At 45.3% G+C, this 120,256-nt stretch overlaps 2 protein-coding genes across 17 annotated transcripts; one reads left to right on the top strand and one right to left on the bottom strand.

Annotated features, from left to right (window-relative positions):
• Nucleotides 1-5,565: 5,565 nt before the first annotated feature.
• On the bottom strand, nucleotides 5,566-21,512 carry LOC135901224 (uncharacterized). Of its 15 annotated transcripts, none has more exons than XM_070531091.1 (12): nucleotides 19,478-21,512; nucleotides 16,527-16,657; nucleotides 14,460-15,269; nucleotides 13,522-13,566; nucleotides 10,993-11,060; nucleotides 10,798-10,869; nucleotides 10,674-10,727; nucleotides 10,477-10,563; nucleotides 10,265-10,330; nucleotides 10,068-10,139; nucleotides 7,141-7,205; nucleotides 5,566-6,300 (listed from the first exon to the last, which is right to left on the bottom strand). In XM_070531091.1, the coding sequence occupies exons 3-12, from the start codon at nucleotides 14,464-14,466 to the stop codon at nucleotides 6,288-6,290; spliced, it is 549 nt and encodes a 182-aa protein (XP_070387192.1). In that variant the 5' UTR covers nucleotides 14,467-15,269; nucleotides 16,527-16,657; nucleotides 19,478-21,512; the 3' UTR covers nucleotides 5,566-6,287. The 15 variants fall into 15 exon arrangements, with proteins under 15 accessions (XP_070387192.1, XP_070387191.1, XP_070387194.1 ...); XM_070531090.1 differs by lacking the exon at nucleotides 16,527-16,657 and having other exon boundaries at nucleotides 14,460-14,633; nucleotides 15,092-15,269; XM_070531093.1 differs by lacking the exon at nucleotides 16,527-16,657 and having other exon boundaries at nucleotides 19,478-19,604; nucleotides 21,168-21,512.
• A 19,325-nt stretch (nucleotides 21,513-40,837) lies between these two features.
• On the top strand, nucleotides 40,838-95,589 carry arm (armadillo). 2 transcript variants are annotated; one of them, XM_065430923.1, is made up of 15 exons: nucleotides 40,838-40,996; nucleotides 41,803-41,868; nucleotides 42,259-42,380; nucleotides 45,276-45,381; nucleotides 46,076-46,263; nucleotides 46,342-46,646; nucleotides 52,299-52,500; nucleotides 52,964-53,108; nucleotides 55,221-55,531; nucleotides 68,080-68,334; nucleotides 71,478-71,645; nucleotides 71,719-71,869; nucleotides 77,842-77,966; nucleotides 85,893-85,992; nucleotides 94,474-95,589. In XM_065430923.1, the coding sequence occupies exons 2-15, from the start codon at nucleotides 41,823-41,825 to the stop codon at nucleotides 94,680-94,682; spliced, it is 2,433 nt and encodes an 810-aa protein (XP_065286995.1). In that variant the 5' UTR covers nucleotides 40,838-40,996; nucleotides 41,803-41,822; the 3' UTR covers nucleotides 94,683-95,589. The 2 variants fall into 2 exon arrangements, with proteins under 2 accessions (XP_065286995.1, XP_065286996.1); XM_065430924.2 differs by lacking the exon at nucleotides 40,838-40,996 and adding an exon at nucleotides 41,298-41,697.
• The last annotated feature ends 24,667 nt before the right edge of the window (nucleotides 95,590-120,256 follow it).

Below are 120,256 nucleotides of genomic sequence, written 5' to 3'. Positions count from 1 at the left end.
GTATACCAGAACAGAAATGGTTACGTTTGAGTTCAAAGTGAAGCAATGTTTCAAGGACTTTAGTAAAGCAGAAAATAGTCAGCAACATACTAAACTGCAATCTATGACCTCACCTTTCCCTCAAAGAGGGCACCAGCAGTGAGGCACGCAAGATTAATCCTCTATAAATAATAGTTTATAGAAGTGACGGCAAGTCTACCTTTTCAGGAATGGAATAGATGCTGAAAATCTGGGGTTTTCTCATGAGACTGGACAGAAAGCTTACGTAGCATCATACTTTTTTCCGAAATCTAAATGCTCGCTGTGATGGAAGGTGATGACTGGAGAATTTGAATAACTGGATCACCTAGCTATAGTGACACTTTTGCCAATGAATCTGCCATTTTGTTAGCCCTTAAAGCCTAGGTGCCCAGACCAATAAATGTTAAGCGGTGAGACACTCTGACAATTTGAACACTAGAAAAATCTGCACATCACTCGAATCACAGAAGAAGGAAAACAGTGAATGTGTGCCAACCACTGCGGGATCTGCTGATGAATTTAATTTATGGAGAGCTAGAAGTATACACTGCCAAAATTATGCAGAGAGATAGAGAGAGTGATTGTGGATAGAAAAAGGCACTCTTTTCTGCAGCCCTTTACAGAGCATGGCTCAGTGCCTTAGAATTCTTAAACATGGGTGCAAAGTCTATAGAGGGCCAATGCCTCACTTTGCTTTGTGAGGCATCAGTCACAATAACATTTGTCGACATGTATTCATAAAGTAATATTGTGAGTTAGTAGCATTCAACATCTGGTAAGATGGGAGCTTTGCTTTACTAGGGAAAATGCTGAACTGAATCTGAATGGAAATAATATTGTAGGAAATAGGAGCCTTCTCACGAATTTGACTATTTAACAGATTGAGGATAGTTTGTAGCAAAATAAATTGAAATGTGTGGAATTGAGGCTGGCGCAAAGCAAAGAACTGTGCTGGCTGTGAAATGAGAGCTGTTTAGAATCAACTTCTCAGGGACTTGAATATGCTTAATTTGGATGACTAAAGAAGCACAAACTGGATACAGACGTAAAAAGGCACATACACACACACACACACCAACGTCATCCATGTGGAATACCAATATGCCAAGCAGCCACCCTGGTGAGCATATGCTTAGAAATGTTTGTACCAGTCAATAACCAAAACTAATTAAGTTACAATAAGAGCAAAAATACTGACCTTCATGCAGATAAAAAGATTATTTTCAACAAATTTATTTAGCCCTAAACAAAGTCGCAAGGCCCATTTCTTCTGATGAATAAGGCTATTTGTCTCAGAAATTGGCAAGTTTATTGATGTTTCTGTACGTAATTTTTTCTCGTGGTGATTAAACTTGCTTTGAGTGGGCTTTTACTTGTACAGCTTAATTGTGACCTTTATAGAGCATTGCCCACTTCAACAACCTGAACACCAGTTATGCTACGACAAATGAATGAACCGTGGTGCAGTAATCATTGGTGCAACCAAGACTTTGTGTAGAACGAACTCATGATGGTTTTTAAAGGACTCTAAAGAGAGTAGCATATATATATATATATATATATATATATATATATATATATATATATATAGTGTCAAAAATTAAAGTTGCGCCATACGTCGAAACGTTCTTTAATGTTCAAAAGTTTCGCCTGGCCCACCGGCCGAAACATTTAGACATTGAAGAGTGTGTTTCCATGTGCATTTTCATTTTCACGCTACAGCAAAAGAGCCAGCCTGCTTTTTTTTTACCACACACCCACACACACATACACGCGTACACATGGTATATACCAAGCAGTATAAGGTTCCACTTGCGTGGTTATGTGAATATGTCAATAACTTGGTTTTCTAACAGTGTGAGCTGGAGACCAGCCTTTCTGCCGATTCTACAGCTGAAACTGTGTGCAAAATAAAGTAAAATAAATTTAAAACCTATGAAAATATTTGTGCTGCAGTTTTTTGCAACAGGACATTTTCTAGTGACAGAAGAGGATGTAGTTGGTGTGAATTAGTTGACAGCGTCCCATATTGTGCAACGCGTGCCAAAATTAATACTAGGAAAAATGTCGAACCAAATCTGAATGGATCATATTGTAGCAAATAGGGGTCTTCTCATAAACTTGTACGTTCAACGATTTTGAAAGCCATTGTGATTTCCTGTTCATTGTGCTTCCGTTAGCAGTCAATGAAACTTCTCAAACGAATACTCCTATTGAACAGAGAAATTTATGGCATCTTTGTTTGTTTGTTTCGGAGCACTCTGGAGCACTCTAGAGCACTCTCATGAGCAGCATTGTCTTTGACTGGTCAAATGAGAGTGTACGCCTTGCGCTTGACTAGTTCTTTTCAATCGCTCTCCTCCTACGTCGATCACTCTCAGGTGCTTTGAGTCCTAGCTGTCATCAGAGCAGTCATCAAGATGATCGTTTCATGTCAGATCGTCACAGCAGAGCGTCGCCGCTGTTGACAACGGCCCACCGGAACCTAGGCAACCGAGGCTATAGCATATGGTGGCCCCATCTCAACCAAACACTGTCACAACGGTGCGTCTGCAATTTTTTCCTGCAGCACCAGGATCTTTGGATAGGCAAATTGGGACGTTTGCTGTAGTCACGTCGTAGTTTTGCATCTGCCATTTCCTCCTCCGAGAGCAAGTCGCATGTTTGACTTGTGTGCTTCTCCTCAACCTCCGAATTCGAGGAATGCGTGATCTGTCCGACTCTGATTTGGAGGGAGGCGACCAGTGGATACTATGTAGTGTTGATTTAAGGGAGTGCACACTAAATGAATTTGTTAGTGCAAATTTTAAATATTTCTGGTGCACAAATGATGATTTTAAGGGATACGCGAATTATGGGTTTTTGGATCGAAGTATAGGGAAATAAATAAATTAATGGCCTGACCTCTCCGTGTGATAGACATTAACTGTGTTTTGAGATAATTAAAGTATTGAAAATATTTTGGCAGGTTTCAGCATATCCTCACCTGTACCATGCGGCGTAAAGCTTATTATTTTTTTTCTGGCTTATAATTTAAGACCCATTATATAGCATCCCAGCAAACTTGACCTTAATTGTGTTCCCTCTCTCCTTTATTTTAAATACCGTTTAAACAAGTTGGCTTGAAGAGGTCAACAGTTCGCATGGATACCTTCTGCATGCTTGGTTACCATGGTCATTTTTGGCAGGGGGGAGGGAAGCTGGGTCAGTAAACCTAGCTCTGGGAGGGGATACAACCGCCACCCCCTACTTCCATCGGTGTACTGGGTGTAATATAGCTTTTTCGGGGTGCAAATTGCAGGACAGAGAAGATCGCACACATCTTGTATGTCTGCCCTTGTCTGTGTGTCTGTGTACTCCTCTTCTAAAAGCTGTTTCACCGACTAGCCCAACAAGAATGTTTCGCCAACTAGCCCAACAAGAAATACTCCTACAGAGGTGTAATGGCCACACACTTGTAAACAAAGAGGTGCAAAGGAAGCCTTGCTAGCTTAATTTTAAAACAAAAAAAATGGCAGAGTATGTTTTAATTATGCACAGGCAATAAATGTTTAACACAGTTTTGTGGGCTACTTCAGTTTTCAAGGTTGCAATTATTTTGTGCCAGGTGTTCCGACGCTGAATTTATCTAGAGAAGATACATGTGTGGCTGCCTGCATGCAGGCTGTCAAAGACAGAACTGACTTTTATCGCGAGAGGTAAATGGCGCTAAACTAAAATAAAATAGCGCACACCACACACACAGTGTTGCAAAGGCGACATGCAATAAGCGTCTAGGAACATTGAGAGTGCAATCATTCAGTGACCATTATTTAAGTATTCATGCTCCATATATCTACTTGTAGCATAAAAATTACCATGTGCAAAATTTTCTTTTAATGTTAATCTTGCACCTCGTTCACACTACCTTAATTTCCGTACCACGCCCATTGGACATCGCTAGCACGCTAACGATGGTCTGAAACGCCGCTTTCGATACCTTCCGTGCCGCTCACGGACACACTGCACCATGGGACGTGAAGGAGGACAACTATATTTTTGTTTTCTAAGCAGCTCGCTTTTTCCCCACTAGGCGTCAATTTTTAATGCACTCCGAATTTTCGCGATCGTCAAAGTAGAAAGCAAAAATAGCCACCTCTGGAAGCGGCATGCGCGCTTCGAAATATTGCAGACCTGGCGATTCCGCTGCGTTTTGCAGCATGGTCTTATCGATGGACCGAACAGCAGCCAGTCCGAGGATGCGGTCTTTTCGTCGTACTTTGACCTCAGAATAAAGAACCAACTTTGAACTCTGAGAGCAACAACGATGTAAGCCAGCCTGAAAAATCAGCGGATCCGCAGCCCAGCACACCAAACTGTAGTGCTTGCACTTACATTGTTGTAGTGAAATGCATGTTCAATGAAAAATTTTTATTTTTTCGAATATTGTGCCTGCTAGATCGACGTCAATACTTTTTATGTCTCATAATTTTTGTTAATTTTTTTTCTTAGTAGATACAAGTGTGTCTTTAAAAGGTTTGTTCAATTTTATCCCACAATTTTGATTCTGGCAGTTTACATCTTTTTTATGACATACATCTCGTTAATAAAATTTTTATGCATGAAAAGTGCATTCATTCTGCTTTTTGTTTATGTATTACATAAAATAACCCAGACAACACACTGATGTCCTTTGGATATCCCTGGGATGTCCTGCTTAGGAGGTGTGGGATGTCCCTGGGATGTCCCATACAAATCCCCAAATCCTCCCAAATGAGACAAAAAACTACATCCATGGGATCTTCCATTATGTGTCCTTTCCGGGGCATTCTGGGATCATATTTGGATATCCAGGGGATGTCTATTAAATGTGCTCTCCGGGACATTCAGGGATCACATTTGGATGTTACATAATCCGCTGTTCCTAAAAATTACCAGTGCATGCAGCATTTAAAAGGCAGGTACCTATAAATACAAAGAATCGTCTTTTTGAAAGTTGTACATTTTTTTCAAACATTTTTTCACTAGTCACCTTCAATATATTCTTCCCGAGATTCACTCGTTTTCCTGCTTTTTCCCAAAACTGCAGGCTTATGGCTTTCAGTGGTTCTGTTGTTTTCCTCTTTGTTTTATATTTACCAAATTGTGAGAACACTGGAAACATTGCTGAGGGGGCAGAAGCACACGTATCCAGCTACACAGCAATGGGTGTGTGTAAGTTCCCAACATAAAATGGACAACAATGTATATTTTCCTCCGTGTTTCAATTCCAAGCCTGAAACAAGAGCTTTAAGATGTATTTAGGATGAGGAAACGGTAAAAGAGCAAATGACAAACGTACTAAAGGCCATCATGCTGTAACAGTTCTAGAACAGAATTAAATTATAGAAAAAGTAATGTGACAAGGCAGCGAATATTGGAGTACACTGAAGACGGGAAGTTTAGAAATGCTGTGAGAGAAAAATGAATGGTTAAAACGTAGTATTTCTGGATTTTTTGTTGCAAATACATGACACTAATTCGTGTTAGACAATGTACTATAAATTAGACAGTAGTTCACGACAGTTGAACTTTGAAAATGTTAATTTTTATTGCCCGCTTCCCATTATAAGATGAACACATATGTAATTAAGTCACATTCTCCTCACAGGACCTATTAATACAAAGTTTAAAATAATCTTTTGCTCTGTTGTTTCCTGTGCCCAAGAGAAACTTTGATTTCCTGGAACCTAATTTCTTTACTGGTGTGCACAGCCTGCTTAACTCTCATCTAATAGTGCAAAATTCAAAGTTGTATTTACTTGGTCAGGTGTTTTTGTGTAGATTGCTGTGCACTTTTTAAACATTGTACAACAGTGTTCCCAGTTACGCCAATGATGCATTTAATTATTCTTAGTTCTGCTCTCTTAACTCTTAATCCTACACTGCTAGAAGAGAGTTAAGCAGGCAGTGCAAGCTGTGTGCACCAGTAAAGAAATTAAGTTTCAGGAAAAAAAAAATTTCAGCTAGGCACAGGAAACAACACATTAAGAAAATGATGGCTTTGAATGTGGCAAATGGTAACATTCAAAACAAAGCAAAAAAGGATGAAACACTAGTGAAAAAAAATATGTTCATACAGGCCATGCAGATAATCTACAACAAGCTGACTTCAGCATGATCATATTTGACAGCAAAATTTAAAAAATTATATTTGTTGAGCAGCAAGTCGCTCGGCAGCATGGCGGAACCACGTCATGGCAGCCCTCTCGAGATCCTTTAGGATGGCATCTGGGTGTCTGATGTCATTAGTCAATGTGCCTGCATGCATGAGCAAAATTATTCTTCCTATAAGTTTCGCACACCACACAAAACTTGGACCAGTGTATACTCTACTAAAGAGACAAAACTTAATACCAGCACTAAACTTAGCAAAGTGTGAATAATAGGTGTATAAGTCATAAGCTGTTACAATGTCGTACATTATATATATTTTGCCATGGAAAATCCATCTAGTTAGGCAATAAGGGATCAAATCTGTCAAAGCAGCCCCAATACAGTGAGTATACTGCTTGACACTAGATTTAAAAAGAAGTAAATGATATCAAACACACCTAATTCACCACACATTAGCTTGCACAGATTCAGCTCAGAGAATTTCTTTTTCCTCTTCGTTCCAAACCAACTGAAGCTTATTGCTGCGCTCCTGCTAAGGAGGGACTGTGGAATGCGTGTCGTTTTCTGTTTTGTTGAGTCCCCTCCTTGGACAACCAAGTGCTTCTTCTGAGTTATAAAGAAACAAGAAAAAATACAGCTATAAAGATAAATAGGGTTCAGTTAACACTGAAAGTTTTGCAACCTAAATGATTTCTCGGTAATAGAAAAGTGCTAACTGGCTTTTACTTTTACTCATATTCTATAAAATTCTCATAGACAGTTAATGTAAAATCCTACAGCATGTCATGAATATGACTTAGTGTCATAAGTAACATCAGTATCAATTTGTCTTGTAACTACAGCCCACTGTAGTTACAAGACAAGCAATTTCACCCTGAGCCTAGGCCATCAAGCAACATGATTAGGGAGTGGAGTACTAATTAGAACGTGCTTACAGCCCTAAAATTGGCAAAATTACAAGAATAGACAAAGCAGAGAACTTACCATCTGATGTAGAGCTTGTCTGTCTGTCTCAAGCTTTTTGTCAAAGTCGAGCACGTCTGTAGCACCTGAAAAAGGCAAATCAGGGCGGACACAAGGTTGTGAAGGTGCACTGTTGGCATTGCTGAGCAGCTCATTAAGGTATTGTGAATGGGCCTGCTGGGTCTGCTTAATACCATTAAGTATCTGTAAGACCCTTTCCGTGAAGGCTACAAAAAAAAGAAAAAAAATTAATGGCATTAATATTATGTAAATTTTCATTTCAGCGCTTTTTGCAAGATGAAAAATTACCGCATTTATTCGAATATAGGTAGACCTTTTTTTTTTTCGGAACTGTTACCCAAAATTAGCTATCGACCATATTCGTGAACACAACTAGCCAGAGTACCAAGCTGAGTTCCACCATTACGCCTGCCGTAAGGCCAGTCTGGAGATTATTAAGACTGCCTTTAAAAAATGCTGCATATTTAATGCGCTCAACGGTGCACGAACATCATTTGGGATGCCAAAGATGCCTGTGAAGCATCTAGCCAGGTTGTCTTCTCTGGCAGTTCAGACGAGGTTACAGCTCGTAGCATCAACTAACGAGATTTAGTAGCCGAGCGGTAAATAAAGGTGTGTCATGGTCAAAGTGTTTCATTTTTCTAGAAAGATATAGGTCTACGTATATTCAAATCATATTTTAAAATTTTTTATGTGAGTTTACTATATAGGGGTCAAGTATGTCAGTAGTCAACCTATTTTCATGTATATATGGTAGTTGATGTGGCAACAATTAGAAAAAAAGAAACAGTGATGAGCACTACTAAAAGTACTATCAGCCATAGTTGGAACATAAACATCAGAACACATGCCTTCTTTATAATTTTCGTCACCTAGCACTGGCCTTGTGATAACAGTGCGAGTTAGGATTCACGATTTGTGCAACGCTGCAGCCACATCACGGACAACAAGTGCTTTTCTAAGTCACCGCGTCCACGCTAGCAACCGTCATAGCTCGAATGATGGGGCACGCTTCTAAAGGAGGAAAAAGCGATAAACTGCACCACTGACTCATGGCAGTGTCACTCCATCACGATGACATTGAGAAAAGGTAGTGTGCCAATGGCAACATACAGAAGCTTTTCTTACATGCTGCATAGCTGCGCCATAGGGTTGGCTAATGAGTACTCATGCATGCTCACACCACTATCGTGAAGCGAAAGCTAGGTGAGGCAAACTGTGTAGAAGCTATGCACTTTGCTGTTTGCATTTCAATTTACACAGGTACATATCACAAGTGAAAGAAACATATTGTTCAATTACACAAGCTTAAGAGATGGAGCTCTAAGAACTTGCTGCTTATCATTTACACTACAGCATTCAACAAAGAAACTCTGGATGCAAGCTGAAACATAAAAATGCAGATACATTAATGACTGGACTAGCCAGCAATATTGCAAGAAATTCTGAACCTGTACTTGTTAGTATGGCTTCATGATAGAAAAGCAGACTGACGACCGGGACAAGAACGCTTTAGAAAATCAAAAAGAAGGTACTCAAAAAAAGCACCAAAAAACCAGACATGTGTCCTTAATGAAAACGAAACGAGCATCTAATCTCTTTATCACGGAGATAGCCAATTTCTTTTTCGGTCAAGGAAACTATGGATCACTGCGCATTGCAAAGGGCTATCATGTGTCAGCTCACTTCTTGCTGCAGTGGCTTAGAGGCTATGGTGTTGTGGTGCTAAGCTTGAGCTCGCAGGTTAAATTGCTGGCTGTCGCATGCACATTCTGATGGGGGCAGAATGCAAACATGCTCATGTGCCATGCACTGGGTGCATGCTGAAGAACCCCAGGTGGTCCAAATTATTCTCGAGCCCCCCATTACGGTGTGCCTGGCTCATAATCATATCTTGCTAGAGGCATGTAAAAAGCCAGAATTAAAATTTTTAGTGTCAGCCCGCGGTCAGTTGCCTTGACCGCCAAAAAAGTTGGCTATCTCCATGACTGAATGATTGGACACTTCATTGTCATACTGCCGTCGTGATGCCGTAATGGTCGTTCCACCTTCGTCATTCTAACATCATCCGACTCTCGCTGTGCCGTCATCACTACGCCATTGTAATCCCATGGTTATCAGCACACCATTGTCATCGCACTGTTTTCCATTGTCATCACTTCAAACATGTCATCTTATTGTCACCATCGTTGTCATGCAGTTGTTTCCGTAGGCCTTCATCACAGTCGTCGCCATGCACTTGCATCATCCCATTGTCCTCATGCTGTCGTCGTCACATTGTCGTGATTATACCATAGTCATTGTTTCAAAATTGCCATCTCCTTCTCGCCATGGCGTTGTCGTCATAATACCTTCGTTGTTCCATAGACGTCATACTTTATCATTACATCTTCGTAACACAGTCTTCATTATGCCATCATGCTCACGGGCAACCTCGCCAAGCGAGTGCTATAAGAAAGTGAGTTGATACCGGAGACACCATATGTCGCCTATAGCCAAAGCAACGATAGTCTCAGAATGGCCACTGTAGATTTTTTAAATAAATGTGGCTTCAGCAATGTGGTGTGCTGCTATATTGCTTGAATGCTAATCACATTACGTCAACAGTCATCATGAGATGGGTTCTGCCATTTTTTCTGTCATGAAGCTGCAACTAAAGAACAAAGCTGATTTAGTGCTAAGGGCACCACTTTCTGTTTCCAATATGTTACAATGAAAAACAATCTAAGTTAGTGCTAATGGACTATCACAAATGCGAATGGTACATATAGAATACAAAAAATAACTTGTCTCAAGTAAATATTAAATGAGAAAGCAAGACAAATCAGTCTTCACAGATAAAATACTGAAAATTTTGCCTTAGCAACATGAAAACCCATCACTGAACCCTATAAACTATAACGATTAATAGAAGGTAGATGACATACCAAGCACTTGTGGATCTGCTTGTGACCTTGTAGCTCCAGTTGAATATGTGGATACCGGCCTGTACGATGAATCTGAACATAAACGACATCACTGGTTATGCTCTGCCTGACTGCAGTGCATTAAATGTCAAAAAAAAAAGAAAATATAATCACTGAACAAAGCCAGCATAAAGATATATTTTGCATGCAGGACATACCAAGAGGTTGCAACTCTGTGAAGCTGGCAACTTCAGCATGTGTCGAAGCAGGCTTGCATAAACCACCTGAAACAAAGACGTAAGAGGACAGTTAGATTGATAGGCTCAAAACGCCTGAAGTAGGCAAAGAATCCTAATTGCATCAAAAGAACTAAATATCAAGAACTACAGCACCATAACAAACATAGCAATGCGACATCAGAATGACACACCAAGCACATGTGGTTCCGTGTGTGGCCTTGTAGCTCCAGCAAGGGGCGTGGATACTGGTGTGTATGATGAGCCTGAACATAAAACAGCTGGACCACAGGCATTTGACCATAGGTAATAAATGTAAAAAAAAAATAAAAAAAGTGGAAACAATGAAAGACAGCAACATATAATGATGCATATCCCATAAACAACATACCCAGAGTTTGCAATTCCGTGAATGAGCCAGCAGCTTCCGACCTGTGCAAAGCACCTAAAACAAAAACACCATGGATTAAACTCCACCTGCATAAAGAACATAACACTGCATATGAATTACACACCGAGCACATGTGTATTCGTTTGTGACCTTGTAGCTTCAGCAAGAGATGTGGATACTGGCCTGTAGGCTGAACCTGAATGTAGAACAGACCATAGGTTATGCTCCACATGACCATAGTGTAATAAATGTACAAAAACTAATACTAGGAACAGTGAATGACAGCTGCACAAAGATGTATATCACATAGGTGACTAACCTTGAGTTTGCAAGTCTGTGTATACCTTGGAGCTTCAGCGTGAGTAGTTACAAACCTGTGCAAAGCATCTGAAACAACAAAGACAGCATGGCTTACACTCTGTTTGACAGCAGAATGCACAAGCAGACAAAAATTTAAATATACTAGCTGAGACCAGCAAAGCATTGAATGTGCCAATAAACTGCATGCATGACACACAAAGCATTCGTGTCATGTCCTGTTATGTCTTACGCTGATATTCGTTCAAAAAAGCCTCAGTAGCCTGTAAGGGTCTTAAATTTTTTACAAAAGGTGCAGCAGCTGGGATGGTGGGGCAAGGGGGTATTCTGTAAGTGTCCACACAGTAGACACTTACAGAATACACCCTCTCTCCTATGATCTGTACAATGCATTTTAATCATAATATGCAGTGCTCCAGTGCACAAGTGTTGTACGAAGCAACATTAAACTGCAATCACATAAGTAAAGACATACCAGGCACTTGTGCTTCTACCTGCCTTCTCTAGAATGGCATAGATGCTAGTCTGTACAGTGCAGCTCAAACAGAAAGATCGAGGCCACTGGTTATGCTTCACCTCAACGTAAAATACATATAAAAAGAAAGAAAACACTATGTGCCAACACAGAGGCATTATTTCACGGCTGGTGAGACAATTAAGAAGCTGCAGGAGAATAATTAGCTTTACATAGTCCTGTAAAGTTGCATTACAAACATTGTGCACCAGTTTGCTAACAACTTTGCAGAGCGAAATTCTCATGTTGGAGCGGCTGTCTTAAAAGGCCAGCTTAGAAACCTTGAAAGAAATGTAATAGTACTGTACGTAATTTGCTGAGCCTGTGGATGAAGCTTCCAGCAATCTGAGTCTTAAGCAGATACTGTCATTACTGCCAGTTCAGAAAATGGATTTCATCGTCATGCTGGATGCGTATATGGAAGGTAAGGTCAAAATAACTGGTTCCTAAGTCAGGAGCTGTAGGTGAAGTAAGATTGTAGGTGACTGTAGGTGAAGTAAGAGCTGTAGGTGAAGTGAAGTAAGTGCATAAAGTGAAGGCCTGAGCCTGCAGACTCAGTTCGTCAAGCTGATGTTAAAATGTGAGGCATGGTATGAAACATCTACAAAAACGGTGCACTAAGCATGTCGTAAAGTTTCACATCCTCAATTAAGAGCCATAAAATTCACAGGCAACAAACTGTTTGTTAATCAGAACTCAAACATAACAGCCAAGTAAAAGGAAGAGCAAGTTTAAGTGTGCCTGGCTGATGACTCGATATGGTGCGACCAGTGGTCCCCAAGCAAAGGTGTACAAAATGGTTTAATTAACTTTTGAGTATGATACCGGTTTAATTGCTACCACAGCATAAATGACAAAACAATTTAGGGTGGACGACTATCCTGGCAGTAGAGCATGCGTGCCTTTTGTTATTCTCTGTGTTAACCTAAATAACAAAAGGCACGCATGTTCTACTCAACATTACAAACAATTTGTAACCTGTACTCATAACGTTGTCTATGCCATTCCACTTTCATGCGGAAGAATGTATGTTAGTCAAACCAGCAGATGCATCAATGAGAGATTAAAAGAGCATCGATATAACGTCACTAGGGTAATCTCGGGTAATTTTGGGTATTCACTACCGAGATTGTTCCTGCAAGCCCATGTTTGAAAGTACTTCCATTCTGTATAGGGCTCATAGCAGGATGACGAGGGAGATTGTGGAGGCCTACGAGATTGCAAAATCAGAGGAAAAATGCGTAAGCAAGCCTTCGGTATCACTATCTGAAAAGTAGATACGATTCCTCGGTTTATCTTTGTGACCACTACAGTACATATTTTCCCCATGCCTTGCACACGTGTACGGTTTATCGAAATTCACCACTGAATTTTCTTTCCTGCTGTTACGTTTGTTTCCGCTCGTACGGTATATATTTATCGATGCGTGCGAAAATAACATCTATAGTTGAAAGTGAAGCGCTGTGCCTGTATATTTGTTTCTTCCTACGTCCTCGTACAGTCGCGCTTATACCACTCTACCATAGATTCTAACCAACTAGCCCGCCAATGTGTTTTAATCCACATGAAAGCTGTGATTGCTATGTATGCTGTCACCAGACTGGTCCACATCGCAAAATTCCTGCACACCGCCACAAATGCCGCTCCTCGCAACTTGGCCGAGCGAAATTAAGGTTCGGAGGTGGTTCGCGAACTTCCACTGGCTGAAAGGAGGTGGCAGCGACGCCAGGAAGATTCCTTGCGTTAATATGTTCGCCAGCAGCTGCCAATATTGCGCGCACATCAGCCTGCACGGCTTGGCTGACGAGACGGTAGGCAGTCGCTCTAGACATAAAAGCCATGCAGATTTTACTGCTCGCTTGTATTCCTCGTTGTTCAGATTCTCAATCGTGAGTAAACTGACGTGTGCATGTTGTTTACGCGAGTGACATTGAGAGTATAGCACTGGACTGCACTTTAAAAGTGGCAGACTAACGCTAAGAACATGGAGGAATGAAAAATGCGACGATAACCTACATTCGTATTCGTTTTCCATGGCGCGCTTCCCGCCAACCGTAAGCCCTAAAGAAATGTGAAAAACAAGGCCATCACACGTATGTCCGCAGGCCAGACTGATCAGAAACAGTTAGCAAATGACAACACTCACCTTCAATTGAAACGCAGGCTTGCTCCACGAGCCCTACTATAAAAACTATTTAAGAGAGCGTGTGAAACCCCGAAACTATATAGGACCTATGCGAACACGGAGCCTAAGGGAGAAGCTTCACAACTCCAACTTTGTTTCTTCTATACCGGTACAACCTAAACATTACGCTGTCGTTACAGCATCTGGCTAGCTCATTGCCACATTTTGCGACAAAACCAGTGATCACACAGAGTTGCCTGTCCTAACACTATTCCAAGAATTCTTTAAACAGTTCATTTATTTAAGCACAAAGCATGTCATGCCTCTCAAGTAAGCTGCTTTGCACTGCACCACATCATGCCCAACTAGAAAATTTACCACGCAATAAGCTACTAGAAGTAGCTACAAAATCAGCAGTCTTCTGAAGTCAGCTTAATTTGCAGCTCCTAAAATTGGCTATTATTCAATTAGGGGAAGGAAAGAACAGATTGAATATACATATGTCTGATCAGAAAGTTGTGGTGGTGTGATGCAGGCTAAGGCAATGAAAGAAAGCCATTTTGCCATTGGTCTGCCTCTGTCCCAAAACCAGGCACCGCAAACGAGGCGACTTCACTTGACTTTGACATCTCCAAGTTCGTTTGCCCGAGCACAGAATACTCAATCGAGGTGAGCTCAATGCACATCACCCACATTGGGGATGCAAAGACTTATGGCCAAGAGGATGCCACCTTGATGAAGCAGACACCACAGACCTCAAATTAACAAATGACACCAACTATCCCAACTGCCAGACCCTCCATTAAATCCGGAAGGGCAGTACACTTACCTAACATGGGCAACTGGGGCCTTCATCCAGAGTATCAGTGCGACTTTGCCCCAAGAGGCAGCGACCATTATCCATTATTCCACATTTACAGCCACATTCAATTAAACATCCAATTAAGCCACATTCACAAATTCAGGGTTTCACGCTGGGACCATTTCCATGATGCACTTGAGTCTGCAGAATGTGAAGGTGTTGGGGAATCGCTAGCAACAGGCATCCTTCACACACTGCAAAGAGCGACATGCGAACTAGAGCTTACTGGGGCAACATCCAGCCCTGACAAGCACCTGCTGCAACTTTGGGGTGAGCAAGCCAAGCTGCATATTGCATACTTAAATTGAGCCGCATGCAACAAACCCTCATCAATGTTCTTCACAAGACTGAGCAGGCAATATGTCATGCTAAGAAACTTGCCAGAGACTAGTGGATAGATCACTGCGCGTCATTTGAATGTATAGGTCTCAGTAAGATGCGACACATTCTCAGCTATAACAGGATGAACCAAATACTGTAATACTATTGAAAACATGCTGCTCGATCTTCAGTGCACATCTCAGTAATTTGAGGAACAAGCTACAGATGCTTTCCCCGACCGCCTCACAGTGACTGACCATCACCAGAGTTGTACGCACCTTAATGACCACTTGCGAAGGAAGGAATGGAAAGCCTCTTTATGATGGCGGAACCTGTTGTTGCTCTCGAACATCTCAACACTTGAAGCGCACGTGGGAAAGATGGAGTCATCTTGCAGATGTTGAGGAATCTTGCCAAAACAAGGAAGCAAGCACTATTTCTTGTAATCAATGAAATCTGGAATAATGGAATTCCCCACAGAGTGAGTACACTTGGTCATGATGTCACTACCGAAACCGGGCAAGAAACCTAACACCATAACCACCCTTTGATCAGTCTCACTCACATTGACAGTGTGCCAATTGACTGAAGGAATGTGCGTCGCGACGCTGAACCACAACATGGGAAAGACAAGACTATTTCCACCTGTGCCAGATTGGTTTCTGGCCGAAGGTTGACACGTGCGACAATAGCCTCTTTCTGCATCAAAGCATCGCCAAACCAGCCGCCTCGGAGAAAATATATGTGGGTTCATAGTCGCAGTCGAACGAAGAAGAATGTTGGGCACAGTCTGCAATGAGGAGGTACTGGTGGCTTTTCATGAAACCTGCCCAGGCATTAAGCTTGCCAGTGTTGCCAAAGCCTCTTATGCAGCCAAATGTTTGAAATATGAAGTTATAGTAAACAGCCAAAGACTTTTACCAACTGCACAGGTGGAAATGCAGGTAAAACCCGGACCAGCACACTTGATTGCAGGAATGATTCGCTGATGAAGTAAGAAGGTAACTTAACAGTTGGTGATAAGGTATACCAAACGCAAGGATGTGCAGTGTGTATATGTACTGTTAAGCCGAAACAGATGAATTTTCTCCAAAGCAATATAAAAAGCTCATTTTTTTCAGGATGCCACTCATGTGCTTTAGGCAAGTGTGGACAGGGTTATATAAAGCTGTATAGGCAAAATGATACAGCTAGATACAGCTTTTCAGCGTAATATTCTCCCTGGGCTAAATTCTGGCTCCTTGAACTCATTCAAGATCATTAACTGTAGCACCAAAGTAGTGGACCACTACCAGAACAAAGCACGTAGTGTGCCTATCTCGATTCTTGTGCTTATGCCAGCCTTCTTTTTTACAGCAATAGCTGCTATGGGCTAACTCCCCTGGTTGTTCTGATGTCTACTGGTGTTGTCACTGGAATTCCCAAATTTCTTTCTAGAATACTGCAAATAAAGTTTTCATTGTGCTGCGAGGTTTCAAACATACGATCAAAAGATTGGCAGTTCACCAATTCTATATTTCAACCACTCTGCTGAAGGTACAGTCACGGTGAATACTGATCCTGGAGAGCGCAATCAAGCCAACAGGTGCCATGATTGGCTACCACCTGCTCAATGTCTGCGTATTGTATGTAGAGTTGGCGTCCATGCTTTCAAGTTCTGAAACATCACCTTCCCACTTGTGAAGGCAGCCCTATGTTAATTTTTTTTCTTACATGTAATGACAGCGATTGGGTGCATCTGCTTCATTGATCTTCTTCTAGTGCTTGGCTTCTCAGATTTACTGGCTGGGACTGTTGGTATCTTGTTTTTCTCCGGCACAGCGCAAGACCTAGCAATGGGTAGCCTAAATATAGATTTGAGAAAACCAAAACAAATTTAGCAGTAAGCTAAAGGGTTGTTTTGGTGGAGACCAGTGGCCAAGTCCGCATATGAAAGAGGAGGGAGAAAAGTCGAGTCCTTCCACTTCAACACTGCGAGGCACAACTCCCACAAATAAATACGACTCATACTTAATTTACTTCCTTAAAGGAGATTACTGACTTGCATTGGCAAGTGTTCACTTCAACAAACACAGCATTAAGCAAGCTTCCTATGCATATTTCACCAGCTACTGCATCATTGTTCCACATTACGAGTGAAACTGCAATTTTCTTTATGTCAGAACTTGCCCTATTTCGTGTTTTCCAGTAGGATGTTAGCAGTGCTATTAAGGCACTTAAATACTCATTAATAGTAGTAGAGAAAAAAAAAATAAAAGTAAGAAAGCAGTGGCTTTTTCTGCATAGACTGCCTACACCTGGTGCTCTCAGTCATCTGTTAAACTATTCTAAACAAGAAAAGCTTCTACGCAATTATTGTGCAAAGTGAGACCACAACTAAACCAGAGGCATCTTCGTAAGCAACATATATTTATTTGGTGACATTTTCTGCAGCCCTGCTGTTGGGCTTTCTTTCCTTCCTTTTCAGCTGTGCAGGTTCACTAAGAAGTGATGAGATAGTTTGACAATTTAAATCATTGAAAGACTTAGCGAAACCTTTTTCGGGTTGTTTTTTCTTGGTTTCATAGTCTGCACATTGCATTTTAAGGGATGTTTTCGATGTTTTTTGCTTTTTTTTATGTGTAGGGCATGTTAACACTTTTTACACCATGTCAAGTATGTGGTGCAATAGAGTTCTTGGATGGAGTCTTGCCCTTTCATTCTGTACAATATCATGTCGGTTTTTTGTGTCCAAGGCTGTTTTACATTTGAGTGTGATTGTAGCATTTTGCTAAGTTTTGCCTCTGTCACCCAAGCTTGAAAGCTTGCTACCCACTGCTGGTGGTATGATGCATGTGACTTTTTTTTTTCAATAAAAGGAAGTCTGTCACTTATCCTGTGCACTGGTTGTCTTTGTCTTTTTGAATTGCAATTTGTTGCCTATATTTGCTCTGTTGTTACATTTAAGATTAGGAATGTCTATCATGGTTGACATCATTTAACCATATTGTACACAATGTGGATGATATGTAGTAGGAATATATCACCACCATAAACATAATAAATAGAAGTTAATAATTCAAGAATAGTGCCTTTGCATGGTGGTGCAGCCATGAATTGTGGCTATAAGGTGCCTGCAGTGCAGGTAGCATTGCTTCAGCAGAATATAGTTCAACTCTACTACTTTGAAACATCATTGCTTTTATTTGCATTTGTATAGCTCCAGTTCCTGTGAACAACACACATCTGGTGGAAGAGTGGCTCGCACCTGCAGTTTGGGCCAATGAATAGCCAATATTCTGTCCGTTTTCATGTTATTAGCATATTATTAAAGGCAGTTGTTTTTATAGTAGCCTGTCTGCCCAGTGTAGAAGTCGTTAGGGGGTGTTAGGATCTCGTAACCTTCTTCAGCTCTGCAAGGGACACAGCATCTGGCACATAGTTTGTCACAGGCCATGTCTTCAGGGCAAGTTGAGTTTACTCGCAAAGGGAGAACCAAGCTTGTTGAAATTAAAGTAAACTGCCTGTACACTCAGTAGCCTTCTTCATCTTGTGTGACATGTGGTTATAGCAACCCTTGCTTTATGCAGTTCTTGTCCGGCAGCAGTCTTTTGCTTTTGAAACACTCAGGATAGCTTTCAGCAAGCTGGACAGGAATAACAGTGAAAAACCAGCAGATATGTTAATTGTCAAACTTATCATGCAAAGCTTCATACAGTATGATGAGGGCATAAATAAATGAGGGTGTTCAAGGCCTTGCAGCACATGTCATTAGTTTGGAGCAACATGACATATAGCACTTTTTTGTCGCATGATATAGGTTCAGCAGGTGTGGCCCTGGTTGAAGTGCAGCGCAAGGTCAGGAAAACAGTTATCTATGAGTAGCACGCTGGTAAAGGAGATGCAGGAAAAACTAGTGCGAAGCCTGTTGAACATCTGATTGACCCAGCTGCTGGCTTCACCAGGCAAAGTGTGATAAAAAGAAGGAAGTCAACACATCAGAAGGTTTTTACATATAAGCACTGTGCTAAGGTTCTCAGGCAGGTCTCTGTGATAACACGCCAACAAGCTTTAGTGTGCAAGCTATGCACGACCAACTACATATGCCTTCTGCTCGGACAAAGAACTGCTCATTGTAACTAACGAGGATGGAGTGGACAAAAAAAAAAAAAAAAAACAGCAGCTTCATTAATGTGGTCTCACTGGTATCAACAGTGTTTTGTAAGTGTGCATCGCCACACTCCCCAATGCCTTCTTGGGTGACATCAGCAAGGACCAGTTTGCAGCAAGGGGTAACAGACATCTTTACAAGCTAAACATGCATGCATGCATGGAGAGCACATTGCATCCAAAAAGTTGGCACTTCACAGGGGCACTGGAGAAGGAATAGATTATTGACAGTGGGCAAAGACAAGCTTCTCTGCTACTAAACACCCAGCACTGTTGCCATGTAACGACCTCTGAAACAATCCCTCTCAAAGATGAAATCATCTCTGTGTATCCATAGAGGGCAGACAGGGAAAGCCCCTTCAGAAATGCTGCCAGCTTCAAAAGGCCCACTTTGGAGCATCCTGAATGCTTCCTTCTTAGACATTGCTGGGTGCAAGCATTCTAGTGTCCAAAAGTTGTCATTGAGAGCACTGTTGGTTTGGTGGCAATACAGTTCAGAAGCGATTGCAACAAACCTCCCTTCCTAGTTGGTCTGGAGGCTCACAGTGCTCAGGAAGAACACCATGAGACAAGCAAGGTGACTGGATGCCTCCAAGCCCTTGTTCGTTTATCACACTCCTCTATTAGTAACAAACAAGAGACCTGAAACCAACAAGCTCAAGTTCAGAACTCATGTGGTTACTGGGGAGGATCCATAATAAAAAGCACAAAAACAGAAAACTCAAGGGAAAGGACAAAGCACCATTCGACACTTAGTATTGCTGCAGCCCACCCCCTTCTTTCACTTTGTCTGGTCGCGCTACATTTTTTTACAATAGATAGGCATGAAGTTCTCCTGTGCACAGCTTGCTGCAGAAAGCATAGGCAATGTTCCCAATCAGTGTCCGATTTTTATATACACTATGTTCTGGCTTAAAGAGGCTCGAAACACTGCAATGGAAGCTTCTAGTGGAAAAGGTGCCTGGAAGAAAAGACAAAAGAAGCTGTGCTGCAACCATCATGGCAACATCTTGTCCCCTTAATAAAAATTGTGCTTCCATATCAACTTCAGCCCTCCAGTTTACAGTACCAGCGCACTTATGAACGAATGAATTCTCAAAGAGCATGTGCTGTCCAGCCAAAAGCATGGGCATGAATCTGCATTGTGCTCCTGCATTGAAGGTGAATAACGCATTCCATAATGTCATATGTGCTCTAGTGGGTTTCCCTGCAATATGAATTTGTAATGTACAAAGAATCGTCAGTGAAGCTTACTACGAGCACAGATGCGCTTGCAAATTATATCAATTGAATATAATGAGCACAGTGTAAACCTATGTGCCCTTTCCACTCTTAGTATGCTTTACTGCATGATGCTTATTTCCACCCATGTATTGCGGTGTAGCAAGCTACGAAAGAAACGTTGCATAATTGGGCTTTTTAAAATTACCTTTCTCGCAACACACCAATGTTTCGCGGGGATACATAAGCAATGTACTGCGGTGAAGCATACTAAAAGTGGAATGGGAATTATACCCTCGCGCACTCGCCGCTTCTCAGGTCGCCTAAGTGGTCATACTATGCTGGGTGATAGCGGCCCCTCCTACTTTTAGTATGCTTCACCGCGTAACTAAAACGTACTGCGGCGAAGAAGCAGCGCATTTGTATTGAGTGAATAAACAAATTATTTTTACAACAGTAAAGAAATAAACGCGCACCATGCATCAGTCTACTACACGGAAGAGCGTCGCAACAAACGGTAGCTGATTCACACAGGCCGTGTAGCCCACTTGTTAGTCATAAAGGATATTATGTGCAATTCAAAATTTCAGACACACAGAAATATGTTTACGTTCATACTTCTTGCGTAATAAAACTGCCAGTACTTCCACAATAGAAAGTAGTCTACAACACACAAATGTAAAGAACACAGACATATGCCTCGTTTCCAACTCGGTCGTCATGCAAATGACATATAGCTAGGAAAAACGTGAACAAGCTGTGTGTTAGCATCGTAAACTTCATACTAAGCAAGGTGCACACCACAATTCCGCGACAGCCGCTAATGAGACCAAAACGGAAGCACATGTCAGTGAACGCGCAAATGGAGCCCCTATACTGCTCCACCACCACTTTCACTGCACGGCTGCACCACTCGTTACAAGCACAGCACACCAACCACACATTCTGCACTGAACAATGGGCGTTCAACGCAGTCGCATTTACATGACTTGTAGGTAGCAGCACATCCCTCGATGTCCGTTATGCAAACGCGGACACGGCGACGCCACATCGCGGTTTGCTGAACTGCGCTGCCGATGCACGGGTCACACAACGCAGATTCGGTACTGCCAAAGCTCACAGAGGCCAAAGCCGCACTGCTGCACTACCACTACTCACGGCTTTCCGCCAAGTAACACAGAACCTACAACCAACACACAAGCAGCGCAAGCACAATCACATGAGGAATGTTGAACAACGCGCGGTCCAGAGAACGATCAAGCCGAGAACGAACACGCCACGGCGTCACTCGGCGGCACCATCGCGCCTTTGGCGCCTTCTCAAAAATCTGTAAACGATCCTGTCCCTAGTAAAAGGTCACGTGAGGGATTTTTGTACGACGCACGCCCACCGCGGCGGCGCTCTAGCTGTACTAGCGGTATGCTAGCCGCATAGAGTTATATAGAACATGGCTAGCGGTTCACACTTTTTCGGGCCAGGTGTTCCTCTAGAGTTGGTTAAATTAACTCTATGGTTCCTGCTGTCAAACAAAACAAAGAATTAGTACACGTTCTGGTTAGAAACAGTTTATTGAAGCTTTTATGTTACCATTATTTACCAGTCTGCCTGAACAAACACTGGTGACAACAAAATAATGGCAAGAGTGACTAGTTAAATGTCCCCGGAATCCTTGTTCGGCATGGGGGGCATTTCAATATATGGGGTTTTACGTGCCAAAACCACTTTCTGATTATGAGGCACGCCGTAGTGGGGGACTCCGGAAATTTTGACCACCTGGGGTTCTTTAACGTGCACCTAAATCTAAGTACACGGGTGTTTTCGCATCTCGCCCCCATCGAAATGCGGCCGCCGTGGCCGGGATTCGATCCCGCGACCTCGTGCTCAGCAGCCTAACACCATAGCCACTGAGCAACCACGGCGGGTATGGGGGGCATTTCCATTTCTGGGTACTCCCAGGCGACTGCTACTAACGTTTACGCTCTGCTGGCTTCAGCCCCTGGACCGTGCGGAAAATGGGCGGCACAGGCGGCTGGAAAGGGTTGATATCTCGACTGCTGTTGCCTCCACACGTACCCAGGTCCCATTGTTCCTCGGGCTCCGGAACAAACGGTTTTACCCGGTACTTGTATACAAAATTGTGGGTCCGGCTCGTCCCTTGTTCGGCATGGGGGGCATTTCCATTTCTGGGTACTCCCAGGCGACTGCTACTAACGTTTACGCTCTGCTGGCTTCAGCCCCTGGACCGTGCGGAAAATGGGCGGCACAGGCGGCTGGAAAGGGTTGATATCTCGACTGCTGTTGCCTCCACACGTACCCAGGTCCCATTGTTCCTCGGGCTCCGGAACAAACGGTTTTACCCGGTACTTGTATACAAAATTGTGGGTCCGGCTCGTCCCTTGTTCGGCATGGGGGGCATTTCCATTTCTGGGTACTCCCAGGCGACTGCTACTAACGTTTACGCTCTGCTGGCTTCAGCCCCTGGACCGTGCGGAAAATGGGCGGCACAGGCGGCTGGAAAGGGTTGATATCTCGACTGCTGTTGCCTCCACACGTACCCAGGTCCCATTGTTCCTCGGGCTCCGGAACAAACGGTTTTACCCGGTACTTGTATACAAAATTGTGGGTCCGGCTCGTCCCTTGTCGCTGTGCAGACGGTCGATGACCGGTCTGGGCAGTTGGCGAGGTACCTCTGATACTCCTTGACTCGGCGTATCTTATCAGTGGTGAAAGGTCCGGCTCGTTCCTTGTCTCTTTGCAGATGGTCGATGACCGGTCTGGGCAGTTGGCGAGGTGCCTCTGATACTCCTTGGTTCGGCGCATTTGATCAGTGGTGAAAGGTCAAAGCTTAAGTCGACACCGGGTTCTCTGCGGCACTTCGTGATGTGTATGTTGAGCCTTCCTCTTATCACTCTGTGGGAAGGGTTATCGGAGAACTTCACATGTGGCCATATCGTGCGACGAGAGCAGAAGCGTTTCCACGGATTGAGGTGCGCAGGGGTCCTTCCTGGCAGCTGCATATCATGGCCGCGTCCGGCGCACTCGCCAGATACGTTGGCCAATGACGTGCGGCCACTTGTGCAAACCAGAGCGGCAAGAGTACAACCGCAGTAACGCACCAAAGCACGCGCTTTCGGACTGATAGTGCTACTAAACACTGGCAAAGAAAATAATTACGAGGTCAAATTTTATCCCATCTTCACAAGCTTCGATCGCATAGAACTTGACCGTTCTTTCGATCAATATAACTCGCAAAGTTCATTTGCAACACGCATGCTGCCTGTATTGCTAACGGACGCTTGTCGATATCCAAATTTCTTGACATTCATTTCCTTAAAAAAAAAAAAGAAGGAAATAAAAGTTCTGCAGCCAAGCTAGCAGCTACAACTTCATTATTCAAAAACATTATTTTTCCAACATTGTGCGTAACAGTGTTAATTTAAACACCTAATGACCAAATAAATTTTTTTGATATATGTGGCTAACCTCTTCATCATCATCATCAGCCTGGTTACGCCCACTGCAGGGCAAAGGCCTCTCCCATACTTCTCCAACAACCCCGGTCATGTACTAATTGTGGCCATGTCGTCCCTGCAAACTTCTTAATCTCATCCGCCCACCTAACTTTCTGCCGCCCCCTGCTACGCTTCCCTTCTCTTGGAATCCAGTCCGTAACCCTTAAGGACCATTGGTTATCTTCCCTCCTCATTACATGTCCTGCCCATGCCCCATTTCTTTTTCTTGATTTCAACTAAGATGTCATTAAATTAACTCGCGTTTGTTCCGTCACCCAATCTGCTCTTTTCTTATCCCTTAACGTTACACCCATCATTCTTCTTTCCATAGCTCGTCGCGTCGTCCTCAATTTGAGTAGAACCCTTTTCGTAAGCCTCCAGGTTTCTGCCCCGTAGGTGAGTACTGGTAAGACACAGCTATTATACACTTCAGACTTTCAGACACTTCACACTTCAGACTATTATACACTTCAGTCAACCTCTTCAGACACCAATTAATCCTGTCCATTGGGAACTTAAACGTCCTTAAACCAGTTGCACCTTTTCGGGTGTATATTTGCCCCACGACGATAATCATCTGGCTTGCGTTTCCTTTCTTCAAAACGCTTCGCTCATTACTTTCCTGTCGAGAATGCGCTATGTCACGGTGATAAGGAGAAAACATAATTTTGTTACGCGAAAACTCAAAAGAAATCCATTTTTTCAGCGTTGCACCATTTATAGACCGGCTACGGCGTTTGCCATTTGCGCGCGCCGGCACTCAAGGGTCTTGGGGGCCACCATAGAGTTTCTCACTATAATGTATAATGTATAATGTTTCTCACTAGTTTCTCACTATAATGTATAATGTATAATGTTTCTCACGAGTTTCTCACTATAATGTATAATGTATAATGTAATGTAGTGAGCAACTCTATGGGGGCCACGGAACGGCGCGCCAGGTTCCTTGCAATACCTCCAGATGGCGCTCGCCTCCGCCCCATCGCGGGCTGTGCAAGAGGCCGCGTTTCTTCCAGAGAGCCCGCCTTCGTACACAGCGTTCGCGGCCACCGTTTCCCGGTAAACATTACGATTACACACGCTCTAGTTGCCGGGAAGCGTGAGAAGCAGCCAGGGATCTTTGAATGCTATCGGCGTTCCACTTTTAAAGGGCCCCTGACCAGGTCTGGCCATTTTGAGCTGACAAGCGCAGAACATACATTGCGTGATAACGATCGTGTCTGCAAAGTATTACATCGCTACGCGCCGCGGAAAGATCTGAAATTTCAAACTGAACGCCGTTTTTTCTTCTCCTCGCGACCGCAGCGCTCCAAGCCGGAGGATGACGTGCTCGCGTCCCTACATCTACGTACTCGAGTCCACGCAGTGTGACGTCGGGCGTGGTGACACGCGACTTCGAGAATTATTCAAGGCACATCTGTTATGTGTGTGATCTATTGCTTGAATTGACGAATTGAAGTTTAGAGAAATAATAAAACACACAAACGGAATGTCTGTGTGCTTTTTTTGCTTCACTTCGCACCGACGCAAGAGAGACGTATACTTCTGCTCCGTCTGCTTGTTCCCACGGTCGTGCGGTCACGTGCGCTGGTACCGAAACTGCCATTTTCTAGTGTTCCAGCGCGTGATCATGCTCTGCGATCCGCTTGCTCTGCATCAGTATTCGTGTAGCACTGAATCATGTGTCGTTGTGCACAGCGCGCAAAATCTTGCGCTGCACGAAACGATAACAGCTCGCGCGCAAAGCCGGCAGCGGATAAACCAGCGGAAGTGCGCATAGCAGAAAAAGAAAAAGCGAGGAGAAAAAAAAAGTGAAAGTGGGGCCCGTGACATATGTGCCACGCGATCCTCGAGGTCCGGCATGGGAGCGAAGGCTAGACGGGGGAGTGGAGAGGGAGTCTTGATATGCACTGGAGCCCGCCTGCTGAAATCATGGGTTTGCGGCACTGAAATACTTCTATCTCTGCTATTAATGAGCAGAATTCAAAGATTTTTTGTGGCATAATGCTCCCTAGAGGACACGTAACAACTTCCAGCGTATAACCAAAATTTGCTATGGAGTCTGGTGAGGGGCTCTTTAAAGGCGAAGCTTAAGCGTCCGCCATCTTTATTATTTTTTTTTTCGTTCCGATTTTCGTTTCGGTTCGAAAACGGTCAGTTCCGGTTCAACTCCGGAGTAATATGATAACGGTTAGAGCCTGTTCGAACGTACCAGTTCCGAGTTCTTTTGCATAGCCGAATAATATTTATAAGAAAACAGCACAAATTTAGTTTGCACTGTACACGCCGCTGCTGCTAAGCTGTACTGAAAGAACGCATCTGTTGTTCTTTAGGCCACACGTAATTACAAAATAAATATATGCACATACAATACAAATGCAGGAATATATGTTAGGCGAATCTTTATTAAGGGAGAGAGAGGAGAATATATTGAACAAACGCAGAGTCCCAGCCTGCTGGGAAAATGCAGAAACATGGGGAACTCAGGATTAAGGATGAAGTTCATTAACACTTTTTTCACTGAACAGCCTGTGGTTAAGCGGCGCTAACAAAATCATTGTGTGCCGTCGGCAATCATACTTGGGACAAGCAAAAAGTACATCCGGTCCACTGTCTCGGGTACTTTGCACGCATCAAGTCTAGCGAGTCCGCACCAGACGGATTTGCCATGCAAATATTGTTGCGTTAACACAACACTCAGTCTGCCCTCCGACGCAATACAGTCAAATGCCGTTAATGCGATCCTGACGGAAGCGACGAAATTGATAGAATTAACCGGAGGGTCTAATTAAAGAAGACACAGAAAATGTGCCAAAACGCATTGGTGGTTAATTTGCTCCCAAATCCCAAATCATGCTCCCAAATCAAATATTCACTTTTTATAGGTCAAAAGTAGAAAACTAACGTAGAAATGACATTAAAGCTCCTAAATAAAGCAAAAATCTAGGCCGCCGTTCCTGCGACCCGGTCGACGGAGTGGAAAGGGGTGTAAGCGTTCCAACGTTTAGGGCCCCTGAGCCGTGCTCCAGCATGGGTTGAAGAAAATAGCGCTACCCTTTTCTCTTTCCCCACAAAAACCACTTCTCTATAGGGCCCGAAAGCGCCCGGTTCACCCTAATAGACGCTAAATAATGGTTTTGCTTGGCTTCGTATATTATTTTTAAATAGGTGGCGCTAAAGCGATGAACTCGACGGGAGCCCTGAATCGGTGCTTCGGATCCGTTCTGCCCGTGCGGTCTTCGCCTGTGTCCGTGGCTGTGGAGAAGTGATTGTAGCTGTTTGATGTCGTTAAATGTGAGAGCCTGTGGCGAAGTGATTGAGTACGGCCGTAGTAGTTCTGCCCATGTAGTGTTTTGCGGACTTCACCTGTGCCTGTTACTGATCGTGTTGCCCAATAGCTTTGTGGAAAGCGACGCACGTGGTTTGTGTGGATGTCATCGATCGCAGCGTTTGCCAGCTCCGGGGTGGCCCCTGTGCCAGTTATTGATCGATGGCGTTGCCCAGTAGCTTTGTGGAAGTTGATGTACCTTATGTGGATTTCGTTGCCGCTTATGACTGCCTTAATTATAGGTGGTCATGCTGCCTTTTGAAGCGCGTAGGAGCGCGAGAAACTTCACCGATTTTTTGTGTAAACAACGTGGACGTCTCGAAATGTTAGCTAGAAAATCAACCAGCAGCAAGCCAAGTCTGTATTTTGTGGTTTTTCGAGCTTATGCTCATGCGGGCAGTAGACGGACAAAAGGTCCCTTGCATAATGTCAGTTCCATAAAATCAGCTTTGCCGACAGTCATGTTATGCGGTGAAACATACGTAGTGTATTGCGGTAAAGTATATGAAAAAGTAGGCAGGGACCACTGCGTTACTGGGGCGATTTTCTTGTATTATGATCATGGCCGTGCGCGAACAAGGAAAAATCGCCGTCGAAGCGCATGGCACAAATCTTGCCAATGCTTCAATTGAAAAAAAAAACGAATTGGAGCGGGTGATGCCAAAAACAAAGCCTTGACTTTTGTATTATCAAAGCAGTTCCGCGAATATTCAATCATATTCCAAGCTCCTGCATTATTTATGATTGTTTAAAGTATATGCTTATATAATGCACCAGCCTTAGCACCAGTTCTAATGTACTTTAATGATGTACGCTTAATAACACGTGGCAAATATATAATTCTTGCTGTATGGTGTTGTGCTGTACGTTTATAAGCTGCTGCTTTCATGTGGTAATGTGTACATTGGCCGGAAGAGTTGATGCATCCTCCTTATAGAACTAATTGAAAGGTGAACCACCTGTCAAGCCATCATTGTTCTTGCAGTTGTACACCAGATTTCACAAACATGGGGAAAAGAGTAGCTGAGGCTTAACATATCCAGATGCATGCACAGGAGTGTGGGAGTCGACTATCTATCTCTCTAACTCAAGTTGAATGTGCATACTTGAGTAACATGTAACACTTTTTGGGTGTCAGGTTTCTTTTATAGTTAGCCTAGTTTGTGTTTTTTCTCCCATTTGTAGGTTTTAGTGTGTGTTGCTGTGTATGTATATAATTGCTTTCAGAGTGGCTTTCTTGTTGCTAATAAATTTAGATAAGGCAGCATTCTTCATTTTGTGCATCAGACAGCAAGTGAGCATGTTTCAAAGGATGTTGGATTTTGTTGCCATAAGCAACAAAAATGCATAAGCATGTAGACTACTTGCTGGAGGTACTCTTTATAGCATTAAGGATATTATCATGCTGATAACTCTGTGCACAATAATTAGAAAGATCACATCATGTCTGACATGTCTTCTTGCCACCATGAAATCTTGTCAGGTGCATAACACGGGACATACACCACAGATCTTGGCCAGCCATTCTGATTTGTGGTCTCGACCTCCTACCACTGAGCAGACTGGTCCAAGAGACAAAACATGCAACTTTTATCTGATTAAATGTTGTGTATGTTGCACAAAATTAGATGTCAGGTGTTATTGTTGACACAGATACATATCTGTGAGCCTCATAAACTAATGTCAAAAGAAAGAATAATACCCATGAAATGCACTCTTGGTAGGTTCGCAGGACCATTCTCTTGCAGAGTTAAATAACAACCATGCAGCAGTATCATGATATCAAGCTGAACAATAATTTACTCCAAGAATAGGTTTCTTCGTGCAACATTGCACTGATAGTCTTGAAATACAATACCCATTGCTAACTGAAGGCCTTCCAAATTAGCGTGACAGGAGGGCATATATTAGGAAGCAAGAATGAAAACGGAGCCGGTTAACTATGAAAGTTGTAAATGCAACTCTGCAGAAGTTAGAAAAATGAACCAAATGGGATAGTTTAAAAGTAAGTGGTTAAAAGGCTGTTTTATTCCATGCCAGAAAAGCAAGCAGAGGTTGAGATGCTTTCCACATACATACCTTCAAGGTGCATGTACAGGGTCTGTCCTGAAAGTAATGTCAGTAAAGCGATTAAAAATCATTTATTGAATTTGTTGTTACAAAAAGTTTTAAAATCTTCAAAATACTCTCCTTTTGCATCAATACATCGGCTCCAGCGAGACTTCCAGCTCTCGAATGCATTGCGGTAGTCCTCCTCCGGAATGGCCTTTAATAATGTGGTGCTAGCTGCTTTGATCATGTCCACTGTCCCAAAATGATTGCCTTTCAGGGGTGTTTTGAGGCGTGGAAACAGAAAAAAGTCGGGGGGAGCCAAGCCCGGGCTGTACGGGGGCTAGCTGGGGGATCGTTGGCACCCCTGCTTTAACCAGGTAGTCGTGACGATGAAGGCACTGTGAGCCAGCACCAGGGTGTCTACCAACCGGGAAAACCGGGAATTCTCGGGGAATTTGAACAGTATGGAAAAACTCAGGGAAAACTCAGGGAATTTGTGCTTCTATCAGGGAAAATTAGCTGTAACTTTACTGAAAGGGAACGAAAGTCGTGTTAATGCTGGTTCCAGTAACAGAGGAATCGCAACGAATTGACGCTGTATCGTCGGCATGATGTATTGCCAGAGCAGTTAACAACCGATTTTCCAGACGCTTTTTGGACATGCCCGACAACTTGCACGGCTTTGCAGCACCACCAGGTACTCGATCCATATAGTCAATGTATACTGCCCTGACTGCAAGTCTGAAATGGCATTAATCAAAGCCGCCACCGCCGCCATTTTGATTATCTCGCCGCCGCCTCGAACTGGCACTATCGCACGCAGATCCGCCGGCAGCCGTAGCCACCACCACGGTAACGTTAGGCCTAGCTGCTCATACGTTCGCTGTTAAGCTTCTTGCCGTGCGGTGCCGTGTTTTTCATTGAAAGAATTCGCCGCTGTCAGCGATGGCACCAACACCACGTTTGCAATCCTCGCGACTGGCTTCGAAGCTCGCAGAGCACTAGCGCATTGCGTAATGCCAGTCTTTGAAAGTTAGCTTCGCCTCAGAACAGCAGTGTTAGACGGTGAAGCTTAACAAGCGTGGGAAGGGGCAATTGTCACGGGGCACAGTATGTATTCCTTAATTAAACACGCGTGCTCCCCCATCTCCTGTCACAGTACGAGCACTGATATTCCTAATAAGTGTACTGGCAGGCCTTAAAAGTTTTTTCGGACGTGCCTGTGACAATTTTAGCCCTTAAGGGCAGTTAAAGTCATGCATTCATTGTTTTCGGACTGCCCGATTTTTCGGATGTTCGTGCGGCCCCTAGGGAGTCCGAAAAATCGGACGTTGACTGTACAACTGACCAAGAGGATGCTTCAAATGATCCATTTGGTGAAAGCGTGGCAGAAGGAGGATGAGAACAGAAAGGACCGATGCACTGAGGAATTTACAGGAAAGGAAGCGTGCCGCTGCGTTTTTGAAGGAGCTTGAGCTCAAAAAACAAAGTGTTGGCTGACATCGAGATACAGCTGTCCCTCATCCAAACCAAAATAAACTCTTTAAAGCAGTGAAATCCAGCACTGAGATGTCGTGTACGGGCTGAGAATATGTCGGGACAGTTGAGGCTGACTTGCCGGCTGCTGAGAGAGAATCTTAGTTGTGACAAAGTTCAGGCCTCATACCGATGAGCTTGCTATCAGTTGATAGAAATAGCTCATATTCGAAAATATTTACTTACGTATGCATCTCCTTTTCATTCGTATTTGAAAATGTTCGACTCAATTTGGAATAGGTTTTACCATTTTTTTTGCTGTGCATTTTACTAACATCTTCCTTCTGTTTTCTTTTTAAATAAAATAGATATTACTCCTTACTATTAAAACTGGATTAAGCATTCATTTTTTTGTTTCAACATGCTTACTAGAGAGTGACAGCATCGGGCAACATGGTGTCAGCCTGTCTTAACATAAAACAAAGTTCTGGCTCATTCAGGGAATTTAGCGAAAGTGCTGAGGGAAAACCTGGAAAACTCAGGGAATTTGGAAATGTCAGCTTGGTAGACAACCTGCAGCACATTATCGTGGTGCAACTTCCAGTTGTGTGCAATGTCCGGCCGGATATGTTGAACCCTGCGTTTCAGTCTTTCGAGGACATCCACATAAAATTTGAAGTTCACAGTGGTTCCAGATTCTTCAAACTCATGATGAACCAGTCCGTGGATGTAAAAAAAAACGATGAGCATGATCTTGATCTTTGATTTGCTCATCCTGGCTTTCTTCGGGGGAGGGGACGAGTGTGTGTGCCACTCAGATGATTGCCTTTTGGTCTCCGGGTCATATTAAAATACCCAAGTCACGTCTTCTAGTAATGACGTTGTCCAAAAATATTCGCTCATGTTTGCACATGTTGAGATTTTCTTGGCACGTTTCAACGCGGCGTGACTTTTCGTTGTCAGTGAGCACTTTTGGAGCCATTTTTGTGCACGCCTTCTGCATGCCGATATCGTTTGTAACGATATCATGAACTTGAGTTTTCAGAATGTTTAACATGTCGGCCATTAAACGAACACTTAATCGTTGGTCTGAGTTCAACAGTTCCCTCACTCGTGTCACATTGTCAGTCGTAGTGGTCATGGATGGCCATCCAGCGCAGTCCTTGTCGTCGCCCTCTTCCCGGCCTTCCAAAAAACCTTCTACCACCGAAACACTTGCCGATCTGACAGGGCATGTTCTTTACAAGCAGTCTTTAGCATAGTAACAGTTTCTGCAGCGGTATTGCCAAGTTTCATACAAAACTTGATCGCAAATCTTTGTTCTAATGAGCGCCGCATTTTCACTTGCACAAGAATAAAAAACAGCTGTCACGCACAGGCTCATCCAACGCTCTCCGATGTTAGGAGCACACTGAGTGACGGAGCGCTGCTTAGCTGGATTCCGTCACTACCAGTTTCAACCATGGAGTTAGACCGCTCTGACATACAGTCACATCACAATAAATTTACTGACATTACTTCGTGGACAGACCCTGTATGTGGTGATAGACAAGCTTTTTAGATATAAATGTTGGGAACCAGCTGGATGGAGGCGAGGGACATGTACAGAACAAACATGATGTATAAGGTCAGTCAGTCGGTCAGTCAAGAACTTTATTGAAGTCCTGAGGAGTTTCAAGCCGTTGGAGATATCACGCAGGGAACTCCTCCGGCCGAAACTGTAGGCGACGCCCAAGTCGGGACGGGAACGTGGTGACGCTCCGCCAGTTCTTGGGCCCTCTGGACGGCCTTGAGTTGCAGTTTGAGGTCCGGGCATTTGAGGGCTTCTTCCCATTCGGGCTCACTGGAGAGAGGGCCCTTTGGTAACGCGGTGCATTGCCATAGCATGTGCGAGAGTGAGCAATAAAGTTCTGGGCAGTCTGGGCAATTTGCCGGGATTTATGAGTTATAGTGACTTAGTAGGCCTCGTGACGGATACGAGTCCGTTTGTAGCATTCGAAACGCGGCCGCCTGCGCGCGTTCGAGTTTGGCGTGTGGGAGCGGGAATTTGGTTCTGCCTTTCCGGTAGTGGGAGGTGATTTCTTGGTAAGTGAGCAGCGGGTCATTAAACTAAATGTCCAGCCCCTCGGAGGCCGTGGGACTGTCGCGGCGGGCAAGTTCTCGCGCACGGTCGTGGGCCGTTTCATTGAGGTTAGCTTTTTGCGGGTGAATGTCTTTCCCCATGTGAGCGGGGAACCAGGAGAGGCACCGTTTGCTCTCTTTTGAGCTCGCTAGTAGTATACGCGCTGCTTCTTTAGACACGTTGCCGCATTCGTAGGCCAGAAAGTAAATGTGGGGTCTGCCATGGCGATGGCTACGGCTATTTTTTCTGCTTTAGCGCTGGTGCTCGTTTTAACCGATGCGGATGATCGCAGCGTTCCGTTGCCGTCCACGACTGCTATTGCGAAAGTGGATGTGCTGCCGTACTGGGCCGCGTCCAGTATAAGGTCAAAAATTAATTCTTTTAGTCAGAAATTGGTCAGTGGTGTCTGGCTTCTCTTGTTCCCTGGCCCTGGATGATGGTGAATACAAAGTATATATATATATATATATATATATATATATATATATATATATATATATATATATATATATATATATATATATATATATATATATATACTTGAGTGGTGCTACAAGGTAAACAGAACAAGTATTTAATTTCGACAGTTTCGATCGGTGGACCGATCTTCGTCAGGGTTTACAAAAAAATGGCAGTTCGGCCGTGGTAGGGAAGACACCAGACCGGGTACCCGGTCGTTCTTACATACATCAAACGACCGGGTAAGAACGACCGGGTAAGAACGACCGGGTACCCGGTCTGGTGTCTTCCCTACCACGGCCGAACTGCCATTTTTTTGTAAACCCTGACGAAGATCGGTCCACCGATCGAAACTGTCGAAATTAAATACTTGTTCTGTTTACCTTGTAGCACCACTCAATTTTTTTACGTTTGAAAGGTAGCCTGAAGAAACCCTCTTTGCCTACTATATATATATATATATATATATATATATATATATATATATATATATATATATATATATATATATATATATATATAGCGCAATCAAGCATAGAATCATTGCCTTCTACCTGTGCTTAACGTATGGGGCAGAAACTTGGAGGTTTCTTGGTTTCTTGGAGACAAACAAGGGCATTGTGTTGTCATGTTGGAAAGCACTTTTCCGGAGGAGGGTGTGTCAGCCACTGACGTAAATTTTAATGAAATTTATACCAATATAGCTGCCATCAAATGTTGAGCTGTCATGAAGTTGAATCAGTTTGGTTTGACAACAGTCTCAAATGATGTTAAGGTGGAAAAAGGTCTTCTTTTATGCGTCTTCTTCAGTGCAAAACACACAAGCTTAGGAAATCCATTTCAGAACCATTGTGTCGGAATATAAATCATGACTTCATGTTTCAGAATTTCTGCAGACACACCTTGACAGGCTGAGAATCAACTACCATGGGAGCCTTGCTCCCAGCTCTCAGACTGCTGTACACTTCCTGCAGGAGCACAAGGTGGGAAAATGGACAGGCTTTAGTATAGATGCAGAAGATCTATACAATTCATTGCCGCAGGTGCGTCTCCTGCAGTTTGTTAAGGACTGCATACACGTACGATCAAACAGGTTAGGTGGAATTTGCTGAAAGGTGTAAAATTCTGGTTGCAAACTTTCTGGAGCTTCTTGATTTCTATTTAAGGTCAATTTTGGTCTGGTGGGAAGGTAAAATATGTGTCCAGAATGCTGGCATCTGCACAGGTTCCGACCGTGTTGCACCATGTGCTCAGTAATATTTTAATTTATGTTGACCAGAAAATAATCAAAACCTGAGTGGGCTTGCTCTTAAAATTTTCAGATACGTGGATGATTATTTGTTTTTCATGAGCAAATGATAACTTTCGCAGAGCTGTCATCGAAGTACTGAAGCTATTTAGAGAGCAATAGCAAGGTTTCAACTTCACTTTAGAAGTTCCAGAAAAAAAAATGTGCTGCAACTTCTTATATCAGGCTTACTTTTATGTGGGATCACGTATGCTGGGGATATCAGTCCAGAACTTCTAAGTCCCTTCTTGATTATAGGTCTATAGCCATTCAAAACTTATTAATTAAGTACAGTATTGCCACTCACGCAATTAGAGATGCCCCAACCAAGAGCTATACTCACCTTATCCTTGAAAGTGTAAGGAATCTGGTGACAAGGCTTAATGAGGCAGGTTATTCAGTTTCAGTGGTTTCTTGAAACACGTTAATTAAGGAACTTAAAGTGCAACGAAGAAGCTTAAGGAGCAAGAGCGGAACAAAGTTGCCATTATCCCCTCTATTAATTGTCGCACAGGCAGAAAAAGGTGGCTTCTAAGTTCCAGGAGAGGATTGCATTTTCATTTAAAAATAAGCTGAAGGGAATATGTGAAGCAATAAACAAGCACATTCTTCACAGTGGGTGTCTGAGCAGGGAGGACTGCAAAGTGAAATATAGCATACAGTTTGTCTCTTGCACACGAAATGTTGTTTATTCGATTCCTTTTTCTTGCAGTCTACAAAATATATATCAGTCAGTCTGGAAGGTGCTTAAACATTCGACTAAGGAAGTACCATAGTTCTTTTAAGGGTTTTTGCGCATCCACACGTTTCTGTGCATTGTTGCAGCAGTGGGCGTCATCCAGTTTCTGAAAGTACTATTCTGCCGTTCACACACTGTGAAAAGCTCTCACATGAATTAATGGAGGCATATCACATTAGAAAGAAAGGCTCACTAATGTGTTAGCCAGCCATCCATCTCGCTGCAAGATAGTGAGGTTGCCGTGTTAGATCTTAAGCCACTGAGTTTCATTGTGCCTTAGTAATTGTAATTTAATTTTAGTAATTTTGAATATTTCTAAGAGTGCACTCTTAGAAAAAGTTACACCCTTTGTGGCGTATCTTGTCCCAAAACAATAATCGTCATCTGTCTTGCCCGCGTTTCCTTTATTTAACGCTGCAAACCCGGTACTTCCCATGTCACGAACGGCATGCATGCGCGTTATCAGTGTGACGCAGCATTCTCGACAGGAAAGTAGCGAGCGCCGAGTTTTCAAGAAAGGAAACGCAAGCTAGGCAGATGACGATTATTGTTGTGGGACAAATATACACCCCAAAGGGTGCAACTGTTTTAAGAGTGTGTATTGTTCACTCTACACTCTTAGAAAAATTTACACCCTTTGGGGCTTATCTTGTCCCACAACAATAATCGTCATCCGTCTTGCCCGCGTTTCCTTTCTCTAACGCGGCGAGCCCGGTACTTCCCAGTCACGAACGGCATGCGCGTTATCAGTGTGACGCAGCGTTCTGGACAGGAAAGTAGCGGGCGCTGAGTTTTCAGGAAAAGAAACGCAAGCAAGGCAGATGACGATTATTGTTGTGGGACAAATTTACACCCCAAAGGGTGCAACAGTTTTAAGAGTGTAAAACAGTTTGCACCCTTTGGGGTGTATATTTGTCCCACAACAATAATCGTCACCCGCCTTGCTTGCGTTTCCTTTCTTGAAAACTCGGCGCTCGTCACTTTCCTGTCGAGAATGCTGCGTCATATTGATAACGTGCATGCCGTTCGTGACCGGGAAGTACCGGGCTCGCAGCGTTAAAGAAAGGAAACGCGGGCAAGACAGATGACGATTATTGTTGTGGGACAAATATACACCCCAAAGGGTGCAAATGTTTTAGAGTATTGTGGGACAATTATACACCCCAAGAGGTGCAACCGTTTTAAGAGTGTAAGCGTGCAAAAGGGGCACTCCAAAGGGTGTAAACTGTTTTATGCTGATAACGCGCGTGCCGTCGTTACTGGAAAGTTCCGGGCTCGCAGCGATAAAGAAAGGAAACGCATCAAGGCAGATGACGATTATCGTTGTGTGGCAGAAGGGGCACGCCAAAGTGTGTAAACTGTTCTTAGAGTGTGTGTAGGTAAAAAAGAAAAGGAAAACACGCAATGAATTCCCATAACCAAATTTTCTGACCCTCTATTGTGAACTTTGTTTTTGTACGACTACGTTTTTTATCGTTTTCCTATAGCACTCCAAAAAAAGTTTGCACCGTTCGGGGTTTATATCTGCCACACAACGATAATCGTCATCTGCCTTGATGCGTTTCCTTTATTGAAAACGACGCGCCCGCTACTTTCCTGTCGGGAATGCTATGTCATGCTGATAACGCGCATGCTGTTCGTTACTGGAAAGTACCGAGCTCGCAGCGTTAAAGAAAGGATGCACATCAATTTAAGGCAAATGATGATTATCGTTGTGTGGCAGATATACACCCCAAGGTTGCAAACTTCTCTTACAGTGTACTTTTCTTCGACCAATCTTCCAATCGCCTCTGACATCTCTATTGCGGACACGTTTACTTTCCCCCTGCTCTCGCGGAACCCAAGGTACAGTGAACTAGAATATTCTAGTTCAACTGTACCCAAGGGCTTCAAGGAGTCCAGTAGTGCGCGCCTAAATCGACCGCTGGGCAGATATCTTCACATTCTAATAAAACATGCTCGATCGTTTCCCTAGCTTTACCGCAGCAGGCACATATGCTTCTTCTTCCTTCTTGTATCGCTTTTATAGGTGCGCGCTCTAAGGCATCCCTAATCTCGCTTCGAAAAATAATGAGCTTCCCTTTGAGTTATCATAAGTTGTTTCTTTCCTGATTTCTTTTTTTCCCTCCTAAGTATTCTTTTCCATTGCCGCCACCCATGAGATTATTTCAGCCTCATCGATCCGACTTTCCGCTTGACGTTCTTTGTTGCTGTGTTGCTCACCCTACAGGCCACACACTTGCTGGTAATTAACCTTCCTTTTCCTCCACTGTGAATCAATGTTTTTTGCTGTACAAATACCGCAACACTCTCACAGCCCATTTAATTTCTTTCCCATTTACCTGCAGCTGTCAGCCACAGTTCCCTCTATGTGCTGTTAAACGAACTTTTGAAGAAGAAGAAGAAAAAAAAAAAAACTAGCCGTTTGTCGGGGTGTGTACATGAACCCGACAGAAGTGGGTCTGGAATATGCCTGTCGAGTTAATATTAGCCCCGAGAAAGAGGAATGGCGCCCTCTGGCGAGTGACGTCACGGCCAGGACGCCGCTCGCTCCGGCTCGCTCGGCTGCCGCGCGCGCTCGTTCCCTTCGTGTATGCTTGGGGTATAGGTGGCTCGAGCCGTACGTATTGAAGAATAAGTCGGCTTCTTTCAGCTGCAGTACCTTAACCACAGTTTCTTCTTCAAAAGCGTGTGAGTCGAGAAACTTTGCGACTTGGATATCGCAAGCTAAGTAGCGTTAAAGGGGTCTACAAGGTTTTGCAATGCATATATGCGCCGTGTCTATCGGTAAATTTTGACTAAAAAGAGAATATCTGCAAATTCAACGCGCGAAGTTGTGTATGATGCTTCGCTAAACACTTAACATTCCTTTAGTATTTAGCTATGAGAGGTATTGCATTTTACGTGGAAGAAAAATTTGGTAATTGGCGTCAACATGTTATCCGATATTAGAAAGACACTGCCCAGCGAAGCTGTCATCATGATTCCTATTACTCTGTTGTGTTGTTCTATTCAAATATGGCCATTCATTAATGCGTAAAAAAATAGTTAGGCGCGCATTTCTTATGAAAATGTTTGCTGCTACTTTCATCCCCCTCTGAAACAGGCCTCCAAAAAACGAATTGCTCATGGCTGCTAACACGACGGCGTGTCATGTAGAGTATTTACATATTTAATTCACAAACACCATAGTAGCAATCACCTGAGAGAAAAGTTTCGTTGTTTAGATCGACAGCCACTCAATTGAAAGTGATGAAATGTATCATAGTGGCCCTCAGTAGCCTTTATCGACAATATGGCCCACCCCTGATCACGTAACGGTAGCAATCGACTGTCCGTATGGCGAGGCACGCTATGTTCGCGAAACCCATCAGTTCACTTCAACTTCGAATTAAAACCATAAAGCATTTTTTTACAGTGCCAACTGGAATGGCTAAAGTATTCTCGAGCTACTACTACGCAGCTTAGATTGCCTACAAAAGGAAAATTCAAGCACCTTTTGTCTCACCATGTCTCGATCCAGCGTTATTTAATTATACAAACGGATAACTATTCGCTTCGTCGGTACTTAAAAGAGAACCTTGCAGGCTAATTTAAGTTTGCTCCAATCCAATCGCAAACATTCATAAAGAAAGCACCACAAGCCTTGCATATACTTTCACTTGATTTCTGACCCTCCACAGGGGGAATTTCGATATCTTCAATATGTCCCATACTACTAGTCATTGACGCTTCGACTGGTTTCTGGCTACAGCTATGTGGTCCAGCAGGCATACTTCACTAAAAAAATTGGGCCGAGCAGCCTGTGTCAGTTTGCCAAACAGATTCGTCATGTATATTCCTTAAGCAACAAGCACCAGTAAATTTCTCAAGTGAGTTTGATGTGATTTGATTTATTAATTTCCGTTTACACACACACATGTACAGAGGAGTGGTAAATGGAGGTGGATGAGGGAAAAAAGCCGCACAGACGCGGCTTGAGGTAATCTCACCCTCTTAGGTACAATATGGCTGCATGGGGTAACACATCAAGCGCCATATAAATTACATCTATATAGTGGCCATAAAACATTGCAGTTATACAATATATGAAAGCACAGTGAAATATTTCCACGATAACAATGCAAAACACACTGCGGCATTGAAATAAATAAATGATATTCACTTGGTAACATAGACAAAAAAAGAGGAACATAACATGCATTATTAATCATTAACAAACGCGCTCTAAAGAGGTGAGTTGAACGTGTAGCACGGAAAAGGGAATATATATTGGTACATTCCTATTTGTACTCTGTAAATAGCTGTAAGCCTTCATTAACTTTACTTCAAATTTCCGCTGCTTAAAAAAAATAAACACGTGAAGAACCGCCTAATGTTGACAAGCAGTTAAAGAAGCAAGTGAGGCGTGTAGAATCTAAGCTCCAGTATTAGTTAAGTCACCGTGCTACTGCCGAGCGTTTCTGTGAGGAAATGCAAAAATTCGATATTATACCATGAACTACTCGTCGTGAGCAAACCTGTTTTAGCGGAATAAAATCAACGTAACTGCTGTAGTAGTCATATATAGCCAGCTTTGTGACATACTTGTTGCACCGCGGCAGGTATGGTATCATAACTGGATTCCTATAGGCTATGCTTTTGCGATTGTCTATCCGCGTATGAAAAACCCGCAATGGGCTGGTCTGCGTCGCTTCGGCTGGCACTGTAGCGTTGCCTTCGAGAGCTGCATTGTTGTCTAAGAAATTAGCTCTTTGAATAAATGTTCGCAAAGGAAGACGTCATAAAAATATATTTGAGACGACCACCATAAGTATACAAGCAGAGAGAACGAGGGCGAACAAACGAAAACACCGCAGAAAGCGCCCGTACAACGCACGAACTGTAGCAGACGACAGGCGCGAGTCCCCTCCCTGACGTCACGCGAGCGGCGCTCGCAGCGCCGCTCGTGTTCGTTCTCGGGGCTAATAGATGCTTGCCGGTCGGGCTGAGTCGGCCCGACTTCATGGGCTAGGTTGACCCAGCCAGATCAAAAGACCCACGAAAATGAGCCTTTGCAGACGGCAGCGGGAACCGAAATAATGTCTCGGCTCGACGCAGCGTGCCGTCGTTGTTGAGAATCATCAGAAGCGAGTTCATGTAAACGCAGTTGCGTCGGGATCGGTCAGTCCGACTTCCGACTCGGCCCACCCACGTCGGTTTCATGTAAACATAGCCTATATGGACAATACCTCTTCACTACTTCACATACTTCTTTGTATTCTAATTAGGATTAATTTGCCATATTCACAGCTTTCGGTGCACGCCGCACGATTGTTTTTACGGTGATCGGATCGCAAGGGGTGAGCGACACGGATGCCTTCAAACATTTTGTTTGAAACACAGGAGCTCAGCCGCGCCACGCAGGACGCCAGCCCAATCGTGACTCACCGGAAATACTTCCTTGTGCTGTGCGTGTGAAAATAAATGGGCGGAATACGAGTAACACAGCCGTTTCAAGAATTTTTGAATAGCAAAAGCTTGCGATTTGTTCATTAGTAGTAATAGAAAGAAGCGTTATTAGGGACTCTCTTCGCACGCGCAGCGGTTCTACGAAGGAGGCAGTGCCGACGTTGTCCCTACACCTACACGGTCTACACCGCAAGGGCCTTTCACCTCTCAGACATCTCTGTTAGTTCCACTAGAGCGCGCTGGCTACAGTTATATTTTTGGTCACGTGGTCAAGTTTTGGTGTGCGATGGTTTCGTGACGCCATTTTTGGCTGAACGGAAACGCCAACGATAATCGACTTTTTCGAACATTCAGGCGCTACCTCAGGCTGTGCTGCCTCAACTCTGGTAAGTTGAAGTTACCGTTTGCCGGTTCGAACTTTTGTGCCTGTTACCGTTCGCGTGGGTTGCTCACGTTTCGATACTGTGGCTAAATACCTTCAGTAGGCCTACGCTCGCCGCACATAAATGGGCTTTATCGTTGTGCAATTTGCTGTTACCGGCGGCCTGACGCTTACCAAAGTGTATTAGGAGTCAGATATTTATACGCACTGTAATGAGACTGTTTAAACATTATTTGTTGCAGACCTGGCGAACAGGTTGTTTGACAGCCGCCAGCTGTTGTAATGTGGATAGCTTTAAACATTGTAATGCGTGTGTGAAGTCGTTTATTATTTGCTTGTATGGAATACGTTTGCTCGTGTTGACTGTTTTAAGCTTACACTAAACGGTAGTCGTATGCTCACCCTCTTTGCCCCTTTGTTTTCCTTTTACATTCCTGTGGCAAGCTTCAACTTGCTGTGCCTGGCCGCCGCCGAGTGGTGATGCGTTCGGAGCTTATGCATTTTTTTGTTTTGTTTATCAGCGTTGTGCATAGCGAAAAAATGCATTTTAGGAGAGCGGTCTTCCCAAATAGTGCTCAAAATCTGAATTGCGCGCACGCACACTAATACACAAGTACAGCTGCAAGACTGCTGCTTGATGTGCTTGCCTGTGCATCCACTGTTTTTCGAAGCAGCTTTGTGCTGTTGCGTGAAAGTGTACGTTAGGTGAGGACTGTTGGATCATAGTGCGTTTCGTTTCGATGAAACTTGTAGCTAACATGTGTTGGTATTTTCAGTATCATTACTAATGTCCTTATCTGTTTGTTTCAGGCGATAGCTGAACGACCGGAATGAGCTACCAGATGCAGTCGGGGGCACAACCTGCTGCGCGGTCAAGTAAGTTCAGAAACGTAATGGCTTCCGTGTTCATGTGGCGACCTGCTCAAAATCCTGTGTGCATGGCGATGATGGATTAAATGTTAGCACTACTGTCGTGTAGCGTCAATAATTGATTGCGTTCGTGAGTTAGACGTAAAATTGTTCACCGGAAGTGTTGGATGAATGAAGTGCAAGTTGTTACGCATGCACATTGGTCTTCGGTGGTCCATTTCTTTAACGTCATGCTTCTAAGGATAAATTCGGGATGGACCATGTTTTTTTAAACTGGTGAAACTAGTACCCATCTCGGACTTTAAAAAAAAAAAAAAGACTGCATGTTTTCTAGGAGCACGTGAGTAACACTTTATTACCCGTGCTATATTCTTACTTCGTGACGTCCTTTTGCAGTGAGCCATGGCAACTACTCCAATCCTGGTGACGTGCCAGTCAACCCCAAAGAACAGACCATTCTCTGGCAACAAGGAAATTATCTGGCAGATTCTGGCATTCACTCTGGTGTTACAACTCAGGTGATATTGCTGAAAATATTGATAGCAAATGATACAGCACATTTATACAATGACAGGGCATTTTCTGCACCAAGTGCGTGTTTTCAAGTGCGTTTGATGATTCAGTGCAAACTTTCAGAGTGAGAACTCATTCAGCATTGGTACTGCACATTGTAATGTTTGAGTGTGCTGTTATATTTGTGGAGTTCTCTGCCATGGTTAGCATCACTTGTAGCCTTTATCATAATGGAAGCATAACAAATTGTGTGCTTTTGAGAATTATCAGTGGCCTTTGCATTATGGAATATTTTTGGCCAACTATCAATCTAACCCAGCATCACGTAAGTGACTGAAGTTGTGTGGTTGCCAAAAAGTGGTACTGTGGTTCAGAAATGTGCAGCATTAGAAAGTGGGACCAGTGTCGTCATAGTTGCATGTTAAATTCCATGCAGTTGGCAGCTTTTCTTTCTTCATGTATTCATGAAAATTTTGGCATAATGGTGAAAAAAGGATGGCCATTTGTCACACGGTGCACTTTAGATCGGAGTCAGGCCCTATTGGGATAGAATTTCTTCATTGCAATTGACTCCTTTGCGCAAACTGCAGAAGAAAGGCAATCACTGTCAAGAAGTTCGATCCCAATTGGCTGAATTTTGATCGAAAGTACATGTGACACCGGTATTAGAATGTTTGTCCTACTATGAGCCCCAGTTGCCCTCTGATTCTTATAGAGCAAGTTAGTTGATTGTTGGGATATTAGTAAAGAAAAATATATTTTTTTTTTTCCACTTGCATTCATTGCCATACCTGTATCTGCAAGATTTGCTGTAGCTTGGTGTTATGCTCCACTTACTTTATGTGCCTGTGTGGTAACATATTTCCTGTTTAAACTACTATTTAGAAAGTCTTAAATCTGCATTTGAGGCATTTTCAAGTTGCATATGGCTGTATTGAGGCAGGAAAGTTCTGTGTGTATGTTAAGTGGTAATAACACGAGGGAGAAATCCACCTCTCCATGGCCCGAAGAGCACGCGATGTGACCACTACATTACGCTTTTGCCAGGCGTTGCAGCCCCTCAAAACTCACCACAGGGATGGCAGAGCGTTTGCTTGATAGCTGCAGACGCTCCTCCATCCCCGGGGGAAGGGGCGGGGGGGGGGGGGGAGAACCGCCCAGCCTTCACGCGTGCATCTGTAGGGTGCTGGCGTGCGACCTTGATGCTTGCTGGGAAGTTAGAGGAGGCTCTCTGGAAACATAATAAATGGCGAGAAGTCCCTCGTGAAATACTGCTTAACATGCATGTGTGGTTTGCTGAGAAGCCTACTGTGCATTAAGCCAGCTTTGTCTGACACATCTACCATCTGCTTCATATGCTGGCTTGAAGCTAGCAGTGGGCTTGTCAGTGCAGTTGGTGTGCACTTTTGTTAATTCTAGCGTTGACTCTCGCATATTAGTGAATACTGCTTAATATGCATGTGTGCTTTGCTGAGAAGCCTACTGTGCATCAGGCCAGCATTTGCAGCCAGCTTTTCTGACACATCTAACATCTGCATCATATGCTGGCTTGGAGCAAGTAATGGGCTTGTCGTTGTGGATGGAATGCACATTTTCTCATTAATTCTAGTGCTGACTGTCACAAATTAGTAAATGCTGCTTAATATGCATGTGTGCTTTGCTGAGAAGCCTACTGTGCATCAAGCCAGCATTTGCAGCCAGCTTTTCTGACACGTCTAACACCTGCATCATATGCTGGCTTGAAGCAAGTAATGGGCTTGTCATTGTGGATGGAATGCACTTTTTCTCATTAATCCTAGTGTTGACTCACAAATTAGTAAATACTGCTTAATATGCATGTGTGCTTTGCTGAGAAGCCTACTGTGCATCAAGCCAGCATTTGCAGCAAGCTTTTCTGACACATCTAACATCTGCATGATATGCTGGCTTGAAGCAAGTAATGGGCTTGTCATTGTGGATGGAATGCACTTTTTCTCATTAATTCTAGTGTTGACTGTCACAAATTAGTAAATACTGCTTAACATCATGTGTGCTTTGCTGAGAAGCCTACTGTGCATCAAGCCAGCATTTGCAGCCAGCTTTTATGACTCGTCTAACACCTGCATCATATGCTGGCTTGAAGCAAGTAATGGGCTTGTCAGTGTGGATGGAATGCACTTTTTCTCATTATAGCTATCGCAAGGTAGGTTCATTAGTCGTTCATATCACTTTAAAATCACAGTGCATATGAAACATTTATGACCAAACAAGCTAAATGGTTTGTCAACTCACATATATTGTTAATGGGGTATAGTGCATAAGGGCAACGTCAACTAAAATAAAAATGAATTTTATGAGCATGATTATTACAGGCATAAAGCTGTCAGCTGGCACGTAGTGCTGCACTGTCATGGTTGTGACTCTAGCTGCTATTCATGTACATCACAGCTTTCACTTAACATAACCTTGAAGTTAGTCCATGAGGTTGGCCAGGTGCTACAACTAGAGTAAACATTTTGGCAAGTGCTTGGATGTGTAAAGACTTAATGCATCTAGTACAGGTTGGGGTCTGGATGTCTTGGAATGAGCTGTGCTGCTTGCATAAGTAACTTCACTGGCCTCTTTCTGCTGACTATGTCCCAGTACCATCAGTGAATTTTTGTGAGCTAGCTGTTGCTCTTGATCGGTTTTACTCTCAAGGCCATGCTCTTCATATGTGGGGTTCTTTCTGAAATAAACTTTGTTGGAAGGCAGTACTGTCATCCATCCTTTTGCTCATTGGCGTGTTGCCTACATAGAGCTCAGATCAAGCAATTTCTCTTCACACTGTTTTTGACAGATTGGCAACACAGCTTGTTTCATGGGTCTGCATTTGCATTGTCTGGGTTGTATTGGAAGTATCCCTGTAATCTTTTACGCAGGCACCCTCCATAAGTGGCAAGGAGGATGACTTGGGTGATGAGCAAATGGTGTTTGACTGGGAGCAGCCTGGCTTTGGCCAAGGGTTTACGCCTGACCAAGTAGATGGTGAGTGTGATTTGCAATTGGTCCTTTTCCACTCTCTCTGTACAATCATGGCATGCTGCATGGGAAGCTATATCATGTTGCTACATATGTACAGACAGCATATGCCACATGTAGTCCACATGATGCAATGTGCCTCAAGTAGCACAAATGATGTAGCACAGCTATGGTTCCATGGTGTCACATAGAGGCAGCAGGTGCTACAGTGGGTGCTTGCTTATGCTAATTGTCAATATTCACAGTGGGCATTCGCAGATTTAACTGTCTCATTAGGGTCTTCTCTCTCCCTCGCCATTGCATTTCCTCTAGTGGATGCATGCAGTGTACGAAGAATGTTTAAGATAATGTTAAATCACAGTAAGCATACGTAAAGCTAAGATTAAGATTGAGGTTGTGTAGTGGCTAAAAAGTGTGTTACCTATGGATCCATCATATATGAACCTACATCAACATACATATTCTTGTGTTCGGAAAACAGGTGATGAAAAATTCCTTGACATGGTGCCACTGCATAGCAGATCAATTACCTGGTGAAATGCTCTACTTGTTTTTCCTGTTGTCCATCATTAGTACTTTCATCCACATGCAAGCAGGCTCCACACATTTACCGAAAACCACTATCATGCGCAATAGTTAACATTCATTAATGGTAGTTGTCAAAAAAGATTTCAATAATGAGTTTCTTTGCCTGTTTCAGAGATGAATCAACAGCTGAGCCAAACTCGATCGCAGAGGGTGCGCGCCGCAATGTTTCCCGAAACACTGGACGAAGGAATCGAGATACCGTCGACTCAGTATGACCCTGCACAGCCAACTGCTGTGCAGCGTTTGTCTGAGCCGTCGCAGATGTTGAAGCATGCTGTCGTGAACCTCATCAACTACCAGGTAAACTATTGTGTGATGTGCATTGAGCGCTGCACTTTGTGTACTCACTAAGGGATAAAATTTGTGACACTTTTATAGGATGATGCCGACCTGGCTACCCGAGCCATTCCAGAGCTAATAAAATTGCTGAACGATGAAGACCAAGTTGTTGTTAGTCAAGCAGCGATGATGGTCCACCAGCTGTCGAAGAAGGAGGCCTCTCGCCACGCTATCATGAATTCTCCGCAGATGGTAGCGGCTTTGGTAAGGGCCATGTCCACGTCCAATGACCTGGAGACCACTCGATGCGCTGCAGGGACCTTGCACAACTTGTCCCATCACCGCCAAGGTTTATTAGCCATCTTCAAATCTGGAGGGATACCTGCTCTGGTGAAATTGCTCAGGTGAACATGCTTCATGATTGTGTCATGAATGTATCTTAAGTGTTAGTCGGTCATGCTGACTGTCAGGGTTTTTTCATCTTCAAGGGCAAGTGTGTTCTAATGTATAGACACAGGTTTGAGATACCTTTTGCTGCTTGAAATTGGGGCATGAGATGTTATTTGTACATTGCTGTGGGCACATTTAGTGTTGTAATAAGTTCTTGTTTGCATTGCTTGTGTAATTGCGCTTCTTATTATACAATATAAATGGTGCACTTATACATGAAGATCTTGCAAATATGAAATTTGGACATGGAAAAAAAATAGGAAAATATATTTTCCTATATGCTAGCACTTCATGAACAGAGCATAGAACTTCACTGTATTTTGTTATCCAAATACCATGTTTGAGTACTGCATATTCTTGTGTAACGGCTGAACCCTTAAATTTCGGCCTAAATAAATTTGAAAAAGCTATTCATGCATGGGTTGCGCAACAGCATCTCCACATGATACCAAAACAGTATACAGATCCGTATCGGTCTCCTTTTCTGTTATAATCGCAGTTGATCTTCTGGCGAGAAGCTTGTTGACTTAATCATTGGCGTCTTCGCGAAATTCGTTTCCTGGCACCTCATGGCTTGTGCTGTTGCTCTTTGGCCGAGCACTCTTTCGTAGACATCTGCACCCCACTGAATATGCGCGATTTGTGCACATGAGGCTTCTGGCACTTTGTGCCTGTGTTGTGTCTCCTACACTAATACATGCGCATATAACACATGCAGCACTATTGACTGTATTTTCACATTTTGCATGATACCCTAGTTTTATTCATTGTGCAGCCTTATGTGCTGCACGATGCCTGAGCACACATTTGAGGACTGCTTCATCCTGTAATATGCTTGTGGCAAGCCAGATCTTGGTGGCTTAAGCATCACAACGAAGGTCAGCGATTATGAGTAGGGTAGCAAACGAAGCTGAAATGAAGGCTTCCCAAGGTCTTTGCGTAAGGTGGCAGGCACATCGGTTTCTCAAAAGCAGATAGAAAGATGTTAACATGTTACTCGTGCATGAGCTGCACGCAAGAAATGGTTCAAATTTGAGGAAAAAACAACAAAAACAAGAAAAATTATATATAATGCAACCATCTATATTGCACAGAAGGGATTCCTAAAGTAATACAGTAACAATGCCTTTATTTCAAGAACAAACCACTTCTGTCTGCTTGCCCAAGCCATCCGAGGGCTTGATGGGCCGTGCACAGTTTGTCAACGACACAAACATTCTAAGACTAAGTACATGTTGTACTAGACAGGTTTAGAAAATTGATTGAACAAATTTAAAAAATGGGGATTTAACATGTTTGCATTTATCAGCCCTATGAGCATCATCTGGTGTGTCATTGAAAATGGGAGGTTTACCGTATTTACTTGCATAATGATCGCACCCGCCGTGGTTGCTTAGTGGCTATAGAATTGGGCTGCTGAGCACGAGGTTGCGGAATCGCATCACGGCTACGGTGGCCGCATTTCGAAATGCGAAAACACCCGTTTACTTAAATTGAGGCGCACATTATAAAGAACCCCAGGTTGTTCAAATTTCCAGTCCCCTACTACGGCGTGCCTCATCAGAAAGTGGTTTTGGGCTGTAAAACCCCATAATCTAATTTTTTTTATAATCACACTCGCGTAAGGATAGCACCGCTGAATTTTGTCATCAAAATTAGATTTTTTTTTTCTGTGTAATGATTGCACCCCAAACTTGCCGCAGCGATATGTCGTGTGCCAAGTCTAGCTAATAATGATCGCGCTTACCATCTGTTGAATGCTACGCGAACGACTCTTCAAGATAAACCAAGCGGTCTGCACGCACCAAACATTATTAGCAGATGCCCGATTTCATTCCTTTCATCACTTTTCCGCACATCCATGACAAAAAAAAAAAAAGCTTCAACCAAACTTGCCTTTATTATGTGTAGGCTTTATATTGGTTGTGGTCAACAACAACAAAGGCGCCTTTCGATTCTTCTCGTCTGCACTCATGGGCACGCAACAAATTGTGAGCGGCAACGATAGCAGCCACGTTTACACTGATACATCAGAATTAGAAGTGTACCCTATTCATGCACTGACGCTTGTAACACAGCTAAGATATTCGCCCACCTTTAGCTGAAACGTGTCGTATTAGGATAGTAGTGAAGACTGCTAGGATAGTAGTGAAGACTGCTGTTTTCAGTGTGCTGTCCATGCGTTTCTATATCACTGGCAGCTAAGCGTGCCCATCTGTTTCTGTCCCCTCAAAGTGAACATGGCTATGTTATTGCTGCATAGTTGCCGATATTAACGATATTATTCATTACTGATACGGAAGAAACTGTTTCAATGCACATAATGTACTCGTGTGAAGAAAAAAAAAATCTGTCGGCTTGCTCCGCCGGCCGCCATTTTTGTTTTGGTGTCCTGCATTATGTACAGCGTCAGCCGCTTATTTGTTGGCCTGTTGTCACCCCGCATCAAACGCGGGATGAAAAAAAAATTTTTTTCTTTTTGCGGGAAATTTAACTCGCGTAATGATCGCACCCCTGAATTTGCGTAAATTTTTTTGACAAAAAAGTACGATCATTATGTGAGTAAATACGGTATATGAAGCATGGACATGTTTACCTTATTGTGTGTGGACACTAGTGACAAAGCATTGGCTCGAACAAAGTTTATGAGCATGTTGAATGGCACACAAGTATCTTTTGTCTGCGTGTACAGTCGAATCTCGATAATTCAGACTTTAAAAGGAGCCTGAACATTTTTCAATTAAACGAAGTTCGAATTGAAGGAGGCTCATTGAACGGAGGACTTGCATGCAGTGCTGTTGTGCGGCACATGTGCACTGGGATAGCACACGAGTAACGAGTTCTCGAAGTGTGGCTTCACGGCAGCATAGTGTATGCTGTCGTGACCATGAAGCCACACTTCTAGACAAAAATTTTTGCTTTTGTGAAGCTGCCCCTCAAGGCAAAATTCGCAGCCTAGACTGTAGTGAAAAAATTTTTTGAATTTGTTTGCCAAATTGTGGTGCTTGCAATGGGAGCAGCAAGACAGCAGCAGTTGGTGCTGCCAGGTTGGAGCTGCCACGCGAGTTTGCGCTGCAGAGAACATTGTCGGCAGCGTGGTACGTTGGAATTACTGTTGTAAATACGTGTGCATTTGAATTACGGGGCATTTTTGCACATTGAAATGCGCAAACTTTTGACAGAACGATAGCGTCGGCTTGAATACAGTGGAAATTGTAATTAAAGGGTGATGCTACTCGGAACAAATTTTTCTTTTTTTTCAATTTGTACTAGATTTGAAGATACTGCCATAGTTCTTTATGTAGATGTCAAACTTGCCATTAGTTTTTCTGTAGCTGCTATATTTTTTTAGTTATGTCCTACACAACTGCAAGCTATATTAATCTTCACAGGCACTTTCTTGTGTCTAAAATTTTCAAAATGCATCGTGCTGTAGCTTATTTAGCTTGTCGTAGACTGCAAAGTGCTGATATCTATCCAAACAGCACGTGCAATTACTGGAACTATGCAAGAATAATTCGGACACTTCAATTTTTTTCACGATCCCTTAATACAATATAATAATAATCGTTGTACTTACTATAACCTTGTACTTTTGCAACTACTGCCTACAGATGTCTTAAAGTAGATATCAGCATTCTACATATCCTGAAGAATATGAATGTCAAATTTCATTAGTATGACAAGTGCACAAGGTTATTCTCATGGTATTGTGAAATAAGTTAGTTGAAATTTACTAATCTTTTTTTGCATTGTACCACTAATTATACATGCTGGTTGGATAGATATTGGCACTTGGGAGTCTACGAAGAGCTAAACAAGCTACAGCACAATGCTTTTTGAGAAAATTTAATACAGAAGAAAGTGCCCGCAAAGATCAGTGTATTTTGTCATTTTGTAGGACGTAACTCAAGAAATGTAGCAGCTAGACAAAAACTTGACATATTCGAAATCTGCTTGAAGAACTCTCCGATCGACTCAATTTTCAAACCTCTAGTGAAAATAATTTTTTTTAGTAGCATCTCTCCTTAATGAGATTTCGTTGCGCATACTTACTACACTTTCAGCATACAGTGCAGAGAAGGATGGAGTACTTAATTGAATAAAGGTATTGCGATCTCCTCATGCATGTGACTAAAAATAGTCACTTTTCTTGTACTGGAACTCGGAACAACAGAAAAACAAATGCCATTACGTAGCTCACCATAAAGGAATGCATGAATAATCGCTCTTCTTGTCTGAGAGTGACCGCTCCAAGGCTTATCTTATTCGAGGCTCATGCGGCTGTTTTAAAAGGTATCACTCATCTTTGCGCACTAGAGCTTGTGTAAGCATTGCTATATTTTTCTGAAGACTGTTCAAAATTTTTGTAGCTGAAATTTTGTTTCTATAACCAGAAGTTCTTTCACCATCCATTGATGAAATGAGATGTGGACTGCTTAGTGTACCCGTGGATATATGTTGGTGCCATATGACAATACTCAATTGCTCTAAAGAAAACACCACATAAAGTGGAACCCCAATTATGACATTCTCGGAACCATGTGAAAACATTGTATAACCTGGGCGTTGTATAATCCAAACAACAAAATTGTCTAATATTCCGTGGTTTTGTGTGAAAGAGTTGCGAGGAGTATCAATCTAAGATAAGGGTAATAGTCTCCAGAACTTGTAAACCAGTACTGCCAAAAAGGTTAAGGCAAAAAGAATACTACATTGCCGGTGCTAATCACGCTTTATTGAAGAAATTTAGCATACTGTGTACCATGTTTTGTGTCCGCCGGCATGCTAAAGCGTTGTTTTTTCATTTACCGACTCAAAAATCTGTAAATTTCTTATAGCCTCTCTTTTAGCCATGCAGCAAGAGCTGTCTTTCTCAGGTGCCGCAACATTCCCAAGGGGGTCACCTACTCCATCTACTCCTGCGTAGATGAATATACGAATGTTGTCGATGCTATGCAGGACATCTGTGAACGTAGGCACAGTGTCGTCCTAGTCTGAGACGACAGCCAGCAGTGTCAGCATATGATGACCGCCAGGAAACGAAAAACCCAGTGACAGGAAGTCTTGTGCATTGACAGTAAACAAAGCTCCAAACTGTGTGTGTAAACACGCGTATCTGATACAATCTGCATCCCTCCTGATGGCTAAGTGGCTCCATCTTCGCACATGCTTTTAGGTTTTCCGTACATGCTAGGGTGGTATTCTTGGGCGATAACTTTCACAGATGGTTTCACATTTGTGAGGCTGTGTGAAGCAAAACAAAGCCGAACAATGACGATGGTCAGTGAGACAAGTTAATTTCGTGGCTGGCACCGCACTGGTAATAAATCCTGAATACTGGGTTTTGCACTGTGCCACGAAACACCTGTTCTGGTGCACTTTCATATTTAAGTGCTGAAAAATGTATTACTTGCAATGCTCAGAATTCTGTAGTAAATGTGCATTATTTAAATCTGACTTGGGACCTCCTCCCACTTGGAACTTGGGACCTCCTCCTGTGTATAAATATTGTTCCACTTTTGCATATTATGTCAACAGAAATTGATGACATGTGTTGGGGCCAAGCTTTCTAAATGAGCTGCTCGGTTTTATTCAATCTGCAGCTCACCAGTGGAGTCCGTGCTTTTTTATGCGATCACCACTTTGCACAACTTGTTGCTGCATCAAGAAGGCTCAAAAATGGCTGTTCGTCTTGCTGGTGGTCTTCAAAAAATGGTGTCCCTTCTTCAGAGAAACAATGTCAAGTTTTTGGCCATTGTCACCGACTGCTTGCAGATTCTTGCCTATGGAAACCAAGAAAGCAAGGTAAAGTTCTTCTCCTGCAAAGTATGCTTGCAGTCAGTGTACACATTGCCTTTATGAAAAGGAGCATGTGAGCGAATGGCCTGTGATCTACTGTGGCTGCTCATGTGCCACCACCACACAGTTCCAGCAAGCTTGAAAAAGGATAGCAGCAACTTTAGGCGCCACTTCGAGCTTTCTTTACTCAGCAGTGTCTTGACGTTCATAAATCTTCCAGTGGCTGATAGCTGCCTCTTGTAACTGTCGTGTGCAATTTGGGCTCGCGAGTTCCTTTTCGCAAAGATGCTGAGTGAACACTTGGTTTATGTGCTGTATGAAACCTTGTGACGGGGACATCTTATATTTAGTTGAAGTGTGCTTAAGTGATTAAAGTAGTCAAAGAAGTGTTGAAACTTTGAATACTTTGTGAGCATTTTGCTTCTATTGTAAAGCATGGCTCATGTTTGGGTGCATGCTCTCTGTGCAGCTGATCATTCTGGCCAGTGGTGGACCAGCAGAATTGGTCCGCATTATGCGTTCCTACACCTATGAAAAACTTCTTTGGACCACTTCAAGGGTGCTCAAGGTGTTGTCCGTGTGTTCTAGCAACAAGCCGGCCATTGTTGAAGCAGGTACATAACTGCTTATTTTTTTATCCTTTTGGCAGTTGTGACAGGCTTGTCACTTACACCATTCTGACAGAAAATTTTGGCACGCAGTTAAGCATGTAACTGACACACTGCTCTGAAATGAAAGTTAAAATCCATATTTAGAACTGAAAAGTTCATTAGCTAGTGGTTTAAAGTATTTTAAATTCAGATAAAGCTTGTAGCTCGGGGTCAACTGTGATTTCTCTGTTCAAATACATGTAAAATGCGAAAATGTTTTTGAGAGAACTGCTGGACCAATTTGAATGAAATTTGTTGCAATTGAAAAAGTTAAATACCAGTGACTTGAAGGTGACTAGGATTTAGTGCCTGAAATTTTTAGAAAAATTTCTGAAAATTGGTATGTTTAAAAAAAGAAAAGCATGAACTTTACAAATCAGTAACTCTGCATGAAAAATGGATATCGCAGTTCTATGAGCATCGGTGATTAGAGCATCTAAACTGGACAAAGTAGTTATATGAGTTTCCAGCTTACGTGAAATGGTTCATATTTATGAAGGTGTTGCAGAAAATCCACTCGCAAATTAATGGTAAATTTCAGAGTTGGTGTGTAATACATCAATTTTGACTGTTTTAGATGTGTAAATGAACGCAGCTTCCCGAATTGTGAAAGAGTAATCTTATTCATTCGAACTCTCTTAATTTGAGCTTCCAGTTTATGTGAACAGATGCTGTGTACCTGTCAGAATTGTTTATTTTATTGTGAAAAGACAGCTGGTAATTCGAATGCGTAAGCGCTTGCGATGGTTAATTCAAACATATTTGCTGACCATGCTTTCAGCAGCGCGAACTCTCATGACGGTGCCTCTGACCCAGCAGTCTCCTGAAAGTACTGTATTTTGGCTTACGAAAACTTCAAAAATTTAGTATAGAGCAGAGGTGTTGGGTTTTTTCCTTGAGGTGCAGCTTCACAGCAGCGAAAGTACACATCTAACGTATCAGTGTAAACGTGGCCACTATCGTTGCCGCTCGCGATTTGTTGCATGCCCACGAGTGCAGACCAGAAGAATCGAAAGGCGCCCTTTATGTTGTTGACCAAAACCATTATGAAGCCTACAAATAATAAAGCCGAGGCAAGTTTGGTTGAAGCTTTTTTTTTTTTCTGTCATGGAAGTGCGGAAAGTGGTGAGAGGAATGAAATGGGGCATCTGCTTAATAAGAAGGTTATGTGCATGCAGACCACTTGGTATGTCTTTAAGAGTCGTTTGCGTAGCATTTGACAGATGGTAAGCGCGATCATCATTAGCTAGACTTGGCACACAACATATCACTGCGAAAAGTTCTGGGTATGATCATTACACGGGAAAGAAAAAAGGAATTTTGACAACAAAATTCAGGGGTACGCTCATTACGCGAGTGCGATCATCATGCGAGTAAATAAGGTACTCAGTATTATGCGAAAATATTGAATCTACGCACGGCCCTAGTTACAATGAAGTAATTTCGGCACCACCCCTTCACTTTCGTTACAGTAGGGTTTTAGGGTATACTGTGCAAAAGTTTGTTTTTGGTAGCAGTTTGCGAATATTCGAAACTTTGAATATTTGATTCAAATCTGTCAGTATTCATTCGATTCGTAAGACACTTCTGCTATGAGAAATAGTCGAACCCTCAGAAATTACTGCTGCCGGTTCTTTAGGTCAGCTTTATTTAATCCAGTGCAGTGTGCTGGTTTTCTTATTATGAACCAGCCTTGTGCATTTCAAGTTTAAGTAAGTCCACCAACAAATGATAGGAACATAGAAAAAAAATAATTAACCAGATTGTGCCAAACTGCTGCATTCAAGACACAAGATTATTTGAAAACCAGGAAATTGTCCATCAGAGGCAGCTGAACTAATAATTCCTCAAGGGAGTGCTGCAGTCTGTCATGGTGCTTTCTTCTAAGAGCTTAGATATCGACCTCCCCCTCAAGGTGTGCATATTGTGTGACAGCACTACTAAGGCAGACTGGCAGATGGGCTTGTGCTCGGGTTGTTACTAAGTCGCATGTTTTTTATTCTTTTTCGTAGATAGTGTAAGTGGAATGTAGGGCTGTGGTTTCGTTCACTACATGTTGTTCTGTTGTCCATTTAGGTGGAGTGCAGGCCACGTCGATGCACCTGGGGCATCAAAGCCAGCGGCTGGTGCTGAATTGCCTGTGGACGTTGCGCAACCTTTCGGATGCTGCACTCAAGCAGGAGAGCCTAGAGCCTTTGCTGGCCAGTCTGGTCCAGCTGCTGGCAAGTGGTGACATCAACGTGGTGACTTGCGCTGCGGGCATCCTTTCCAACTTGACCTGCAACAACCACCGCAACAAAGTGACCTTATGTCACGTAGGGGGCATTGAGGCCCTTGTACGCACAGTTATCCAGGCAGGAGACAGAGAGGAGATCACAGAGCCTGCTGTGAGTGCCCGTTTTGATGTTCACAGCCTATGTTTGTGCAATTAAATTGCAAGATGGCAGTTGACTACCATGTGCTCACCAGCATGTGCTCACCAGTATGCCATAAGGTATCAGTGAGGCAGTCCTCGCTGTTGTCGCATATAAAGACATTTGTGTAGTTATTGGAAATATTTAGAGGGAAGGCACTGAAAGCTCATGAGCAGGAGAATAAATTGCATGTTAATAAGTGTGATGCTTGTGTATTAGCGGAAATCTGCCGCATTGCTGCATACTTGCCCTGTGCTAGTATTTAAATTGCTTCCTGCAACCAGGGTTCATGAGGGTCCTTGAAACCCTTGAAAATCCTTGAATTTGAAAAGGTCGTTTTCAAGGCCTTGAAAGGCCTGGAATTTTTGCAGATCCTTGAAAATCCTTGAATTTCCCAAATTTTTATTTTTTAATGAACTTCCAGTGATTGTATTTGAGAAAATTGCAACCCTCCTGAATTCCTACTGCGATTTTGTTAAAAATATGGTGCAAGTTTCTTACAAAGTCAAGTAAGCACGTGCCTAGTGTGCGCCAGTAAACGTGCGTGCCAACAATGCCCGGAAATGCAAATTTCAGCGGTCATGGCTGAACGACAACTACCGAGAGTGGCTTGCACCGTATATTTCAAATCCGCACAAGGTAAAATGCAAAGTTTGCTGCAAATGTTTTGACATTACTGCCATGGGCGGGAGTCGGCACTAAAAAGCCACCTAAGAAGTGCAAAGCGTAGAGAGCACATGCAAGCCAACGGGAGTAGCTGCATGATAAGGAGCTTCCTGACGATCTCTAAATGTCAAGCGAATTAACCACAGCCAGGGCCATCGCAGTCGTCAAACTTTATGGATGGATGCAAGAAGCATGAACTTGTGTTTGACGCAGAAATTTTTGTTGATATTGTTACGTAGGAAGACACCGACGAAAAGCTATTTACAAGTATATTTACAAGGCAATACGCCGCAGTTGACCAAGAGGCAACAGCCCGCGCTAGCTTCCAATCGTCGTCTTCGTCTTCTTCCTGCGCGGCTCTTCATCAGTGGGAATACGACCCCGTAGCATTACCCCCGGCGGCAAAAGCGCCGTCCTGGAGCGACTAAAGGCTGGACTCTGAAGCAGTGTAGTAGCTCTTGAGCCTACTGACGTGCACATCACTGGACGCCAGAGTAGATGACGAGGTTGAGCTCACAGGAGCAATTTCGTAAGTCACAGGTGTCACCTGGCGAAGCACGCGGTAGGGCCCTGTGTATCGCGAAAGGAGCTTTTCGGAAAGTCCAACGTGACGACAGGGCGACCACAGGAGCACGAGTGCACCAGGCAAAAACTGTACGTCACGGTGGCGGGCGTTGTACTGACGCTGCTGCGTGGTTTGCGAGTCCGTCAGTCGAGCACGGGCAAGCTGGCGTGCATGATCGGCGAGGGCGATGGCGTCGCGCGCATACTCGGTTGTTGAGGTCGCAGCAGGAGGAAGTACCGTGTCAAGGGGCAAGGTCGGTTCGCGACCGTAGAGTAGATAAAATGGAGAAAATCCGGCGGTGTCGTGCCGGGAAGAATTGTAAGCAAAGGTGACGTAAGGAAGGGCAACGTCCCAGTCGTGGTGGTCCTTCGAAACGTACTTGGACAGCATGTCGGTAAGGGTACGGTTTAAGCGCTCTGTCAGGGCATTGGTTTGAGGATGGTATGAGGTAGTCAGCTTGTGTTGAATAGAGCAGGAACGCACAATGTCGGCGATAACTTTCGAGAGGAAGTTACGACCACGGTCAGTAAGCAGCTGTCGCGGGGCGCCATGCACTAAGATAATGTCACGCAAGAGAAAGTCCGCGACGTCAGTGGCGCAACTGGTAGGTAGAGCCCGCGTGATAGCGTATCGGGTGGCGTAATCAGTTGCGACGGCTACCCATTTGTTCTCAGAGGATGACGTGGGAAAGGGACCGAGGAGGTCTAATCCAACACGAAAAAACGGTTCCACAGGGACGGCAATCGGCTGGAGAAGACCGGAAGGTAGCACCTGAGGCGTTTTCCGACGCTGGCAGGGATCACAGGCAGCAACATAGCATCGGACGGAGCGAGCAAGACCAGGCCAATAGAAGTGGCGGCGGACGCGGTCGTACATGCGGGTTACGCCAAGATGTCCTGCAGTGGGTGCGTCATGCATCTGAAAGAGCACAGTCTGTCGTAGATGTTGTGGCACGACAAGAAGATCAGGGCCGTCAGGGAGGAAGCTCCTTCGGTACAGAATGCTGCCCTGGAGGACATATCGGCGAACGGATGCGTCGGTAGGTGCAGAGCGCAGACGCTCGATGAGTACTCGCAGCGATAGGTCTCGGTACTGCTCATCGGCGATGTTAGCGAAGGCAGACACAGAGAAAATGCCGTCGGCGGTACTACTGTCGGCGTCGTCAGGCTCGTCTACCGGGTAGCGAGACAGGCAGTCAGCGTCCTTGTGTAGTCGGCCAGATTTGTAGGTGACAGAGAACGAATATTCTTGGAGGCGTAAGGCCCAGCGACCAAGTCTTCCTGAAGGGTCTTTCAATGAGCATAACCAACAAAGCGCGTGATGGTCTGTGATAATGGAAAAGGGTCGGCCATATAAGTATGGGCGGAACTTCGCAACCGCCCAAACTAGGGCCAGACACTCACGCTCAGTGATCGAATAGTTGCGCTCCGCGGGCGAGAGGAGCCTGCTGGCGTAAGTGATAACACGGTCGTGGCCACGCTGGCGTTGTGCCAGTACTGCGCCAATTCCGTGACCGCTGGCATCAGTACGGACTTCGGTAGGCGCAGAAGGATCGAAGTGGGCCAGAACGGGGGGCGTTGTGAGAAGATCGATGAGAAACGAGAATGCAGAGGCCTCGTTATCGCCCCACTGGAAAGGGGCGTCTTTTTTCAAAAGCTCGGTTAGTGGTCGTGCTATGGCCGCGAAATTTTGGACGAAACGGCGGAAGTACGAGCAAAGGCCGATGAAGCTGCGCACATCCTTGACACACTTCGGAACAGGGAAGTGCGTAACAGCATGGATCTTGCCTGGGTCCGGTTGGACTCCGTTCGCGTCAACGAGATGTCCAAGGACGGTAATCTGGCGACGGCCGAATTGGCACTTCGATGCGTTGAGTTGCAGACCGGCTCGCCGAAAAACGTCCAGGACTGCTGAGAGGCGCTCGAGGTGCGTAGCGAATGTTGGGGAGAATACTATAACGTCGTCTAAGTAGCACAGGCACGTGGACCATTTGAAACCGTGAAGAAGGGAGTCCATCATGCGTTCAAAAGTGGCAGGAGCGTTACATAGACCGAACGGCATCACTTTGAATTGATAAAGACCGTCGGGTGTTACAAAAGCAGTCTTCTCGCGGTCGAGATCGTCCACGGCAATCTGCCAATAGCCGGAGCGAAGGTCAATAGAGGAGAAATAGCGAGCTCCGTGGAGGCAGTCAAGGGCGTCATCAATCCGAGGTAGGGGATACACGTCCTTTTTGGTAACCCTGTTAAGGTGCTGATAATCCACGCAAAAGCGCCATGAGCCATCCTTCTTTTTTACCAGCACAACCGGTGACGCCCATGGACTACATGACGGTTCAATAATGTTCTTGGCAAGCATTTTGCGAACTTCAGTGTGAATCACTTGACGCTCAGCCGGTGATACTCGATACGGGCGGCGATGAATAGGAGGGGCATCTCCGGTATTAATGCGATGTTTAACAGCTGTTGTTTGGGCCAAAGGACGATCGTTAAAGTAAAAAATATCTTGGTAGGAAATCAGAACGCGGTAGAGCGCACGAGCGTGCTCAGACGGCATGTCGGGTGCAATCATTTTCTGTAAGTTGGCGATGGTACAAGGATAACGTGGTACAAGGCGATGGTAGAGGAGGATCGGTAGAATTGTCGTCTATGGAAATCGATGCTACAGAGTGATCCTCGAATGAGCAAAGTTGGGCCAGAGACATCCCGCGTGGCAGTACTTGTGTCGTCAAGGAAAAACTGACCACTGGCAGGCAGACGCAATTCGCCGTAATAGATAAAATAGTATGAGGTAGTGTGATCCCGTGTGTAAGGAGGACGTCTTGCATAGGGACGTCTTGTTCGTAAAGGCTGATCTAGTCCTCGACGTCTTCCCCATCTTTTGCCGAGAATACGCCAGGATCACGGGGAGCGGAGAGGGTGATGTAGGTCGTCGAAGTGGCAGCAGGTGTCGGAGCCGGTGGAGTCGGGTTGGCGTCGCCGGGAGCCATGAAGGTAGGCTCGACGGACCGTCCACTGCGAAGCTCCGTGACGAGGTACAGGGAACGTCCACCTCCACCAAATATGTTACGTAGGAAGACACCGACGAAAAGCTATTTACAAGTATATTTACAAGGCCGCAGTTGACCAAGAGGCAACAGCCCGCGCTAGCTTCCAATCGTCGTCTTCGTCTTCTTCCTGCGCGGCTCTTTGTCAGTGGGAATACGACCCCGTAGCAATATTGAAGGTTATAACATCGCACTATTCATACCACTCGTCATCGCAGGTGAATGAATTGTTTCAAAGGATGTTTCCAGACAGTGAGGTGGTACAATCTTTCACATGCGGAGAGCAGAAGTGCTCGTATATCGCGTGCCATGGTTTGAGGCCATTCTTTCCTCTCTGTGGCGGGAGATAGAGAAAAGTGACTACTATGGTGTCTTGTTCGATGAATCTCTCAATGAGAATTGCCAGAAAAAGCAAATGGATGTTCATCTAAAGTACTGGGATGCATCACAGTCCGTCACCGTACGCTACTTCACATCTGCGTTCATGGGCCAGGGCTGAAGATCTGCAAGAAAAACTGCTTGGTGCCTTAGAACCACTTCCGCTACGTAAAATAGTGCAAGTATCAATGGACTGACCCAATGTGAATCCCAAGGCATTCAAAGGCCTGCAGGAGCACCTACAGAAGAACATTCAGGGGAGGTGCTTAGACTTGGGCAGCTGTAGCTTGCACGCTGTGAATAATGCCTACAAGGCAGGTCTTGCAGCTAGCAAATGGAGCTTGGACATTTTGCTCTCAAGTATGAGCAGGCTTTTTTTTTATGCACCTGCCCGGAGAGAAGACTTTGTAGCTGTCACTGGACCAATTCTGTTTCCTCAAGTTCTGTGTACATCGGTGGATCGAGAACGTCCCAGTGATAGAGCGGGCTCTGCTTCTCTGGCCTAACGTCAAAGAGTATGTGGAAGTGGCAAGAAGCAAGGAAGTGAACCATCCCAAGTGTGCTTCTTTTCAGAATGTTTGTGACTTTCACTGTGACCCACTAGTGGTAGCAAACCTCAAGTTTGCACTTCTTATTGCGATGACCTTCCAGCCATTTTTGACAAGCTTTCAGACAGATAAGCCAGTTATGTTCTTCTTGGCAAAGGACCTTGAGAATATTGTCAGAAAACTGCTAACAAAGTTTCTCAAGTCTTCTGTTCTCTGTTCATCAGTGGAAATCACTGGCCTCCTGAAGATTGACTTTGAAGATTTAAGCAACCATGTGCCACTCGAGAAGATAGATGTTGGTCACACAGCCAAGCAGCTTCTTAAAAGCCACACAGTAAGTGTGAAAGCCGCATTTGCATTTCGCATGCAGTGCAAGGAGTTTCTTCTAAGTCTCACAATAAAGATCCTGGAGAAGAGTTCCCTGCGATATCCCATTGTGAGAGGCTTCTCTTTACTAGACCCCAGGCAGATGTCATCGAAGCCGGATGAGTGTCTGGAAGGCTTAAAAAGAGTTCTGGAAGCACTCATTTCAGCAGAAAGAATCCATGAGCATTCAAGGGATAATGTGCTTGCACAGTTAATTGAGCTGCTACAGGAGCGCAAATACGAGTTGCAGCCATTTGAAAGGAGCTTGCACACACTTGACAAATTTTTCTATGAACTTTTAAAGGTTGGCTGAGCATATGCCGAGCTTTGGAGGGTTGGAAAACTGCTGCTTGCACTTAGTCATGGCCAAGCAAGTGTAGAGAGAGAATTCAGCGTGAATCACCAGGTTTCAGTAGAGAACATGAAAGAAGTGCCTCACATTTCACATCGCATTATCTGTGATGCTGTACACTTAGCAGGTGGCATTTTCAATGTGCCCATCATCAAGAAATTGAGAGCATCTGTGGCCTCTGCGAGGAACCAATACCAGGCCTTTTTGGAAACACAGAACAAGCAGGAGCGTGAAGGTGGGAAACAGAGGAAGACACACTGCATTGATGAAGAGATTGAAACTCTCAGAAGGAAGAAAAAGAAACTAGGAGCCGCGGTTGCAGAATTGACAGCTTCAGCAGACTCATATGCAGAAAAAGCGGAGACAACCAGTGACCCGATTTGCATAATGAAGTTAAACAGCCTAACGAAGACTGCCAAGAGAAAGCTGCAGGAGATCTTGGACATTGACGTAAAAATTCAGGAGAAGCAAAAAGAGGCCACCTAAGGACTGAGAGAGTGTTTGTTGCTTGGTTGATCTGCTTTAGCAAATGTTTGCATCTTCTAACACACTGAAAGTGGTCATGCATGTAACTCCGACAAACAGTGATGAATAATTGTAAAAAAAATGAAAGTATCGCTGGAGCCATAGTTTTGTCTGAAGACAAGTTTCTTTGTTAAAACGTTGGCTGCAGCGACAATCCCCCTTTTCAGAGAATTCTCATCATTTCGAGCCTCTGTCTACCCCTGAACATCTGCCTATCTCGATTTCTAACAGAATGTGGCCCTTGAAAATCCACACACAGGGCCTTGAAAGCCCTTGAAAACCCTTGAATTTTTGTCATATACACCAGCATGAACCCTGTGCAACGATGTTATTGCCAGCAGGTAGTAAGTGCCCTGCCTGTATTGTTACCACTGCAATCTAATTACATGGAGTAATTTCTTAATAACTTTTAGCTTCTGAAGCACCATTATTTCGAGGTTTGCACACCTCCTTGAAGACCCTTGAACTTGAATAAAGGAATTCAAGGCCCTTAAAACTCCTTGAATTTCCTTGAAACACTTCGGCAATAACAGAGGGAACGATGGCAAAAAGTCCAACCTCGTAGCCGACATCTTTTTGCGGTCGTAGCAGCACTGCCAAGCAACTTCTCCTTCGCATTCCAAGTACTGCACACCGTATTCAATGGTAAATCCCTCTCATGTGCCATTGCCGACTTCTTTATGCCACGTTTGATAGCACAAATTATGTCCAATTTTTCTTCTGTGCTGAGCATCCGGTTTTTGTCTGAGCTTTGGCATAACGCAAGTCATGCAATGATGGAAGTGCTATGCCAATTGTGCTACAGTGGAATCTTGATGATACGAATCTCACGGGGTCACGAAAAATATTCGTATTAGTCAAAATTCGTATCATCGAAACAATTAAAATTAGCTAAATTAAAGGGTCAGAGGGTGCACTCAGGCACACGTACGTAAAAAGCATTTATTTCTTGAAGAAAAAGTCTCTAATGTCCTGCTCCTTTTTCTTTGTCAGGTCACTTAGCAGACTTTGTTCAAATCCATGAAAACGTGTGCACGTGTCGTCGCTGATTTCATCCGCGGCCATAGCGCGCCTCAGAACTTCGAGCGCGTGCAGTGTTTCAGCCACCGGCGGTGGTCCTTCGCCGTCGCCCACATCTAAGAAAGAACGCGGTCCGAAGCACAACAGCTACTCCGCCCGATGGCACGCGGAAAAGCACAAAAGCAACAAATGTGGCACCGCTTCAAACTCTTCGCGCCCATTCGTGGCCTCCGTGCTGTCCGGTGCCGCGTCCGCGCCTCCGCACCAAAAGAGAAAGGGAGAAATCGCTTGACTACGCGCTGTCCTTTTTCGCGGCTGTCGGTAGCTTTTAATGGCACATGCTCGCGGTCGCGACCGTCTGTGCGCTGGAATCGTGCCAACTGTGGCCTCTCCTCCGCGCAGCGGTGCAACCTCCTCCCCTCCTTAGCAACCGGTGCGCCGGTGGGATGCGAAGCTATGCATAGCAACCGTGACGTCACACAGTAGCGGTAGAACGAATGCGCGCGCATCGGCGGTGGCAGCTGCACCGCCGCTTCTTCGCCAGATGTCTCATTAAAGTGTCAAGTGAGACGCATGGCTCCGAAGCGGACCAGTGATTCCACGCCAAGCGGTTCGGGGAAGCGGCAGCGGACGCCGGATTCCCCCAAAACGAAACGCCAGAAGAACAAGGAGCAAATGCGCATGCGAAGACTGAACATGTCACGAGATGTGAAAGCAAGGGAGGCAGAACGGAAACGGCAACGACTGATTAGATTGCCGGGTACCAAAAGCAGGGAAGCTGAACGAACGCGGCAGCTGCGACAGGCGATATCGCTGAACACCAAAGCGAATGAATTGGAGCGCAGACGGCAGCAGTGTGTGGCTTTCGCCAAGCACACTTTAGAATTTCAAGTGTCTTCGATAATTTTCGTATCAACCGATGTGGGTTGAAAATTCATTCGTAACAACCATTCTCTAGCACGTTGCAAAGTAATGGGGCTAGGCCGGGACCACAGAAATATTCGTATCATCCGTAAATTCGTATTAGCCGGATCGTGTCATCGAGATTCCACTGTATACAATGCCGAGAAGGAAATCCTGCTGGTATTGGCAGGTATTGTGCCAAGCCTGCGCCCACCTGCACCTGCTCCGAATTGGGAACATGTATTTTGTACGCGAGAGAAAGCGCCGCGCATCAAGCCACCCTTCTTTGCGACTCACCCTCACATGCTTTCCATCATAGCTACAGCATATAGACCTAACCATGTTTGCAAACGGTAGGCACTGTCGATGTATTCAATAGTATTCTAGGCCCTATAGTGGCATCGTCTAGGTTCCGCCCACATTCCCAGCCCCCGCTTGTGCTTTTTTTTTTGTAAGGGGGCGGGGGTGGGGCGAGTTGCCGAAGCCATGATTTCATTATGAGGTACACGGTAGTGTGGAACCCTATAATAATTTTGACTACCTGGGCTTTGATATGCACCGGATGCATGTTCTTGCATTGTGCCTGGTAGGCGGTAGGCCTATCTCGCTGACTGCCACAATTAATGATGACCGACGGCGCCTACGATCTGGCCATAGCTTGTCATAGTGCACTTATTTTTTACAACACGATTACAGTGGACTTAAATGAACTGGTTTTCTTGGTTTTGTCGTTTCAAATAGCAAATGAAACATAGTACTTGCAAGCCACCCGAGCCGCCTCGCTGATCGGTGTTTGCTTTCCGTCTGCGAGACGAAATGCCATCAGATTGTTGCTGGCGGTCATGCCAGTGGTTTAGGACTAGGTGCTGCTTTACGAAACACTCACACATTTGATCTAATGTTGTTCTATTAAGTACTACTTCATTGTGAAAAACAAACTGTAGCAGATTTCTATGTCACCGTGAGCAGCGATAGAAACGATCGCCTGGGTTGGGTATATGGGACTGGCGAGGTAACGGCCCTACGGCCATGCCAGTTGTGGAAAGGCCCACGCAATCTTAGTGGTTGGCCGCAGCTGTCCGATCACTCCAACTCTGTACCAACTGTATATTTTATTTCGTGCGCAGAAATTTATTAACACGTATAGGTGCGTTGATGACATACACTCTGTAATTTACGTAGGTGTGACCGTGCTGCCTGTGTACGTGAATGTGCAATAGGCTATCTGTATTGCAGGTGGCTCAATTCCATGAGGTGAAAATAAATTATTTATTAAGTTCTTTATTGAAATACGGAACTGTGAATTAGGATTAAGTTTGTGCTTATCTTTATCTTATATAACAATAAAACGGAACAGCAAGATGAAAAAAAGATAGTTGCATCTTAGTATAACACACATTCAATGCAATGTTTCCGAAAGTACGTACTAACTTATACAGAGCTTCCTCTTTGCACCAGAGTAGTAAGTTAGTGCACCAAAGCATTCCTTTCTTGCTCAAACAGCAAATTTTTCTGCTCTGAAAGCTGCTCCAAAAAACAGTGCCACTTCCATCACTGGTCATAGCTTGCACAATGCCACAACACTCTCTGGCATGGTGCCAAAATGATGTGGCTTCACTCTTCCAAGCGCCCTCTGCGTTTGCGCAAGGAGGCCGTTCCGATTTGACACTCAGTCTGCCGAGCCGACTTGATTGTTTTGATTGCGTGACGAAAAATGGCAACGCTGTAAGTTAATAGATATGTACGCAATAAGCCGGTACGGTTTATGTGGATACAAAACTCGTTACGTTCAATGGCTGCTGAGTCGGACACTACTTTTTAAGCAGGTATGGTTTAACAAGGTTTTACTGTCCAATCGTCCTATTGAGATTCTTCACCTGATTTCTGGGCATCCCTTGATGCACAGGTTTAAATGGACACTTAAGGAAATTCAGTAATTTGTAGATATTTTATCACAAATAATGCGGTAGGCAAAGGGTTAAAGGAGGAAATAAAGAGATACCACATTTATTTGAATCTAAGCAAGCCTGAATTCTAAGCTGACCCCCATAATTTGAAAGGTCAGAATATATATATATATATATATATATATATATATATATATATATATATATATATATATATATATATATATATATATATATATATATATAAACTCGTCGAATATGAGCCAATAGAGATAAATAGTTAACATCTATGAAAGGCATATAACCTATATTACCAGTATCCGGTGCCAGCAGTGGAATTGTCTTGGCTCACTTGCTCTTGTTGGGCTCTTCGTTTTGCTTCTTCATACAGCGCACTACCTTTTGTGCCATCAAGTTTGCTAGAAATGCAGGAGGTTAGACTACTGCTCTCCCACCAGCACAACATTTTGCTTGAATGCAGTAATGAGCGGCATTGCTCGCTCAGTGCCATTACACTGATGTCTAACAGTAAGCCATTGTTGTATAAAAGAAAAAGAATGAATGTGCTCGCATGCCCACAAAACGGTCAAAATGGCGTCCTTTTGCCTGTGCTTTGGTCGGCTACCCAGCATATTGTGATGGCTACAATGTCTTCTTGCGGTGGCACTGAGTGCCATTTTTCGTTTTAACTGCTCCTAATAATATCCTTGAAACTAAACTGACCCTGGAGTTTCCTAACTAATGTTCTTTAACTATTGGCTTAGATTCAAGTAAATATCGTATGTGAAGATGCAAACAGGTGATTTCTACAGCAGGGATTTGATGTGTCTGAAATTATAGGGATGAAATCTTAGCAATTGTCTGTAACATCTAACAGGCTGCTGCATTAATTTGTGAGCTAGCTGCAGTTAGATCGTAACTAAGTGGATTATCTAGCTTAAGTAATCCATAAGGATTAAGTTAGCTACACGTACTATACATTACACTGTTTTGATTTGTTCAAAAAGATATTAAAAGATTAAAAAGAATAGCCATAAAGAAATACTTGCTGACAGCACAGCATACAGAAGACTGAGATGTTCTGTCACTGACATATTATTTGGGCTTGGCAGGAATTGACTAACAGTCCAAATGATTGGCAGTCCCGAAAAACAAACTGCAATTACCAGAAAAGAAGCCTTCATCCCATAAGTGTCCAGAAATGCTTGTCAGTGCATTGCTGCATACACATAATTTCATGCAACAAAGCCAGTATGTATTTAGGCTATGGTCATGCCATCACTGTAGCCAGACGAAGGTTTGGTCAGTGGTTGTGCTATATTTGCATTTCCTGGCAACTTCAAAGTGATGTCAACTGCTTTCCGCTAGCCGAATGACGGTGATGGAAGTGCCGCGCCAAATTGTAGTTTATCGCAGGTATTTCACCAGGTCTGCGCCGACATGCACCTGCTCAGAATTGTGAATATTTTGCGCGCACAAGGCGGTGCCATGCATCAAGCAAACATCCTTCGTAGCTCGAATCGCACATGCTTTCGAAATTATTCGGAACCCCCAGCGGCGACGACCACGGAAATTCACGTGGAGGGTCCATAAAATTGCTATCGCAATAATAATTATGTTATGTAATTATGGTGACACACGATTGTGAGGGCACGGCTGTTCGACACGCCTTTCTCGCAATCGCTTAGTGGTATATTAATAAATGCGTGAGGTGCATTTTATGACAACTAGGCAGCCCCGACTCTTTATTGAAATGCAGAATTAAATGTGAATTAGGATGAAGCTTACACTTCATCCTCTTATATAATAACCATAATATCGAACAGCAAGTTGAAGAAAAAATACTTGCACCGTAGTATAACACATATTGAATGCAATGTTTCAGAACGTACTAACCTATACAGAGCTTCCTTCTTGCATGAGAGCAGCAAGAGAGCAGCAAGCATATATTTCTGCTCCAAACTGATTTTTCCTGCTCCCAGAGCTGCTTCAAAAGACCAAGCGCCGCGCTTCCATCACTGGAAGGATCATGCTTTGATTGGCTCTTGTTTATGTGCATTGGCTGCTGTCACAAGTGCACCATGTACTAGTTAGCTTATCTGGCATAAAGCCAGTGTGAAGAGCTGATGGTGCTAAGGGAGCACCACTGGCATACTGTTAGTTTTATTTCATACAGGTAAACTTTGTGAATACTCAGTGTTAAGTGGATGTTTCTGCCATTGAGTGCGTTTCTTTATTTTTGCAGGTGTGTGCGTTGCGGCACTTGACATGCAGGCACCCGGAGGCCGAGCTAGCGCAAAACTCTGTGCGGCTCAACTATGGCCTGCAAGTGATAGTCAAGCTTCTGCACCCTCCAAGCCGCTGGCCCCTGGTCAAGGCTGTCATTGGGTTGATCCGCAACTTGGCCCTGTGCCCGGCCAATCATGCACCGCTGCGCGAGCACGGGGCTATTCCCCGCCTTGTCCAGCTGTTGCACAAATCCTATCAGGACACTCAAAGGGTAAGCAAAAGCTGGTGGGATGGCCTCTCCGTTGTAAAATTTGGGCATTAGAACACTGGCTTTGCAATCTCTAACAATGGTTGGATTGGGACAGTTCTCAGAGTGCTCCTATTGAAAGCTGAAACTGTATGGTTGCAGCTGAGTTGTGCCTTGAGCTAGAGTTTTGAATGATTGTTTTGAAAGTAAATGTTGCCTTCCAGCTGATTGTTGCATAGCACTACAATAAACTACAGTCGCCGACCGATTTTCCGGACTCCAAAAATTCGGACATGCACGATTATTCGGTCAGCTTCGCGGCACCGCCATTCTCCCCATAGACCATAATGTATAACAACTGCCGAAAGTTCGGACACCTTGCAGCCTCTCGTCTGATTTTTCGGACACTCCTTGAGCCAACTCGATCGAGGGCATCATGCTTCGACTGACCGGTGCATAGTTCGACTTGCTGAACGCCATTTTTTGTTTTGAACGGAGCCTCCTTGCTGCCTCGCGAAGTGGCGCTACTGGAAATCCCCGCTCATCATCATCGTTTCTGCCTGGTTCGATAGAGTGGCCGTACAGCAGTTCCGGTTTCAGCTTAGTAAGCCATGTCAAGACAATCCAGCAACTGATTTGTTTGTTTCGCGCACGATGCTGCGAGCAGGCCACGTTTTTCGATCGTGCGACTGGTGTCGGCACGGTGGTGTTTGCTTTGTGTGCTGTGTCGAAGTTTCGGTGATCCAACGCGGCATACGGAAACATCGCGTCAAGTGTCTAATGGCGCCGACAGTGCCCGCGCAGACTGCGCTGAGGAATGCCGGCAAGCGGGTGCCGGGAGGCCTAGGATTTGTCACCTTCCGATGTGCTCCATACTGACGCGGAAAATGTTCGGCCGAGACCTGCGCAGTGGTTGCATTGCGATTCCGGACACCGTCTCATTTGACAGTTTCACAGGTGCTGACACTGCTGTACTGACATGCGCAGAACTCGACGACGGCGAGATCATTCGTCAGGTTTCTGCTGCACCGCCGGGCGATGACTCCGAGTCGGAAGATGACGCACCATGTGCTACGCTGCCGTTGCATGCAGAGCGTGCACAAGCAGTGACTGTGCTTTCAGCCGCCTATAGTGACCGTACGACCCTCTCCGAGATTCAGGCTTATCTGATTGCGCGTAAACGGAACAGCGTGCAACGGCGCACTCACGATTTCTTCAAGCCTACTGCCGAGCCCGAATAAGTGCGTGGAAATAAAGGATTTCATTTTTTTTTTTTTAATCTGCTTTTTCGGACACCTGTTTATTCGGACATTTGGGCATGCGACGGCAGCGTAGCACATGGTGCGTCATCATGGCGGTGCAGCAGAAACCTGACGAATGATCTCGCCGTCGTCGAGTTCTGCGCATGTCAGTACAGCAGTGTCAGCACCTGTGAAACTGTCAAATGAGACGGTGTCCGGAATCGCAATGCAACTACTGCGCAGGTCTCGGCAGAACATTTTCCGCGTCAGTAGGGAGCACATCGGAAGGCGACAAATCTTAGGCCTCCCGGCACCCGCTTGCCGGCATTCCCCAGCGCTGTCGGCGCCATTGAACACTTGACGCGATGTTTCCGTACGCCGCGTTGGATCACTGAAACCTCTACACAGCACACAAAGCAAACACCACCGTGCCGACACCAGTCGCACAAACTAAAAACGTGGCCTGCCCGCAGCGTCATGCGCGAAAGAAACAAATCAGCTGCTGGATTGTCTTGACATGGCTTACTAAGCTGAAACCGGAACTGCTGTACGGCTACTCTATCGAACCAGGCAGAAACGATGATGATGAGCGGGGATTTCCAGTAGCGCCACTTCGTGGGGCAGCAAGGAGGCTTCGTTCAAAACAAAAATGGCGTTCAGCAAGTCGCACTACCCACCGGTCAGAGTCGGTGCATGGTGCCCTCGATCGAGTTGGCTCAAGGAGTGTCCGAAAAATCAGACGGGAGGTTGCAAGGTGTCCGAACTTTCGGCAGTTGTTATACATTATGGTCTATGGGGAGAATGGCGGTGCCGCGAAGCTGACCAAATAATCGGGCATGTCCGAATTTTTGGAGTCCGGAAAATAGGTCGGCGACTGTATTCACTAGCATCAAATGCTTGCTAATATTGAGCTACTTGGCTGCACATAGATAAATTTGGACAAGTCCTGGTGAACTCCATTATGCAAAGAAATATGATGCTACTATCTCATTAAAATGCAATACGCATTTCACTTGGAATGGAATTGTGGGAAGCTAGCAGGGGCACTTTCTTGCATGTGTGTGCTTTCTGTCCCCTTGTGTTTTGCATTGTGCGTAATGCAGTGTTATCAGCGTGCCTTTGTGACCATTGCAATCACTGGTTCTCCTATGGTGGTGATTACAACAGCAGTCGCAGCAAGTGATGGTTTCGTTTTGATTTAGTGAAAAGCATGTGATCAAAAACATAACAAAAGCTATTTGCAAATTAATGAAATGTCCTTTGAATGCTACTTCCCTAAAAAATGTCAATATGTACAATTAAGTGTGATTAGACTGGATCACACTGGTGACGAGATAATCTGGGAGTGCACATGGTAATAAAGAGCATATATTAGTATCGGAATGTGTGTCGTTGCTGCTGCCACCACCAGACTGTGAAGGAAGTTGCAGTACACCCTCACTGTTTCATAGATGTTTTATGCAAGTTCCTGCCTTTTCCACCTCCTTTATGCATGTTCTTGTGACAAAGTACAAATGGTTATCTGCACAGATGAAGAAAGCTGTGGTTTTGTGCAGATCTTTCTGTAAATCAGAAAGAAGGGCAACAGTTTTTTCACAAGTTTGTTTTCCTTGATGGTTTGATAATTTGACATGCAAATAATTTAGGCTTTTTTCTTTCTCTTTTATTTTTTTCTAGTCTCGTGAAATCTGAATTAGGAAGATTTTATTGTACGCCATTCAGTCAGTTGTTTACCCTTTGAAATTTTGGGGCTGGACAATTTATCACCATTACACAATTGCATGTTCTTGTGAATGGTTACTGTGTGCCAGCCTGCACAGAGCTCCTTTCCACTGAATGAGTGTACTCAAATGACTCTTTAGTTAATTGCCATTCTACTAATGACATTATTGCAGGGTACCAAGTTTCTTGACATTTTCTATGCAGCAACGTTCCAGTGTGGCTTCAAACGGCAGTCAGCAGGGGGCGTACTCGGATGGCGTGCGCATGGAAGAAATTGTAGAAGGCACGGTTGGGGCTCTGCACATTCTAGCTCGAGAAACGCACAACCGAGCCATCATCCGCGGCCTCAACGTCATTCCAGTGTTTGTGCAGGTCAGTATTTTCCTTCTGTTGCAGTGTGTTGTCTACTTTGGTAAGAAGCATAATTGTGGGGGTATGTTTTCAGCTCCTGTACAGCGACATCGAGAATATACAGCGTGTTGCCGCTGGAGTCCTGTGTGAGCTGGCAGCCGACAAAGAAGGTGCCGAGATGATTGAAGCAGACGGTGCTACCGCTCCACTCACGGATCTTCTGCATTCCAGAAATGAGGGAGTTGGTGAGCTTTTGTCTTTTCTTTATTTTCGTGGCCATCATGTGCTACAAATGTTGTGTGAAGTGCAGTTGAAGCAAAGCAGAGCCACTCGTCTTCAGCACAAGGTCTTTTAGCATGCATGGTATTCACATGTTGAGCCGCATTATATTGACATTTTGCTATTTTAAAATTTTTTTCATTAAAGCCACTGTCGCTGAAACTGTGAGGATCATGCCTGTAAAATGTGCAGTACCAAAGCTACCTGATGGAAGCAGTGCTTAGCATGGCCTGCTCCTAATTGCATTGACGCAGGGCAGAATCATAGTGGCAGTGCTGGTGGGCAGTTCTTCTTCACCATGCGGCGACAGTGAAGCTGAAGATGAGGAAGTGGCCTGATGCTGATGGCTTTCGTTGGTCAAACAAAACATTGGTGGATGAACACGGCAAAGCCAGTGAAAGGTTAAATGGCATGATACCAAAAGGGGGAAGGGAATGGAGGACAGGTTGGCATGAGTCTCCATTTTTAGGGGTGCATGGGTGCCAGTATGGCTGAGCGTGTATACACAGCTTGCGTGCCTTGTTTTAGAGGTAATCTGCCACTTGTGGAAAGTTTGGGCAAGTTGAAATGGTGTGGCATTGTGCGCTGTCTTCCCATCCGTTCAGTGCTGGAGGTTTTGTAATCTGAAGTTTCTGAGACATGTTGAAGCAAGAGGCAGTCAAAATGCTCAGTCCCCGCTGCTGGCCTTTTTCACGATAGTATTGTCCCACTATGGGTGGCACTATGAGCCACGGGGGCAGAGTAGATGCGAAAGTGTCCCTGGCTTTGCATCGTACTGGTGATTTGAAAATATCGTCGACGCAGCATGAAACCGTATCTTTCGTCACCGACTCAAATGCAACAAAATGATTTGTTTTAATTTTAATTTGCTTTTTTTTTATTGCTCAATAATTTGGAAAATGTTGCAGCCCCTTCTGTAAAAGAAAAATCCATCGGCGACAGTACCTATTCTCAATAAAGAGCCAGGTTTCAATATAATGAAACAAATTTGTGGCAGATGCACTTTGGTGGGTACAAAATGCAAAAATGCATGTGTAATGCACTGGGCGCACATTGAAAAACCCCAGCAGGTTTAAATTAATCACTAGTCCTCCACTACGCCGTACCTCACAATGGCATCATGGTTTTAGCACATAATACCCCAGAATTTAATTCAAATGAGGCAAATGTCTAATTTTACCAGCTGTTATATTGGGGAGTAACTGTACCAAATTTCTTTAAATTCATAGAGCAATTATATCCATGCCGTTTACCACTGCACGAGCTTTTACGGTATAGGAAGAGTATGTAATACAGTAAAACCTCGTTAAACCGTACCCGCTTAAACAGTAGTTTCAGTTTAAAAGTAGTAAAGTCAATTCCCCGACTCAGCGGCCATTGAACATAACGTATTTTGTATCCGCATAAACCGTACCAGCTTATTGCGTACGCATCGGTTAAAACGTAGCGTTTCCACTTTTCGTCGCGCAAACACGGCGGTGCGTCGTCTCCATCGGGCGGCCCGGCAGAACAACAAGCCTCGGAGATCGGTATAACGGCCTCCAAGCGCCCTGTGCGTTTGCACGTGAAGCCGCATCAACATCAACATCAATTCGACGCCGCATGGACGCCGTGCTAGAGAGCGTCGTGCAAGCGAGGACTCGCGTCATGCCGAAGCTAGGATAAAAAAGACGCCGGGTGCTCAGCATAGAAGAAAAATTAGACATCGTCCGTGTTACCGAACGTGACACGAAAAAGTCGGAGCTGGCCCACGACATGGATCTGCTGTTGACTACACTGTGTGGCATTTGGAATGCGAAGTTGCTCGGCAGCGCTGCTGCGACCGCGAAGAGATATGTCGGCTACGAGGATCGACTTTTCACCATCGTTGCCGCTGTTGTTGCCGAAGTGTCAACTAGCGACAGTGATGAGGACGACACGGAAAGCGACAGCACGGACTATTCAGGCCCGGCAGTGGCAGAAGCTGCGCGTTACGTCAGCCTCATGAATGCGATCGTCGCGAGAACAGGGGCGCGATAACGTAACTATTCCAAACGAAAAGTTTTCCGAACTCCGGCACCCGGCAATGAAAAAGGCGCCCCGGGACTTATGCAGCACTACTGCGCGCATTCACGGAGAATACGTAATGCCAACGAGGAATCTGCCTTGCGAGTGTTTGCCGAGAGGAGGGGAGCTGGCTGAGAAGCTGGAACGCAGCTTCAGTAAGTTTGAGGCCGCTGTCGTCGTGCTAGGCCGCCGCGACATCAAATGAAAATAACACTTACGTCCCGCGAAGTGAATAAATACTGCATGTTTTTTCCCCTTTCATCGCACTCTCTCTGAGTTCCGTTTTCGACAGGTAAGTGGGCGATCTCATGCTATTTCGCTTAAACAGTACTACCGTTTAGTACGTACTTTTTCCGAGCTCCGGCCGACTACGGTTTAACGAGGTTTCACTGTAAATACAAAGGCCAATAAATAATTTCACGTGTTCATGTATGAGCCGTGGTCAGTTGACCATCAAAACTACTGATGAACATTAGTTAAATTAGATGTGATTTTTGCATGACTGTGTGGCGAGGCACAAGTTTTTATATAGTGAAATCTCGATATAATGGACTTCAGGGGACTGCGGTAAATTGTGCATTATTCTGAAAGATTGTTGTAGTGAAAGCCCAAAAATTTCCCTTTCCGGCCATCAGCCCATCAGTTCAAGGTTGACATCATATGAGCTTTCCACGAAAACGTCGCTGTTGGCTCACGGCACACATTGTTGCTATTTTCCATATATTCTGCTGCTATGCACCACCAAAGCACCGTATAATAAGAGTGACACATGCAAAACAGATGCTGATGCCGAGAAAACTAGTGACAACAAGGTAGCTCTTTGTCACCTCCAAAGAGCAATGTTTCTTGCTTTTTTTTTATTTTTCACATTCGTGCCGTGGACCCTGCAATTGTCTCGCTCGAGACGGACACCTGAACTATGTCAAAGCGCAAGTGCGTGTAAATGACACCGTCTGGAAAGTGCAACCGTGTGGCATCCCGCAAGGACGGAGCTTACAGCTGTACAGCTGCAGAAAGAAGGGTGAAAGAAGGAAGAGACGCTCCTCCGTTGCTAGGCAGCACTTTTCTTGGCGAAGCATGCGCTCTCAAAACCGGATGCGTCGGCGTCTCCACTCACCTGCATTTTTTTTTCTTGGGCGCCGTCTCAGGTTTTCCAAACTCATGCGCCGCCACTCTTATGCGCCTTGTCGTCTACTAGCCTACTGTTTTGGCTGCCGTGAAGGACGCACGGCAATATAAGAACCCCCAGATTTCGGAATATTAGTTTCTACATACTAGTACTGAGGCATTGTCAACATCACAGGGAAACTGAATAACAATTGTTATTCTGAAAAGTCGAGTATTCTGAAATTCGTAGTACGTACTAATATATCTTTACATTGAAACTATAAAGTGCTTTCTTATAAAAAGTGATTTCTCTGTATGTGTTCCCACCTATCCTGTATTGTCTTAAGCCAGGATTGCAAATGTACATATGTGTCAAAATTGTTTACCCACTCCTGTAATAACCCCCATGGGGTTGACAGTATGTTGAAATAAAATAAATGAATAAAAATTCAGCAGTAGATTTCTGAAAAGTTTGTTAATCTAAAAGTTTGTAAATGAGGTGTTCATAGTAAAGGTTTCACTGTAGTGCAAGAAAAAAAATCACATCATGAAAAAAGTAGCAATCTGCTGTAAAACTAGGTGAAGTAGTATTGAGACATAACCACTTGAATGAACAATGAGAGCTTACACGTTTTGGAACTGTCCTATGGCAATTATGTTGGTTATTCATTTAAACTGCACTCAAGGTGTAGGGCAATAAATTTATGGGAAAAGCAACTGCAAGCGCCGTCAAAGCATGGAGAAAGCAATGGCACCGACAGCCGCACGTATGCAGCAGCAAATGCCATTACCCACAATCCTTTGCGAGAATCTTGTTTTTGCTATCCACCTCTTGAACCCTTGCGCAGTCTGGCGACATTGAGTGGTGACCAAATGAATTCGCACCCCTGGCTCCCTTGGGTAACAGAAGCCGATCTCAAAGTCCATGCTTTTGTGTACCAGTCAATAAACTTGTACATGCTACCTGAAGGCATCAGTGTTGCCGGATTCGAGACCTTCGTTATGTACCTGAAGGCATCAGTGTTGCCGGATTTGAGACCCTCGTTATGTAAGAAGCCAACGAACATAACGAGGGTCTTGAATGCGGCAACATTGATGCCTTCAGGTAGCTTGTGTGGGTTTATTGACCGGTTGCCTTAACTAGAAAAAATTATGTTCTCGTGACACTTGCGGCAGAAAGGATGTTCTACATACACCACCAACGTCTGCGAGTGGTGGCGCTGGCTAGCACTCTCAGGGTTCTACTAAGGAAACATAAATACCCAAGAAAGTGGATGGAGAAACGGCGCCGCGGTAGCTCAATTGGTAGAGCATCGCACGCGACATGCACAGGTTGTGTGATCGTTCCCCACCTGCAGCAAGTTTTTTCATCCACTTTCATTTCCATTAATTCATCGTTTCATTATTTCGTTAAGCACAAGTAATTTCCCCTATGCTGTCCCTAATGTCAGTGTTTGTTGGCTTCTCATGGTGACTTCCTGGTGAGTTCTGCACATTTGAATCAAACCATTCAATTCATCGCACCTGGTGGCATGATTACAGTAGAACCTCATTTATAAATTTAGGGAAAAAATGCTATGAGAAACATACTAACCAAGAAAATGTAGAATCCGAAGTCGCTAAACAAATTTAGACTCTACTGTCGTTTACATCTGTGTAATGCAAAGCATTGCGCGAATCCTTGCAGCATGAGACTTCGACGCACGTCGATCTGGTGGGGAACACTCGCATTCTTATTTTTGCGGTTTCTACAAGCTTACATTTGCACACACCTGCCGTCGTTGCTTAGTGACTTTGGTGTTGTGCTGTTAAGCATGAAGTTGCAGGATCAAATCCCAGCCATGGCGAACGCATTTCGATAGGGGTGAAATGCAAAAACACCTGTGGGGGGGGGGGGGGGGGTACTTAGATTTAGTGCACATTAAAGAACCTCAGGTGGTCAAAATTAACCGCACTCCCCCACTATGGCGTGCCTCATAATCAGATTGTGGTTTTGGTACATAAGCTCCATAATTACTTAAGAAAAAAATAGCATAGCTGTGCTGAGTCATGTGTTGCATTCTCAATCGCAAACATTCGCACTGGGCAATCATACGAAGCGGGATCATATCAGCAAGGTTCTGCTGTATAAGCTCGATGAAGAGTGCCTTTGTTTCAGTGCAAACCACAATTACATGCCACTTTGCTGACGTCAAATAGTTTGTGCATGCAAGATAGGTTGTCACAGTTAGCGTGACCTTGTTCATTTTCTATGTAAGCCAGCACCCTTAGTATGGCTAGTGTTTCTCTTATGTTATTTTTAAATACAGGGTGGTGAAGTTTGGAGTGTGGTGTAAAAAGTGTCATGCCAATAGATTCCACATCTAGGTGCATATTAAATTTAGCATGTAGCTAGTGTAGCTTGTTTTCTTATTAGAGAAAAGAAAAAACTTTGTTTTGTGTAGTCTGTGTGTTGTGTATGGCTATGGCTTCTGAGATTTGTGTATGGCCTGTCACATATCTCAGATTTCATGCTATCGTGAATAACTGCTGTGTCACAATTTTTTACATGTGTGTTGCTGTTACCGCCGTGCTTGCGTGACGAAAAGTTGACATGCTATGTTTTAACCGATGCGTACGTGTGTTGCCTGTTCACTTGGACAAAACTTGTGAATTTAATGGGAGAATATTTTCTGGCTCTTATGAAGTATAGCACTTGGAAAGCTCAGAGGTGCCATCTGGCGCAAGGTGACCATGCCAGCTTCAAATTTGTTCTGGTGGTGAGCATTTACTGTTTGTGTTGCAGCCACATATGCGGCTGCAGTCCTCTTCCGCATGTCAGAAGACAAGCCACAGGACTATAAGAAGCGGCTCTCGATGGAGCTGACTAATTCGCTGTTCCGCGAGGATGCCGGACCGTGGGGAGGCACTGTAAGTACACTGTACTGCAAGCAAAATTCACTTCTGATAGTTCGTGCAATGGATACTCTGTAACATTGGTCAAAGTGTTTATTTTGTTGTTTGCATAGTGACATTGTTACTTTGCTCACAGCTACCAGTTGCAAAAAATGTGTGCAAATTGGTACTGCAGTCTACTAGGAGTCTAGGACAATGCAAATATCAACTCATTTAGAATGTAAAGAAGAAAATCCCCCTAGTGACAAGAAATTTTTTATGAGGATTACGAAAATTATTGTGAAGGTGGGCTGTATGATTTGCGATGGACCTCAAGCCACAGCACTTGCAAGCAATATTGGAGAAACCTTGGCAAGTCTGTGCCATAGCAGCCAAGGTTTGCAATAGCTATGACCCACTTGTCATTAATCCTGGTGACTCTGGGCATGTAACAAGTCTAAAACTTTAAGCGAGAGGCCAAAAGTTGTTTCGGTTACTTTTTTCATACTTAGAGCAAGATAACTGTAGCATTAACATGACAGGAGCAAGCAAGGGGACATGAGAATGCTACTGGTGTCATCCTGTGGTATTGGGTATTGTTTGGCACTAAATATGGACGTAGCACCTGTGTGCTCTTTGAATTAAAATCGGACTTTGCTTCATTGCGACCTTTCATTATATATATGTATTGCACTCTGTGGTGGCATAGTGGCTTTGGCGTTGTACTAAGCCCATGAGCGCGGTATCGAATCCTGGCCGCTGCACCTGCATTTCGACGTGGACAAAATGCAAAAACACCTGTGAACCATGCATTGGGATGGTATATGGGAGGTCTCCACTACGGTGTGCCTCATAATCATATCTTGGTTTTGGCACATAAAACCCCAGAATTGAATTCAAATATGTATGTCATGGCCCCAACCACTCCAACTAGAGAGAAATTATTTTTCTGTCATTTCCACACGTGACATGCATTTCTGGTGTGGCCTCAAAAAGTATACAGTCGCCGACCGTTTATTCGGACCTCACGGGGACTGCAAAAATGTCCAGGTCCGAAAATAAACAGGTGTCCGAAAAAGCAGATTAAGAAAAAAAAATTAAATCCTTTATATCCACGCACTTATTCGGGCTCGGCAGTAGGCTTGGAAGAAATCGTGAATGCGCCGTTGCACGCTGTTCCGTTAACGCGCAATGAGATAAGCCTGAATCTCGGAGAGGGTCGTACGGTCACTATTAGCGGCTGAAAGCACAGTCACTGCTTGTACACGCTCCGCATGCGACGGCAGCGTAGCACATGGTGCGTCATCTTCCAACTCGAAGTCATCGTCCGGTGGTGCAGCAGAAACCTGACGAATGATCTTGCCGTCGTCGAGTTCTGCGCATGTCAGTACAGCAGTATCAGCACCCGTGAAACTGTCAAACACCTGTGAAACTGCCAAGCAGCAGCATTTGCCAACTCAGCGTCGAGCTGCTTTCAAGTGAATAAGAGAGAGAAAGAGAGAGAGGGAGAAAAATAACAACTTTATTTTATAAATCAAGCCTACAGAAAAAGCATCCTTATTCTGATGCCTTGAGTTCAGGCTTGAGTTCGATCGTGACCAGCCGAAGCTGATCCTCGAGGCTGGAGCTGGCAATACTTTGCCCGACTCTTATAGAAAAATGCCTTGGGTGCAGCGAGATGTGAAGTAAGCTTGGAACATCGTTCAGCAAATACCGATAACGTCATGAGTAAATTGAAGAAATATCATTCAGTTCATTGTAACAATAAGTGGTGTCCGAATCCACGTCGTAGTGGCAGCTCTCACTCGAATTCCTTACACAGATCTTGGGGCCAGTGTGGTGCTAGCTGCATGTGGCGGAATAAATTTTGGAGTAGGAAAAATGCGTGGTGAGATTTGGGCACCATGTACACCATCTTTAAGACACCTGCACAACATTATCAAGCGCTTTGGCTTTGTTTTTGGCTACTTTCCCCTCACAAAAAAAATGTGGGTCTTTTTTTTTAGCTACATTTTGAGATCATTTGGCTATTATTTCTTCGGACCATCTGGCAACTCTGTCTTCGCATGTGCCCTCGTATGTGCACATTTGTGCAGCAGCGAGCCGAGTGTTCCGATCAACGGGATTGACGATCGTGGCAGCTTACACACGTTCTTTTGTTCATCTGTGAGCGATGGTGAAGGGGCAACTGCGAGTGATGGTGACGGTGCGTCTGCATGTGGTCGTGACAGCAACTCAACATCGGCAGAGTAGAAGTTTTCGCGTTAAATATTCAACTGTGGATTTCAGCTTGAACTCTCACTAATAAGGAGGCTCCGCAATGAGAGACAAGAGCGGACATTTTGAATGCGCTGTCATCTACCTCTGCACGACGGATGGATGCACGATGGTCAAAAAGGCACCTAAGGTGCACGAAACTGCTGTAAGAAAGCGGAAAACTACGTCAAAGTGTAAAGAAAGTGTGTCCTCACAGGCAAAGGACTACATCCGAGGCAGGTTTTAGGTGTTGAAAGTAAAAATTTAAATGTTTACAACAAATGAAACTTCGAGCTCTGATTTCCCAGCTTTCATTTTTGTGTTGCTTTCAGTCATCCCAGTGCCATTTCACAACAAATGAAGACAAAATCATTGTCTTTTGCACTCCGATTCTGAAACATTGATGCGTGTAATAAAGCTGTCCATTTTTAACTGCACCTCATAAAAAAATTTATAATGGTTTTTTTGCAAAAGTCAAAGGTACAAAAATATTTTTATGCTCATTTCGGCATTTAAAAAATAAACCAATAGCTTTATTGCACAAAATAGGCCTTTGTGAAAATGCAGATGTGAAAACCTTGGCGAACTTATATGTAATTACTTAATTTGGTTGGGGATGACCATCAGAGGCTGTCAATTGTACAGTCGAAACCCACGATAACAAAATCCCGCATCAACAAAGTTTGCCGGAATGTAACTCCACATATTACCTACTCACGTGAGGCTAGCAGGCTCCAAAATTGCTCAAATGCGATTGTTTTGCACTAACATTGCTTAAAATACCACATTATTACACTTGCGTGGGCGCTGCCATTTTTGTTTACAAAAACAAACAAGCGGCGGAAGCATGGAGGAAGGAAACTGAGGAGAGGCCCTACCCCCTCCGCGCGCTAGGAGAAAAGTGTGGAGGAAATGACGTAGTAGGTTCTCCTTTTTCTTGCAGTTTTTTTATTTCTTTGCTGTAGCGGCCGCGCCTTTTGGGCCACAATGGCGGCTTTGTTATGGTTCCGTGTGCTCACACGTGTTGCTCCACAGGTTTCGTACCGTGGCAAAGGTGCCGTGTGAGCAGATTTGCGTTGGTCTGCATGTTTTGTTGCGCTGCGTTATCTGGACCATGCTCTACCGGATGTTGCTGTGGCCAGGTGGGACAGGAGGAACTAAAGTTCGTGAAATGAACACGCATGCAACACTGTACGCAGTGTACCGCGCCACGGCAATGGCAAGGGTACGGAGGAATATCCGCGGGAAATTTTGCCCTCTGGCGGAATCGTGCTAATGTGCCATCGCAGGCCGAAACCGATGCGTTTCAAAATCTGTACAATGAACGCCTTGCAGGTGAATGATTCCTGCTTTTGACAGCGCATATGGTGAATTTGCGGCATGTAGAACGTACATTATGAATGCATAGTTCGTGTTCGGTAACAACTTGCTTTTGTGCATATTAAAACACATGTTGCTTAACTGTTGCTTGTTCCTCGCAGTACTCGCGACAGCATGAAGTCTTTTAAGCAGAGCGCGTTCGAGGTTCATGCGCAGCCGCACAGGTGTACCTCAATACACATGCTGATAGAGCGTTACACAGAATATGTGCATTTGCTGCCCTCGGCACCGTGTGCCTGCCAGTTGATGCTTCATCCTGGAATATGGGAAAGAAGCGGCTGCTTTGACTAAAGGAACGAATCCTCCCTATCGCAGGCATACCTTATCTGTGCGCGCGAGAAGCGTAGGGAGTGAAGGTTAGCGGATGCGCTGCAAGAGTGAGCAAGGCTCCACAGAATGTACGCCCAAGAACACATCAAACGGCTGTTCCATGGTCGCATGTAGGCCTGTTCTACGCGCGTACTGTTCTGCACCGTGTGCCGGCTATCGCAAAACTTTGGTTCCGTGATGCTTCACTTACCGTGGTAAGAAGGCACCTCAGACGGCAGTCAATGAATCTAAATGCGGAGTCAGAAATGACATTCTGCCTCCTCGTCGGCGCGCTGTGGCAGTGATTTGGCCGCCAGAAGTTTGTTCAATAAAGCACGACGATTCCTCAAGCGAGAATGTGTCTGTACTCATAAACTCCAAATGGATCGCAAATGGGTCGGTGTGTCGTACGTGTCTCCAGTGCATTCTTACAGCTAGTGCAGTGAGAATGCACACATTTTTTTCGTATCGCCAGACGTCTAGCTCACAAGACCGTCTGAGAGCCCCAGGAAGCCCAAGCAAAGAAAAGCAAGTAGAAGGTAGCGATAAAGGTGACCTTTTTTTAAAAAAACACTCAAGAACTGGGCAGTGGTTGGTACTTGCGGTTTATGAGAACAGTTCAGTTGGCCAGCCTTATAAGATGTGTATATGTTCATAAAGGCCGCCGATTCGACGTCGGGGTGCAATGTGTGAAGTTCGTTATGAACTTCTTTTAAAATGACTTCGGCAACGGTAATGCAATGAGACATTGCGATTGTTTAGTATTGCTGTGGAGCGCGCACGTCCGAGCAGCCCAGTTACGTGCAGCACGGCGGGGTTTCGCGAGAGATGTAAACAAGAGAGGAGAGCTGGCCCGATAAGCGGAGCAACGCCATGAGCAACGCCAACTTGCGGCTTCACTTCAGCTTCACAAAGAGTGACGTCAGGGCCTCTCCTGAGTTTCCTTCCTCCATGGCTGAAAGTAATCAGTGCGCTGGAAACACAGCATGGCTGCCATCTTGTTCGTTGATCGCTCGTTTGATGCAGCACACATGTTGCTACCGACATGCAACTATAGTTTTTTGCACTAGGTGAGATCGTAGATCGGTGTTCGAAACGCACGTTCAGTTTGCGTTTCCCACGGCTGACGACTCAGCGAGGCCTAGGCCAATCGCGTGAGGCAAAACTGAGCGCAGACTGATCGTGCATTTCGAACAACAATCGCTGATCGCAGCAGTGCGATGAGAAAAATGCAACAAAAACGAGGAAATCTGCGCCCCACCGACATGGAGTTGTTTATGGCGCTTGAGATGGCAGTCACAGTATACGGAGTGTCACGCATCGGGCCATGATTGAGAGATCGTCCGGGAATATGCATCCCTTGCTTCAGGAATGCTGGTTTTGGTGCCAGCCGACAGGCATTGCGTGTGGGTTCGGCGCTGGACGTAGATTTGCGTGAAAGGGCCATTATCTTGATCGTTTGCCTTCAGGTACACGAGATACGATCACTTCAGCGCTCGGCACCGGACGCGTCGGTGCCTGTGGGCAACAGCGTGCACTGGAGCAATGCTGCTGCATGCGCTGTTGCTCTGTGTCCGGTGCTGAGTTAGGCAAAATCTCACCAAAGTGATTGCATCTCCGAAAGCAATTGACCATGAATACTGTGCCATGACAGTACTGCCACTGTTAGTCGATGCATGTGGTGCACTTTGTACTGTCGGCATTGCGATTCTATATCCTCGAGCAAAGCTTTCCAAAGTAGGGTAACGGGATTTTGACAGTAAACTTCTGTTCTGTGAGGCATTACCTATCTTTGCTGTTTCTTTTCGCAACAACAAAATTCTCGTGAAAGCAAAGATTTTAGCGTTCCCTGCTGATTTCATTGCTGCAAGGTTCAACTGCAACTCGAAAACTATAATAGGTAGCTCAAAACTAATTTCAGTTATAATATCAGCATAACAAATCACACCTGCATGCTAAATTTCACCAATTTATTCCCATAAATAAAAAAAAATTCATTGCCACGTTCCCCCTGAAGTGCCTTGAAATCGGGGCTGGAGAGTTGAAACTTCTGCATGTAGGAAGCTGAATCAGGTCACAACAGAGCTACGTCGGCTAAGGCCTTTCCAACCTTCTGAAGAGCAGTTTGCATCAACATGCCAATTGATACTGCCTTAAACTGCTGAACTACTTGCAAGTCTATCATGAAGGTCCTACCTCCAGGAAGCTCATCTTTGTAGAAGGATGCAAGCACAGCCACTGTCGGACGTTCGCGTAGTTCCAGCGATTCATCGATAGTGATGGAAATGGGGCGGTCTTTCATCGAAGAGCTTGCCATTGCACTGTCTTTCGCACTGACCTCATGTAGGTATTTCCAATATAATTGATCACTACTGGTGTCGTGCGTACCGCCGGACACTTGCTTCGAAAGAGGTTGCCAAAAGGTCCATCAGCCTGGTGCATGAGCATGACAGAGCGCACAGCAAAACTGGTACGGGATGTCATCCATGTCCTGTCTGTTGGATCAGGCATGTCTAATGCATTGTTCCTACAAGCTTTGCTGTAACAAGTTGCCTAAGGGATGGGAATAACAAGTTAATGTGAACAAATTGGATTGCGACCATGTGAAGTCTGTTCAAACACCTGCCATAGAAGGAAGCTTGCACAATAAAAAGAGAAACCGTATCAGGCTGTACGAAGCATGCTGCATACTCTCACACAGCCATAAATTCAGAGCACCAACAGTTAAAAAAGGACTCGCCTGTGTCTAGACAGGGCTTTTTCAGCTGGACGTGGCACTGTGATTGTAGATGCTCCGCAATTCTCAAGGTGCCTTTGCTGTTGGCAAAGCTGTCGCATGACAAAACTGGCAAGCAGTGACTCCTTCAGGTGACGTTGACTCTTCAAAATCGCTAAACTCCATTACATACTTGTGGGAAAGCTTTCGTTTCCTTCCCATTTTGCTTTCCCGAAATGTCTGTACACGCGCTACAGAAATGCATCATGTCAGCACACCATGTTTTCTGCCAGAAGGCTTTCTGCGCTCTATTCGGTCCCCTGGTGCTCGAGTGCCGCCAGGAAACCGTATATCAAGATGTCTTGCACTCCCGAGGGCGACAAGCCCTTTGTTAAATATGTGATGAGTGCGGTCTACGAGATACTGTTGATGTGATGTAAAGTTTATATTGGCCAAACCGGCCAATGTACCAGTGACCGCTTGGAACATGCCTTTTATCGAAAGGCTTTCAATAAAGAATGGAACAGGGTCATATTGGCTGGTAAAACCGGAGTTTATCAGATAAATCCGAATTGTCAAAAATTTTATCGCATTTTTTCGAAATTATCTGAGAACACAGAGCCCTACCTAAAATACGTGTGCTAGATACAACACTTTTAACGTCTGACCATTTCTTCTCTGGCAGAGCCGTAGTGATTCCACTTGGAATCGTGCAGTAATATTGCGACTATAAAAGTGTGCGCTATCTATTTGGTATATTTTACCCAGGTGGCTTTATACGAGTTTGTCCAGTCATACACTAAATTTGGGCCTGAAAGGTTTAACATGCCTTTTGAAACTTCATTTTGAGAATTCATGTCCACACATGCCTTGAAGAGTCCAGAGGTTGCATATAAACTGCTTATTTCTTCGTAATGATCCCATTTTTGCTTGTGCTTTTAAAAAGGATGCTTCATGATGTGTAGTGTAATGAAATAAAGACATTTATTTCTTGGCAAATCTATTTTGCACTCGATTATTTCGACCATAGGACATTCCTTCCGAGTATGTATTATTGGACGATGACTGGATTTGATTTTATTTCAAAGATTGTTGATTGCACAGCCTAGGTTTTACATAAGCCAATGTGCCTGCAGCAGTACCAGATGACCTATTGCTACTTGGGCATATGCTGTATGTGCTGCATCAGATGTTAGTGAAACCTTTCCTTCATTCCTGATCCACTCCTGATAAGCTGTGTGATTGTCCCCATATTGTCTGTTGTAATTTTTCAGCAACACTTGACTGCTTGCTGCTTTCAGGGGCCAGACATGGACATGAACCTGGATGCCTATCATGAACAAATGTACTCGGGAAGCCAAGGACCTCCTAGTGGGCGCCACAATCCCTACTCCCAGCAGGGTGAGGCCTTTGTGCTCAGCAACAACCTTTGAGGCCACAGGAGAGCCCAAAGAGAATACGAGCTTGGCTAGGCGCCCATAATTGAATGACTTTACTGCTTTTGTTCACAAGCTGAGCTTCAGTCTTCTTGTACTTAGACGGAATGTGTGGTAACACTTATTGCCTTCACTTGCGACAGTTCTGCAGATGTACTTGCCCTTTGTCGAATGTGCCGAAGTTGCATTGTGCAAAACTTGTGCATTGATTGCCCGTGTTTACAAGCAAGAAAATTGGCTCATGTAACTAAAGACAGTTGTGCTGCTGCTTTTCTTATGAAACATACATATGCTTGATACATATGCTTGAGAATGAGTTGATCAAAAGTATGTAAATTAAAATGTGCTATACATTGCAAAGCCTTTTGAAAATCACTGTCAGGACAGGAGTACATGCCAGTTATTTGCTTGCAAATGTCAGGCTTAACAAACTGGCTTAATCGTTAAAATTTACCATAACTATTTGATGTAAGCTTTTGTTATTCTGAGAGGCTTCATGAAAGATAAATTTATCAAAAGCATTTACAGCAGGCACGTTTCACATTTAATTTGTGATTTTCCTTTAAGAAAGTTTGTGAGTATGTATGTTAATGCTGTGTGCTCTGCAACATTAGTTTTGTCTAAACAAAGCTTTTTAGTTCCCATAGTGAATAATTTTGCTGAAATGAATGAGCTTGGTTTTGAGACCACGAGGTTCAGGCGGGGCTCAGCGAGCAGTATGTTAAAAAATGTCAGTTTGTAATAAGTGTGAGCGCATCCCCAGCCATGAACGCACTTCACGCGAAAACGCGACAAGCTTAAATGTGCGCAGTTCATCGCACAGTGTTTCGAATGCGATACCGCATGCGTTAATGCTCATAGGTCAGTGTTTGTCACCTTTTCAACTAACCAAGTTAACCACAGCTGTTTTGGTCGTAACATCTGCGACATGGGTCTCAAGGCCAACGAAATCATGCGCACAGTCTTTGTGCTTAATGCACTTGTTTTTCCTTGGAGCTCAAAGAACTATTGTTGAAGTGTCTGATACTGATCGCTTCAAAAACATTCTTTTCCTCTGAGCTGTCCTTTATCTGGAAGGATCGTGCAGTGGTATGAACTTCACTTCTCTAAGCATGCAGCACAGTGCATGCCTGGTCTGATCACCTACATAGCAGGCACACTGTGATGCCTTAGTGCTGCATGTTGGTGCATGCTAGTTTTCAGACGTGCCGAGTTATCTATGCCGCCGAGTCCACTTATATCAAATTCGAATGTAGCAAGTAATTGCCCGTATCGAACAGTGAAGTCTTGCCTTGAATATCATTGGCAAAGGTATTTAAAAGTTATGTACCCATATCTTCTTCCTCGTCCCTTAGTGACATTTCATGTCCGTGTCCATTTGTGTGCCTATATATTAAATAGTCATACCATAAGAAGCCAACAAACACTGACACCAAGGACGACATAGGGGAAATTACTTGTGCTTAATAAATGAAATAAAGAAACGATAAATTAATGGAAATGAAAGCGGATGAAAAAACAACTTGCCGCAGGTGGGGAACGATCCCACAACCTTCGCATGTCACGTGTGATGCTCTACCAATTGAGCTACCGTAGCGCCGTTTCCCCATCCACTTTCTTGGGTGTTTATGTTTCCTTAGTACAGTAAAACCTCGTTAAACCGTACCCGCTTAAACAGTAGTTTCGGTTTAAAAGTAGTAAAGTCAATTCCCCGACTCAGCGGCCATTGAACATAATGTATTTTGTATCCGCATAAACCGTACCAGCTTATTGCGTACGCATCGGTTAAAACGTAGCGTTTCCACTTTTCGTCGCGCAAACACGGCGGTGCGTCGTCTCCATCGGGCGGCCCGGCAGAACAACAAGCCTCAGAGATCGGTACAACGGCCTCCAAGCGCCCTGTGCGTTTGCACGTGAAGGCGCATCAACATCAACATCATTTCGACGCCGCATGGACGCCATGCCAGAGAGCGTTGTGGCGTTGTGCAAGCGAGGACTCGCGTCATGCCGAAGCTAGGATAAAAAAGACGCCGGGTGCTCAGCATAGAAGAAAAATTAGACATTGTCCGTGCTACCGAACGTGACACGAAGAAGTTGGCGCTGGCCTGCGACATGGATCTGCTGTTGACTACAGTGTGTGGCATTTGGAATGCGAAGTTGCTCGGCAGCGCTGCTGCGACCGTGAAGAGATGTCGGCTACGAGGTTCGACTTTTCACCATCGTTGCCGCTGTTGTTGCCGAAGTGTCAACTAGCGACAGTGATGAGGACGACACGGGAAAGCGACAGCACGGGCTATTCAGGCACGACAGTGGCAGAAGCTGCGCAGCCTCGTGAATGCGATCGTCGCAAGGAGAACAGGGGCGCGATAACGTAACTATTCCAAACGAAAAGTTTTCCGAACTCCGGCACCCGGCATTGAAAAAGGCGCCCCGGGACTTATGCAGCACTACTGCGCGCGTGCACGGAGAATACGTAACGCCAACGAGGAATCTGTCGTGCCGTGCGAGTGTTTGCCGAGAAGAGGGGGGCTGGCTGAGAGGCTGGCACGCAGCTTCAGTAAGTTTGAGGCCGCTGTCGTCGTGCTAGGCCGCCGCGACATCAAACGAAAATAACACTTACGTCCCGCGAAGTGAATAAATGCTGCATGTTTTTTCCCCTTTCATCGCACTCTCTCTGAGTTCCGTTTTCGACAGGTAAGTGGGCGATCTCATGCTATTTCGCTTAAACAGTACTACCGTTTAGTACGTACTTTTTCCGAGCTCCGGCCGACTACGGTTTAACGAGGTTTCACTGTAGTACCCTGGGAGTGTTAGCTAGTGCCACCACTTGCAGACCTTGGTGGCAGACTTAGCACATCCTTTCTGCCGCAGGCGTCACGAGAACGTGATCTTTTCGGGTGAAGGCAACTTGTCAATAAACCCACGCATGCTACCTGAATGTATCAGTGTTGCCGGATTCGAGTCCCTTGTTATGTAATAAACAAGAAGGCGATTAACCGATGGGCCCTATTTTCATTACTCATACCATAAGAAACCAACAAACACTGACACCAAGGACGACATAGGGGACAAATATATGTGACGCATTGAGTGATGCAAGTGCCCTGCCACAGTGAGGTGCCACTCCCCTCACTACAAATGCTCTGGCTGTGCCTCAGTTAGCCACAAACACTTGTGTGAGGAGGCTTGCTTCAAACATGCTTATCACTCTCCACATGACGAAAATTTAATCTGGAGCCCTCCATTGCCGAGTCTATCAAAGCCCAGGTGTTGGTTTGGAACGTTAAACCTCCTAAATCCCTCTATATAACCTGTATGGGCATGTAGATCTGCATTGTAGTCAGAGATGAAAGATTGTCTTGTAATGTGCCGTGGACATCGCAACTTACTGTGCATTCTACAGCAAAACCTCATTATAATAAAATAATGGATGTAAAATTCCCCTTGTCATCCCCATGGAAATCAGTGTATTTAAAACCTAATTTTAACAAAGTAAAATTGTCCTGCAAATAGAAGAACGAACTAGATTTGTCTCTGAAACAAAAAATTTGACCCTTACACTCTGAATGTAGCACTTTCTGTGGGTTTCGGCACACATTAAGTGCAAAAGTTAAAAATTCTTGCATCCCCGTGTTAATGTTCTCTTGAGTAATGCTGGTCTTCCTCACCACTACAAGTAAGCAGCAGCTCATTATCGCCATCACATTTCTCTCTGTCTCGCTGTGGTGAGAAGTGCGATCGCAATGGTGAGTCGCTGCTTGCGCATGACAATGTGGTAGACCAGTGCATCCGCTTGCGCTGCACAGGCTGGTGCAGCTAGGAGTGGCCTCCCAAGTCACATTGGGGCAGGCGAAATCTTGGAGGCCACGGGGTCGGGCAATCTTAGCCGACACGGCAAGCTTTGATGCCTTCATTTACACAGTGGAGTCATGTAAAAGCTGTGGATCAGCCTGTATCAACTGCGTAGTCCGCGTGCTGCTTGACCACGACGGAATTTGCTTGTGTTGCAGTGTGGTAGGTGGTTTCTACAACTGCGTTGCCGTTTTGCTAGTTTCACGGCGCCATAGATGAGCCAAAAATCGAAAGCGATTACGAAAGCGCAACACATTGGAATAGAAGGCAGCTATCGTAAAAGAAGTTGCATCAGGTCCTAGAAGCTGTGGATTGCGCACACAGTAGATTTTATTGCTGTTCTATTAAAATTGCATCGCATGTAGGGCCATGTAGCAGTTCTGCGGACTGCAAACAAGATCTTTTATGCGTCTTTAAATTTGCGCACCCCATTCAGCATATATTGCAGTTAAAGGGCAGTAATTAATATAACAATGCAATGAATATAATGAAGTAATTTTAGTTCCCATTCAACTTCATTATTACGAGATTATACTTTATATCATTAAAATCAATGCTTCATGCTTTCATTCCATGTAGATGACCTCTTTCTTTGTTTGGCAGACAGAAAAATGGGGCACCTTAGTTGCCTATGCATACATGTCTCCCCATGTTGGGTACAGATGGCATTCACTGTGCCCATGGCACACAGATTATAGTTCATTCAATGTGGAGTTCACAAGCACCCAGAGCCGACATAGAATGTAGAAAAACATGTGCATCCACTTTTGCCACTCAAAACATTGGTGTTTGTAAAAATGCAGCTTGCTGCAAATAGGTAATTATGGGACATGGCAGGAGGCTTATAAACGTTTCTTCGCTTCATATTTTACTTGTTGGACCAAGCTCTTTTGACCCCTTTCGAATTCGATATGTTTGGACTCGACTGTAGGAAGCATCTTGCTTTTTCTTTTTTTCATTTTGCATGTAACATATTAAACAGAATAGTCAGTTTGGCAAGTTGGGTACTGGTTCATGTTTGAAGGGTAGTGCACCCGCCGTGGTTGCTCAGTGGCTATGGTGTTGGGCTGCTGAGCACGAGGTCGCGGGATCGAATCCCGGCCATGGCGGCCGCATTTTGATGGGGGCGAAATGCGAAAACACCCGTGTACTTAGATTTAGGTGCACATTAAAGAACCCCGGGTGGTCGAAATTTCCGGAGTCCTCCACTACGGCGTGCCTCATAATCAGAAAAGTGGTTTTGGCACGTAAACTCCATAATTTTTTGAAAGGTAGTGCAGAAACCTTTCGTTCCATCTAAGCTTTTTGCATTACCCTTCAAACATGATGCAGATATACTAATAATGCTTAGAGAGGGGGCTTAAGGCATTATTTCCTTATGGCATGTTCATTGCTGTGTCTCAAAGTTGTGGACATAGCACTACACAATATGGAAATTCCATAAGGAGAGTCTCACTTCAAAAGAATAGGCTCATATAGTTGCATTTGACACCGATAGTACCATGTGTAATATGTGCAAGAAATTGATATTGCATTCCAATATGTATACTAAGAGCATACAAAGGTACTTTCGCTTTTGGCTAGCTAGGCTTCTGGTTTTGCAGTGTTTACTTTCACCAAGTATTAGCAAACATTTTTCAGCATGTTTTCAAGAAGCGGTGTATTTTGGTATGGGGCCCTCTGTAAATGCTGAAGTTAGCGATGAAGATTACTTTTTTTTTTTCGAACCGATAAATCTGAGTCTGAATCTGAAGAAAATTGCTAAAAGACCACCATCTTGAGCAATCTACCTCAACTTGCCTCTCATACTTCGCTGTAGATGAGATTGCCTATGGCAGTCACCTCATTGCATAAGAAAAAGCACACACTCCAAGAATCAATAAGCTGATCACGTTTCTCTGATTTGTATTCTTTCAGTTTGCCATAGGAAAAAAACATTTAAGTATGCTGACAACAAAAACTGCTTCCAAAGAGTTTATATAAGAGATGCAAGAGTGCAGTTTATTTCTGTGTTAAACAGCCGCTTCAATGGCTGTGGTGCATCACACTCATTGCAAGGACATGTGTAAGGCTACAATAGCCAATAATTTTTTTTCTTTCCTCCAACAATTTTACTGGTGGTTACCTGCCCCTGCCCATTTAGCCTAAAGCCAAAAACGTTGGGAAGCTTAGTCATAGCTTAATACTATGAGATTACTAAATGTATTGTACTATTAGCCAGCTTAAGCCAACAAAGTAAAAACATGTGGGAAAGATTATCAGCCTAGCATTGTAGTCCAATAAAAGGCACCAGCTACTGAGCCTGACAAAGTATTTAATTTAATAATGGTGGCTACCAGGGAGCCTTTTTTGGCTGATGTAACTTAAGCGGTCGAGCTTTTCATTTGTTAGGCTCACCATGGTTCTATCACTAGCATAACATCCACTTTATGTTAAGAATAGATTATGTAATTCCTATGATAACAAAGCTATTTCTGATTGTTGTGCCCATGTCAAGGTTTCTATGTACACCTACTGCATACAATCCTACCTCACTTTGTTATGCAGTTGTGTGAGTTCATTTCATTTCTTGATTTCAGTTAAGCATGTATCAAGTGTTCTTATTGGTTCTGCATGTCTTAGTACACTGAATTCACATGGGGGCAGAACACCCTGCAATGCACTGCCGATGGATTGTGTTTGAACAATACAGTGTAGTCCACTTATCACAATAGTCACAGAAAATTAGAATTACCGTTATGTGGGCTGCAGTCTTTTTTCCCCCTCTATCCTTGTAAAGTGCAGCTTCAGGCAAGTACATTTTGAAGACTTCTGTGCACAGTAAGTCCAGAGCTTAAGAAGCCGCTGAATAGAAAATTTGAGGTGTTGCTAAAATTGCAGGTTCGGCATTAAGCACGCTGTAAAAGAAAGAAAAAATACTTCGCTTTTTGGTAGGTGGGACCTGGCTACTCAGGCATTTCTCATATGCTAACAGCAGTCCTTGATTGGCACTTTTCTGAGTTGCTTCGAAAAGTAGCACAATTCTACAATCGGAGGCAGGTGTAGTTATAGCCAGATCTACTTCCGTACGAGGTATACACCCACTTGCCCGGCTGTTCCTCTCGTGGTTCAAACATCAGTGGGACTAATGTTGTGCTACCTGTTGTGTGCCAGAATCTGAGAAAGTTAGGAAAGCACTAGGGTAGAGGGCAACTAGCTGGCATGCTTGACCCAGGGTGTCTACCTGCTGGAAAAACCCAGAAACCTAGAAAACCTAGAGAAACCTAGCTGCTTCGACGTTTGCTATTAAGCTTCTTGCCTTTGTGTTATGTTTTTCAATGAAAAACTCCACCTTTGTGGTTCTCGCGATTGGCCTCAAAGCTCAGAAACCATGACGTGTTGCATATAATGCTGATTCCCGGAAGTCAGCTTCGCTTCTATACAACACTGCTACATGGTAAATCATACGCGAAAGTGTTGCAGTGAAGCATAACGAGCGTGGGAAGGGGCACTTGTCACGGGACACAGTATATATGTATTCCTCAATTATACACGCGTGCACCCGCAATCTCCTGTCAGAGTACGAGCACCGATATGCATAATAAGTGTACTCGAAGGCCTTCAGAGCTTTTTTTAATGTGCCTGTGGCGATTTGAGACCCTAAGGGCAGTAAAAGACATGCATTCATATTTTAGAACTGCCAGATTTTTCGGACGTTTTCACGGTTGATAGGGGGTTTGAAAAATCAAACATTGACTGTACAACTGACCAAAACGATGCTTCAAATGGTCCAAGGGGCAACCGTGTGGCGGAAGGAGGAAGAGAACAGAAAGGTCCTACGTATTGCGTTAATGAGCGGGATAAGAAGCATGCCACCGCTTCTTTGAAGGAACTTGAGCTCTAAAAACAGTGTTGGCTGATGCCGAGATGCAGGTGTCCCTCATCCAAACCAAAAAACTTTTTAAAGGAGTGAAACGCAACACTGAGGCATTTTTCAGGGTCTGAGTGTCAGAATAGTTGAGGTTGACTTAACAACTGTTGAGACTTTCACTTGTGACTAAATTCAGGCCTCATACCTCTATTAGTTGATAGAAATAGCGCATATCCGAAAATATCTGCTCGTATATGCATCTACTTTTTATTCATATTTGAGATTGCTCGACTTGATTTGCAATGGGTTTTACAATTTTTTTTGCATATATTTTATTCGCTGTGAATTTTACTAACCCTTTCCTTCTGTTTCCTTTTTCAATAAGACACTACTTCAGTTTGAAAAGTTGCTTTATATTCTTTAACATGCTTGCTAGAGTGTGACAATATCGGGCGACATGGTGTCAGCCTGTCTTGACATAAAGCAAAGTTCTGTGTTACTCGGGGAATTTTACAAATGCACTTAGGGAAAACCTGGAAAACTGGAAATTTGGAAATGATTACTTGGTATACACCCTGTTAACCTGGTCTGGTTGAAAACACTCTGAAGAGGCTTCAGTATCTTATCAGTTACGATGATGACACTGTGTATTATGTCGTTATAAGTGGACTCCACTATATTGTATGACTTGCAGCTGTTGCCTGATTGTGCCATGTTTAACTTTTTGCTATGTCAAATGTGCAGGTTATGACAACCAAGTCCCCATAGACTCTATGCAAGGACTTGACTTGGGGCCATCACAAGGTGGACATAATTACACCCCGATGGACACAGGCATGGACCTTGATGCCCCGGGTGACCTAAATTTTGACCCTCTTGACCCTTCCCTTCCTGCACCAGCTCAGCAGGACAGCAGTGGCCAGCTGGCTGCCTGGTACGATACTGATCTATAGGATTCCAGGAGCTGCTGGCCATAGGCTTGGTTTTGGCTCTCCCCTTCTTCATAAATTTTTTTTATGCATTTCTTGAGCAGCTAGAGTGTGCTTTTCCCATGAACCATACGTTTGGGGCAAGCATAGATTTTGATCCCTCTAAGAGTGGTGCACAAGGGGGACAATTTTTGCGGAGAATCTTTGCTCCTAATGCTCTTGGTTCAGGAGGCACCTAGTAGAGGCAAAGAAGTTGGAGCATGCTGGCTGTGTCAAACATTAAGGCCACTTTTTCTGCCAAGGTCCCTAATCATAATAGTGGCACACCTATGGGATCTCCATAACTGTGGTTGGTGGCAGCTTTTCTTTTTGTCTTGTCTGCCTTTACGTCCATTTGTTTTTAAGTAATGCAATTAGTCTTCCCCATCTTTTTTTTTCCTGTTCTGGGCAGTCAATGCTGTGCCAATCTATTTGTGCTCCACTGCTTCACAAAGCAGTGTAGGCTTAGTTCTATGTGCATCATCGTTTCTTTAAGTGCCATGTTTGGCGTTTGTACTTTTTCATATTCAATGTCCTTCAAGATAGCAATTATGCTGATATTTGTTACTGTCAGGTTACAAGGAATGTGTAGTATTCCATTTGTGTTCCTTTTGCCACAAGTGCTGTGGTTGTTGTGTTGCAATATCAAAATCTTGCCACCAATTGTTCGTATTTCGGACGTTTATATTAACCTGGTGATACATTTTTACTCTTTACCCAAGACATACTTGTATTTACTATCCAGCATGTATGTAATGATGAGACATCCACATGAGAATAGAACAAGTTTTCATTTGTATTAGGTGGCATAAGGCAGTGTGGGTATACTTGAAATGTCATTTTATGTATGTGTCTGTGCACTGTATCAAATAAAGTAGACAGCATAAACTTGTCCATGGTATTTGTATGCTGCTGAAATAATCTTTACTCTAGGCAGTCAGTACATCTGCAATTTTCTGTTTCGTTACTGTATTTTCAGTTCTTAATACAAATACATACAGTAAATCATCATTTACTCAAACTGCATCTCAATATATTGGTTGTCTAAGCTTTCTTTTTCTTGCCGAGATTTTGCTTGTTTTTCATGCCTTAGTTAGAAAAGCTTTTTGTCTGACATCTCGACTTTTGAAAATACCTGGAAAAAGGCAATGGGGCAGTGTCTGCAACATCGTTTGCACTTGCTTTTTACCCTGTAGCAGGTCGCTAGCCAAGCCAGGCACCACGCCTGGTTTTTCTCCACCTTCTTTCAGTCTGTCACCACTCACATGTACTTGCTCCCTCGCGGAGGGAGGGTGAGCTGGGACTCTGTCATATGAAGACAAGGTTTTTTTAGTCAACTTAAAGCAGTTGTCCTGCCGTTAGAAACTTCAGGCAGTTTTGATGTATCTGGGTACCTTGTAACCACTTCTAGAAAGTTACTATTGGTTAGGTGACTTGTAGGTGTATGAATGTGCCAATGGTAAATTATACCTGATCAGGCTGAGAATATGTAGCAATAGTGAGCAACAAAGGATATAACGAGTGCAAATAGCCATAAACAGGGCGGGTTGCGAGTCTGTGTCGTCACCCTCTGCCGTGCTGCCACCAAGTCCCATATAACCTAACCACCGCGCCCTACGCCAGTTGGTGTGGAGCGCCAGAGTTCAGTAAGAGTTGAATAGGGTGCCTCTTTGTGCACGCGCTGCCATGCACGGTAGTGGGGAGGGCGTATACATAGAGGCATCCTAGAGTTCAGGAGCTGGGTCAGTAAAGCGCATCTGAGCGCGCACCCGTGTTGCCATCCTTCAGGGCGCACGCGAAAGCGGCGCACTGGCTTTACTGATCTCTACTCAGTGGCTGGCCTTGACAAAGCGGCGTACTATCTCGTAGTGTGTGAAGCAAAAGTAGTACTCCAGCCACTCCAGTGTAGCACAGCTGCACGATGCATTTCCACTACGCTGGCAAAAAGTGGATGCTCGTACAGTCTAGTAGTGTCACTCAAAGTCGGTGTGACCAGCTGCTTTTGGTGTGCTTTGGCATGGCTGGCGTGGGAATAGAATGCGCCGTCTCACGCCGAAGCCACTAGACCGGTGTGGATTGCACACTGGCCAGCAGCATGCTGACCTACAGTTTGTGTGCACTGAAGAGGGCCTCAGAGTTTGCACCTTCACCAAACAAGAAAGTGCTTGCGCGTGGCTCGCGTTTAATGCGGCCAGTTGTACAGGGTGCAAATCTTTGGTAGCGATTTTGCCGTCGCTGGTGTGACTTGTCCAACTTTGCCAGCCGCTGCCTGGCACGCTGAAAACTCCTGCCACGCTGAAAACTCCTGCTATGCTGAAAACGCCTGCCATGTTGAAAGATGCATGTCGACTCTGAAGAGAGGAAACACAAGTGCACCGAGGCTGCGTGTGTTCGAAGGGGCTAATGAGAGTTCCAATGTGTGTTAAGAATGCGCCATGCACGCCAAGAACATGGCAGATCGCTGGCAAGGCCCGTCTTGCCCAAATGCGTAATTCGTGTCGTGCCCACCAGTAGCCGCAGTGCATCGAGCAGTGTTTGGGGGCCCTAGCAGAAGAAAGTCGACTAACACAGATGCATGGCTGCCCAAGCTTGTAAAAAATATGAGCGTCTCTTAGATGTTGCAGGACGGCCAAGGAAACCTGATATGCATCGTCATAGTTGCGCATGAAATGCGATATAGTTAAAATACTAGTTAAGTGAATAATATACATGAAAAGGAGACAGAGTAGACATAATTAACATTAAATTATTGAATCATTTGAGTAACCGTATTTTGAGCGTCAATGCTTGGCTGACACGCATTCTTTTTCCTCAATTAGGGCGCTGTCAATGACGCGTTAATTTCATAACACCGTATTAATCGTGACCTTAGGCAATATGATCGACACCTTTAAGCAAGCGCGATCAGCCCGTGAGGTGTGCCCAAAAGAAGCTAGCATGTAACCCACAGCGTTTTAAGTGAGGTCACTGAGATTGGACGCTTGCTTCATGCTTGTGTGACTGGGAGGCGCAAGTGCCACAACACTCATGGGCGTCTGCTAAAGGCATGACAACTTGCGCTCTTCTGTAGTTTTAGTTTTCGAAGTTAAGTTGTCCGGAATTCATTACAATGCAGAAAGTAGCAGTGTCAGCTTTCTTGGTTGTCTGAAAACAATTATGCCCAGATGACTGGCTTCAAATACAGTATTGCATTAGGATCAATAGTCTTGATTCTGTGCCAAGCATGCTGTCTTGGAATGGTGCCAGTAATGCCGTTCCCCATTGAAGTCCACATCTCTGGTGCCAGTGCATGTGAAAGTGACTGAAAATATTACTAGTGGTATGTTACAAAGGCTCCATGTGGTCTGTGCGCGGCCACTTGGCTTTTATTTTTGTGATTTCGCTCATCTAGACGTTATTTTGTGGATTTAACAGCTTCGATTTAACGGGAGTTAACTTTTGCAGCATCCCATCCTTTGCACACCTTAAGATTAATGTACAGTCGAACCCGGCTATATCGAACTCGCAAAAAAACGCCTATCAGTTCGATACAGAGCATAATTCGATATAAGCCTGCTAAATAATTGGATGTCATAAATGCACATACCATTTATAAAATCACTTTATTGATGAAACTAGCTTGCATTGATGAAACTAGTCCTGCATTTTCTTCTGCTTGGGCAATTTCGCTGCATGCGAGGCACGCACTTCCCCAAATTGTCTAAGGAGTCGGAGCAGCTGAGGCCGCAACATTCCGCTTTCGCACAGAAGCACCGGACTAGTGCGAGCGCACTTCGGAGGATGTGGGCCAAAGACGGTCGTTGCTTTCCTCGTTGTGCCCATTTTCAGTTGTGCTCGGCACGATGTCGGCAATGTAGTCTTCGTTTCCGGGCTCTACCGTGGTCGCGACACCATCATTTGCGCTCACTAACTCGCGCACCGTTGATTCGTCAACAGCTTCCGGAAATTCTGACAGCTGGCTCCAAACCTCGGCAACAACGACAACGGCTTCGTCGCATTAATCAGAATTTACAGTCATCACCGAGCACGCGGAAGTCGGTACGGCTGAAGCTATTTTGGATGAACCACTCGTACACGGCCGTGCATACGCGTCGGGCGCCACGGGCACTACGGGCACCGGGTCGCGAGTTAGGCCGCTTTAGCCCTAATTTCCCCCTTCAAGATCGTGCCGAGAGTGCACCTCGGAATCTTGTACGTTGCAGAGACATCCGACTTGTCACCGCATTCGACCCGGTTTATGATTTCGAGCTTCACGACGAAAGGCGAATTCTGACGCTTCATCACGGCAACACTGCGGGAGAAGGCGCACACAATGAATCAGATAAGCAGCGAGACAACTCGCACTTTCGCCAACTTGCATGACGAGGGCACAAGAGCCTCTGATTGGCTGTCTGGGCAAGCGCTGCAGGCGGGCGGGCCAGGATCATTTTTTGTAGGGAGGTGTCGGCGGCTCCGAGGTAGCGCGGTCGCATAGGGGGAGCGGTTGGATGGAGCCGCGCCGCCGGGTTTTCCCTTCACCACGAGGGAAAGCCAACTTCCGGGGGCACTTTCCGCCGCTTGACGTTCGATATATCGGGAGTCGCTATTAGTTTTGTTCGATGTATGCATAATTTTTGCTATATATACTCATTGTAACTATACCGTGTCCATAAATTGTTTGATATAAGGAATAATTCGATGTAAACGGGTTCGATATAGTCGGGTTCGACTGTATAGCACATGGCCCGGTCAGTGCACTTTGCCATGGTTTTGATGTTTTAATTTCACTTCGGGAGTGTTTGCACTTTGAAAATGCAACCTAATATCAATGAGGCGTTCAAGTGCAAACAAATGAAGTGTTTTCGGTTTTTGTTTCTGACTGTGCCCCCCCCCCCCCCTATTTAAAAAAAAATATATATCTGGCTGAAACGTGCAGTATGACTACAGATTTTGTCCTTCAACATTGCTTCTCGAAAACTGTTGTGTATTGGCTAACAGTCTCGCAAGTGCACACCATACCACGATGCGACTATATTCGTGCACAAATAGAATGAGCCCTTAGTTGAAACAGTATGAGGGTGCAGAGCTCCAGGGGCTAATACACAAAAAGAAACTAGGTAGGTAGACACGAAGCTGCGTTACCGTCACTGAACTTGTTCATCTACTCCAGTAAGTGCGGCGTGAGAAGTGCAAGGACCCGAGCAAAGGTACTTCCCCGCTTTTAGTGCAAAGCATTCTCTGCGACCTTTGGGTGCTTTGTGTCTGTCTATATATCTAGTTTCCTATGCCGCGGTACTGGCGCACCCTACCAACTTGAGCTGATGGATATAGGCTCGTGTTCGCGATGCTGTCGTGGTCGCTGCATCAACATTTGAGCTTCGTCATCCGAGTCTTGCCTCTGATTCTTGCATACTATGTGCATGTGCTGCATATAAGGTTCGGGCATCTCGGCTGCAGAACACCGGGTGGTGGTTGCCCTTCATAAGAACAGTGATTCAAAACAGTTTCCCAGTAGTGTTAATTTCTGATAGCCAGACAGCAATGCGCTGCCACCTCGTTCCTCTCCATGCTCGCACTGGACTTTCACTGCCCTTCTTGTATTTACCAGGTCGTTCAATCGAGCATAGAGGCCTTCTCTTTCGTGCTGCACATGGAGTATGAGTACGACAACGCGGAGCTGAACCTCGGCACAGCAGCGTCATTACAGCAACTCATATCGGCGCCCTTGGCTTTTGACACTAACAAAGAAACTCTTAGAGGGCCGGACCTTCGTCAGAAAGTGCACCAAATCAGACCTTGCTTTTCTCGGGGGTTTGCTTGAGCAGCTCGATGGCATGCTACTATGGTACTACTGCGGGCAAAGGAAGACGAATGTGTTTGCAATGATCGAGTAGCTAGGCAAACCTGCGCTCTTTTTCACCCTCGGAATGTCTGAGGTCCACAATGAATGCCTGTTCGAACTCGTTGAGAGAGTTGGAGCTGGTCGAGGCAAACGACTGCAGGGTTGACACCATAGCCAGCTACGTGCAATATCCTTTGCATGACTTTGTTTCCCACAGCACATGGGATCTGCATAATTTTTGGCTTTTTTTTTCATCACAGCGGGTGGCAAAACGAAGAAGAAAAATGAACGTTGCTTTGGTGGCAGACTGGCATGTGATGATCTCGGCAGGATCCTTGCATTAGAGCTGTGCACTAATCACCGACCTAGCTCTCTGGTAAACCTTTCATTGCCAATTTTGAGTGAAACCTAATGCAGCGCATTTATTTTCAGCTTAAATGGAAAACACTGAACCATTAATTTAATCTGCACACTAGACCGCCCATTTCGTGACACCAAGCTTTCACGCATTGCGATAACAAAATGCACATGTAGCTCTTTCATTTCAAGTTTTTTGGCAATGTTGCATGTCTGTCTAAAGCGAGATTTGGACTTGATATTATAAACAAGGTGTACTAGCCACTAGGAACGCGAATATAACATTAATTTCAATTGTCACTGAATAAAGAAAACTACCGCTGCTTCAAATAATCCACCAAATTGAATGAGACAAGGAAACATCCATTATAGCTTGTGGCAAGTACAATGCCAATGTGACTGGATTTGCATTGCTTCTTGTGAAGCATTGGTGGGTGGAGAGTGTCTGGTATCAAAACGTGATGCTTTGACCTTTTCATAAAACGAGTCTCGGACAGCGGTGGTGCAAGGGATTGGAAGGAAACTTTTCTCCTAGGCATAAGAAGAAAAGGAAGGATCCAATTTGTTAAAGGGACCCTGAAACGGTTTTGGCGATTTTCTACAAACGTACTGAGTCGTTAGAGTAGGTCCTTCTGATCATTAATTGACACATCTAAGTGCTCTGCGTAAAGCGTGTAATTTATTATAAGGTTTTAAAAATGCACATCGCTGTCGATCGCAGCGCACTGCTCGGCGGAATTTTAAGCCGCCCCTACCCATATGATGCAAATAACCCATATGACGTCACATGGGCGAGCTATCTGATTGGCTGACCAGGGCGCGTGGTCGATAATTTTTCCAACTTTATGGTGAACAAATGATGCTCGTAATAGTTGGAATGTTAGTTACTTTGTTTTTGTAAAAAGAAAATAACTTAAAGAGAATACACAAGAATAGTTTTTTAGTACACTTGAGCACTTCCGGCACACAGCAAGTGTCGTCTGCTTGTGTTACAACGTGCGCAGTCTTTGACGAGAGCTCCGCCGCCAGTGTCGATCAGTCTTTTCGTGAGCACGATGAATCACCCTTGTTGCGTTGTGGGCTGCAGACGTAGCGACTGGAAAGATGTGAAGTTGCGAAATCGTGTCTCTCTGCAAGGCAGCATACGAGCGAACTGGCTGCTGCGCATCGGACTGCGGCTATCCGATAGGCGCCAGGATTTGCGCGTTTGTGGCCGTCACTTTACAGCGGAAGATTACTAACGCAATAGCGTTTCGCAAGTCCGGTATTAGGGCAAACACAAGCGCAAGGGGACAGGGTCTGGCCGCTTGACTGTGCCGGGATGAGCTATGAGATGAGCAGAAAGGTAAATGTGAATGGTCTGCACGGTGCAGCCACCTGGTGGCACAGAGCTCAACCATACACAGTAGCAGCAACGAAGTGCATTCTTCTTTGCTGCTGGCGTGTATTTTTCGCAGGAGTGTAATCATCAACACGTTGTTCTTATAACTGTTTCAAATGTTTTACACTTGCTTAGAGCAATATTAGCGCTTCGTTTGACTGGTTAAGCGCTGCGCCAACAAGTGTCTGGACCGTGCAGACCGATCAGGCTGCTCACGTACGTCTACTCTGAAGTTCCTTCATCAGCTTGAGTTTATGCCTCCAGTCATTTGCCGAAATGACCAGCTTGCCTGTGGTTAGCGGAATACCGGCCACCTTCGGCGCTACGACAGAATGCTCGCAACGCACGCTGCTTCGATGGCTCTAGGTCGACGGCCAAGCGGCCAGCGGAAAGGACTCGCGCGGGAGGAGGCGTGCTCCAACAACCGGAAGTGCACGATGTGGCGTCGCATCGTGACGCAGGACCAGTGAAGGCGGAGCTTAGCGCCGCTCGCTCGGCGAGCGAGTTGAGGAGGAAAGGCATGGCTAGGGAGGAGGGTAACTTCTAATCGCTTGTAACTCCATTAATACGTAACGCTTCACTTAAATTGTGGTGCGAATGTTCTGCTTAAGCTCTACCCTATGTGCCTACAAAATTTGTCCGAACCGTTTCAGGGGCCCTTTAAATAAGTTGAAGACCTGTTTAGTTAATAGGAAACAGGGTGTCACTTCGGTAGCATGAACATTCATGTCAAAATAGTTCAGTCTGTACAGTATATAGAAGTGGGGCTCTATTCTCGACACGCATGGCGGCTGCACGGCCGCCATTATCCGACATGTTTACTCTCTGATTGGCTGTGGAGAGCTCACGTGCCATAAAATTTGTGCCGGGAAACGGAAGTTTTGCGAAATGCCATTTTGCGTTTTCATCAAGATGAGGAAACGTGACGTGGAGCTTCAAATATTATGGACTAATAAATCGTTTTGGTCCTTGGCAGATATATTGCGATGTTAGTGCTTCAAAAAGAATGTGAGTGCTTGCGTGCAGAAGCCAGTGCAATGCATCTGCAATTGCGCGAATATGTGGGGGTGATCCAAGATATGCGCCATGCCAGCTTGCTGATTGGCTGAAGGAATATCTCATGAGGAGCGTCACAGGAAGGGCTGTTTCGTAAACGTCATTTTGACGATGCGTGACGTTGCGCTGGGCCGCCATTGCTGAGATTTTCCGCCATAATTTTTGCTGCGACGAGCCGCGCGAATTATGCTAATGGGCAGCCATATGCAATGGCAGCCGAGAGGAATGCGTATCGCCACATTTTCCCCGTCGTTTGGCACCACGAAAATCTTTTGTTTATAACGCGTGCTCATAGTATTTGCATCGCTCTCGGGTGGTGTTGGCATTTGTGTTTGGGGCCATCATTTTTTAAAAGAACGCGTTTATACGAAATAATATTGGTTGAACATAGCAAACTTTCGGCAATGTTGTCCACTTTTCACTGCTGCATTTGTATTGTAATCAAGCTTAATGCCTTTTCGCACAATCAAAAATTATGACAACGGCCTCTTTCTAATTTATAAAAAAAATGGCTGTGGCTTCGGTAAGGTTAAGCCCAGGATGCGAAGCATACTAGCCTTTATTTTAGTTGTTGAACCACTGTTTAGCCTGGTGAACTGCTGTTGCTTGGCTATATTTGGTTCGGCTAGACGAAGAAACAACTCGTGCATTACTGCTTCGCCTTCAAGAGTGGAACGCGATAGCGTTCCCTTCGACCCGCCAAGGGGTGTAAGACAATGGGCTACAGGGCAGCGACTACGCGCCCCGCATTGGACGCGGTGAGCGTCGAGCAAAGCAGCGTTCGGCGCGGCAACGAAATGTGCGCCTGAGCAAGAGACGCACGCCTTAGAAACAGCTAGTTTCTAAGGCAACACCGCATTCACTAGAGGCGCTTTTGTACCGCTTTGAAGCATCGTACTCGTTGCTCAGTGGTAGCGTCTCCGTCCCACACTCCGGAGACCCTGGTTCGATTCCCACCCAGCCCGTCTTGCAAGAGTTGAGCCAAAGCCACTTCTCCTCTGTCGTGACGTCACGGTGTCACGTGGTTTCATGGCGACACCGCCGCGCCTGAGGAGCTGGGTAGAGCTACAGTGTACTAGAATATTGGGTAGTGTGCTCTCTGCCCTATGCGGCGCACGCTTCCTGCTGAAGCCGCGCATGTCGCCGGAGCCGGAGGCCGCCAGGGGCGCTGGAGCTAGTTCCACCTGAAGACCCGTGCCAGCGCGTGCGCTCGTCATTGCCATTCACTTGCTGCAGCCTGCACACGAGGATGCAAATCGATTTGATTTTCATTGTTTTTGTAAAGTGCAACGTTCGTAGACTTGTCTCAGCAACATCCTCGGACATCCTTTGTGCTCGTTCTGCGGTGCGCTGAGCAACTATGCCTAGTCGCCGGCGCAAACTGTTCTGCACCAGAGTGCCAGACATGCTATAGTCGAGTGAAAGACTCGCTGAAGGCGTCTCTTTTCAGCGACCCACAAGACGAAGAAAGGAGGCATCAGTGGGAAAGAAACTTACACCGTGAAGACAAGAAGCTTGACCAAACATGTGCAGTGTGCGAATTGCGAAATGCTTGAAAACCTGTTTACAGAATGTTTTAGTAAGCAAGAACTGCATGCCTACAGTACTATGGATATACACACCCTCGTGATGGCAAGGTGCATGAGCAACATTCGTTGCAATGAGCACGCAGCTGAAGTTACAAGAAAAGTTATCAGCTTCTATTTAACTACACGGCTCCATTTTTTTCGTGAAAGGCATCAACACAGAGCAACGAAGCAGAAGGGAAGCAGCTGAGCATAGGAAAATAAGTAAAACTGTATGAGAAAGCTGTGCAGTACATGTTCAAAACGTTTGCTCCATTAAAAAAAATCAATTAATGTTGTGTTTGTTTTGAATGAAGAGGGGGCAGGCAGATCTAAAAACTAAATTATATGTCAACGTAAATGAAGCCCATATGTCGCGGTGTTGCACCATATGAAAAAGGGCATGAAAGGACCAACACCGTTCTTGAACTCTTGAGGAGTCTGGTTCACTATGACCTTAATGGGAATTTTGTATACACACACACACACACACACACACACACATATATATATATATATATATATATATATATATATATATATATATATATATATATATATTATTTCTTCTTGCTCCATATTCTTAGACATGCTCTTAGAAAAAAAATCGTTTGTTTTATTTTGTAAACATTGTTATTGCGAAAAGAAATATTTCCTGCACGCACTAACAGTGAGATTTGTAATATTTTTGGTATCTGTGCCGTTCTTTGAGTATTTTTCGGTAGGGCTGATTTTGCTTATTTTTCACTCCTGCAACAATATTGTACACCGTTTTTGTTTCAATGCTGTTCCTAATAAAATGTACGCAATTGAAAGTGCATTCAGATGCGCTCAGAGAACAATTAATTGTCGCCTGCTCGTTGAAATCTTTGCTGGAATTATTGTGTACAATTAGAAATAAGCTTCTTTGATATTTTGCAGAAAATAATTTTTTGTAAGTATATACACCGTATATTTATTTCCGGCGATGTGTAGCCACACGTCGCATTTATGGCGCAAGAAAACTGTCCGCAACTTGACCAAGTGCGGTCAGCTTGGGCAACGGTCCACTGCTAAAAAGAGCGGCGCACGCTCGACGCTGGCCTTAGCGGACCGCAGTGGACGATTACACGGTGTTTAGTGGCACTAGATATAGATAAAACGAATCATCGCGCTAACATTATCGTTACAGTAACTGCTACAAACAACCGCAAGCTGCCCACTATGGTGGCGAACCAGCACCCAAATTTATGTACTCGCGAGGTCATCGACTCCCGAGCCGTCGCAGTAACAATGGTAAAGCATATATATATATATATATATATATATATATATATATATATATATATATATATATAGCACAAAATGCGAATTGACGCCTGTCCGGTAATACAGCTAGCAACAACTTACGCTATGCGGTGAAATAACCCGCATAGCGTCGGCGCAGGATTGCAAAACGTTTCAGGTGAAAATGTTTGTAGCGCCATCTCTCGGAGGCGACATCAAGAGCCTCAAGCGGAGCCGTCATCTGAGCCCACTACCCCTATTCTAGCACACTGTAGTAGAGCTCTCGTAATATGCTTCGCATAAAAAATGTACGCAAGGCGGCGCCTTGAAGTTTCCTCCCGCGGTGCGAGTAACCAGCGAAATGAACAAGAGATGGCAGCGCCGGCGCTTGCGTCGCTCTAGTCGATATCTCTGGCGCGCGCAACACTATCGGTAATATTCGGCCGTTTCTCAGCCAGCCGAGTCTGGCTGAGTCACTTGCGTTTCACGAAATAGCGATAACGTGACCTAGAACGTGCGCGCATTACCACTGGTAGGTCGCGTATGTTGTCTCAAGCAAGAAAACAAGCGCGTTGGCTCCAACGTGCGATGACTCATTCCATTTTCCAGGGACACGCATCCTAGCTATTGAAGCAGACGATGGCTTGTACGCAGCAGACGATGGAAGCGAGAAGCGTTTTCGACGGGATAATCATACGCTTTGAGATAGCTGCTTTATTTTTACTGCGGAGGAAAACTGTTTTGCTTTACCGATAATGCTATATTCAGTGCCTTCATTTCAGTTTCTTAGGCAAAACGTCAAGTTGGCGTCACGTTACGTAAGCAAAACTGGGCCACCAGCGCCATTTTGTTTGCGTCGCGCCTACGTCACGCACCGAAGAAAATGGCGGAATGTCCAGAATAGCGCCCGTGGTGTCCCAAAGAAGCTGACCTGAATGCAAAGTGGAGTAATGTGTCGAGATGTACTGGCAATGTGTGTATGCGGCGGAGGCGAGCGCCAGCTGGAGGTATTGCAAGGAACCGGGCGCGCCGCTTCGTGGCCCCCAGGACCCCCATCGCGTCGGCGCGTAAAATGGCGGACGCTGCAGCCGGTTTGTGTATGTTGTATGTGAAGGCGTTTTTTTTTTTTTAAATCGCGTTACAGAATTATTTTCTCGTATAGTCAAACTACAATCCGAGAACTATCTGTAGGTTGTGTGCAAGTCGTAGTTTACAATTTGTGTACGTATTTTAGCTTAAGAAATGCAATTACTTCAGTCAATTCCTTGCGGCCTGGGTATACGGGGTTCAAAAATATTTTTGCCTCAATGATGTCCAACGCCGACGCCGGATTTTTGGCGACACGGTCTCCTTAACGCTCTCGCGTTATGTAGTTAAAACGTCCCATTGTAACGCCGCACCACTGGAGAAATGCGGCGGTTCATGGGCGTGACATTGGCAGGGGCCACCACTAGAAGCGCCAACGTTTCCATCGCCGTTGTGTCAAAAGCTTGATCAGGTCGGCATAACAAGACTATTCCAATTTCTTTCATTCTATAGGTCAAGATGGCTCGGAGCCCACCATTATGGGCTGGACCCGAGCCATGTAAAGCTACTTTGGAGGGCTAATGGCGAATTTGGAATAGAAACAGATTGGAGTAGTTTTACGTTATACCGGCCTAGGTGACCTCGCTTAGAAAGTGTTTGCTTATGGTATCTTCGACTGGTCGCCTGTATGCCCCGAAGCAGAGTCGGGTAGATCGGTCGTTTCCCGAGCTCAGAGGTAGGGGATGTTACGTCTTCCAACCGGTGCCACCAGTGTTACGGACATCCAACCGGTGCCACCAGTATTACGAACTTGTACCGCTGCACCACGATTACGGCTTTGTGGTCCCGTAGCGCTCGTCACCCGTTTCGTGACAGAGCGTTGGTAGCGAAGACTCCGAGCCTGGCGTCGATGAGAATAACAAAAGGGACTTTATACATTATATACAGGTTATCATACAGGACATGAACGGGTCGGCACTGGGGCCGAGTGCTCACAACAAACGCGACTGTTCTCGCACGACGACGTCCGGCGAAAACGCGTGACACATCTCACCCCAGTCGGGAGCGACACTCTCTCCCGGTGGGTTGGCGGATCCTGTTTTCGAGCGGCGTGTCGCTGCTTTTATAATCCCCGAGGACCATTGTCACTCAAACGGCCCAATACAAAGTCAGCACACGACGGTCGTCCGAGGGGTCCAACCAGCGACCGCGCTGGCCACCCGGTTCAAAGTTCGCGCGCGCGGTGACCTCCAGGCAAAGGGAGGTGCGGCGCCGGGCTGTCTGGCACACGCCGACACGTCCAAACTTGCGGCTCGCCGAGGCTTCTCCGCTTCTCCCGCAGGACCCGCTGCCTGACGGCTCAGCATCTTGACTTGTGAAGGGAGAATTAGGGCGCTCGCAGGATAGATTCTGCATCTTGCAGATTCGGAATCCGGGCTTGTGGTAATGGCACAACAGCATCCCCGCCCTCAGATAAGGCGCCGGGAAGACGAGCTGCCTCCACGTGGCTCGGATGCCAGGCGCGCACGTTCGTCAGGCTCGTCCAAGTTCACGTCCAGTGTCGGGACGCCAGGTAACTTCACGTGCCCAGGTCCGACTCGCCAGGACAGGAGCTCTGCTCACCACGTCGTCGCCAAGGCACCTTGACCAGCTCCGCTCGGGTCGTTCCTAAGACCTTGCTTCTCGCCACTGGTCCCGCTTGGTCGTTCTGCAGCTTGCAAAACCGACCGGCAAAAGGCAACACCCAACACGAACAAGTGCCCTCTGTCTCCCGTCAAACACCAGACAAGGCCATAATTCAAATCAACCTAACTAAATTGCTATCCCTCTTTTTGCTCCCGCTGCAACAAGAGGCAGGTGTGCGATCTAGTACACAAGGCTCAAACAATCAGTTTTCAAATCAACAACTCAACAAAATAGAAACAATTATTAATCAGCAATAATAATTACAAATAGAATGGTCCCCTTGAAATCACTTGGACCGAAAACATACTTCTGAGGAAGCAAATGAAGTCATTCATTTTTCCCGGCGATATTTTCGCGGAATCCGAAGCTGCTTATATTTGCGACCCTGCTTATCCGTGTAGCGGCGGTACAATAAGCCAGATTCCTTGCCAAATGAAACCTCCTTTTTTTTCACTCCCCGTTTGACGCTCTTCCTCAGATCGGCTAGTGAACAATCTTCCTGTTGTTCGCGAATCCGAGTTTCCCTTTCAACTGCAGCCTGCTCCTGCCAGCTGGCGGAAACCGGAGCGAGTGTGGAGCCCGCGTCGCCTAATTGCGGCGTCGCGTCTCTATCGCGGCTAGCACTGCACGCGTCACTCCCACTCACCTCCAGGACCCGCTCGCCTAGGCCAGCCTCCGAGCTCTGCCTCTCCCGTGACTGCTCGCCACTCAAGTTACCGTGATCGGTCCGTGTGCCGCACCGCCTTTCGCTCACCGACGCTAAGTCAAGTTCCCTCGACAGCGGGCGCGCTTTGGATCGCGTGGGGGCCATGTACGCCACGTCGGCAAAGAATGATTTGCCCTGATCCCTCAGCAGCTGCTCCGAGCTATTTGAGAAGAGGTAGGAAAATTGCTCCGGGAGGGCGGCTGACACAGCGGCTTCGGTGTTAAGTTTCCCAAATTCTCCTTCAATGATAACCGTTGCGATCGGTAAACAGACACTCTCCTTCTCGGCCACTTGCCGTATCCTAACGCACTCTCCCGTAAAATCACTCGAGGAGACGAAAGACGGGTGAACAACGTCCATAGTTGCTGCAGAGTCCCGCAGTGCTCGGCACTTCTTGCCGTTTACCTTAATTTCCTGCACATAGGGCTCCAATAGACGTATGTTCTTGTGAGTTTCCTGTATCGTTGCAAAAGCAATTCTCTCTGGGCAGCTTGCAGCGATGTGCCCTTGCTTTTTGCAATTGTAGCAGGTTAACGGTTTCCGTTTTTCAAAAGAACGCGTCATTTCGTTTCGCTTTTTCGGACCATCGTCATCATTCTGAGATGCATTCTGTCCTTCCCTTACAGTTTCTTTGGTAAGGGATTCGTCTTCCCGAAACTCGCGACGCGTGATTTCCTTCCGTTCGTCGGGCTTCCCGTAAAACCCATCTCTTCTATCTGCTTTCTCTATGCGCACTGCCTTGCTGTGCAAGCTGCGGCGGGTGTAATACTCTTCCGCTAACTCTGCTGCCTTGTTTAGCTTAACCTCTTTTAGCCTATCTTGCAGCCAGAGCCGGACATCCTCATCAATGCAACGGTAGAACTGCTCCAACGCGATGCATTCGACAATTTTGTCGCGGTCGTCGTAAACCTCTTCGCCCTTCAGCCATTCCACCAGGTCGGCTTTTAGACGAAACGCGAAGTCAACATTCGACTCCTTGCCCTTTTTCGCGTACCGGAACCTCTGCCGGAAAGCTTCGGGCGACAATTTGTACTTCCGCAGTAGCGCTTCCTTCACATCACTGTAGCTCTCAAACGCCTCTTTCGATAAGCAAGTGATTACGTCTGATGCCTCCCCAGGAAGCAACGCTAACAGATTCTGTGCCCAAAGGGATCGCTCAATGCTATTCCGTTCGCACACGTGCTCAAATTTCACGAGGTATTTGGCCATATCCTCTCCGACGACAAAGGGTGGAAGTTGATCGCGTATTCTTGGAACATTAGAAGTGAGACTAGGCGCTGGCGAGCTATTTCGGGTCTCCAACTCTTTCATTTTAAGCTCGTGCTCACGAATCTCTCTCCTTTCCTCCTTTTCCTCCTCGCGACGTTGCTGTTCTCTCCTTTCCTCCCTTTCCTCTTCGCGACGTTCCTGTTCTCTCCTTTCCTGCTCGCAACGTTCCTTCTCCCTTTCCTCCCTTTCCCGACGTTCCTTGATATCCGCCCAGGCCTCAGCGGCTTCCTCAGCCGTTACGTCCCCAGTCCTCATGACCTCAAGGATCGCATTCTTTCTTTTGGTTGAGCCCAACTCAATGCCCAACTCCTCACAAATTTCGAGAAGTTCCTTCACCTTGTACTTCTCCATCGTTCACACTGTCCTCCTGCTGTTTACCCTTTTTGAATATGCCTGCCGTACGCTACTATAACACTACTAGTAAGACATATGCAAGTATTTCACACACTGCCCTGTTTACCCCCTCAGCATCCCCTGGTTTTCAAAACACTCTTACTAGGCTTGAAACACACAAGGTTATCACAATGCAACACCAAATCCTTCCCTAAGCTACTATAACCTGTGTCAGAGAAAGTCTGGTGTTTGAGGTAAACTTAAGGCACTCACCGCGCCGAGGTAGCTGATGCCGGTCAATCCCGTAGCTGCCATCCAGTGTTACGTCTTCCAACCGGTGCCACCAGTGTTACGGACATCCAACCGGTGCCACCAGTATTACGAACTTGTACCGCTGCACCACGATTACGGCTTTGTGGTCCCGTAGCGCTCGTCACCCGTTTCGTGACAGAGCGTTGGTAGCGAAGACTCCGAGCCTGGCGTCGATGAGAATAACAAAAGGGACTTTATACATTATATACAGGTTATCATACAGGACATGAACGGGTCGGCACTGGGGCCGAGTGCTCACAACAAACGCGACTGTTCTCGCACGACGACGTCCGGCGAAAACGCGTGACACATCTCACCCCAGTCGGGAGCGACACTCTCTCCCGGTGGGTTGGCGGATCCTGTTTTCGAGCGGCGTGTCGCTGCTTTTATAATCCCCGAGGACCATTGTCACTCAAACGGCCCAATACAAAGTCAGCACACGATGGTCGTCCGAGGGGTCCAACCAGCGACCGCGCTGGCCACCCGGTTCAAAGTTCGCGCGCGCGGTGACCTCCAGGCAAAGGGAGGTGCGGCGCCGGGCTGTCTGGCACACGCCGACACGTCCAAACTTGCGGCTCGCCGAGGCTTCTCCGCTTCTCCCGCAGGACCCGCTGCCTGACGGCTCAGCATCTTGACTTGTGAAGGGAGAATTAGGGCGCTCGCAGGATAGATTCTGCATCTTGCAGATTCGGAATCCGGGCTTGTGGTAATGGCACAACAGGGACAAGCGCGCAAGCCGAACGTGACTCGCTCTCGGAGGAGGAAATTGCTGATCCGAAACCACGTGACTACTGCCAACGTCCGATGTTTCGCCTATCCAAAGCTCCCGGCGCTGCCCGAAAAACCGGCGGACGTGCCGGCGGGACGAACGTTCGTCGAGACGCCAGCATGCAGTGGCCTAGGTTGCCAAGGTTACGGTGGGCCGTCGCCAACAGCAGCGACGCGGCACTGCGATGACGTTTCAATCTCAATGACTGCTCCTACGACAGGGCTCGGAGCGCCTCAGAGCGCTCCAAGATAGAGGAGAGCAATCGAGAAGAACCAGCCGAACGCAGAGCGCGCACCCTCTTTCAACCAGTCGAAGACAACGCCGCTCGCGAGAGCGCTCCAGTGTGCTCAGAAACGACCAGCCGAAGATAGCATTAGTATGTTGCATGAACGTATCGGTGTGCTCTTTCTGGCCTGGGGCCGAATCTTATAACGGTTCGGTTGGAGAACCGTTCCTTTGGCCTCACCTGATTGGCCAAAATTTTGATTACGTCACAGGTCGTCCGAGGCAGCGGGGCGGTATCGCAATTTTTGAATACGTCACGCATCTGTCAATCATCTTCAAAGCGAACCGGTCGTAGGAACCGGCGAAGGGGTAGTCCGCTTTGGGTGGTTCCGTTGCTGTGGCTTGGCTGTTGGCTTGTGACCATGGCCGCGCGCGCCGGTCGCGCGCGCGTGCGTTGGTTGCTTCGGAGGCTTCGTCGTCTGCTTGGCGTTGCTCTTTCGGTGTCGACCACGGCTGGAAATGCGATACGCTTTCGAAGAAGTGACGGATAATGAGTTGCACCGCCCTTGCTGGCTTTCTAAGTAGACCGTTTGCAGGCTACGCTATCAAGTGGAGGAGACTCGGGTGCAAGCGTACGAGTGGCCATTCCACGCAGAGGAAGGAATATTGCGCGCTGCGGTTCATCGCCACCGGCCTGCAGCTCTCACAGCTCAGTCGAACGCGAAGCATTCATCGGAATTGCCTAGATCTCTGCTGCCGGCATTGTCCACAAAGTTGCTCTCGCAATTACTGGGTTGGCCGGTTGAAGGGCTAGGTCAGCTTTGCAGTGACCTCAGCTTCAAAGTCAGTGCCAAGGAGATATTTGCATGGTGAGATCGAATTCCCAGTGCTATCGTCAGTGTGAATAGCTCGCAGATCGCCGTTCAGCAATCAGAAGGGTTCAACCTAGGCTGGTTCAGCGCTTCCTTCGTTCGGCTGATAAAACTATACAGTCAGGAGGGGAAGGTATTGTGGAGCTCTCTTATTTGGCTTCCCTTTTTTCTCTAGTTCGGGAGTGCCATACTTTGTTTCTCAATTTCACGGCACAGCGCGCACCGTCAGCACCACACTCTTCGATTTGACTTCGCGCAGGCAATGCAGGGCCCGTATACCGTAACGTTCGATTTAAGTTCCACTGCTTCTATCACGCGACGCGCCGTGGGGCAGATCGCAGGGATAGCGGCAGCGCGGCGGCGAGCGAGTCATGTCCGAGCCGATGACGAAGGGCGAAAAAAGAAGGAAAATTGATATAGTCGGCTAGTAAAGGTGTCCCTAAGAACCAATTCACTGTTTTGCCGCGCTATCTACTTGAGAAGTGCTGGCAGTGCGTTCCTCTTGCATGCATCGTGCGAGCTCCTGGTAGCAGACGACATAGAGCTGCGCTCTGCCAACTCCGTGGCCAACTCATCTACGCTTACGATACCACCTGTGGGCTGAGAATGAAAAAGAATGACATTAATAAATTAATTCTGCATTGCGTAAACGCCCGGCACCACAAGTTTATACTTCAAAACTTGGCGTATAATATTTAATTTATGTTTTACATTTATTTAGCAAGCAGAAACATTCTGCAATTCCTCGATTAGCTTGTCATATAATGACGTACACTTCAGAGGTGGCACCCTCTCATCTATTGGTCGCGTACTCCCCTTCTTCCACCGCCGGCTTGGGAGTGGCACATCTAATGACGTAAGGGGCGAAGCGAACGGTTCGTATTCCGAACCGTTATAAGATTCTGCCCCTGGATTGTTAGTTTGGAAGGCTCACAACAAGACCTGAGGCAACATTATCGAGCGATCACATTCGCGAGATTTCGCGTGACTCGGCACCAAGCGTGACGGCGTAAATGGCCTCGACGACAACGTTACTGGCATTGTGCCAAGCTATATGCTGTAGGCCGCATACTTCGTTGACGTGTCCGTTGCTGAGTCACGCAAAGGCTTGTGAAAGTGATTGCATCCCTGAAAGTGATGGCTCGAGAGAGAGAGAGAGAGAGAGAGAGAGAGAGAGACAAAGAGGAGGAAAGACAGGGAGGTTAGAATGGTTAGATGGCTCGAGAATAGCGCCTTTCGTCTGCGCAAAAGTGCGCTGGTGAAAGCTTCGGCGTTTTTACTTAGTAAAAATTCTCCCTCGGAATATTGTTAGTAGGTTCTTGTCAAAGACTGTCACCGTTCAGGACGAGGGCCAATCACGGTTGGTGATAGCGTTTGTCGTAGTGGGAACAAAAATTGCCATTTGGCTTGTTTTTTTAACCAGCAGCGTAAATTCGGTCGACTAGTCAAACCTTGATATAACGAACTCCGATTCAACGAAATTCGCTATGTACCGAACTATTTTCATATGCCGATCGTAGTTGCATTGAAAACTGTATTTTTTTCGCGATTTAACGAAGTAATTTCGTGACACGGTTTCTATTTAACAAAATTTTCGGCCACTTCAAGCATGTACTTGGGAGCTTGTATGGCTAGTAAATCTACCAAAACGCTATAAAAACCTTGGCCGAGCCAAAAGTTATTTTAAGTGTCCTTCCGCATGAAACGGCAAAAACGCCGTCAAAGCACGCGCGCCGGGACGCGCTAGGCAGGAAACGCCGCGGCGCCATTTGTAGCGTTGGTAAACAACTTGCGGGGGCGGCGCAACTAGGCGAAACACAAGAGCTGACGACTACATATTCGCCAGAGGGCTGCGGAAGGAGTGAACGTGCAGTAACGTGATCAAGAGTGCGGCGCAGTGTGACTTTTCGTCCTACCGCGCGTCCATTGCGCGGGAGACACGCGTTGGAAGTGCTCTCACCGCGGCAATTGCAAAGGCAGAGCCGAGACGTTTGGTGCCTTGATTCACCTTGGGTTCCCGCGCGTCTAGGGTCGCGCAATCTCAAGTTTCCGAGGCACGGCGCGAGGCGTTCGCTCGCGTTGTGACAGCGACTTGGTGGTCATCGAGCGAAATCAATAATGGGCCTCTTCGATTTTCCACTCCTTGCTACCCGCGGGCTGCCAGAGCCAGCTAGAGCGTCTTCTTTTTCTTGCGTTGCTCCGCCCACCGCACCACGCACTTGCGCCGGGCGTTTGTTTTTGCTCGGGCTGGACGGTTCTGGCTTCCCGCGGGCTGTCAGAATCAGCCAGGACGATTTTGGTCTGGCTGCTCCCTGGAAGTTCTCTGGCTAGCAGACGACTGAAAGAGGCGATGGGCGAAACCGATATGTGTTCGAACTGCAGGCCGTTGATGTTAAGAGCATCAACGGCGGCCGCTCAGGCAGCTTGTAAGCTGACCATGTAACACCAGGATCAGGTACATAAACATGCAAGGCGGTAAAAAGAGAGCGAAGGGGTTAGAAATAGAACAGCAGTTAAAGGACGAAGCAGGTGTATACACGCTTTGCGAAACACATCTCGGGGATCTAGAAGACCCAGCGTTTATTGAGGGCTACGTCTGGGGAGGGAGCAACAGAACAACGGAGAGGAAGGGAGTAGGAGTAGGTATGCTTATACATCAAGGAACAAACGGGCAAAGAATAAAGTCAACTTGCAAAGAACATGTCTGGGTATTAAGTACATTTGCCGGTAATAAGACATGGCTAGGAGTATATTTAGGGACGGGACAAATGCAGGCAAGAGAACAAGGATCTAGTGAAGTTTCTCAATGACGATATAAAGCAGTTTGGAGAAGGTGCCGATATTATTCTACTGGGTGACACGAATGGCCACATCGAGGATCTGGATGGATACACAGATTGTAACGGGAAGTTGATGCTTGACCAGGTACGTACCCAGGATTTTTTTTTTTCGGGAGGGGGGGCAACCCAAGGTAACTTTTCTATGCAAATGAAGGGGGGTGGGGACCTACCTATACAAGTGCAAATGTTAATAACGCCCACCGTTCGCCATAAAGACGTACACCTACAAAAGAGAAATGAAATAAGGTGTATCTCACAGGTAGTACGCGTGAAAGGTACAGCTCTTTTTTACTTGGCAAACAAGGAACTGTATCAAATGGACTCGCGCAGGAAATAAGCGGAGGAATAACACTGCCGAGAACAAGTAAACAAACGAAAGTGCAAAATAAAGATTTTCATCATCATCGTCAGCCTATTTTATGTCCACTTCAGGACGAAGGCCCCTCCTTATAGTAGATTTCTATGGTAGCATAAAACTTAAAGAAACAGCAGTTAGCAACCAATGCACACGGACCGGGCGCGCGGGGTTGTGTTACTCCGTCAGCCAATCACAGAAGCAAACAAAATCGTCGTCATGCGGCCTTTTCAGATTGGCGTCGTACTTTATACCTCCGGAGCGTCTGTTGTTCTTGAAGGAGAGTCTTTTCATCGACGGAAGCAACGCGGTGTGCAACAGACATGGACAAAGCGTATGGAGTCTGAGCATTTCATTGATCAAAAGTCTACCCGCCGTGGTTGCTTAGTGGCTATGGTGTTTGGCTGCTAAGTACGAGGTCGCGGGATCGAATCCCGGCAACGGCAGCCGCATTCCGGTGAGGACGAAATGGGAAAACACCAGTCTACTTAGATTTAGGTGCACGTTAAAGAACCCCAGGTGGTCCAAATTTCCGGTGTCCCCCACTACCGCGTGTCTCATTATCAGATCGTGGTTTTGGCACATAAAACTCCATAATTAAATCTTTAACAGTCTGCGGTACAGTTCATTTCACTGCTGAGCCCGTTTTACTCATGAAATTTCACTGCCAACTTAACTGAAACTTGACAATAAATAGTTGCAGCGAAGCAAGCATTTCATTTTACTTCAATAAAGAATTAGGCTTTCGCCATTCCACTATAATAGGCGAGGGAAACCGTATAAAATTACGCGCAAATAATTTTATTTTTGTGCTTACCGCCTTATTTGCGCAACAGGAAAAGTTTGAAGTACGAACTATTTGCAGCCTCGCGAAGGGACAGTGGCTGGCGGTTATGAGGGCATGCGCGGGGCTTCACTGTTGACTTAAGTTGTATGCGACTGTAGTGGCGTTTTTTTAAAATTAGGTCTGGAATATATATTTGCGGAACAGTCACAGTTCCTTTGGATCCCTCATTTACTGCTCTATCAAGTGAAGTGCCAAAACCGACTCGTATTGTTATTTGGGAAGTTGCGTAATGATGCGTGGCCGCCAGTACCGTACAACCGCGTAGAGCGCAGGACGCTGCGGTTCTAGACGCGCTGCGCCCACTGCGGAAGGTTAGAAAAACACCTACATAAGCACAGCAGAGAAGTGGCTACGTTAAGGGGCCTCGACTGATAACTGTGGAAGTGTCATTCAATATACACAGAATTGTTCTCCACTTCCGGCAGCGTTTTCTCTACTTCCTTTTAAAATAAAAAGATGTTGATCCGTAAAGAACAATGGTTAAATCTGTTAATTTTTTATTTTCCTTCCTGTTTGGCTGTTGCCTTGGCTTAATTTCTCAACTCCTTGCGACTCTTATTTCCAGTTGCAAATTTTGCACAAAAAGTGCTGTACAATTAGGAAAAAACCAGACGAGGTAACGGGTGACAGTCATATTGCTTATGGGTTTAAAGGGACCTCGCTTGTAGGGAAAATCCCTCGCTTAAAGGGAAAATCGCTTGTAGCTCCATCAATCCTTGACGCTTCACTTAAATTGTGGTGCGAATGTTCTACTTAAGCTGTACCCTACGCGTCTTAATATTTAGTTTAATTGTTTTAATTTGCACTTTATTTAACCCATATCGCGGGTACATGGTTCTGACGTTCTGCCAGCGTCGCGGCGAGCCGCCACTCGAGGAAATAATGAAGCAAAAGGAAAAGTTAAACTCAACTGGCGTTTACTCCGGCTGCAACTCGTTTCTCAAGCATACAGACCAGCTGACTACGAACCGAATCCCTTTCCGGGTTCCTGGATCAGTCTAAACAAAGAAGGTTGAACTAACAAAGCAACAGCCGTGCGCGTGACCGTAGAATAGATGGTGACAACTGAACGCATGTCGAGTTAATCGCGCGAGCACCGAATCGATGAGAAAACTGGCATTCACACCGCATGAAATGCCTATAAATGCCGTCATCCAAAAGGAGTGAAAAAGGCAACCAAATGTTGACCACCGAATAGCTGTCAAGTCTCAACATTGATTTGGCGGCGCTTTAGGAATGTGTGTGGGGATTGGTGGCGTGGGCAGGTAGGGGGGGGGGGCGGCCCCCCTCCCCCCCTGGGTACGTGCCTGTGCTAGACTTCTGTGAGCGACACAACCTATAGTTATAGTAAATAGAGAAACTAAGTGGGAGGGACAAATCACGTGGGAATCCCGTAATGATGATGATGAAGCAACATTCACTGGGCCCGAAATAAATCGGTGGTGCACGCAGGCACCAGACGGGGTGGTTCCCTAGTTACGGAACCCATATGTTTCCAGCAGCTCCTGGCCCCTGTCCGTCAGTGCGAGCTGAATCGGTAGGGCGGGGCTGGATAACAAGGTCTCCCATCGCTCAAGGGGTTGGGGATTGGGGGTGTTGGTGGGAAGGGGAGGAGGGGGGGTCTTGAGTTCTGTGCACTCTGCCAAGACGTGCGGCAGGGTGCCCTTTTCTCTTCTGCAAAAAGGACAGAGCATATCGTATTCCGCAGGGTACATGCGGTTCATCAGTACGGGATGCGCAAGCGATCCCGCCTGCGCTCGACGCAGGATCGTCTGTTGTTGCCTGGTGAGTTTGGGGTGCGGTTCTGGCAGTCTGCACCTTTCTTCTCGGTACATCCGGGTAATGTCGCGAAAGCTGGTAACCGGGTGCGGTAGCTCTTCCGGCTCGTGCTCGGCCCGGATTGACATTTCTCGGGCATGGTAGTCGGCGATGGTGTTGCCTGCTACCTGCGAGTGAGCCGGGACCCACATGAGCTCTATGGCTCTTCCCGGAGGCTTGTGCTTGGCTAGAATGGCTCGGGTCGCGGAGGAGATTACCCCCCTGCGGAAGCTTCTGTAGGGGGGAATCCCGTAACAGGCAAACGACCATTGACTACTGCTTAATGTCGCAGGGGATGTATAGCAAGCTCGCAATAATGGAAATAGACGAAGAGGGGAAGTACAGCCTCGGAAGTGATCATAAGCGTATTAGTCTGCAGCTCGGAGCCCTGCTCAAAGAGAAATGCAGGGAAGTCAAAAAGAGTACGCAAAATTAAATGAACAAATAACGCAAATAGCGGCCGGCATAGAGGAAACAATAGAGAAACATCCTATGGAAAAGTGGGATTATAATCAGAACTACTCATTTCAAAAATAAAAGAAGTAAAAGGAGTAAACCGCTGGAGAGGAAAGAGGAAGCCACGAAGTTGGCGGAATAAGGAAATTAGGGAGGCCATCGAACAGCGACGGTTGGCATCACGGGAACACAGAGAAGCAAAGAGGGCGCAGTTATCTGAAGAGGAAATAGGCCAAAAATGGGAATCTTATCGACAAAAGAAACAACAAGTGCAGGTCCTCGTCCAGGCTAAAATAAAGCAGTCCTCTGATCGCTGGCTGGCTGAAGTTCGCGATGCAACTGAAGGGGGGTCAAGAAAATTCTGGAACCATATAAGCTGGCTGGGTAAAGCGAATCACAGAAAGTAGGAACAGATTCACGATGCCGAGAGAAAAAGTTTAGAGGGAGATGATGCTGTGAACTACATTGGTTCAGTTATAGCTGAGTCATTTCGGAAAGACGATAGGGTAATCGCCCCAAATGAGGGAGCAACACAGGATAGCCCAATAGAAAACAGCTTAGAAGTGACCAATCTTAACTGGAAAAAGGAGGAAGCAAAT

The sequence above is a fragment of the Dermacentor albipictus genome, chromosome 1 (genome assembly GCF_038994185.2).
Source record: "Dermacentor albipictus isolate Rhodes 1998 colony chromosome 1, USDA_Dalb.pri_finalv2, whole genome shotgun sequence".
NCBI classification, from domain to species: Eukaryota; Metazoa; Arthropoda; class Arachnida; order Ixodida; family Ixodidae; genus Dermacentor; species Dermacentor albipictus.
This window is presented reverse-complemented; position numbering and strand designations above follow the sequence as displayed.

Coding starts and splice junctions, on each gene's coding strand:
- LOC135901224 (XM_070531085.1), bottom strand. CDS start 13,288: ATGTGCGCGCAATATTGGCAGCTGCTGGCGAACATATTAACGCAAGGA. Junction 10,728..10,797: donor AACGAATACACATGTGCTCG/GTGTGTAATTCA, acceptor TTTTTGTTTTAG/GTGCTTTGCACAGGTCGGAA. Junction 10,564..10,673: donor CACGGAATTGCAAACTCTGG/GTATGTTGTTTA, acceptor CCTGTGGTCCAG/CTGTTTTATGTTCAGGCTCA.
- arm (XM_065430923.1), top strand. CDS start 41,823: ATGAGCTACCAGATGCAGTCGGGGGCACAACCTGCTGCGCGGTCAA. Junction 52,501..52,963: donor ATGGAAACCAAGAAAGCAAG/GTAAAGTTCTTC, acceptor CTCTCTGTGCAG/CTGATCATTCTGGCCAGTGG. Junction 55,532..68,079: donor AGGAGATCACAGAGCCTGCT/GTGAGTGCCCGT, acceptor TTATTTTTGCAG/GTGTGTGCGTTGCGGCACTT.